Genomic DNA, 144,179 nt, shown 5'->3' with positions numbered 1-144,179 from the left:
TGTGCCATGATGCTAGGGTGGCCATAGACTTACATTCAAAGAAATGCTTGATGCGAGGAAGCAAAGAAAAATATCACAAAACCTTTTGTGGAAATTTTTTGTCCGTGGAGATCTACTCGATATCTCTCGAAATCACATTTCGAAACTTCTCCATGTCTATGTACTCCCCTTTGAAAAGAATGCAGTCATTAGGACAAGCGTGAACCAAACCATCCCCAAGTTTTACAAGATCTTTCTTGCTTCCTCTTTGGAATTTGGCATCACAATATTAGCTAGCAGTATGTGCTCTTTGAGCAATCTAGACAACGAAAAAAATGCGGTACACTTGTGTAAGTAATCTATCAAATCATTATAGATCTAGAGTTTTTTATTGAAGTGAACATATTGTATAGATCACCTGAAAAGAGTTGTGATGCCAGTGTCACTCCATCCAAACTTTGCCTGCATGTTGAGAAGAACCAGGAGCGCCTTCAATCTAGACACACGTGCTCCATCATACAATGGTGTATCGGCTTCACTTTTCATATCATCATAGATAAGCCTTTTTGAATCCATGATCGTCTTGATCATCTAATCAATATTGAGCTCAAACATAGCCTCGTTGGGAATGTTGTCTGCATGATCATCCTCCGAGCTGTCAGAGGCTACATCTTGTGGCCTCACGTATGCTACTTGACCAAAGTCGCGTACGAAACAAAGGACACACTGAAGGAATGGAACGAGGTGATGGTGCTCCATAGCCATAACACTTCTCGTACCACCTTCTCTGCTGGGGTGACAAAGAAGAAAGAAACTCATCATCATTTATACCTACATTAAACACACGAACATTTAATTTTAATAGTGAATGGAGAACAAAATATGGACAAGTTATAATCTATACTTTAGATAATAGGGGGAGGGATTTATGTGTGTGTGTGTGTGTGTGTGTGTGTGTGTGTGTGTGTGTGTGTGTGTGTGTGTGTGTGTGTGTGTGTATAAAGAGAGAGAGAGAGAGAGAGAGAGAGAGAGGACTCATAAAGGGGGAGGGATTCTTGTGTAGAGAGATTTCTGTGTAGAGAGAGAGGGGGGGGGGGGGAGAGAGAGAGAGAGAGAGAGAGAGAGAGAGAGAGAGAGAGAGAGAGAGGACTCATAAAGCGGGAGGGATTCCTACGAAGAGGAGTTCAAGCTAGCCTCAAGTTAGACCTTAGCGAGTAGCGGTGCATGCTTCTTGCTTCTTCATTAGAAGAGCAAGATCTACCTGCCCTTGGAGGATTCCTTCGGCTTGTAGTGGAAGCAATGACGATTAAACACAATTTAAATTTCTCAAGTATAGCATATAGACAAGAATGGAAAAAAAGCCACATGAACACAATATATATTATAAAATGGAGAAAAATTGTTCAAATACAATGTTTATGGCTTTAAGGGGTTTCTCTCTCATCCTCGCATAGATCAACATAACTCCCTCTGTCTATATAGAGCTCTCCGTTTGGGCAAATATAGAGAGAGAAATATTGTTGCACATAGAGGTAATGGAGTTTTCCATTGCTCTCAGCTTGAGTTGGAGCTGGAGTGGGAGAAGCATGAGAGAGAGAGAGAGAGAGAGAGAGAGAGAGATTAAATTTTGATATCCCCTCTTAGAGAACCATATGTTGAAACTTGACCAAAATATACTAGAAAAGACAGTAGAAAATAGACATAAGACAAATTTCATTATTTTTTTCTGGTACAACCGATTATGGTAGGGGAACAATTGAGCTTTAGAACCCATGAAAGAATAGACCTATACCTATCACCATCCAGCACAAGTAGCCAGTTAGAACATGGGCAACCTTGATGGGAAGACAGGTATCCAAACAGTCTATTCTGCTTGTAATTGTTGTCCCATAGCCCTAAACCTCTTCACTCTCCTTATATGCATTTCGAGGGAGTTTTTTCTTTGCTTCTCTATCGGGCATGATCCGTTTTTTAACGGTGTTTTCTACAATGGGTTTGTTGGGTAGCTTTTTCTCTACCATAGTTTGAGATGGTACAATAGTTGTTTTTGGTTTGATGAGGAAGACCGATTTGCATCCTTCTGGAAAATCACGTATGGTGGAAGGACGTGGCTTTCCATTGGATAAGTAACATCTCTTGTGAGTTTTAGGGCTGGCATCCTCAAAGGATGGTATATCCCCCGTAGTTTGGCTTCCGATAGAAAGCATCATACCCGATAGACTTTTAACACCAAGAAACATTTTGGCAGAGTTTTGTTTGCAATTAGGCCTATTTTTCAAAATAAACATGCCCTCCTCTCTGAGGAGCCTCACACGAGGAAAAAAACCACTTTGAAAAACTTTCCTAAAAGTTATATCAATAAGCATAAAAACAACTTCCTTTCCAAGTAATTGGATCAAACTTTGAAGTACAAGACCATCCCTTTTTTTTCCTTTTACAAATACCAATTACACAAGTTACTTTGCATTATAAATTTAGTGTTTTAAAAAAACCAATAAGATATTATTCTAAATTTTGGCTAGACATTCTCTCAGTAGACACAAAGTCTACCTGAAAGCTCGAGGTTGTCGTTTGCACAATTTGTGTTGGCACTCCACCTTGTCTGTTAACCGCTGCCAAAAAAAATTCAATATGCCATTCCATGAGAGGATGTTCACCATTGTGCCTTTCAAGTAAACATTGTTCTCTTTTATGTCTAAAAACATTTGAGTAAGCTACACGTTGTGTATATCCAATTGTTTAGAAATTACCAATATAGTAGGTGCATGTTCCTAGACTCAGTACATCATATTACACCTTGGTCTAGGTTATGCAAACAATTGTATATATATACTAAAAAAGTAGCGTTTTTTTTTTATGCTATTATGAATAACCAACAAGAAACAGCTTTGTATAACATGCTTATGCAAACCAAAGAACATACAATGTAATGGAATTGGCCTATTTAACTTGAGAATAGCGGAAATTAATGAGAGTACTTTTGAGAAATAACTTTGTGAGCATAACGGGTGAACATAATTGAAGATAGCAACATAATCATAGCAATTAGTTAACTTGGCATGAACAATACTTTTGCAAGAGAGAGAATTTAGAGAACATGACAATAATTGAGGACCGGATTTATGTGGAGCAGGTCCCCCCTCCAATAGGCATTTGTATTATGATTTCTCCCATTAAGAGAGACTTGTTACAATACAGTCTTTGTGTTCCTTGTGACCTAGGTGATGCAATGAAGATGGAAAGCTTCATGCATCACAAACATAACATAAACTTGAAGAAAGCTTTAACTATCCCAAGCCTCAGTCCCAAGACCTCAAACACCTTCGAAGGTGGAGAGAGCTAGCAGGGAATGAGGGAAGGGAAGAGGAAGAAGAAACATTTCATAGGAGAAAGAATTATTTCCTCACTTATCATACTCTTGTTGCTAGCATACATAATAGCATAGTAATGAAGAAGAAGGAGATGGAAAGCTTAAGAATTGAAGCATGGCTCTTGGTTGGATTTGCACTCCATAGCCAAGAGTGTTGGTGTAGGCTCTCAACCTCTACTTGCTTGGAGAAGGAGAGGAAGCTCTTGCACTTTGCATAGCACACAATGAGAGTGTTTGTGAGTGTGGGGTGAGTATACCCCCTAAGCATCCCCCTAGCTTTCTTGGGTCGACCCCCCCTTGTAGCTCATGCTTGAAGCTCATTGGACCCCTCCAGGCCTAGCCAATCATGAGCAGGAGGCATTACAAGCAGTAGGGGTAGCCTTGAGACAACTGTTCCCCCTTTCCCCTTTGAGAGAGAGGGCTAGATAAATTCTAACTGTGCCTTAGCCGAGCCTTAGGAAACTTGAGTAAGACCCAATCATTTTCTTTGAAAATTAAGGCTCTTCTATGCTTATCAGCAGCACCTTTTTGCCTTTGTTGAGAGATGAATATAGCCTCCCTAATCTTTTGAAAAGATTCTTGTAGGTCACGGCTATACTCATCAGCGGCGAAGATCTTCCCATGTACTTTGAGTAGCAAGGGACTTTTAGGTCTTCCCTCAATGATCTCAAAAGGTGCTTTTCCCATAGAAGTATGTACAGTATTATTGTAGGCATACTCTACAAGAGGTAAATACTTTTCCCATTGTGAGCGTTGATCTACTTCGGTAACATAAGTCTTGAGTAGATCGAGTATCGTAAGATTGGCTATCTCACTTTGGCCATCCGTTTGTGGGTGATAAGCCGAAGAGAAATTCAATCTTGTTCCTAGATTTTCAAAGAGACCTTTCCAGAAATTACTGGTCATTCTAGGATCTCTATCTGACACGATGGATGTGGGTAATCCATGGTGCTTGAAAATCTAAGATATGAAGAGAGTTGCCATTTGATGTGCCTTAATAGTCTTTTTGACAGGAATAAAATGTGCTTGCTTGCTAAACTTGTCAACTATTGTCCATATTCCTGTATTCCCATGGATAGACTTGGGTAATCCAAAGATGAAATCCATGGATATACTCTCCCATGGTGAATTTGGAATAGGCAATGGCTGGAGTAATCCAGGTTGCTTCCCTCTATCATACTTGGTCTTTTGGCATACTACACATTTTGATACATACTCTTGTATGTCCACTTTCATGGTAGGCCAATAGAAGTACGTCCCTACTCCTCGGAGAGTAGGTTTAATACCTCTATGCCCCGCATATGGAGGAGCATGGGATTCATACATAACTTTCTCATGAAGGGAATGGGTAACACATAGCCTATTGCCGTGGAGAAGATAACCATCCTGCAAGGTGAATGGTTCCTCTTTCTTCCCCAAAGCAAGGGCTGACATTATGTCTCTAAAGTCAGGTTCAGTAGCATACTCATCTATCATAGAAGATAGATCATTGTGAGTAGCTATAGACACCGCATTAACTTTTGGTCGTCGTGAAAGTGCATCAGCAACTTGATTGTGCTTACCAGCTATGTGAGCAATATGGAAATTAAATTGCGAAAGAAAATTTGCCCACCTCATTTGTTTGTCGGAAAGCTTGGTTTGCGTCATGAAATACTTGAGACTTTGGTGGTCGGTTCGTAGGATAAATGAAGTCCCCAATAGGTAGTGCTTCCATGTGTCTAGGGCATGTAGAACAGCTAAAATCTCTTTCTTATAAATGCCCAAGACTCGTTCACCAATATTGAGCCTTCGGCTCTCATATGCTATGGCATGCCCTTCTTGAAGCAAAACTACTCCAAGGCAATCACCACAAGCATCACATTGGACCTCAAATGGCTTTGAGAGATCCGGAAGCACGAGGACTGGTTGGGAAGTAAGTTTCTCTTTGAGCTTTTCAAAAGCATTTTGCTCCTTAGCAGTCCATACAAACTTAACGTTCTTCTTAGTTAAGTCGTGTAGTGGTCCTGCTACTTGAGATAATTTTGCTATGAAGCGTCTATAGTATGCGCACATACCACAAAGCTTCTTAGCTCATGTAGATTTCTTGGGTTAGGCCATGCTTTTATTACCTCTAACTTTGATGGATCCATTTGGATACCATCTTTAGAGATAATATGACCTAGGTATAAAATCTCTTGAAGGAAGAATTCTCTTTTCTTTTGGTTGAGATAAAGCTTGTTCTCCCTCAATCCTTGAAAAATCACTTGGAGATGTTGCTTATGTTCCTCCAAAGACTTGGAGTAGATGATGATATCATCAAAGAACACTCCAGTGAATTTACGATATGGTCTAAAAATTTTCTCCATCAAATGATTGAACATAGCTAGTGCATTAGTCAAGCCAAAAGGCATGACTAGATATTCATAAAGACCAAACGTTGTGCGAAACACGGTCTTTAAGATATCTTCATCCACTATCCTTATTTGATGATAGCCACTCTTAAGGTCAATCCTATTGAAGTAGGTAGAGCCTTGTAGCTTATCAAACAGATCTTCTACGCAAGGTACGGGAAATCTGTTTTTGATAGTGATATGGTTTAGTGTTCCATAGTCCACACACATACGGTATGTACCATCTTTCTTTTGCAATAAAAGGACTGGAGAACAAAAGGGAGAGGAACTAGGCCTCACCATCCCTTTGTCTACCAGCTCTTGTACTTGCCTCATGATCTCCTCTTGTTGAGCTTGTGAGACTCGATAAGGAGGCTTGTTAGGTGGTGAGCTTCCAGGAAGGAGCTCAAATACAATGGTCATCATCCCCTCGTTTTGGAGGTAAGTCCATAGGGATATCATCGATGAACACATCTTGGAATCCTTTTAGAAAATTAGACAAGTCTAACTCTTCTTGATTCCTATCATTTACATTTGATGAAACATTAGTATCTTTTAGAGACTCTTTGACAAAAATCATGTACGCAGAAACTGAGCTCTTCATTGGCTTATCAAAAGCAAGAGGATTTACAAGTGGAATAGTGCGACCACGCTCACTAGCATCTATATACATGTTCTTTCCCCTGTAGGTGAAGTAGATTCTCCTTTCAGGGAACTTCATGTTGGCAGCCATGCGATCAAACCATGGTGCCCCTAGGATAACATCCTGATGTTGGAGAGGAGAGATGAAGAAATCTTCTTTGTTGACATATCTTTGGACATGAAGCCTCAACTTCCCAATCAAGGGAGTAACGGAGGCTTGCTATCCCTTGAAAGATGCGTCAGCTATTACCATATCTCCCATCTCAAAAGCTTGAATGCCCAACTTGGTGGCCAACTCTATTGATATGAAGTTGAGAGTAGAGCCAGGGTCAAACAAGATGAAGGCATCATGCTCTCTTACCTTTCCTCAAGCATAGGAGAGTGATGATCCTTTGCAATGAGCATCCTCTTTTGGAGCTTCGATGGTGGAAGCCCTAGGAGTTTCATTGCGAGTATTCTTCTTGGGGCAAGAACGATAGCCATGTCCTTGCTCCCCACACTTGAAACACTTATGGTCCTTGCGAAAAGCTTCAAGCTCTTTAGGAGAGAGTTTGTTTTTACCTTTGTAAACTCCCTTCTCCTTGGACCGATTGTTGTTGTTGTTGTTGTTGTTGGAAGTGACTTGGGAATTATTTTGAACATTGGTTTTCCCCTTTGCATCATTTTTATCTTTGTTTTCCATGGGCTTGACATTACGTCTAGCCCCTTGATGGAAATTGATGCATGAAGCAACCATGGTGTGATGGATTACTTTGGTAATCGTAGCAGGCCGTTGAGAGTTGATGTATTCGGCCATCTCTTCAGGTAATCCCGCACAAAATTGCTACCTTTGCTCGGCAAAGTCTATCTTTTGAAAGACAATAACCTTGAGATGTAAATCCCAAAACTTGTCTACATATTTGTGGATAGACTCATGGGAGAGGAGCTTTAAGCTGCGCCATTCGGTAAGCACTTTGTCCTTTGAATCGCTTGCAAGGAATTGCTTCATGATGGAAACTCGTAGCGTTTTCCATGTCTTTGGGGCTTCACCATTTCCACGAAGGCTAGCCCACCATTGGCGAGCTTATTTTTGGAAGTGCATAGCTACATGGCATAGCTTAGAGGACTCTATGAAGCCCTCATCTCCAAAGGCCGCATCAAATTGTTGGATAAAGGCCAACACTTTGTCGGTAGCACCGAAGGTGCCATCATAGGTGAGAAAAGAGATACTCTTTCCTCCCTCCTTGAACTTCTTTAGCTTTTGTGACCTTTGCCATGCAGGAAATGATTTTCGATGTCCTCCCCTCTTGTATTCTCTAGGAGAATAGCCATAACTTTCAGATTGATGAGGAGAAGGACTATGTGTTGATCTTTTCCTCTTGGGAGGAGTAGGCGATCGTCTAGACTGCCGAAGTTGTTGAGTAACTTCGGCTTGCAAAGCAGGGTTGCCCATAGCTTGCTGTAACCTAGTGACGAGATAATTCACAAACATGGGAGCATCATCATTAGCACCTTCATGTGCAAAATCAAAGCTATCAATGTTCATTCTACTCTCTTGATTATTGTCAACCATGTTAACAAAATTTATGTATGTACTTAGTGTATGCTTTGGCAATTCAAAACCTTAGTTGCCACTCCTCTTAGCCTTTGAAAATCGGCTCTTAAGTATCTACACCCACGGCTCGAAGTGGTTAATTATAGAGAGTAGAGGAGTAGGTCTATCATAGCAGAGTTGCCAAGGGCTAGCTCCTTTCGGATTTCTTATGGCTCAATAATGGTAAAGCCGTAGGCAAGTCTAAAAAGACTCCATTATTAAGTCCAAAGCTCTCGAGGTGTGCACCATCCCCCGCATAGTGGGCTCAACAAAACCGATAATAGATCCCAGTTCCACTTACCCTAATATAATTAACAACATCAACCATTTATAGGCTACTTAAGGACCTCTCTTCTTAAGCAAGAAAAGAGAAACCAAATTCTCTGATACCAATGTAATGGAATTGGCCTATTTAACTTGAGAATAGCGGAAATTAATGAGAGTACTTTTGAGAAATAACTTTGTGAGCATAACGGGTGAACATAATTGAAGATAGCAACATAATCATAGCAATTAGTTAACTTGGCATGAACAATACTTTTGCAAGAGAGAGAATTTAGAGAACATGACAATAGTTTAGGACCGGATTTATGTGGAGCCGGTCCCCCCTCCAATAGGCATTTGTATTATGATTTCTCCCATTAAGAGAGACTTGTTACAATACAGTCTTTGTGTTCCTTGTGACCTAGGTGATGCAATGAAGATGGAAAGCTTCATGCATCAAAAACATAACATAAACTTGAAGAAAGCTTTAACTATCCCAAGCCTCAGTCCCAAGACCTCAAACACCTTGAAAGGTGGAGAGAGCTAGCAGGGAATGAGGGTAGGGAAGAGGAAGAAGAAACATTTCATAGGAGAAAGAATTAGTTCCTCACTTATCATACTCTTGTTGCTAGCATACATAATAGCATAGTAATGAAGAAGAAGGAGATGGCAAGCTTAAGCATTGAAGCATAGCTCTTGGTTGGATTTGCACTGCATAGCCAAGAGTGTTGGTGTTGGCTCTCAACCTCTACTTGCTTGGAGAAGGAGAGGGAGCTCTTGCACTTTGCAGAGCACACAATGAGAGTGTTTGTGAGTGTGTGTGGGTGAGTATACCCCCTAAGAATCCCCCTAGCTTGCTTGGGTCGACCCCCCTTGTAGCTCATGCTTGAAGCTCATTGGACCCCTCCAGGCCTAGCCAATCATGATCGGGAGGCATTACAAGCAGTAGGGGTAGCCTTGAGACAACTGTTCCCCCTTTCCCCTTTGAGAGAGAGGGCTAGATAAATTCTAAATCAATTAATTAAATCTCCTAAATTACTATTGGACCCCTTGGGTGGCCAACCAATAGGCTTCAGGCATCTCATGAAGGTAACATAGGTAGGGGCCTGACATGTGTCCCTACTTCCTTTTCAAGCTTGGGCCTTCCTTGTGTGTGTGAGTGTGTGTTCTCTCTCTAGCCCCTAGGAAAAGGGCTCGCCCCCCTCTTTGTAGAGATCCTTTTGACTTTTGGTGCTCAAGCACCTTAGTCATCAAGCATGACTAAGCACTTGGACTAGGGGGTATTCCCACAAGCATCTCAGGCAAGCTTGTCAAAGCACCTCAAGTACCTTAATCATGTAGCAAGTCAAGCACCTCAAGCATGTAGCAGATCAAGCACCTCAAGCACCTTAATCAAGCACCTCAAGTATGACAAGCACCTCAAGCACGACAAGCACCTCGAGCTTGGGCCGGGGTCCCGCCTCAAGCTCCAGCCCTAGCTTACCTAAGGTCAAAGGACTTTTACACACATTATTGGAGGTCTTTAATGAAGATAACCCTAAGGTCTTATGCTCCATTGGTTAGCCTTGCTCTTTGATAGATCATCTCTCATTTGGGCCCCTTTACCATTGGCCCCATGTTGAGATAGATCTATAAGCACATATCTATATCTTAACACTTGTTCCCGTTTATTCTCCCACATTAAGTGATCAATTTAATATGAGAAAATCATTTGGGTTGGTTAGATATTGGATTTTATGACATACAATCTATCCCAATGTACATGGATCAACAACATTGAAAAACAGTCAAGAATTTTTCTTACCGTGTAGTATTGCCAATGCCGTAAAGGACAGAGTTTTTGGCTTGTGTGTCCGGATGATTACTAATCGTTGGGGTAGCCTGCTGTAAAGGTTGAATGACTGTGTGTGTGTGTAGCTTGTGTATGAACGACCCAGGCAATACCTCCCTCAAGTGTGCGTGTATGTGTATGAGACTAGATGCCTCTGTGCAAAGTTGTTAATCAAGGAAACAACCGAGCAACACTTCTCTCAAGTGTGTGTGTGTATATGAGAATAAACGGACTCATGTGTTGTTGCAAAGTAGGGTATGCTACTGCACGTTCTCATCGTTTTTTATACACGCAGCCCACCACGGCGTCTTTACGCTTACCATGTATACAAGACAACTGTTTAATCTATTTTAAGCTTTGCCCAAAACGGTGCAATTACCGATTTTCAAAGAGTTAGGTTAAGTTACATGCAAGAGATAAAGATAGAGAGAGAGAGAGAGAGAGAGAGAGAACGATAGACAGATACTCAAGAGGGCGGAAATCTTACCATACAAGATCGTGTTTTTTCAACATCTAGAATTGTTTTACCAGTTGCTTGCAAAGGACCTCCTAGATAGATGGGTAGAATTTAGGGAAAAAGCGAGAGCGAGAATAATTTTATTTTAAAAAACTCATTACTAAACACATTGTTCTATATATATATATATATATATATATATATATATATATATATATATAGAGAGAGAGAGAGAGAGAGAGAGAGAGAGAGAGAGAGAGAGAGAGAGAGAGAGTTTGGGCTATAGAGAAATAGGTGGGTTAAAAAAGATGGTGCTGCTCTAAAAGCTAACTTCCAGGATTCAGAGAGATAGAGAGAGAGAGAGAGAGAGAGGTAGCAAAAGAGAATGAGACAGGTATACTTGTGAAGACCACTTGATTTTTGGTCAATAATTTACAAATACTTGTGGATTTTTGGGCATACTTGCTCAACAAGGGTTGCAATATCCGGGATAGTGGGTTTTTTTTTTTAAATCTGGTGCTACTCTTATTGCTAACATCCGGGATTAAGAGAGAGAGAGAGAGAGAGAGAGAGAGAGAGAGATAGAGAGATAATAAAGGAAGAGAAAGTGGGAGAGAGGACAAATCTGCAACCTTGGAGGATCTGCACTTTTTCAGAAAGAGGCAGACAAGAATGTTCCTTAATGATTGGAAGAGGAAGTGACAAGAGAGAAAAGGGGGGGAGAAGGCGAGAAAGTTGGCTCATGTTTTAGAGAGAGGATGCAATGAGAGAATGTGGAAAATCTGCTTTTCTGGCGAAGGGGCTGAAAAGTGCTTCCTTTAATGAGTTCTAAGTGAGAGAGAGTGTTTTATAGATGCTTGTTTGTTAAAGAATGTTATTTGATACTTATTTCAATACTTGTTTTAATGAATCATTGTGCTAGAAAGTTAAAATGAAGTATTAGGGGTCGAAAAGGTTTTTTAAATTTCAAGTTTTTGTCCCGTTTTTGCTTGCAAGGTAGGACTAGGTCTTCTTCTAGGGCTACAATCCTAAGCAATTGTCGATGGTAAAGCTCTATTCACTATATTTCTCTTGCTTAGAGACTTTGACTTTTATTAGACCTAGAGACCTGTCAAGGACCCCTTCTTGACCTTGGTGTCGATGGGTTCGGGACCTCTCAATTTGGACAAGTGTGTGCATGCATGCTACCTAGATCCTCATGCTCCATACTGATTCTCTTTCAAAGGCCTTCACCCCCACGTTCTTTGACTGACGTGCCCTTTCCCCTTTCTACTTTGGGGTAAGGGTGATGTCGCTCCAACATGCCCTTCTCAATGGTGTGGTGCCGCTTTACTCCCAGATCCTCCCTAGCCCCTCTCATTCAATAGTCCCTACTCTACCCAGAGTCACCATGGTGATGCAACAACCCCATTCGATGGCAAAAATGACTGCACTTGCAAGCTTACATCAGAATATTCAAGGCCTATTGGGGCTTAGCCTAGGTGGAGAGAAGCCAGGCCAGTGCTTCAAACAACACTATCTCTGCACACCCAAGTGCCATCCTACACTAAGATTACAAAGTCGTTATTGAACCATAGCCCTATCAATCCTTTGTTTCATCCATCCTTTGTGAAAGATCAAGGTATGGCTCTTCCTATTAGCTCTATGGATAGTCTTTTCTAGGCCAATATGGTGTCTCATTGGGGTGAGCACCTTCTAGGAGATAACGCTAATCCTCCTCCTCCTACACAGACAAGGCTAAATCCCTCTCCTAATGTTGTCCCAGAACAAAGATCCTCGAATTCTTTGACCCGTGTTCAGGAGCTAACATAAATGTTAACTCTCTTCAGGTAGAGGGGGATGCCAGCTCTCACAAAGCAAAGCCTCCTCCTCTTGAGGACGCTCTTGTGATTGACAAGCAAGATCTAGAAAAATGGTTTGTGACTAACTAGTTGATAAGGTCCTTATTGGCCTCTGCCACTAGACCTAGACCTCCTCTAGATGCTCTGAAGAGCTGGATTTCTTACAACTGGGTGAACAAAAATGTTAATCTTTACCATAAACAGTATGTCTTGAATAATTTTTACTTATTCTTCTTTGAGGATTCTAATAGTGCTCTACAAGTCCTGTCCAAAGGTCAATGTCTTATTAAAAGCACCCCCCTTTCCTTCTTCAAATGGTAAAAGGCTTCAATCCTACAGGGGACAAGCTCTCTTGTGTCCCCTTTCCTGATCTCCCTATAGATTTCTACCCTTGGCTAAGAAATATAGGAAATATGATTGGAAAAGTCCTAGGCCAAAAATCTAGAGGGGGAATCAACCCTAAGTGGGATCCTCAACTATTGATTGAGGTTGATATCAACAAGACCTTGAAGGATTCAATCCGCATTAAAGATAGCAATGGGAGCCTTCTACATTCTCAAAAGATATTGTACATGAATTTGCCTAATGCATGCTTTCATTGCCATGCTCAAGGTTATCTTATTCAGGACTACCCTATCCTAAAGAAAGAAAAGGGTTCTACTATCCCCACTAGTGACAAGCAGCAATTTCAACAGGTGCCTAAGAGGAATGTTGGTAAGGAAAGAAGAGCTCTTAAACCTATTAAGTCCAGAACTAACAACAAATTTGATGTGCTTCTTGAGGATGTTTTGATTCTCTGATAGAACTTGCACAAGACTCAAACTCAACAATGCGTCAAGTAGATAAAAGCCCTCTTGAGGAAGACAAATAATTAAATCACCATGGGGGAGAGATAGAAGCTCAAGGGGCTAGCCCAACAATTCACCCTCCTCCTAGCCCCAATGTTCACACTAGAGGTTTCTCATCAGATAGCAGTGACTCGGGAAGTGACAATGAGGTTATTGACAACACTCAATTCACTTCCAATGCCATGGAAAAAGACCAAAAAGCCTTCTTGAAGGAGTTAGACAATTAGACCGTGTCTCTAAACAAGTTCTAGCTGCCTCTCCTGAACCTTTGGTTGATACCAATATGACCCAAGCAGAGGAATAATCTCTCCCAAAGCATAATCAAAGCAAAAGAAAGAGAAAGAAGGAAAAAGACTCTAATCCTACAAGAGTCTCAGTCTCTTTGACCAAGCCCTCAAAAACCAGTAAAAAATTAAGTGCCCAAATTTAAAAGTTCTCTCTCTCAACTGCAAGGGCTTGACTAATCCTGTCAGAATTCTTTCCATTAAGAAATGGCTATTTGATATCGTTTGGTTCCTAACTTTATCTATCTACAGGAGGTTAAGACTGTTAACTTTTTTTTAAGAGATAAACCTTAAAAGAGTCTCTTCTAACCATGTCTGGTTCACTACTAACCACTCTGCAAGTAAAGGAGGTGCTGCAATTCCACGTGTTCAGAAACATACAAACTACGTATCTAAAGTCATAAAATCAAATAAGGGAAATTGGATAGCAATTTCCCTCAAAGCACCTTTTAATGACACCCTTGTAAATGTCTATGCTCCAAATTCACTCTCTGAAAGGTGCACCAGTTGGATATAAATTTCTCAGTTTCCTAACCTTGCTTTACTGGTAGGAGATTTCAACTTGGTTGAAAAAGTGTCAGACAGATCAGGTTGATCAAGGACAGAATCAATGAAGGTAAAATCAAAGGGATTAATATCCAAGGTGACACCTGTGCTCTTTGCCTACAACAATTTGTTGATGATACCAATGCACTGATGCAAGCTGACAGGGATTTAGTCAATGGTTTTCTTGATTTCCTTAACTTGTTTTTCCTAGCTAGTGGTTCTATCATCAAGCACACCAAAACTGGGTCCAAGTATTCCAATGGGCAGATACGAGTCTGATTCAGTAATTCAGGGTGTCAGACAATAGTAGATGGCCCGATATTCAAGCTCTTGGGTATACCTATGGGCTTCAGAGTCTCAATGGAACAGAGATGCCAGAATCAGTCCATTTCAGCCAGATTTTGGAATGCTTGTCTTGATATAAAGAAACACTAGCATCTCCCTGCTGCTAACCCTGATTTCTATTTGTAGGACTCAATTTGGTTTGGACATCTCCCAGTCAAGGATAAAGCAGCTCTTAACATCAAAGCTCACAAATGCTTCAAGAAAGGGCTGAGGACATGGGGAGATGTGCACCATCAAGATAGATTGCTCACTCCCCACTGATCTTTTGTATTCAATCCAAGGAACTCTACCTTGTAATGAATGGAGAGCTAAAGTGCTATCCTTCTCCTCCAGAGAAAGAGCAATAATCGATGAAGTCTCTAGTCTTCTCTAGCCCTTGCTGATGGGACTACCTCTTTCCTTGTTCTTCCTTCTTCCTTTCTAATACAACTTACAAATTTTCAAAAAAAAAACTTTTTCAGGTTACGAGTTTTGAACACGAGCTGGGGTCTTGTGATAGCCGGGTGGACCGTAGCAATGTTAGAAAAAATCCGGGATTTAATTATTTTCAACTGGCTGAAATTGCAAAATTCCAGCCAGATTTTTATCTTGTTTTACTAGCTTTAGTGTAAATAGTGGCAATTTGGGGAAAGCTTCAAATTTTTGTCCTAAAAACCAGGTGACCTACAAGTTTGCTCTTAGATTCTTCTGAAACCAAAAATGATTTTTCCTAGCACTGGATTTATCATCGTGACCAGAGAAGAAGAGGACAGAAGGCTCCAGCACAAGTGGGACAACTTGGGACGCGGCAGAGCTCCCTAATCATATCTCTCTCTCTCTCTCTCTCTCTCTCTCTCTCTCTCTGGCAGAGTCAGTCGGATTGCATGTGGCCTACTACAAATCGGAACACGGTAGTATGTAAAATTGTATAGTTGTAAATTGTAATGGCAGTGGACGACGTAGTGGGCAGGGCCCACGTAGTCGTCTGTCGTCTTTACATCAACTTGCTTGCTACGACACTCAGGCTGTGGCTATTTAAACCGATAGCACCTCCAGCGTTGATAGTCGAGGAGCTAAGTGGTAGTCGACGAGCTGTGTGTGTGTGTGTGTGTGTGTGTGAGAGAGAGAGAGTGGGAGAGAGAGAGAGAGAGATGGCTTCCAGTAAGGGCATAGTCGCACTGTTCCTGGTGCTCATGGTCTCTTTGGCCGGACTGATGGGTGCCGCCGCGCAGCCTCCTCCTCCGGCTCTGCAGTGCACTCCCCTGCTAAACCTTGTGCCGGCTTGCCAGGCTTTAACTCTCTTCCCCGCCCTTGCCCCAGTGCTCACCTCCGTCTGCTGCAACGCTCTCTCCACCGCCAACCTCCTGGGCGTAGGACTGGGTCCCAACGCCATCTGCCTCTGCGTGAAGCTCACCTTGCCCAACCTATCGCTCACCACCTGCCCTGGCCTCAGCATCGACCTCGCCCGCATCATCTTCGGCTCCAACGGAAGCTGCGTCTGATCTCCTACATCGTCAGCCTGCAGCAGCTTCATGCAGTTCTGTTCATGTCTTGTTGTATTTCTGTATGCGGATTTTATGTTCTCCGCCATGCTAGCTCGTTTCTGTACTACCTTGTAGATTTGGATTGATGCTTTGTTCTCTGGCCCTCTCTCGATCTGGTTGGACGTAGAGTTTTGATGATGACGTTGTTTGGTACGCGTTTTTGTCTTATTCGAGTACTGAAATGAGACTGTTCTTTGGAAGAGTAATCTGTGGAAGTAGCATTGTTGTCGCAACAGGAACTGCTTTCTGCACGGCGAGTAAATTTGCCAATAGTTGCACCTCTTTGGCTACATGGCTATATCTGCACATCCCCCCCCCCCCCCCCCCCCCCCCCCCCCCCCCCGATTCCCCAGTCACCTCCAACGGGTCAGAATTGGTTGACCAAAAGCAAAGTCAACACACAATCGACACGGTTTCGAACTCAGGACATGGCCTATAAGAGAGAGCGTCTCAACCACTGCGTGCAGGATGCGAGTAGCTGTATGTAGCTCAGCTTGATGCGCTACCCCCCCCCACCCCCACCCCCCACATGAGCTACATATCGGCTGTGTCAATCACCTCCACCTACACGAGTGCAAACACCCCGATCCTTAACCATTGTCGTAATTGTGGATAGGGGATCGGCGGCCAGGGGATCGGCGGCCCGATGAGGAAGCTTGGTCCTTTGTCCCCAATCGCACCAAGCTAGGTATGAGATGCCTCTCGAGCAAAAGCTCATGATGTTATGCATTGTATGAGAAACACTCAAATGGACTCTGTTTTTCTACATGAGGAATTTCTAAATCTTCTTGTGGGTATATCCTTATCCTTTTATGAAAGATTAAAATCGCAAGGTTAGTATATTCTCTCAATTTTAACGCAACACTATGAAACTTTCAAAACGTTGACTGCGTGCCTTTACCGCATTTTGTGGAGAGACAATAATTGGGTGTCTAAAGGGGAGCGGGAAGGATTTTTTTAGTAATTAAATATTATTGCGTATATTATCGTGCAAATTTCAAAAAAGAAGAGAGTGCTATATGTCGCATTTTTTGCAACATATCTTGCTCTTTTACTCTTATCGTCATCTTGCATCCATATTCTCTTTCTCTCCCTCTCAAAACTCACACACCTCTCTCTCTCTCTCTCTCTCTCTCTCTCTCTCTCTCTCTCACTCACACACACACACACACACACACAAACACACATGCACAATCAATCTTTGGAGGAGCACTCCACCACTCAACGATCATTGGAGAGGAGAAAGTGGACCACAAGAGGGATCTACACAAGAGCACCGCAAGCAGATTCGAATGCTAGAGGAACACAAGAGGTAAGCTTCTACACAATCCCCCCTCCCCCCCCCCCATTGTCTTAAACACACACACATTAGAAAAGTTAGATTCAAAGATTTTGTACTCTTTCATGTTCGGTATAGGTGCTTCTTGCTTGCTTTGGTTGATCCCATTTTGCTTGTTTGTTTGTTTGTTGTAGGCGTGTGATTAGTTTGTATATACTTGCTTGCTTGCTTGGTGTGTAATGAGGGAGAGAAAAAGGAGAGAGGAAAAGAGAGGGACAAAGAGAGAGTTATTGAAGATTTTATGATTAATGCTAAATAGATGTTTAACTAAGGAAAGAAAAAGTCAAATTAAACATCACATCTACACATTAAACTTCTTGTATGTTAAATTAGAGAGAAAAATAGAGAGACAGAAAGAAAAAAAAATAAACATTAAGTATTAAACATTAGAAAAAGAAAAAAAAAGTGATAAGAGTGATAAATTGTATATTAGAAAAAGGGTTTAGAGAGAGATTAGAGAGAAAAAAATATTCAATTTAGTGTATGTAAAATTAGAGTGGAAGAGGAGAGAGAGAGAGAGAGAGAGAGAGAGAGAGAGAGAGAGAGAGAGAGAGAGAGAGAGAGAGAGGGGGGGGGGGGGGGGGAAAAGAGATGGGAGAAGAGAGATTAGAGGGAACAGAAGTGTTAAAATAGTCTAGATTGGATGAGAGAGAGAAGAAGAAATTTAGAGAAAGGAAAAGAGGGAGAGAGTGGAGAGAGAGAGAGGTTCTTAGATTAGAGAGAGAAACAAGGATAAAGGGTGTAGAGGGAGAGATTGTAGATAGAGGGTATACAGACAGAGATTATGTCAAGCCAAAGGCCTACTGAGGGGGGAGTCACGGACCCGGGCCAGGTGGTCCGCTACCAGTGTGGAATGGGGATTCAAGGGCCATGGGCTATACATGGGGGGTTGGATGGTGAATGCGGACCAGGCAGACCTCTGGGCATTTCACTGGTATCAGAGCCCTATATTGGGAAGGAGGGGCATGGAGCCACCCACTTGCTCTTGCATGTTGCATGAGGCGGGGAGGTCCCAAGGCATGTAAGCTCCCTACATAAAGAGAGGAACCGAAGAAAAGGCATGCAACAACCCTAGAGCAAGGGCAATCCACGAGGTTGACCATGGCAAAACAGACCGGGATTCGACTGGTTGAGGTTGTGCAGACTTGCTGAGGCAAAGCAGGCACACGGTCGAGAGTCACTAACCACCACAGGGTGCTCTCTCTCTCTCCCTTACTAGTTCACGCTGCATACAGAACCCACAGAGCTTCTTCTTTTCACACATTGGGCACCCAAGGGCCTTAGGGTTCTTGGGTAAATTACATAAGGGAGGGTACCCACAGTTGGCTTTCCCCCCCCTTCCTCTTTTGCTTAAGCATCCTTCTCAAGGCCGTATAGACTTCTCGGCAACGTCACAAGCTCACAGAGTTGCAAAGGTGTTTTGGTTTTTTAGCCAAATCTCTCTCGATCTTGTTGGACGTTAAGTTTTGATGATGAAGTTGTTTGGTACGCGTTTTTGTCTTATTCGAGTACTGAAATGAGAGTGTTCTTTGGAAAAGTAATCTGTGGAAGTCTTCTTGTGCATTGTTTGCTAGTAGTAGCATTGTTGTCGCAGCAGCAACTGCTTTCTGCAAGGCGAGTAAATAGGAGTGGTTTTGCCAATAGTTGCAGCTCTTTGGCTACATGGCTATATCTACACATCCCACCCTTAAAGCGATGTAAGCATCTAAAAAATATTTGGAGAGCCGATGAAAAAGTTTTTCGTGCACCGTCACATGTAAACTTAATGAGTGCGAACTGCCTTTATCATCAATCGAGTGAGGCACTGACCATTTATCTTCTGTTGCTATCATAGATAGTGGCTACTTATTTTCCCATTCCTTTTCATCGGTGCACCACTTACAGCCACAGATTCGTCTTAAACTTTTGCCATTTTATCTCTTCGTTTTATGGGAGTGAAAAACTCTCACAACTTTTCCCACATTGTGACTTACCTCAACATCATGAGCTTCTTCTAATGGTTGCACGACATACCTAGCTAGGTACAATTGGGCATAGTATAGCTCTCGGGACGCTTTCCATCATGGCAAGCAAACCCCCTGATTCCCCAGTCACCTCCAACGGGCCAGAATCGGTTGACCAAAAGGAAAGTCAACACTCAGTCGACACGGTTTCGAACTCAGGACATGCCCTATAAGAGAGAGCGTCTCAACAATTGCGTGCATGCTTGTCCATGCTTGCAAGATGCGAGTAGCTGTATGTAGTTTAGCTTGATGCGCTACCCCCTCCCCCCCCCCCCCCCCCCCCCCCACATGAGCTACATATCGGTTGTGTCGATCACCTCCACCTACACGGGTGCAAACACCCCGATACTTAACCATTGCCGTACGATTGTGGACAGGGGATCGCCGTCCCGATGAGGGGGCCTGGTCCTCTGCCCCCAATCGTACCAAGCTAGGTATGAGATGCCTCTCGAGCAAAAGCTCATGATGTTATGCATTGTATGAGAAACACTCAAATGGACTCTGTTTTTCTACATGAGGAAATTTCTAAATCTTCTTGTGGGGATATCCTTATCCTTTTATGAAAGGTTAAAATCGAAGGTTAGTATATTCTCTCAATTTTAGTGCAACACTATGAAACTTTCAAAATGTTGACCGCGGGCCTTTACCGCATTTGTTGAGAGAGAATAATCGGGTGTCTAAAGGGGAGCGGGAAGGATTTTTTTAGTAAATTAAATATTATCGCGTATATTACGGTGCATATTATTACGTATATTACCGTGCAAATTTCAAAAAAGAAGAGAGTGCGATATGTCGCATTTTTTGCAACATACCTTGCTCTTCTACTCTTATCGTCATCGCATCTGCATCTATATTCTCTCTTTCTCTCTCTCGTAAAACTCACACCTCTCTCTCTCTCTCTCTCTCTCTCTCTCTCTCTCTCTCTCCCCTTCACACAGACAAACACACATGCACAATCAATCTTTGGAGGAGCACTCCACCACTCGACGATCATTGGAGAGGAGAAAGTGGACCACAAGAGGGATCTACACAAGAGGACCGCAAGAAGATTCGAATGCTAGAGGAACACAAGAGGTAAGCTTCTACACAATCCCCCCCCCCCATTGTTTTAAACACACACACATTAGAAAAGTTATATTCAAAGATTTTGTACTTCTTTCATGTTCGGTGTAGGTGCTTCTTGCTTGCTTTGGTTGACCTCATTTTGCTTGTTTGATTGTTTGTTGTAGGCGTGTGATTAGTTTGTAGATACTTGCTTGCTTCCGTGGTGTGTAATTAGGGAGAGAGAAAAAGGAGAGAGGAAAAGAGAGGGACAAAGAGAGATTAGTGTAGATTTAATGGTTAATGTTTAATTAATATTAACATAGAGATTATCGAAGATTTTATGATTAATGCTAAATAGATGTTTATCTAGGGAAAGAAACAGTCTAGGTATGATGGGGGGTTGGATGGTGAATGCGGACCAGGCAGTCCTTTGGGCATTTCACTGGTATCAGAGCCCTATTTTGGGAAGGAGAGGCATGGAGCCACCCACTTGCTCTTGCATGTTGCATGAGGCGGGGAGGTCCCAAGGCATGTAAGCTCCCTACATAGAGAGAGTAACCGAAGAAAAGGCATGCAACAACCCTAGAGCAAGGGCAATCCACGAGGTCGACCATGGCAAAACAGACCGGGATTCGACTGGTTGACGTCGCGCAGACCTTCTGAGGCAAAGCGGACACACGGTCGGGAGTCACTAACCACCGCAGGGTGCTCTCTCTCTCTCCCTTACTCATTCACGTTGCATACAGAACCCACAGAGCTTCTTCTTTTCACACATTGGGCACCCAAGGGCCTTAGGGTTCTTGGGTAAATCACATAAGGGAGGGTATCCACAGTTGGCTTTCCCCCCCTTCCTCTTTTGCTTAAGCATCGTTCTCAAGGCCGTATAGATTTCTCGGCAACGTCACAAGCTCGCAGAGTTGCAAAGGTGTTTTGGTTTTTAGCCAAATCTCATTTTTTCGACCAATCTCGACTAGTTGCAAAGTTTCGAAAGACAATTTCTTGACAACGGTTCGGAATTCTATAATCAAGCGGCCATGTTTCTGCAAGCACACCATCGTGCTTGTTTGTTTAAGAAATTAAGAAAGAAAGGAATTGTACTTTCCAACATCGGGTAAAGTTTCTACATTGTTTACCTTCGACTTATCGAATCAATCAGCATGGTTAATTGATTGCGTTCACGGCGATTTCTGGACCCATCAACAACGCACTTGAAGGGACGCAAATACCCAAAAATTGCATAATTAGTAAGGCTAATTAATGGTGGTTCACGATAGGGTGACAAATACGACGGCTATACATCACATCTTTTGAAGCCAGGTACTCTTCTTTTCCTAAAACTGCACAGTCACCATGGATTTGGATATCAACATGACTTTTGATTTCGAGCACCATACACCTAATCCTCCCAAATTCCCAAAATGATGGCTCACGGCCGGATACTCTCACGGAGGGTACCCGCGAAGCTACGGGAGGAGATGATGCTTATGAATTGCTTGATATTCAAGAATTTTGAGCACTTCAAGCACGTATGTCGGTGATGGAAACGAATTTTGCATCATTAAATGAAAATGTCAGTAAATTATCCACTTTAGTGGTGCAGTTTATGCAACAGTAGGCCAAGGGTCCTGTGGACACACACATGCATGAGCACGTAGCTTCCTCCTGGTCAGAGACAAGGTCCCCCTCCAGATTCTCTGCACTCTCTCATTTTACGAAGGAGGTGGACGAGTTTTGGAAAGATACAAAGCCACCAGTTTTAAGGGAGAGGACCGAGAGCGCAATAAGGATGCAATGAATATCTTTCTCAGCAAGTGGGATCGAATTCACGCCTTACGGAGTACTTCGGATGCAGTCAGGGCACTGCAGACAAGTCTGACTCTTGAAGGCAAGGCCTATAAATGGTGGATGTCTCTCAAGGAGAAGAGCATCATACCACAGAGTTGGACAGCTTTTGAGGCTATGTTTAGAAAAGAGTTCATGTCCATGAATGAGGCAGATAGAATTTGGACGGCTTGGGACACGTGTTCCATGCGCCAACACCCATCATTGCTTGAATATATCTCACACTATAGGGATGTTATCCTCAAGTTGGAAGGGTTTGACACCTTTCAACAAGTAAGTGGGGTTATTCATGGTCTAACGCCAGAGCTTAAGAAGCACGTTGGATGGGGGCGACCACTTCATTAAAGATTTTCCTCATACAGAAATTTTTCAAGTCAATGTGTATTGTGTAGACTGCAGCATCAATCATCGATTGTCCAAAGAATCCAAAAAAATGATTAAAACAACTTTAAACATCTTGGAAGCAATCCCTTCAAGTAGTGGTTCAAAAAACAAAACGGTAATACATATACAAATTATCACACGAGCACAAGCTCAAAAAGAGAAAGGGGAACCCATAATCGAAGAACCAAGACTAAAAGCACCTAGCATTCAACAAAAAAGCCAGCAAAACACATAGAAGGCTAGGAAAGCACGGGTGGAATAGGAAAGAAAGAGAACAGACTTCCCTAGCGAAAGAATTAAAGGAAGATAAAACTCCCGTAGTATGGTGAGAAGAATCTCTTGAAAAGGTAAGGGAAAGAGCTAGCTACAAACAGAAAAGTTATTACAATTTTGTAGCCCCCAGATCCAAAACAATAAAAATGGAAAAGAAAAGAGGGAAAACAAAAAAAATCCAAGCAACCAATGCCGAAGTAATCAAGCGGCTTTCTTTAAAAAACACATGGGACGAGGTTTTAAAAGATGAGATACTAGGGCCTCGCTGTGTAACCAATTACTATAATATGCATTGGCTTTTTAGGGATTTGCAGCTTTTCAAACTTCGAAAAAGTATTGACCAGTACCTACCAAGCCCAATAATTCATGTAATATTTCCTTTTATTCGTGCTTCTTATATTAATCAAACCTATATTGTGTCCTTTTTTTTCATTGCGCTCATTAGTTGTTTTCTTGGCGTAGACTTCTATATATTAAATAGATTTGACTATATACTAGAAAAATTTAGGGAATTAGACTTTTTGACAGTACCTTTTACGGCCGAGTTTGACTTTCAAATTCAAACATGGGATTTTGATTTTCTTAAAACTAAACCACCTGTGTTAAGCACAGATGAACACCCAAGTATAGCATCCGGCACCAATCTTAATTCTGATCTTTGTGGTTTTCTATTATTTTCACTATATGCTTTACTCTCTATTATTTTGAGGTAAGAAAGAATTAAAAACCGACAACGCTTAACATACAAGCTCGTGTGGATTCAAAGCCCGGTTATATATAAATTACCTCTAGCTAAAGACCCTATTCATTCGAAATCTGTTGAATTAGTTTTAGTCCTTTCTCTTTTTATAGCAAGGTGTGCAGGGTATTTAGTATACAGTCACTGAAAAAAAGGCAAAGATAAGGACGATGGATCTAGCGAGAGTAGGTTACATGCAACACAAGGTATAATCAATTTATTAAATACACTAAAACAAAAGTATAGTAGCTGTCGTGTTCATGTTCCTTATGTTAGTGTAAAAGGTGTAGTGAGTTTCGGTCAACGCAATGTTGGCCGATTCGGCCTAATTGCACCTGTTACTTACAACTTGTGTGATCATATTCTTAATCCTGGTATTGGCAAATTCTTTTATGGACCTCTCTTGCAAAGTGCTTCTCTCTTGAAGTATTGAATCTGAGTGACAATGGGCTAACAAGATACTTTTCTGAAGCTATTATAAGCTAATTGCTTTCCCAGCTAAGCCCTATTCTAGCCGCAGGCTGGCCATTGGGATCATCTTGTTTTTTTTTGTTGCCATGAATTATACAAGCTGCCATTTTCCATGTACTCATAGGTCGTGCCGTGAAGCTACTTATACAAGTTGCCATTTTCCATGTACTCATAGATGAGCAACCTTTCATTGTCTGTCTGAGAATAACCCCACAAAGAGACGAGGTTAGGGTGCTTGATTTTCCCTATTGTTTTTATCTTTGCCTGGAAATCTCTTGGCTCACCCTTCTCATCAATCTTATGGATGAGCTTCTTAACCACTACCATAGTTTGATCGTCTAAGGTGGCCTTGTAGACTATGCTAAAGCCTTCACTGCCTATCCTAGCCTCTTCACAGAAGCCCTTGGTGGCCTCCTTGAAGGTGGTTATGGTCTAGGTGGTTTTTGGAGCATTGGACCAGGTTGCCTAGGCTGAAAGGGATGGTGCGAGTGAGGTTGTTATGTAATAATGAAAGCACCTGGGTGTAGATTAGGCTACCATAGTCCTCTAGAATAGTGCCTGTAAGCTTGTTTTGGCTAACATCAAAGAATGTTAGGCTGCCGTCGCTGGATCCTGGAGGGTTAGGGATGTAGTATGGTGCAATGTCTGCATAGAAACGCTAAGGTTGCATCTCTTCTCCGGAAGTTTAGAATTTTGCTTAGCCTTAAAAGGTGAACTCTTCTCATGGTAAGCATTGAACCCAAGCCATACTTTGTGCATAGATCTCCGTACAGATACTTAAAATACCAGAATCGCAAACCAGTGCTGAGCGTTCCTTTTATCACCTTCCCTGCTTGCTCGGTCAGTTCGCAGGGGATGATGCCCTCTAGCTCATTGCTGCTAAGATCCAACCACACCAGATACCTGCAGTTTCCAAGTGTGGGTGGAATTGTGCCTGATAACGAATTGTTGCCAAGGTGCAGAAAATTGATTCTTGGCATAAGCCCCAGCTCTGGCGGAATGTAACTTGTGAGACGGTTGTTTGAAATAGTTAGCCACTCTAGGCTGCTGCAGTTTGAGAGGGTGGGCGGGATGGTGCCGGACAATGGCCCAAATGCAAGTAATTGATTCGCCAGCATGAGACCACTAAAGGAATGCTGCCTGTGATGTAAAGAGGTTGCTTGTGAGGAGAGCGAGCTACTCTAAGCTGCAGTTTGCCAAGGTGGGTAGAATTGTGCCGTGCCGTTGAAAAGGTGAGAACCAGCAACCACAGTTGGCTTGTCGCTAAGCAGATGTCAGGTCTTCTCCCTCAATGAAATGAGATTGGCCCACTCCTTCCTACAGGTAATGCAAGACGGGCAGTGGCTTTGCCGTTCACAAAATTATGATATCTAATGTGACAAGGTTAAACCATCCAAGGGCACTGCCCCAGACAATTCATTATCTGCAAGCAGCAACTTCTTGAGAGAAGGACCACAAAAGAAGGGCAGGATGCTTTCTGTGGTATGGGATACAAAGTAAGTTTATTTTAGTCTAACAAGAGAGAAGAGAGCAGCTCCCTTCAGTCCAAATTAACAAGATAAGATATCAATGAAAGAGCTCCCTTCAGTCCAAATTAACATGATAAGACGACATCAATGAAAGAGCTCCCTTCAGTCCAAATTAACATAATAAGACATCAATGAAAGAGCTCCCCTCAGTCCAAAGTAACATGATAAGACATCAGGAGCTTCCTTCAGTCCAAAGAAAAGTAGCTCCCAAACCAAAGGAAAGCTTTCTTGCCAGCTTCCTTCAGTCCAAAGGATACTAAATAGCTTAGCTCCCTTCAATTTAAGGTGAGGTGGCTTCCTAGCCTAGGGTAGTTCTCTCCCGTCCAAGGAGAAAGAGTTTCCTTCAGTCCAAAGTTTATTTTAGTTCAAAGCTCCCTTCGATCCAAAGAAAGTATAATGAAATATTTTCCTTACCACAAAAAGCTTTCGGTGTCGCATAACCACCTCACCGGCACCATCTAGCTCATTGCCGCTGAGATCAACCCACGATAGATACCTGGAGTTCCCAAGTGTAGGCAGTATTGTGCCCGACAATGAATTGTTGTTGAGATGCAGAAAATTGATTCTTGGCATAAGCCCCAGCTCCGGCAGAATGTAACTTGTGAGACGGTTGTTTGAATTTGAAATAGTTAGCTACTTTAGGCTGCTGCAATTTGAGAGGATGGGCGAGATGGTGCCGTTGATAAGGTTGAGGTTGAGCACCAGTAGCCATAATTGCCTTGTTGCACCGCAGATGTCAATGGGGATTTCCTGTTCAATAAAGTTGCCCTACATAACCATCTCTCTCATGTTAGGCATAGCCAGTAGCGGTGTCGGGAAGGCGCAAGTCATAAAGTTGCAACTGACATCTATTGCAGCAAGGCTGCTGCAGCTCTCCAAGGGCACCACCCCAGACAAATCATTGTCTGCTAATAGCAATCTACGGAGCGAAGGACCACAGATCTTGCCAGGAATACTTCCTGTGAAGGCATTTGCACTGAGGTCAAGTACCCTTAACCTACTGGAGTTGGGGAGGGATGCAAGAAGAGGCCCCAAGAACTTGTTGAAGCTCAATACAAGCTTATGCAGAGCCGACAATTGGGATTATCTTGTTTCTTCTTGTTGCCGAAAGATCCAGCTTCTTAAGCTGGTGTAAAGAATCCCCAAAATCGGGTAGTATTGCGCCTGTGAGATTGTTTTTGGAGACGGAAAGCACCTCTAGGCTTACTAGCTGGTTGAAGATGGTGGGAATATTTCCAAGAGTTCAAGGAGATGTTGACATGGCGCAAGAAAGTCAAACTGTGCAAAAACCAAAAACTCCAAAAGACATAGAGCCTGAGAAGAAAATAAAATCAAAAAGTGAGAGATCAGGAGGATCTGTGCTAGTCGAGAAAGTAAATGAACATCTAGATGCACTCTTGAAGGCCCATGAATCAAGGCTTAAAATCAACCAAACGCAAAAACAAAGATGGATGACTTATCCCTATGCAGATGAGGCTAATGAATAAAGCCAAAGGATTAACAAAATCAGTATGGGAAGAGATGTCTTTCTTCCTCCTATTGAAGTATTTGAGGCAGGACCTCAAGCAGACCTAAAGATCCACTCGTATTGGGGAGACAAGGGATCCGTGAGATTTTGGGATAGTCAACCTGTATCTCTGAGAACTTTGCCCTCTTATATGGAAGTGTAAGAAGCAAAGTCGGATGTAAAAGTTGTACCGGCCTTACAGAGACTCTCTGCAAGGAAGGGGATGGACTCCCAGGGGTTGATAACCATCTTGTCTACTTTAGTGACTTGTACCGTTACTCTTGCCAAGCTTCTCAAAATAAGACCTCACATGTGGACTACAATAGGAAAATGTTTAGAAAAATTTGGGGTAAAGTATCCAAATTCACGAATGCAGGAAGGAATCAGAGAATTAGAGAAACCTCAACTAAACATGCAACCAATACCCTTAAATAAGGTAGGAGAATATTGTGAAGGGAAAGATGGCAATACCACGCTCCCAGTTGAATTAGAAGGTGTCACTACCATAGCAATTCTTGACAGTGGAACTGGTGTAGCCATCGCCACCAAGGATGTATGGAAGAAATGGGGGAAACCAGCTTTGAGAACCACCATGATGAAGTTGCAACTTGCTGATGGTTATATGGAGAGACCCATAGGGCTCCTAGAAAAGGTAGTTGTTACCCCTTGCGGAATTGAGTATGAGCATACCTTTGCAATAGTGGATTTTGGCAAGAAGAATAACTACGACATAATACTTGGACGACCATCCATGCGACAATTAAAGATGGTCCAAGATTTGGGCTATAATCATATATACCTCAGACACATGGAAACCACTATGAGAATAAACCTTAAAGACCATATCTAAAAAGATGTGGACCGAACCTTGGTAGAGGAAGTTGATTCTACTACGTTAGTAGGATCTGACTTCCAGGCTGGCTAGGTAAAGCAAAGGAGTTATGGATGTGTGGGGCATCCAATTATGGAAGCCTAAAATGGGAAGAATGTATTCTAGAAAGAGTTATTGAGGATACGAAATACATTCTAGAACCTTCCAAAAGAGTCCTTAGAACCTTTATAATGGACGCATATTCTAGCAACATTAGATGTGTTTCCTGTTACAAAGGAACCAGACGACTAAGTTTTGTGACTAGGAGGATTATGGTGTGGTTCCATACTACATGGTTGATTTAATAGACGATGATGAAGATAAAAAAATCTCAGGACAACCAAGAAAAACTAAACACAAGGAAGAGGTGAATGGGGAGTTGTTCTATGATTGTCCAGAGCATCTTGCACAAGATGAGGATGCAGATAATGAATGCTCTAACAACCCCAGTGAGCAAGAGGAAATGATAAAGACAAAAGCGACAACCATGGTTTAGTTTCCAAATCAAAAACCTAGACGTCAATCACACTATATAAAAAAGAAGGTAGCACACAAAGCAAGATATAACCCAATGCCTAAAATGAGGAACAAAATGGAATTGTTATCTCTGGTAAAAGCTGAAGACTGCATTTTTTTTAAAAATCAAGTTAATTCTTGCGAGATCAAGACTCTAGGACAAGAGACAGTGCTAGGGACGTGAGAAAAAAAATTCAAAAGTTGAATTCGGAAACTAAACCAGAAAAAATAGAAACCAGACCGAACAAAATAGGAGAACCAAAATGGACCAAAGTTGAGCATATGAAGAAGTATCAAGAGCTCAAGAAAACTCTGAGGGAAGTATGGACAAATGAAACGGAAAGCGGAGGAGATGAAAAAGAAAAAAGCGACAACCATATGAGTGTACCCTCCCACTACAAAAAATTCACTATTCAAGACCGGAAGATAGTATTGATATAGCCTAGACAAGAACGACGGGAGAAGGAGTCATATGATGGACCAGAGGATGCAAGGAAGATAAACCTAGCAGGACCTGGGGAGGAACTGCAACCCATGGATATAGCAACCGATCTAAGTCGAGAAGAGGAAGAGGAGCTCGTCAACCTTCTTTGAGAATATAAGGATGTGTTTGCATGGTCTTATAAGGACTTAAAGGGAGTGGATCCTACAATATGTCAGCATATTATCCATTCAAAACCTGATGTGAAGCCTAGGAGACAAAGGCCATACACATACAATGGCACCTTTGCTAAGCATATCAAGGAAGAAATTGATAAGCTAAAGGAAGCAGAGTTCAGAACACACCGATTGGGTATCTCCAATCGTTGTGGTACCCAAAAAGAATGGTAAACTTTAAGTGTGTGTCAATCTCAAAAAAGTCAATGCTACCACGATAAGGGATAACTATCCCTTACCGATCACGGATCACATCCTTAAACGAGTGGCAGGCAAGAGTACATATTCCTTCGTGGATGGATTCTCTCACTACAACCAACTTGCAATTATTGCACCTGAGGACCAATATAAAATGGCATTTTTCACAAAATGGGGCATATTTGCATATTGAGTCATGCCATTTGGGCTGACAAATGCACCTGCAACATTTCAAAGATTGATGGCACATGCTTTCAAAGAATACTTGAGTACGTTCCTGGAAATCTATATGGATGACGTATGTGTACACTCTCTCCTGAGAGAGAAACATACAAAACACCTCAAAAAAGTATTCAAGAAATACAGGACGTATAGAATTTGTCTTAATCCAAAAAAGTGCATTTTTATTGTCAGACAAGGACGAATCCTGGGACATATTGTCTCAGAAAATGGCATACCCATGGATTTGGATAAGATAAAAGTGATTATTGAAATGCCTAAACCAATCAATGCAAAGCAAGTACATTGTTTTATGGGACACTGTGGTTATTATAGGAGGTTCGTACACATGTATGCAATCGTTGCCCAACCTTTGTATAGACTTATAGTGATCTTTGAATGGAAAAATGAGTGTGAGGAATTATTTAAGAGATTAAAAGATGCCCTTGTACTCGCTCCAATGCTAAAAGCACCTGATTGGAAAAAAATCTTTCACGTTCATATAGATGCATCTGCATTTTCTATAGGATGTATTTTGGCTCAACCAGGACATGGAACTATGGATTTCCCAGTTTGTTATTCCAGCCGACAACTCAACAGTGTTGAAAAAACTACACCACTACCAAAAGAGAGGGGCTTGGAATGTCTTATGTTGTTAAGAAATTTCGACATTATCTCCTTGCAAATAAGTTTGTGTTTTGCATGGACCATCAAGCCCTCTTATATCGTGTTAACAAACCATGTAATACATGGCGAATCGTAAGATGGTTCATCATATTGCTTGAGTTTGACTTTACTGTAGTAGTTAAAAAAGGGAAGACGCATCTTCAAGCATATCATCTTTCTAGATTACCAAATGGAGAGGCTCCAGAGGGAGTGGATGATGATCTCCCAGATGCATATCTCTTCAATATAAAAATGGTACCTAAGTGGTCCCAAGAGATTGTAAGCCTACTATCACACGGTGGAGACTTCGACAAAGGTCATAAACGACGAACGATTCAACAAGCTAAGAGCTTTCAGTTGATTGGCTGACAATTATACAATCTAGGTTTCGATGGTATCCTATGAGTGTGCATAAACCCAGAGGAATACGAAGCCTATTTACTGGAAGCACATATTTAGGATTTGACATTTCACTGCTCATCCACAAAAAATTTCTAACGCTTGAGGCAATTGGGAGTGTATTGGCCAACTATGCGTGATTATATAACTAGATGTGCCAAATGCAAATCAAGCCCACCAATAGAGCATGCAACACTGTTTCAAATAACTACTACTCCAGAATGGAGTCAATACATTGTGGACTTCTTGGAAACACAAACATTTCCTAAAAATACCACCAGAGCACGACAAAGAGCGATAGACATGAAGCTCGTGACTTCACTTTGATTGAAAATTAGCTTTATAAATGAGGAAAGGATAACTAGCTTAGGCTATGCGCAACGAAAAGCATGTACATTCCAATCTTACATGAAGGAATAAGTGGAGGCCATTTTTCAAGGGAAAAGATAGCAAAAATTATCCTCACCTCTGGAATATGGTGGCCAACATTACATATGGACGCAAACAAATACGATGTGACTCTTGTCAACGCACCAAAGTCCCAATAAAATGGGATGAGATGCTCTTACAGCCAATGATGGGAGCTAGAGCTTTTGCTAAGTGGGAAATAGACTTTGTGGGACCAATTTCACCCCCCACTTACAAGACACATGCCCAGTATATCATTGTGACCACATATTATCTCAATAAATGGATCGAAGCTAAAGCTACACAAAAAGTTGATGTTAGGACTACTGCACCATTTCTATATGAAAATGTCTTGGCTAGATATGGTCTCTCTATAGAAATTTTCAATGATCGGGGTACACATTTTGTAAATGAGACGATCAAAAATCTTCTTGAGGATTTCATGGTAGTTCATAATAAGTCTGCTCCATACCACCCATAGGCTAATGGGCAAGCAGAAGCTACAAATAAGACTCTATCTACAATCTTAACCAAAATAGACTCAGAGACAAGAACATATTGGAATCAAAAGTTACATTCGACACTATTGGCTTATAGAATTGCTTATAGAAGCTCGATTGCAACAACACCGTACAACAAGGTGTTCGGCCTTAATGCTATATTTCCTATGGAATTCATGATCCCAACACTAAGAGTAGCCAAACAACTAGAGTGGACAAGCCATGAAATGTTTTCACGAATAGACGACCTTGAAAAGCTAGATGAGCTTTGCTTGAAAGCAGTAGCTTCCATCTATGCGTAAAAACAGAGGCAAAAAGAGTTTTTTGATAAGCATGTATGATCAAAGGAATTCAAAACAGGCGATTATGTCCTGATTTACACTTTAAAACAACATTCTAAGAAACTTAAAAAGCGAGTGATGGGATCCTTTGTATCAAAAACTTATCACCAAGTGGGGCCGTCAAGCTTGCTACATTGAATGGTGAAGAAATGCCCAACTAGATTAGTGGATGTCAACTAAAAAAATTCATCTACCACTAACCTCGAGTATGCTTCTAAAAATCCACAAGGAAAAGAAATGGACACAAGAGAAATAGCAGATTGTTGCAGAAGCACAAGTAGCGGCCAAGGAATGAATAGCAAAAGGAAGGTTTCTTCAACAATGACTACAGCATGGACCTCCCTTGAAGATTAATGCCATTCAAGTATCAGACTTTGAAACAGCACACATGCAGGATCCCGCAATTGGCTTTCAAACTAGGATGCAATCAAGTGGAGGTGACAACAATGCTTGATTCAGGTGCTCAAGGTAACCTGATATCCTACAGCCTTTACGAGCAACTCAGACTCGACAATCAGTTATAGGAGATACAAAAAAATCTCCACGGTTATTTAGAGCACTCGATCAAGGTAATGGGTTGGACAGTGCTCCTAGTACAGGTTAACCAATATGTCTATCCGCATAAATTTTATGTGGTAGAAGATAAGCGCACGGGAAACCTTGGCAGAGAAGGTATAATGTACAACTTGATTGGAGCTACAATATAGTTATCATCCAATCCGCTTCAGAAAAACAACAATTTTCTTTTGCTATAATAGCTACAGACAAACCATCAGTAATGCACCCAACGGATAAAGGTAAGCAACCCTTAGAAATGACCATTGTCCAACAATGGATTCCAAAGAGACCTACGATGCAGGAAAAGCAAGTCAGTATAGCAAAACTCTTACCCAGGACGTGAGTTCAACGAGTAATAAACAATCAGTGGGAATTTGCAATAGCATACCACGACAAACCCCACCTACTCTGCCCAACAAAGCTATCAAATAGATATGGATAAGAAAGGATCAGGTGGTAAGGTTTGAGCAAAGTCTATTCACAGATACCTCTCCAAAGACCTCCAAGCTGAAACCAAAGTTCCTCCTTAAGCAAATATGGGTACCAAAGCAATTACTTATGGTCCAAAGTAAGCTTGCAAAAATCTGGATTCCAAAACAACAACCTAAGGAACTCCCTGAAGTACACGTCTTCAACAGACAACAAAATGCATGTTCTAGTCCAACCATACCCACAATTCAGATTTGGATACCTAGGGAGCACAGTCACAACTACAAAGGTGACTCACAGCCACATGGTTTCACCAACTCCGTCGTCTATCAAAGAAAGAGCAAACATACTGGAGAGCTTATTGTTTCACCGCTCTCACGAGGGTCATACTTTCACAGGAAACTTCAACACCAAATGGCAATAAGCATCATGCTTATACCTTCTTATTGCACAACATTAATTTTTCCATGTATTGCTTGAGTATGTATATAGAGCCACATTACATGGCTAGCATTAGCACCTTCTTGACTCCCATGTAGAGCACATACCCTTGGGTGATGCACCGTTGTCAAGGAGGATTTCGAGTAGGAAGGGGGGAGGCATTCTCAATGCGGACCCGACACACTACAATTGTAAAAAAGGACACTATTTTCCATGACTTTGGGGTTTTTTTCTGTTTGATTGTGAGAATTTTGGTAAACCCGAGTATCTATGCCTTTACTTAATGTGTTACAATAGGAAATAGAGGACAAACACCAAAGATGAGCCTCTAAGTGTGTGTGTGTGTGTGTGTGTGTGTGTGTGCGTGCGTATATGTAAAAATCATAGCTTTCATGCTAAAAAAAGTGAGAAAATGGAGCAATTTGGCCAAAAGATGAGCCTCTAAGTGTGTGTGTGTGTGTGTGTGTGTGTGTGTGTGTGTGTGTAAAAATCATAGTTTTCATGCTAAAAAAGTGAGAAAATGGAGCAATTTGGCCAAAAATACTACGAATAGATGTATATAGTGGTTCATTATGCTATTATCTAATTATCTTGACTTATGGGTATTTTTCGGGTCAAGTTAGCTAATTTACTTTATTTTTTGTTAATTTTTTAAAAAACAAAGAAAAATAGAAAACGCAGGTGAAATAGCGACATGGTGACAAAAGAAAAATATGGGAGTGATCAGTAAGTGAACGACAGCTTAAGGTGAAGACGGGGTGCAAGTATGAGAAAAGTTGTGGAAAGCCGATTTGGCCAGTTTTTAGATGAAATGACAATTTTTTCGAAAACATAGCAAACAGAGTCCAAATGAAGAAATTTCTGAGTCCAAAGTATATTTTGCAACAAGATAGGAGCACATGTTAAATTTGGTAACAAGTGGTCCAGAAAACCCCAATATAAGTTTATTTGGGTCCACTTATTAGCTCATTTTCACTATTCACAAGTGAGAGAGAGCTTGAGAGACCTAGAGCATGCGTACCTTCTACGATCTCGTACGATGCACATGATATAGTGATTGGCACCAGACGTGAGAAGTAAACTCGTTACCATGTGCTCTTCTTGTTCTATACTCTCTTTGTGGCGAAAAACTCCAAAAAATGGCAATGTGGGAAAGAAACCGAAACGGGGTCGTAACGCTTCAACCACTGACCCGATAGCTACAAGACTTGACAGGAGGTTAACCTTAACCTAGGCGAACACCTCTATGACCTCCAATGCGGGTTTAGGTCGACCAAAAAAACCCTAACCTCTTCAGAAACTACAAAAGCTGATCGAAAAGGGATCGCTTAAATGACACAAAACTTCATGAGAAGTTATGTCTCAAGTATGTCTATAAGCCTAGGTAACCTCCTCCCAGATCTATCATCAAAAAGTGGACCAAAACATCGAGTTAGTCTTCGGACACGCAAAGCGTCATTTGGTTGTCACGGCCAAGCGAGGTGTCCGTTTTCCACCAAACTTCACAAGCATCATCGACATATCATCGACAACCAACATGTAGGGTCAAACATCAAGAAAAAATTTTGCCGGCCACCTCCTCATAAAAAGACGCTATTTGAGCAACAAATCATCAAAAAGGGTATTCGTGAGTTCAAATGATTCCATGGAAAGGTGCCCTTTTGCATCCACATACTTGGGAGAAAGAGATCAAGAAGAATCTTTGTGGGAAGTCGTCTTCAAATGAAGAAATCCCTTTCACAGACTAAAACAGGGAGTTTCTAAGCTAAACATCTAACTTTATAAGTTGAAACTAGCTAGTAGGGCCAAAGGATTTCTAATCATCTAGGATGCTACAGGTGAAGTCTGAAGCCAAAAATCTCAAAAGAGACATCATATGCGTATGATGTCTCCAAGGGCCAAATGACAATTTTGGGGGGATTTCTCACTTCCAATTCCTTTATCCCATTAATCTTAGCCCAACGCCCAAGTCTCATCAAGTTTTGTATCTGTATATCCATCTAAACCCAGGTATCGAAATCCAAAGCTCTATACTTGATTATTGCCTCCAATCACATGAGGAGAGACCCAAATCAAATTCTAACATCACAAGAGTCTATACCATGCTAAGGCCCATCTACACTACAAGTTTGAGCCATTTTGAACAAACTAGACATCATGTGCGTATGATGTCTCACTAACCTGAAAATGAACCTAGAGGCTAAAATGACCCCTTCTAATCCTTTACCACATGATTATGAGAGCATCTACCTAGTTTCACCCCATTTGAACCTCATTTGCTCAAAAGTAAGCCAGAATACAGCTTCAGAGCCTGTAAGGAGTTCTAATGGTCACAGCTTATCCAAATGACATGCAAATTGAAATTGAGGCATATAACCATGATGTACATGATAAGTGCTATGCACATATGAAATATCACTCAGTTCTGAGCACCTAGACATTATTCGCGTATGATGTCTCACAGCATAAATATGCACCCAAAATGCAATTGTGACCACATGCATTGCACCCTTAGGCCCTAATTAGCTTGTGTTTCAAATTTGAAGTCATTTGGATAGCTAGGAACTGAGAAAATGCAAGATTTTGTAAGACAACACTAACTTTTGCACTTGGAGTGCCCGTAGGATTTGAAGTCATTTGGATAGCTAGAAATTGAGAAAATGCAAGATTTTGTAAGATAAAACTAGCTTTTGCACTTGGAGTGCCCGCATGATCAATGGAAGCCAGTAAATCACTAGCCAAGAAGAAGATGATATCCTTGAAGGACATTACCGTAGCCAGTGAGCCTTACACACTACCAGAAGAGACACTAAAGCCAGCCAAGGCTTGGGTAGATGAGGCCACATTAGAAAGGGAAGGATTGGCAGTATACCAAGGTACATTCAAAGACCCGTAGGAAAAAATAGTGGATATCCCAGTGAATCCACGAGAAATGTTGGAATATGCAAACAAAGAAGAAACACTCACCCAACTGGAAAGAGCACATTTATACAACTTCTTCACATCACCACTAGCGGGTGTGGACATGTAAAGAGTTTACAAGCTAGTCAGCTCAATCCAGAAAGACAGCAAGGCAGTGATTACTGCTTTGGACGGATAGAAGATAGAGACTATGATTACACCTCAAACCGTAGCAGATGCATTGGGGATCCACAATAAGGGTAGCTTCGTTAGAGAAAGAAGAGATGAAATAAAGGTCTACTCTCAAAAGAAGCCCAATCAGAAGTTCAAAGACCTGGTAGACCCGAGAGCTGCAAAGATTTGCAAGCTCTACAATCAATACTTCCATGTTTGCAGCAAGCGGCCCTAAAAGTACACAACGCCTCCCCATGCAATAGCTACTACCATGACTTGGGCATTGAAAAGCAGTGTGCCTAAAGAAGTGAATTACGTCCAATATCTGCATGAGCAATTGTTCAGCATAGGTATAGAAAATCCCAAGTACATTGCAGGTGGAGAAACACTGACCAAGATTGCATATGAAGCTATCGGCACAAGAGGACAGTGGCCCAATCCACCAACACAGAATGAGTGGTTCAAGTTAAAGCAAGATACAGAAGATGAACCAGTAGTTGTAGTAGCCCCACCAGTCACCACACGACTTCGGAGAAGGCTAGAGACAGTACCGAAGGAAGAGCCAGAGGAGCCCCCAAAGAAGAAAGGTAAAATGGCAATGACAAAAGAATCTAGGCCCAAAGAGACACACAACGCTTTTGAGAAAGTCTTCTACAGTGGCTTCTTTACTTATGACAGCAAAATATTCAGTCCCACAGTCACCTTGGGCAATACAAGGTATGAGTCATACTTGAAGCTGCTAAAGCCCCAAGGATTCCACTGCCACAAAGGCTGAGCTTTTACCAGAGGCATGAGGTCAAGACCCATCATATCAGGGACGACATGAACGTGGAAGGGGGGAGTGTTGGCGGCCAAACAGAAGCAAAAGTTCCCAACTTTTTGTATCACTATTTTTTGAAGCGGAATGACATTTTGTAATGCTTTGAGTGGGCAATATTCTTTGTGGGAACGAGCCTCTAAGGAGGAATTGGATATAAGCCAATTTTTGTAACCCTAAGTTGACTATTGAATTAATCAAATCTCAAGTTTATTGTGTGTTGTGTGTGTGTGTGCGCGCGCGAGAGAGAGAGAGAGAGAGAGAGAGAGAGAGAGAGAGAGAGAGAGAGAGTGTGTGTGTGTTTGATTTCTTCTCTTCCCTATGCACTTTATGGAGCCTCCATTGCGAAAGCAACACCAACCAATGCGTTAGCAACAGCTAGGGCTTCAATCTAATGCCAAACTTACACGATTCCGGTGTCATCACTCGCGAAGCGAGCTCCTATGAGCTTTCGGGTGAGTTTTCTTGCAAACCGTGTGTCTGTTTAGTGATTTTTATATACTTGTGGATTCATGGCGAGTAGAGCTATAGATTAGAATCATACAAATCAAAAAATGGTGACCTGCATTTTGCTGCGTGTCTTTATACGTGATTGTCGCATGAGGTGGTTTGAGGTGACTTTTGAATGTGTTTGGTCTAGTTTTGGATAGCATGAGCATTGTAGGTTGAGTTGCATTCACTAGTGCATAGAACGTTTAGATTTGATTTCCTGGAGTAGAGATTGTCTTAGAAGGTCGAGAAGGTGATTGACATCCATCTCCTTGTTTCCATGCACCTACGGATTAAGCTTCATCCTTGGATGAAATAGAGTTGTTGGTTTTGTTCTCTCTATGCCAGCATCCGTTTGTAGCGTATCTGCCAACAATAGACAAGGAGGGGACTCATTTTGGCTCATTCTCCCACACTCACACACACTCTCATTGTGTTGAGCAAGAACTCCATCTCCTTCTCCAAGCTCAAGAAGTAGAGAGCCTACACCAACACCTCTTGGCTATGGAATGAAAATCCAACCAAGAGTCAAGCTTCAATGGCGTGCTCATCTTCTCTACCATCTATATTAATATACTCAGCTAAGCTCCAAGAGTAATCTGTGGTGAGGAAAGTACTTCTTTCTCGTAGGCTACTTCTTATTCCTCTTCCCTTCCCTCACTCCCTGCTAGCTCTCTCCACCTTTGAAGGTGTTTGAGGTCTTGGGATTGAGGCCAAGGACAAGTTAATGCTTTTGCAAGTTAGTTACGGGCATAATTTTGGTGCATGAAGTATACACAATCTAAGAGAGACATAGAGCAAGACAGAGCATAAAAACATGTGCAAGTGCACCTCCTAGAGCAGAGTGCTACACAGGCATGGAGAGAAGAGAAGATGACACAAGCATTGGGTGCAATCTGAGTGAGCATTTTCCTCTTGCACGTATTTATTTATATATTTTTTGAATGCTCAAAATGAATATAGATTGTTTGCCTGGACATAATAATGGCCATAGCTCATAAAGAGCATTTAAATAATGAAATGTCCATAAACATGCTATCCTTTTGTATAGTCCATAGTTCACTTATGCTTTTGCCACCTGTCAGCTACAATAAGTAACTATTTATCAATTTTCACTAACAAACCCTCATTTGTACATAAAAACTCATTTGGAATTTTGGCTTTATTTGTAGTTAAATTTTAGTACTACTATTTTGTGCTTCAAATTATGCAGGTAAGGTGTGACATGTAATTTAAAGCATGTTGTTAATCTCAAAGTCCATTTTTAATTTAGTTTTACAATTTTCTTTGATATGTTTTATGTAGGTCAAAAATAAAGATACTCATTTGGACCATCCAAAATTGGATGGCCAAAGGAGCATAGTTATTTTGAAAAGCCGTGTAGTAGCAATATACGTAGTAATGTAAGCGGTAACATACATGATAATAGCTACGGATATATATTTGCATATTTTACGACGTATATTGCTACTGGACCACTACCGTGTCCTTTGCCACCGCTATTGCTGCTCACTTAATTTTTCTCTTTTTATTTTTCTTTGTTAATCCATGGCAATGGAGACGGTTTTGAACTTTTCCTCTTATAGTGATCACTTGAACACTTTGACAATATTTGTAGTTCAATATCAATTGTGTCCTACTGTTCACCAAACACATGCTCACCACATTTATGCTGATAGTTTTCTATGGATCTATGGTTGTATTTGGAGACTCCTATGGTCTAAAGACATCCGAAGCAATACAACTCGACAAGTCCAACAATGTATTCTTACAGCTAGTTGAACCTCATCACACCGCCTTGTATCATGAGTCTATGGTCCTTGATCTCAATCTAATTGCACAGACAGCCAAAGGTATTCAATCTGGTAGTTGTTATGGTGTCCGAGGCCTGCTATTCAATAATTCGTTTAATGTGATATACCCTATTTTTTCCATTGTCTATGTATTTGTAGTTGTCCTTTAAGGTATTTATGGTTGACTTTGAGTGAGATTTCTTGCATAATGCAAAGAGGTAATCAATGCAGCGAGTATCGTGTGTCTCGGTGGGGTCTACCTATATCAATGCTAGTATCACAAAGGTTTCAAAGAGAGAGCACTTTGTCCGTGGCTTTTGGAACCATGCTTGATGACACTACCAGTCAAGCATGCCAATGGAGAAAATCCTTGTGTCAAAGAGTCTTGAGGGGCTTGTACAATAGATAAACTTCATGCACTATCAATAAAATTGATCTCCCAATATAAATTAAACGTATGAGTCAAACACCTCTTCTTGTTTGGCCTCAATAGTCATCTTCATTCTGTGTTGGTGTGGAAGACCATAATCTTGGATTACCAAGGTTGACTATGAGGCCTCTATTTGCACAAAAAATCTTCATTATCTGTAAATGATTATACTTTTCCATTGTAGAAGGACAAATGTGTAGTATATAATGCTCTCTTAGTGATGTCTTTCAAAGCAATGTGCAAGAATTATCGAGTCTCATACAACTATTGCATCATAGTGAACAACTTAACAACAATAGAATAACAACATAACCACAGAAATATGATTGAATAATTAAGACTCAATTGTACTCAAGGCTCAACTCAACACATAGACTCACAAAGTGCATAGATTGGCTAACAATGCTCTCAAATCTAGACCAAGAACATAGAGTACAATGAGGTCCATAGGCATGAACAATGCAGTGGAGCATGCAATGGGAATAGGTGTATCAAATTCTTGACTTGATTAAGGCTGGTTTTCAGACAAGCGATGGCACGAAAAACCAAAGGAGTGAGACACATGCATGGAGCAATCCCATTGGGCCAAAATATTGTCACTCATTTTTGAACCCATAGTAAAAACTAGCAACCCCCCCCCCCCAAATTCTCCACTGTTGCTCGCTTTTCAGCGAGAAATACGAAGCGCACTATCATGTCGTGGCACATACACAATGTCACATAAAAACATTCACCTCACTTTTGACACTTTTTTATGCATGGGAAGAAAATCAATAATGTACATAATTTGATGTATGATAAAGCAGTTATTGTGGTTCTCGAGGGGGTCACTATATGTAGAACCTATATATCAAGTGTGTTCAAGGACTATTTACAAAACCCCTTAACTATGAATTTTCCACCAATAAAAGAGACCCTTTTCCTATTCAATCTGTAAATGTTTTTTCAAGATTATTTTTTTCAACACCCTTCTGTATGTGAAAATGTGACAAAATATAGAAAAAATGTAATCCCTATTGTTGAACCCACGTGATAGGCATTTTTTACTCTAATGACCCTCCGAGGTGTGGTTGTTGTCATGTACATACCTATATGGGCAGTCATGGCCTTAGATGTGGCACCCTTGCGTGTTTTTTCGCTTGATAACAAGCCTAATTTGGTTTGAAAATGTCATAAAAACTAATATCTAATTCTCCTAAATAATTTTCTCATGTTAAACTGATCATTTAATATGTGGAAGTGCCAAGGGAGAAAAAGCTAGAATATTGGTTAAGCTGGCAGACTGGCCACAGTAGGGATCCAAAGGAGGGAAAATAGGGATCCAAAGGGGGGGCCATCTACAAAAGAGAAATGTGCAACAATGGGCTTAAAAGACCCTAAGGTTCAGCCCATTAAGACTTCCAAAATGCTAAGGTTTCAAAATTCAAAGGTTGTGTCCAAAGGTCAAACATTAGGGAAATAGGATGCTTTGTGTGTGTCCCAAAAGTCTTCATGCATCCCTACATAGGAGGGGGCGAGCCCTATTTGTAGGAGATGAGAGACAAACTCACACACACACACACACACACACACACACAAGCTCCTTTTACACAAAGGAAATGAGGGACACATGTCAACTCCCTAGCCCAGATGCCCACAAGGTGTACTCAAATCCTATTGGGTGACCTTGGAGGTGGACCAATGAGAATTAGGCTAGAGTAAATCTAGTTTAATCAATTTAGAAACACTTAATAAAAGAGCCAATAAGAATTAAGCTCTCTAGAAGACTATTGGATAGTCTCCCAAGGGGTCCAATGAGCATTCAGCAGCCCAATGGCTTGCTTGATTCCTATTGGCCAGGAGGCAAATGGGTCCAATGAGAGCTAAGTTGCATCTATTTATTACCTAAAGCTCTCACAAAAGGGGAAAGGGGGACACATGTCAGAAGGCTATCACTTATGCTGCTTAATTTCCATTGGCTGAGGCTGGGAAGGTCTAATAGGATGTGAGCATGAGCAAATAGCAAGGGGGGTCGACCAATTAGAGAGAGGGGGGGCTGATTTTTCAAAGGCATTATTGACTTACACACTCACACAATCTATGTGTGAAGCAAGAAGACTCTCTCTCTCCTTCTCAAGCTTTAATGGAAAGCTTACCACGTACTCCACGCTTGTGAGAAGGGAGGCCTACACCAACAACTCTTGGCTTTGTGATGAAAATCCAACCAAGAGCCAAGCTTCAATGCATGCTCATCTCCTCTACCATGCTAATTACTAAGCTAAGCTATGCTAATAAGAGTGATTATGTGAGGAGATATATATCTTTCTCGTAAGACTACTCCTTCCTCTCAATCTACTCTCATACCCCGCTAGCTCTCACCATCTTCGAAGGTGTGTGAGGTCTTGGGTCTAAGACCGTGAGGGAATTGATGTTGTGTTTAATAAGTGTTGTGCTTAGTGCTTGAAGTTTCCATCTTCATAGCACTAGCTAGTATTGAAGAAACACAAAGAATTGTATTGTAAAATGTCTCTCTTGATGGGAGAAACCATAATACAAAGCCTTTTGGAGGGGGGACCGGCTCCATGCAAATCCGGTCCTCAAGTTGTCAATTGCTTAATTTCTCTCTCTTTGGAAGTATTGTTCATGCTATCTAACTATGTGTTATGCTTTTTGTTGCTCTCTCCACCCAAGCACTCTTGTTATTCTCATTAGGAATCTATTCTTATGAAATGCTCACTATGTTCATGCTATTTTCTGCTACACACAAGTTACTAGGCCATTAAATGTTACAAAAAATGTACATATTCCAAGCATTTCATGGTGGCACACTTATCTTGTGTACAAAGATTGATGCGGGCAAAAATTGCCAAAATAGCAATCGACCAACATCATTGTAAAATTGCATGGAAAGTGACCCAAAATGAAAAAGTAATGAAAATTAATGTGCATCTATGATTCTTAGGCTTATGTGAGTGATCCCATAAATTTAGCGATTTTTTTTACTTTGTTTGGGATTTTTCACATCAAAAATGGACTTTTTGGGTCAAAAATGACCTGATTTTGATCAAAATTGGCAAAAAGGCCCAAAAAATTTGATACATCAGCACTTTTGCCATGGTGAGAGTAAGAGGGCTGCTTTTTATGGCTGGAAAAACCTACAATTTTTCCCTTCTGTGTAATCACTTCATGGTTGCTCTATGAATGTAGTGCGGTCTTGCCTCTCTGTTATCTTGTATATGAGCTTGTGAGGGAGTGAATTAGGGTTTCCCTTCATCAAAATGGTATGTGGGCCTCAACATGTAATCTCTTAAATCTTTGCAAAATCAAAAAATGATTGATGTGAAGGTGCAAGCTCGTGATTTCCTTTCAACAGTTTGAAGTTATGACTATGTACTTGGGGGTGAGGCTACAATATTCCATGAAAGTTACGACTATGTAATTGGGGGCAAGGCTACAAGTTTCCATGAAGGAGGTTTGGGTTTTGAATGGGATTTGAACTTGTATGGGACTTGAGGTTTCATGGCTAAGACTTAAGTGTTTTTAATTGCTCTTTTTAAGTAAAATTGGGTGTGAATTTGTGATCTTTTCATCACGAACTCGCTTACAAAGACAAGCAGATTCCAAGCACAATGATAGGAAGAGGGTTTGTGACTCTTCTATCACAAACACTCTTAGACTTTAAGCAATATTTAGGAAGAGGTTTGGTGAAATCCATAAACATTTATCCACAAAGTGTTTGTGACTCTCGTCGAACTGGCTATGGATCAACAAGAGCAACAGGGTATGCACTTTGATCAAGGTACAATGCAATTTTTCAATCATGTGCTAAGTTTATGCAGCAACAACAAGCTTCAAAAAGAATGGAGATGTCAGCAACCAAAGCCCTTCAATCTATTGTGAACAAATGGGAAAGATTTCACAAAGTATCTTTGTGGTTAGATGAAGGAGATGGAGTTATAAAGGGTATCAGAGGTGGACATGATTTACAGTTTTAAGCTTGTTGTGGTCCCTGAAATTAGAGACCATGTAAGGGGAATCATGCAGGAGAATGGAAGAGACTGGGAGCAATTTAAATTATCCCTAAAGAAGACATATTTAAGAATTTTTGGATTTATTCAAGTCCCATTTTTTTCAATGCTACTAAAAAACTTAGTTATTTTGTGTAGTTTGAGCTATCGTCTATTTGCGGACACACTCAATTCAATTCCTTCTTTTTGTAGATAACACCTTCATTTTGTTGTGCTTTAGGAAGATGCCCATCACTTAATAATATTCTCTAGATGATATGATGAAATATGATCTAATCATAGTATATTTGGCGAGTGTATGAGTGCAGATGTAAGCCCGGTGAATCCCCTTGCAACATATTTGAAGCTACGAAGAAGAAGGGAGCAAGAGAATTTTTGAAAAATGGGGCAAAAACAGGAGAAGAGAGCCATGATTTTGTTTTGATAGGCTGCATTGGTGCAGGTATTGGTATGCCCATTGATATACGCATCGATATGTGCATCGATATAGATGTCAGTATTGCAATTTTTATTTATTTTTAAATGGATCTCCCTCTAGGTTTAGCAATGCATATATTGATGTCCGCCAACGACGTCGGTAATTTGGTGTCGCTAATGAAGCCATCTCTTGTAGTGAAAGAACCAGGGTGGTCACCGAGGGGCATCATGAGCAGGCTCGAGAGCAAGAGAACGAGGAGGAGACCAGGTAGGGGGCGGGATTTGAAGGGTGGATGGTGCATGTGTGGCGCTACCAAGTGGAAGTGGCAAGCAGGATATGAGAAGGTCTGTCATGTGAGCAGGTGATGGGAGGTGCCACAACGGAATCAACATCGTTACAATATGCATGATGTGTGAAGTGGCAACCATGGAGAGTTAAGGTGAGGCAATATCATTGATGATGGAACACGTCCTGCAGTACCTCATACACAGTTTCAGCTTTATGAGGGATCACCACTGCTACTTATCAGAGCATGCTAGTGCTCACAATGGATTGTTTTTGCATCTTGTGGCCTAGGAGAGTAGCAGAGAAGGCAAAGGAGTTGGCTGAGGGTGCTACCAAGAGTCTGTGCATGATGATGAAGGAAAGACACCTTAGTATGAGGAGGTGAAGGGTAAGGGGATGTTGTCGGCAAGTAGAGGAGGGAGAATGATGTGGATGAGACCATACAGTTGGATCATAATCGGCTTGCAGAAGCTGATGAGTTGAAGAATACAATCAAGGATGAGGCGGAAGGAGGAAAACAAAGCCCTACTATTTATCAAACTCAAATCTCTCTTATACCTTGCTCTCACTCTCCCTCATGCCAAAGCGCCAAGCTTTCTTAGCTCTCTCTCACACCTTGGTAAGATGGTTGAATACATCTCTCTCACACCTTTGCAAGGTAAAGCTTCCTCTCTCTCCTAAGCCTAAGCAATAGACTCGAGTACCATAGCTCATTTATCTCTCTCTAATATTGTTGGAATTAGGGTTGCAGAGAAACACACACAGCTTGGAGAAGACGAAGGAAGGTCAAGGCACACAATAGAGAGTGTGTTACTTAGTGTGCAATGGAAAGATTGATAGCGCTAGAGTGATGGGCGTATATACAATGCACGGGGGAAAAAACCTCCTAAAGAGGGAAAAAATGCCCCGGCGGTCCTAGTGTGTTCACACACATCACTACCACATGTATATGGTAACAAATCCCCCCTGGAGTGATGTGGTGAACGAGAGCTGGCACATGAGTAAAGGGAAGTGCCATGCCCTGAGGACAGGATCAGTCCACAAAGGGGAGTAAGCCCAAAGCTTTGCGGAAAGCTTCAAGCTTCTCACGAGACAATGCCTTTGTGAAAAGATCTACAAGGTTGTCCTGTGTTGGTACATAAGCCAAGTTGATCTCTCCTATTGAGAGCCTCTCCCTAACATAGTGGTAATGCACCTCAATGTGCTTTGTGCGAGCATGAAAAATTGGGTTCCTCGCAACTGCCAATGCGCTCTGATTGTCAGTGTAGATAGTGTTGGCAGTGTCCTGTCCAACACCCAAATCAGCCATAAGGCATCTGAGCCATACACACTCAACCGTAGCTGTGAAGACTGCCCTGTACTCAACTTCACAACTCAAAGTGGCCACAGTAGGTTGCTTCTTTCTCAACCATGATATACATGAACTGCCAAGCATGAAACAAAAACAACTTGTGGACACTCGCGTGTCAAAACAACCAGCCTAATCTGAGTCCAAAAAAGCCTGTAAGTCTGGCGGCAATGATCCCCCCTTGGGATAAAACAAGCCAAGATGTAAAGTGCCACTAAGGTAGCGGAAAATCCTCTTGACAGCCTGCCAATGCTTAGACCCTGGGCTATGCTTAAATCTGCTAACCTGTGAGACTGCAAACTGAATATACGGCCTCGTGTTGCATACATAAATGAGGCAGCCAACAACAATTTGGTAAAGAGTGACATCAGCAGGATCACCAGCATCATGTAGACTCAACTTCAAACCTGTTTCCATGGGAGTGGCAATAGGATTGCAATCCTCAAGTCCAAACTTACATAGCAATGTCTCTATGTAACTTTTCTGACACAAGGCAATACCACCATCACACTGCTTAAACTGTATACCCAAATAATGATGCAACAGCCCCAAATCTTTCATCTTGAAAGTAGCATTCAAATCAGCCTTAAATTCAGCAATATGTCTCTCATTTGGTCCAGTGATCAGCAAGTCATCAAAATAAAGAATCACAATGAGAAGTACATCACCCTCACGCTTTACATACAATGTGCTTTTTGTTGGACTGTTACGAAAGCCTTGTTTGACCAAATGAGTGTCAGCTTTCTCATACCAAGCACGAGGAGATTGCTTCAACCCATACAAAGCCTTGTTACATTTGTACACTTTGTCCTCTTGTCCTTTTATGACAAAACCGCGAGGCTGCGTTACATAAACTTCCTCAAATATGTCACCATTCAAGAAAGCAGTAACAATGTCTGATTGATGTACGTCCCAACCAAAATGAGCTGCCAATGCACATAGAAAACGCACAGTAGTCATACAACAAGTGGGAGCAAAAGTCTCTTCATAATCTATGCCTTTTTGCTGTGCATAACCCTTTGCAACAAGTCGAGCCTTATGGCGATCAATCTCACCATCCGGTTTGTGTTTCAACTTGTAAACCCACTTCGTACCAATGGCCTTTTTGCCAGGAGTCAAATCACATAAAGTCCATGTGTCATTTTCTATAAGAGCATCATATTATAATTGCATGGCAGCCATCCAATTTTTTAAATTTTGTGCTTCATCAAAAGTCAAAGGCTCCTCAACATCATGTAAGCTAGACACAGCCAAAGCATAACAATCTGATGCATAAGATGCATGGCAAGACAAGAGCCTAAACGAGTACGACTAGACAAAGGTGCATCCAATTTACTGTCACGCAAAGTGTGCACCAGCCATTTTGGCATACCTCTAGCCTGCTCATTTTCAGCCCTTTCCTCATCAAGTACATCATGTACATCTGCATCAGTAATAGGCTGATCTAAAAAAATTTCAGAAACCCCCATAGGCTGTACATTTGCCTCATTGGAACTTACATTCGTATTTCCACCACTGAAAAGAGGCAACAAAGTGTCATAAATGTCCTGTGAGCTTACATTACTGTCTCTGGTACATGACAGCAAGGGCTGAATAGAATCTTCCACAAACACTACATCCCGTGAGACCAGAATACATTTCATTTGCGGATGATGCAACCTGTAACCTTTGCTTTCAGCACTATAACCAACAAAAATACATTTGACATCCTTATCGTCCAATTTTCTGCGCTGCACTTGGGGCACCAAAGCATATGCCAAACAACCAAAAACACGCATGTGCTCAATAGAAGGCTTTCTATCATGCCATGCTTCATATGGAGTAATAGACTGCAAAGCTTTCGTAGGACACATGTTAAGTACATAAGTGGCACACATGATGGCCTCAAGCCAAAAAGAATGCGGTAAAGCTTGACTTTTGACCATACATCGTGCCATTTCCGTTAGTGACCTGTTTTTCCTCTCAGCAACACCATTTTGCTGAGGTGTATAAGGCACTGTACATTGGTGTTTTATCCCACGACTAGCCAGAAATGCATTAAATTCATGAGACATATACTCCCCCCCTCGATCGGAACGGACGGTGCCCATAGTACATTTTGAAACATTTTGAGCAATAGCCAGAATTGTTTGAAGCACATAAAAACTTCGGACAGGTAATTGCCCAAGGACGGAGTTTGCATGGGCCCACAAACATCACTATGCACAAGCTGCAACCTACATGTGGCCCGAACTGAACCATCCTTTGGAAACTTAGAACGCTGCATCTTACGCAAAATACAGCCTTCACAAACATGTTTGACAGGTGCTCCTAGAGGCGGCAAAGAAGCAACCATATCAGATTTCTGCAAACGCATCAAACTGGCAAAATTCAGATGACCAAAACGTGCATACCACAATTTTGCATCTGAAATAGCCCTTGAATCTGCAACAGTAGTTGCAAAATTTTGTCCACACTTGTTATACAAAGTCAGCTTATACAGCTCACGGCACAAAAGGCCAAATGCAACAATTTCATCACCAAAACTAAGATCATGAACTGTACATCTGTCATCCACAAATTTGACTACAAGTCCAAGTCTAGCAAGTGCGGATACAGACAAGAGATTCTTCTTGATCCCAGGTACATAAAGTGCATCAACAAGTGTGAAGGAACTGCCATTAGCAGCAGTGAGCACAATCTTTCCAACTCCTTGAACTGGATAAGAGGCGTTGTTGGCACAAGTGACTGAATTCCCATGAGGGAGAGACTCAAGAGAGGTAAACAATTCACGATGTGAGGTAATGTGCTTTGTAGCACCACTCTCAAAATACCACACCTGTGAATCTGCAGCAACTGACAAGCATGCATCATGGATAACAGGATTGTAAGTGCACTCTGCGCTAAAAGCCCATTCTGCATCAACATCAGCATTACAGTCTCCTTTCACAGAAGACTCAACAATGGCTGCATTTGTAGTGGAACCAGCATTTGTAGTGGAACCACCCTCTTTCTTCTCAGCCTCTTTGGCCTTCAACTTAGGACACGACTTGATCAAGTGATCATTGGCTTTACAATAATGGCAACGCATCTTCTTTTTGCCCTTATCACCAGAATTGCCAGACGAAGTACTGCCAGTAGAAGCATTAGGAACTGAATTTTTGCCACTCGCAGCAGAACCATAAGAAGTGGCTGCATTACTGTTACCACGCTTTCTTTGAGAAGCAATAAAATCCTGTTCAACTGCACGTTGCCTAGTCCTGCTTTTTCTGGAAAGTGACTCTTGCAACAGCAATGTGCATAATGCATCAAACTTGACAACTTCAGGATTTCCTTGGGTCATAAGTCTCCAAGTACTAGCAAAAGTTTGGTAGGAATCTGGTAAGGCATCAAGAACAGTCTGCACAAGGGAAGTGTCTGAAATGACTTCACATGTAGAAATAAGCTGCTCATTGATATCCTTGACACTAGCAAGGAAAGTGTCCATATCATCTTCCTCATGCATAATCTTCGACTCCAGCTCTTTACGCAGCAAAGCAATTTTAGCCTCATTGCGGCTTGCATAAAGACCTGCTAAAATATCCCAAGCCTGTTTTGCAGATTTTGTTGAACGGATGTGAGGAACAATGGTGTGCTTCACAGACAACGCAATCAATGCATGAGCCTGCGCATCCTTAACATCCCAACGAGCTTGTTCTGCCGTAGGCAAAACAACTCTAACAGCTGCAATCCGTGCAGCAAGACCTGCAACATCCTCAACATCGCCTACATCCTCAGAACCAGGACATCCATCAATGCCCTGCACAATGTTCTAGACACCCTTTGACACAAGAACATGTTGCATCATATAAGCCCACATAGGGTAGTTGTCCCCATCCAACCTGTCCTCAGCAGCAAACATCTTGAACACATCTCTGTTGTTGTTGTCAGCCATGGTAAATGCTGCACCTGATGTGAAAACTGCTCGAAAATAGGAGAAATGGAGCGGGAACAACCTGTGCTATATAGCACAAACCGTAGAAGACTATAAGGCACATGTTATGCAGAAAACGGCACTGACAGAAATTCTGCACAAAATGACGAAATAGCCTATGCAGTATTGCCTGTAGTGGAAACGGAGGCCGAAATGAGCCCAAATCAAAGCCCAAAATTTTTGTCGACCTGCGAACACTCGCCAAAGCTCACTGAAATCGGAGAAAGTGAGCAGGCGTGTGCTGGAGCAGCTGGCGACTAAGCCCGGGAGAACGTGACCTGCTCTGATACCAATTGTTGGAATTAGGGTTGCAAAGAAACACACACATCTTGGAGAAGACGAAGGAAGGTCAAGGCACACAATAGAGAGTGTGTTACTTAATGGAAAGATTGATAGCCCTAGAGTGATGGGCGTATATACAATGCACGGGGGAAAAAACCTCCTAAAGAGGGAAAAAATGCCCCGGCAATCCTAGTGTGTTCACACACATCACTACCACATGTATATGGTAACAAATATTTGATGCTTCCATAGCCATCTCTTTCTCCCTTATGCAAAAAGCATCGTAGCTTCATCTCTCTCTCTCTCTCTCTCTCTCTCTCTCTCTCTCTCTCTCTCTCTCTCTCTCTCTCTCTCTCTCTCTCTCTCTCTCTCTCTCTCTCTCTCTCTCTCTCTCTCTCTCTCTCTGTGTGTGTGTCCATTATTAAGGAGCTCCCATAACCTTGAGCCATCATAATCTAAACCTTCAATCCCGCTTACACCCTTATAAAGAGTTTAAGCTCCATAACTCTCACCTTCATAATCTTAAGTATTAACCTCGAGCTCTGTAACTTCATATCTCTCTCTCCCAAAGGCCATATCTCTCTCATCCTTTTTTATATCTCTCTCGCTCTCTGATACCTTTGAAAAGGCAAAGTTTTAGCTTTATGGTTGCCATATGACTCTTTAAAATCATCTTCAAAAGCTCTAGTTGCAGGGCATAAAGCTTAGGATCAAGCTCTCTCGATGAAATTTGGAGTGGACAAGTTCTCAAACCAGCTATTGATGTAGCAAGAGGATAACAAAGAAGAATTATGTGATGTTCAAGAGGCCGAAGAAGCTTTGGGTCAAGGGATTCTTGTGCAGGGTAAATTTTGGGGCATGTGCATGTGTCAACGCAAATGCTCGAGCACATAATAGAAAGCTCCTCAGGTGTGTGCCACCAAGATGGTTTGAGCACATGGTGAGGATTTTGTGATACTACAATGTACCGAGTCTTAAGCAAAAGCTCTTCTACTTCTTGTATATCTAAGTTCTACCAAGTATCTAATCTATTCAACAATGTTTATTGAGTCTTTTCATCTCTTTTGCGCTTCTCTCCTCTCTCAACTCTCAGACAACCAGAGGCCTTGTGCTTTTTCGATCAACCCTGAAGAACCGTTGTCATGTTTTGGCACGTGCACAATGTGAAATAAAAACATTCACCTCACTTTTGGCACCTTTTGATGCATGTAAATACAAGCAATCATGTACATATTGTGATATATGTTGAAGCGGCTATTGCGGCCGCTATCATGTACATACCTATCCAGGGGATCGTGGCCATGGATGTGACTCCTTTGTACGTTTTTCCACTTTCCAAGATTTCCAAATTGGTTTTATGATGTACATATTCCAAGTGTTTCATGGTAGCACACTCATCTTGCCTACAAAGACTGAAGCAAACAAAAACTATCTAAAATAGCAGTTAACAGGCGTCATTGCAAAATTGCATGGAAAGTGACCCAAAATGGAATATTGATAAAAATTGATGCATATTTATGCATTTTATGCTCATGCAAGTTATCCCACAAATTTAGGGATTTTTTGACTCTGTTTGGGATTTTTCACATCAAAAATGACATTTTTTGGGTTAAAAATGAGCTAAAAATGACCTAGTTTTGGCCCAAAATGGGAAAATGGCCCAAAAATTGACACATTGGCTGAAAACTCCGTGGGGAAGAGAGAGAGGGCTGATTTTTAGTGAAAAAACCTGCAATATTTTACTACTGTGCAATTGCTTTCATGGTTGCTCAATCTATGTGTAGTGCAGTCTCGCCTCTTCACAATCATGTATCTGACCTTGTGAGGGAGTAAATTAGGTTTTTCCCTTAACAAAATGGTGTGTGGGATTCAATTGAAGCTCTTAAATCTCTGCAAATCAAAAAATGTTCATCGTGAAGGTGAAAGCTCGTGTATTCCTTTCAATTGTTTGAAGTTACGACTATATAATTGAGGGCGATGCTACATGATTCCATGAAAGAGGTTTGGGATTATATGAGAGTTGAGGTTTCATGGTTGAAACTTTAGTGTCTTTAATCTCTCATTTCAAGTAAAATTGAATGTGAACTGTTGATCCTTTCATCACGAACTCGCCTACGAAAACAAGCAAATCCTAAGCACAATAGAGGAGAGGGTTTGTGACTGTCTTGTCACAAATGCTCTTAGATTTTCATTCATCTTTAGAAAGAGATTTGGTGATTTTCCATAAACACTTTTTCTTAAAGTGTTTGTGACTCTCACAGCTAGAGGTTCTGCACCTTCCCAGCTAAACCGCACACTTTCCAACACGTTTTTGTTGAACTCGACATGAAGCAGCTGGGGTGAGGGTTCATAGAACTCTTTTCAAAGGTCTCAATACAAACATAAAAAGACTATGGATCATCACAAGCAGCACAATATGCACTTTGATCAGGGTACAATGCAAATGTTCCAAGCATATTCTATGTTTATGCAACAACAACAGGTTGTAGAAAGAAGGGAAGTGTTGACAACCAAAGCCCTTCAGTCTATTGTGAACAAAATAGTATGCGTTTTGATCAGGGTACAATGCAAATGTTCCAAGCATATGCTATGTTTATGCAACAAAAACAAGCTACAAAAAGAAGGGAAGTGTCGACAACCTTAGTCTATTATGAACAAAATGGACCAATTTGACGAGAAGGATGTCACAAAATATCTTCATGGTTATGTAAAGGAGATGGAGTTATAGCGGGCCAGAGGCAGAGAGGATTGGGAGTTTCGAGCTAGTTGTGGTCCCTCAGATTAGAGACCATGTAAGGGGAATCATGGAAGATCATGACTTCAACTCCTAGCATGCCTAAGATTCTAGCAAACTTCTTCGTACAGCAGATCTCTACCTATCCTCTTATCCTTGGAAAGCCATACATCACAGCCGTTCGCATGGAAACAAAGGTCTTGGATGATTGTTCTGCTTATGCCAGGATAAAGAGCAGAGATTGGAAGCGAGCTCTATAGTTCTTGACTGTGTGTGTGAATCATGAGAAGAACCGTGATAGTCTTCTTAAGTACCCTCTACCAAAGGCAAGCAAAGAGTTGAAAGACTACATGGAGACAAGGGGTTTGGCCATGTACCATTGTAAAGTGGGATTGCAATGGTACAAGCAGAAAAATTTTCTTTCCTGACCCAAAGCAAGAAGAAGATTTTTCTACAGGTTTTCACGGGTTAACAGAGAATGGGTCAGTATACTTTATAAAGCTTGAGGACATGAAAAGAAGTGCACGACAATACGTATACAATGTACAAAAAAATATGAAGAAAAAATGGTTTTATAGAGGATAGTGAATGCATTTTAGGTTTGTTTGAACAAGTTTCTCATGTAGATACTATGTTTGAGCTTGAGGCTATAACGGATTCTAGCATGCGAGATGGAATCCACATTGTGGAAGTTTGCTCTATGGAAATGTATAATGTGATTGAGGCTCTTGAAGATCAGAAGGGATTCAACGTCAATGAAGGATTGAAATTGCGAGTAGAAACCAAGTACAAAACTATGATAAAGAAAGTGAGACAGATGGCCTTACCTTTACCATCAAATAGTAGGGAAAAACTCAAACGTGCTTCTTTGCAGCCAAATCTCAAGGATCCAAAAAGAACTAGACACAAGTTCACAATGGAATCTCTAAAAGGACTAAAAGTTGGTTGTGAGGAGTTTTTAACTGAAGAAGAGAAGAAGTGTTTTAAAGAAATTCTTTCAAGACATGGTAAGGCTTTTGCTTTTCAGCCACATGAGATAGTGTGTGTTGATCCTAGTGTTGTTGCACCTATGGTGATCTTCACTATCCCTCATGTACATTGGAATCTACGTCCAATCCCAGTTCCAAAAGCACAATTTTCGAACCTAATCGAGTTGCTCAATGAAAAGATTGACATGGGGATATTGGAGCCTTCTCTTGCATGCCATATTCAAACAGATGGTTCATTGTGCCTAAGAAGAATGGAGCTTTGTGTTTCATACAAGGCATGATGCCTGCTAACAAGGTTACCATAAAAAATGTGGGTACATGACCAATTGTGGATGAATTTACAGAGGCATTTGTAGGAAGGTCAATTTACTCAATGGGTTCAAGGTAAGATCAATTTCGATTAGATGTTGAGAGTAGAGATTTAACAACAATGAAAACACCTTTGGGATTGGTAAGGATGTGTACCTTACCTCAAGGAGCAATGAATTCAGCTGTACACATGATGTATGGTATAAACAAGGTTCTACATGACTTTATACCTCAAATCAAAATGCCATTTCTTGGTGATGTGCCCATCAAAGGATGTGAAGATAGAGACAAAGATGAAGCTATGGATTCAAGGGGGTTCCATAAGTTTGTTAGTGACCATATCAAAGATTGTGAGAAGATTTTGTCAAGGTTGGAAGAAGTTCATCTTACCTTGTCAGGACAAAAATCTATATATTGGGGTTATGAAGTGCTAATTGTGGGGCATATGTGTGGTCCTTATGGTAGAAGGCCTTGTCAAAAAAAGATGAATGCGATCAAAAACATGAAAGAAACATGCATAAATGTCACTGAAGTTTGAAGATTTCTTGGTGCTTTTGTCTTCCATCTTATGGATGCCACATTATGCACATGTAGCAGATCCTCTTTATAGGTTTTTGAGAAAGAATCAAAAGTTTCCATGGGAAGAAGAGCACACATGTCATTCTAAGGGCATACCCATGGGGGTCATAGACCCGAGCCAGTAGGTGGCCGGCTGCCAGTGTGGAACAAGGGATTTGATAGCCAGGGGCTATGTAAGGGAGGTTGGGTGGTGAATCCAGCAAGGCAATTGCTTGGGCCTCTCACTGGTATCAGAGCATGGTCTATTTGGGGAAGAGGGCATGGAGCCACTGTTTTATTGCATGTTCTTGCATGTGGGAGGAGAACACCTCTTGCTAGGTCACGAGGTCAACAATAAGTGGGCGTGTGCATGACCGCTTGCGGTGAGGGAAGTTGGAAGGCCGACCTACACAAACTACCCCGAGGGTGGGCTTGAAGGGTGCACACCACCGAACCAAGGAGTTCACGTCACACAGTCGCAGCCCAGGGAGCTTCGCACGGAGAGCTTCTCCGTCTGCAAACCTTGCACACTGCTCGTTGTGGCCGCCATCGCTACAAGTTGAAGGGCACGTATTTGGCCGCCCTCCTGACGGTTGAAATTCGACCCTCAAGTTACAAAGGGTGCATGCCCACCCCTAATCACACACCCCATACAAAAGACACCAAACGGTGCACGGCAAGGTGCCGCATCTAGGCCAAAATCATCGGCAAAGGGCAAGGGAATTCATCAACAACCACCAATTTTTTGCATCAGTTTTTTTAAAATTTTGGCAAATTGGAAACCATATCAGGTGAAGCGGTTGAATTAAAGCAGTAGGATTTCAAAGATACGTTTTACATCCAATCGCTTCTAACGCACATTTTTGTGCTTGTTTGATCGAGAAAAAGGGATTGTGCTTATCAACATCGAGCCGGATTTTCAATTTTTTTGCCTTAGACGTATCGAATCAATTAACACGGTTAATTGATTGTGGTCCCTGCGGTTTTTGGATTCATCAGCAACGCACGTGAAGGGATGCAAATACCTAAAAATCATGTAATTAGCAAGGCTAATTAGCGGTGTTTCACAGTAGCGGCAACAAATAGACGGCTTTACACCACATCTTTTGAAGCCAAGTATTCTTCTTTTCTTATAACTACACAGTCGCTATGGATTTAGATATCAATGTGACTTTTGATTTCGAGCACCATACGCCCGATCCTCCCAATGATGGCTCACAATCGGATACTCTCATGGAGGGTACCCGAAAGGTACAGGAGGAGATGACGCTTACGAATTGCTCGATATTCAAGAATTTTGAGCACTTCAAGCACGTCTGTCGGTGATGGAAACAAATTTTGCATGACTCAATGAAAATGTCAATAAATTATCCACTTTAGTGGTACAGTTTATGCACCGACAGGCCAAGGGTCCTGTTGGACACACACATGCAGCACGTAGCCGATCAGGGGCAGGGTCCTCCTAGTCAGAGACAAGGTCCCCCTCCAGATTCTCTGCATTCTCTCACTACGAAGGAGGTGGACGAGTTGTTGAAAAATACAAAGCCACCAACTTTTAACACTAGAATGGTAACAAGACACTTTTATGTCCTTGGACAATTTTGTGTCCTGTTAAGTGACCATTTTGCTTGAATTATTTGAAGAGTGTGAAAATGAATTTTTAGGTGCTGTCTATCCCCACAAAGTTGCCTTATGAGCTGAAAAAAACTTGACATTCTTTTTGGAATATCGATCTCACCATTAACCTTACTCTTGCACAACATTTTTGAACCTAAATTGTGTGAAAAAATGGGTCCTGTTTTAGCTTTTTTTCAAAGTTTTGCAACTATACCACTCTCAAATTCTTGTTTGTGAGGTTTAGATTGCTAGAGGATAAGCCTTCATAGTTCTCAACATGTTTTGATTCTTCTAGGGAGAACTAAGTGTTAAAATTGAAAGTTATGACCAACTTACAAGGATTGCATAATCCTTTTTTTTGCCAAAATTAGCACTTTTATGATTTTTTTGGTGTCTTTCTTGATATCCAAATGCAATTTTGATTGTGTAAGTGGCATGTATAGCATAAAGATAATCTTCTTTGAGTTTTGGGGAACCTAATACGCTATATAGCATAGTGTATGATGATGATTGAGTTTTTTGATTGCTGAAGAATACGAGACATTTTTGTGTAGCAAGTATAGCTCTCTCAATAATGCTAGTTTCTTAGGCCAACTATGTGTATTTTGTAGGTAGTAACCATATCTAATCATAAACTACAATTTTGGCTAGATATTGAGTAGTTTCTATGGGATTCTGGAGGTCATAATGCTAAACCCAGTTTTGTCATGTTTGTTGTATTTAGCACTTCATCATTGTCTCCAAGGTTCCACTTAATAAGAGATCCATTATTCTTTTGACATGATCCATGGCTCCTTTTGAATCCAAAGGCCCAAAAGGAACTACGAAGAAATGTATATAGTATCTGTATTGAGCGTGACTATAGAAACTTTGATGATAGGTCCGTAGAATCGCAAAAATGTAACTTTTTTGTAGCTATTTTTTTTCCCCCAAAAAAAATAGTGAGACAAAAGCAACCATATGTTTTGATCACCAACCCACTGAAGCTAACATGGCATTTTATCTCATGTCCTATAAAAATCCCCTCTTATTTATATGCAATCAACCATAAGAAATGGTTGTTTTGGGCAAAATGCACTGGTCCATCAACTTTAGAGTCTTTTTGTGACCAAGATGTTGGAATTAGGGTTGCAGAGAAACCCACACAGCTTGGAGAAGATGAAGGAAGCTCAAGGCACACAATAGAGAGTATGATACTTAGTGTGCAATGGAAAGATTGATAGCCCTAGAGTGATGGGCGTATATACAATGCACGGGGGGAAAAACCTCCTAAAGAGGGAAAAAATGCCCCGGCGGTCCTAGTGTGTTCACACACATCACTACCACATGTATATGGTGACAAATCCCCCCTGGAGTGATGCGGTGAACGAGAGCTGGCACATGAGTAACGGGAAGCTCCGTGCCCTAAGGACAGGATTTGTCCACAAAGGAGAGTAAGCCCAAAGCTTTGCGGAAAGCTTCAAGCTTCTCACGAGACAATGCCTTTGTGAAAAGATCTACAAGGTTGTCCTGTGTTGGCACATAAGCCAAGCTGATCTCTCCTGCTGAGAGCCTCTCCCTGACATAGTGGTAATGCACCTCAATATGCTTTGTGCGAGCATGAAAAACCAGGGTCCTCGCAACTGCCAATGCGCTCTGATTGTCAGTGTAGATAGTGTTGGCAGTGTCCTGTCCAACACCCAAATCAGCCATAAGGTGTCTGAGCCATACACACTCAACCGTAGCTGTGAAGACTACCCTGTACTCAGCCTCACAACTCGAAGTGGCCACAATAGGTTGCTTCTTGCTCAACCATGATATACATGAACTGCCAAGCATGAAACAAAAACAACTTGTGGACACTCGCGTGTCAAAACAACCAGCCCAATCTGAGTCCGAAAAAGCATGTAAGTCTGGCGGCAATGATCCCCCCTTGGGATAAAACAAGCCAAGATGTAAAGTGCCACTAAGGTAGCGGAAAATCCTCTTGACAGCCTGCCAATGCTTAGACCCTGGGCTATGCATAAATCTGCTGACCTGTGAGACTGCAAACTAAATATCCGGCCTCATGTTGCATATATAAATGAGGCAGCCAACAGCAGTTTGGTAAAGAGTGACATCAGCAGGATCACCAGCATCATGTAGACTTAACTTCAAACCTGTTTCCATGGGAGTGGCAATAGGTTTGCAATCCTCAAATCCAAACTTACATAGCAATGTCTCTATGTAACTTCCACCATCACACTGCTTAAACTGTATACCCAAGTAATGATGCAACAACCCCAAATCTTTCATCTTGAAAGTAGCATTCAAATCAGCCTTAAATTCAGCAATATGTCTCTCATTTGGTCCAGTGATCAGCAAATCATCAACATAAAGAACCACGATGAGAAATACATCACCCTCACGCTTTACATACAATGTGCTTTCTGTTGGACTGTTACGAAAGCCTTGTTTGACCAAATGAGTGTCAGCTTTCTCATACCAAGCACGAGGAGATTGCTTCAACCCATACAAAGCCTTGTTACATTTGCACACTTTGTCCTCTTGTCCTTTTATGAAAAAACCGCGAGGCTGCATTACATAAACTTCCTCAAATATGTCACCATTCAAGAAAGCAGTAACAATGTCTAATTGATGTACATCCCAACCAAAATGAGCTGCCAATGCACATAGAAAATGCACAGTATTCATACGACAAGTGGGAGCAAAAGTCTCTTCATAATCTATGCCTTTTTGTTGTGCATAACCCTTTGCAACAAGTCGAGCCTTATGGCGATCAATCTCACCATCCGGCTTGCGTTTCAACTTGTAAACCCACTTCGTACCAGTGGCCTTTTTGCCAGGAGGCAAATCACATAAAGTCCATGAATCATTTTCTATAAGTGCATCATATTCTGATTGCATGGCAGCCATCCAATTTTCTGAATTTTGTGCTTCATCAAAAGATAGAGGCTCCTCAACATCATGTAAACTAGACACAGCCAAACCATAACAATCTGATGCATAGGATGCATGGCGAGAGCCTGAACGAGTACGACTAGAGAAAGGTGCATCCAATTTACTGTCACGCAAAGTGTGCACCAGCCATTTTGGCATACCTCTAGCCTGCTCATTTTCAGCCCTTTCCTCGTCAAGTACATCATGTACATCTGCATCAGTAATAGGCTGATCTAAAACATTTTCAGAAACCCCCATAGGCTATACATTTGCCTCATTGGAACTTACATTTGTATTTCCACCACTGAAAAGAGGCAACAAAGTGTCATAAATGTCATGTGAGCTTACATTACTGTCTCTAGTACATGACAGCAAGGGCTGAAAAGAATCCTCCACAAACACTATATCCCGAGAAACGAGAATACGTTTTGTTTGCGGATGATACAACGTGTAACCTTTGCTTTCAGCACTATAACCAACAAAAATACATTTGACAGCCTTATCATCCAATTTTCTACGCTGCACTTGTGGCACTAAAGCATATGCCAAATAGCCAAAAACACGCATGTGCTCAATAGAAGGCTTTCTATCATGCCATGCTTCATATGGAGTATAGACTGCAAAGCTTTCGTAGGACACCTGTTAAGGACATAAGTGGCACACATGATGGCCTCAAGTCAAAAAGAATGCGGTAAGGCTTGACTTTTGACCATACATCGTGTGATTTCCGTCAGTGACCTGTTTTTCCTCTCAGCAACACCATTTTGCTAAGGTGTATAAGGCACTGTACATTGGTGTTTTATCCCACGACTAGCCAGAAATGCATTAAATTCATGAGACATATACTCCCCCCCTTGATCGGAACGGAGGGTGCCCATAGTACATTTCGAGACATTTTCAGCCATAGCCAGAAATTGTTTGAAGCACATAAAAACTTCGGACTTCGCTTTAAGCGGAAATACCCATGCATGCCTCGAGTAATCATCACTGAAAGTCACGAAGTACAGGTAATTGCCCAAGGACGGAGTTTGCATGGGCCCACAAACATCACTATGCACAAGCTGCAACCTGCATGTGGCCCGAACTGAACCATCCTTTGGAAACTTAGAACGCTGCATCTTACCCAAAATACAGCCTTCACAAACGTGTTTGACAGGTGCTTCAAGAGGCGGCAAAGAAGCAACCATATCAGATTTCTGCAAACGCAGCAAACTGGCAAAATTCAAATGACCAAAACGTGCATGCCAAAGTTTTGCATCTGAAATAGCCCTTGAATCTGCAACAGCATTTACAAAATTTTATCCACACTTGTCATACAAAGTCAGCTTATACAACCCACGGCACAAAAGGCCAGATGCAACAATTTCATCACCAAAACTGAGATCATGAACTGTACATCTGTCATCCACAAATTTGACTACAAGTCCAAGTCTAGCAAGTGCGAATACAGACAAGAGATTCTTCTTGATCCCAGGTACATACAGTGCATCAACAAGTGTGAAGGAACTGCCATTAGCAGCAGTGAGCACAATCTTTCCAACTCCCTTAACTAGATAAGAGGCGTTGTTGGCACAAGTGACTGAATTCCCATGAGGGACAGACTCGAGAGAGGTAAACAATTTACAATGTGAGGTAATGTGCTTTGTAGCACCACTGTTGAAATACCACACATGTGAATCTGCAGCAACTGACAAGCATGCATCATGGATAACAGGATTGTAAGTGCACTCTGCGCTAAACGCCCATTCTGCATCAACATCAGCAACACAGTCTCCTTTCACAGAAGACTCAACAATGGCTGCATTTGTAGTGGAACCAGCATTTGCAGTGGAACCACCCTCTTTCTTCTGAGCCTCTTTGGCCTTCAACTTAGGACATGACTTGATCAAGTGATCATTGGCTTTACAATAATGGCAATGCATCTTCTTTTTGCCCTTATCACCAGAATTGCCAGACGAAGTGCTGCCAGCAGAAGCATTAGGAACATAATTTTTGCCACTCGCAGCAGAACCATAAGAAGTGGTTGCATTACTGTTACCACGCTTTCTTTGAGAAGCAATAAAATCCTGTTCAACTGCACGCTGTCTAGTCCTACTTTTTCTGGACAGTGAGTCTTGCAACAGCAATGTGCATAATGCATCAAACTTGACAACTTCAGGATTTCCTTGGGTCATCAGTCTCCAAGTACTAGCAAAATTCTGGTAGGAATCTGGTAAGGCATCAAGAACAGTCTGCACTAGGGAACTGTCTGAAATGACTTCACCTGCAGAAATGAGTTGCTCATTGATATCCTTAACACTAGCAAGGAAAGTGTCCATATCATCTTCCTCATGCATAATCTTCGACTCCAGCTCTTTACTCAACAAAGCAATTTTAGCCTCATTGTGGCTTGCATAAAGACCTGCTAGAATATCCCAAGCTTGTTTTGCAGATTTTGCTGAACGGATGTGAGGAACAATGGTGTGTTTCACAGACAACGCAATCAATGCATGAGCATGCGCATCCATTACATCCCAATGAGCTTGTTCTGCCGTAGGCAAAACAACTCTAGCAGCTGCAATCCTTGCAGCAAGACCTGCAACATCCTCAACATCGCCTACATCCTCAGAACCAGGACGTACATCAATGCCCTGCACAATGTTCCAGACACCTTTTGACACAAGAACATTTTGCATCATATAAGCCCACATAGGGTAGTTGTCTCCATCCAACCTGTCCTCAGCAGCAAACATCTTGAACACATCTGTGTTGTTGTTGTCAGCCATGGTAAATGCTGCACCTGATGTGAAAACTGCCCGAAAATAGGAGAAATGGAGCGGGAACAACCTGTGCTATATAGAGCAAACCGTAGAAGACTATAAGGCACCTGTTATGCAGAAAACGGCACTGACAGAAATTCTGCACAAAATGACGAAATAGCTTGTGCAGTACTGCCTGTAGTGGAAACGGAGGCCGAAATGAGCCCAAATCAAAATTGTGAGCTGACCCAGCTCTTCGAGCTTACGCCAAATTTTTGTCAACCTGCGAACGTCTGCCATAGCTCACCGAAATCGGAGAAAGTGAGTAGGCGTGTGCTGGAGCAGCTGGCAACTAAGCCCGGGAGGACGTGACCTGCTCTGATACCAATTGTTGGAATTAGGGTTGCAGAGAAACACACACAGCTTGGAGAAGACGAAGGAAGCTCAAGGCACACAATAGAGAGTGTGTTACTTAGTGTGCAATGGAAAGATTAATAGCCCTAGAGTGATGGGCGTATATACAATGCACATGGGAAAAAACCTCCTAAAGAGGGAAAAAATGCCCCGACGGTCCTAGTGTGTTCACACACATCACTACCACATGTATATGGTAACACAAGAGATAAGAAATTTTACAAGTTTCTCCTTTTTGTCATATGTAGTAGTCCTTTAACTATAAGCTCATGAAAGGACTTTTCAAAATGAGTGGATCTACTATGGTTTTGGAATTTTGTTCCAAAACCTTGAAAGGACACTTTTATGTCATGTTAGGTTATCATACTAGCATTAAGGGAGAGGACCGAGAGCACAAGAAGGATGCAGTGAATATCTTTCTCATCAAGTGTGACGGAATTCACGCCTTACGGCGTACTCCTAATGGAGTCAGGGCGTTGCAGATAAGTCTGACTCTGGAAGGCAAGGCCTATAAATGGTGGATGTCTCTCAAGGAGAAGAATATCATATCACAAAGTTGGACAGCTTTTGAGGCTATGTTTCAAAAAGAGTTCCTGCCCACGAATGAGGTAGATAGAAATTGGACGGCTTGGGACACGTGTTCCATGCGCCAACACCCATCATTGCTTGAATATATCTCGCACTATCAGGATGTTATCCTCAAGTTGGAAGGGTTAGACACCTTTCAACAAGTATGTGGGTTTATTCGTGGTCTGGCGCCATAGCTTAAGAAGCACATCAAGACTTAGGACCCTAAAACACTTGAGGAGTCCATAGTGAAAGCTCACATTCATGATGATCCAAATGAGAAGAAATCACATAGTACTCACGTGCCTGCTAATACACATGGTAATGCATGCACACAACATGGGCACAATCAAAGGAAATTTATAGTAGCCAACTCAGAAGCAGCTAAAAAACCTAAGGGGTCTTGAGGGCCTCTCTCTCCTGAGGAATTTGAGAAGGCTAAAAAAGAGAAGTTATGTTTTCAATGCTTGGGAAGCGTCCATGGCAAAAAGGATTGTCCCAAGGGGAAATCTGATGCTCAAGACAAGGAGAAACCAGTGCACATGGTGCAGCTGTTGCCTCTTGAGTCTTCCTCACATTTCATTAAAGTGGAGGTAACGCACACCGAGGTGGTGCATGAATGATGTCTCATAGCTTCCATGTGGCAACAGACCTTTGATCCACATGAGTTAGTGCATATGCACGGATCTCTTCAAGGGCAAGGGCACAAGGTGCGTATCTTGGTAGATGACGGTGCTATTCACAATTTCATTAACTACAGCTTAGTGAAAATGCTCAAATTGCCCCAAAATCCGAGTTACCACCACTACAAGGTAGCAATGATGAACGGCTATGACACCAAAGTATGGGATACTCAAGTGCGAGTTGTACCATTGGAAATTCAAGGCCATTCCACATCCTTGAATTTCCAGGTTATGAACATGGAGAGGGCAGATGTGGTACTTGGCAGAGAATGGTTGCATAGCCTAGGATCATCACTGACTCGTAGCTACAAGCACAACAGTTTGATGTTTGAATCCCATGGTGCACATTTTTTGCTGTTAGGAGACAAGGATGTGCCTTCCTCACCATTGATATGTGTAGTAGAGCTTATGAAGCTCACTTCTGATAATGAAATAGAAGAAGTTTTCTTGTGTTACTCATTGTGTCATTTTCTGTAAGATGTTGAATCTGTTGAACATTCCTCAATGCTACATGCTTCTCTCTCATCTCTTCCAGCAATGGCTACTTCTCTCTCTTCTCAACAAGCAAATTTTGCTAGTCAGTTAAACGATTTATTAATGGAATTTCAAGATGTTTTTCCTAATGATTTACCATCCAGATTACCGCCAACACGATCTGTGAAATATGGCATAGATGTGGTTGCAGGCAGTAAACCAGTCAGTAAACCACCCTATAGAATGAGTCATTCTGGGGCTGATTATGAGGTGGAATTTCAACTTGCTGACTATCTTAGCAGAGGGATTATTCAATTGAGTACTTCACCATGGGCTTCTCCTATCCTATTGGTGAAGAAAAAGGATGGTAGTATTTGCATGTGCGTAGACTACCGTGGGTTAAATGCGGTTACTGTTAAGAAGAAGTACCCATTACTACGAGTAGATGAGTTGTTCGATAAGCTCACTCATGCTTGTATTTTTATAAATATTGACTTGCGGTCGGGCTATCATCAAATACGTATTCGACTTGCTGATATACCCAAAACTGCATTCCGACCACGATTTGGACATTACGAGTTTCTGGTTATGCCTTTTGGGTTAACCAATGCGCCCGCAACTTTCATGCATGGGTAGTGTCTTGAGACCATACTTGGGCATGTTTGTTATCATTTTTGTTGTTGACACTTCGTATATAGTGCTTCTATGGAAGAGCACTTGCAGCATTTGAGCCAGGTGTTTGAATTGCTATGAGCAATCAAAGTGTGGTTTTCTCAAGGAGGAAATTCATTATCTAGGACATGTTATCTCAGCTAATGGGCTGCACATGGATCAATCCAAAGTGGATGCCATTCGGAGGTGGCCTTCTCCTAAACATCTGGAAGAGTTACATATTTTCTTGGGATTTGCCGGTTTTTATCAACATTTCGTTAAAAAGTATGCTCATATTGTTGTGCCAAAGACGGATCAGCTGAAGGGCAAAGTTTTTCAAGGGAAAACCTTTCTGTGGGGTTCCTCTCAACAGAAAATTTTTGATACACTCAAGAATGCATTAGTTATAGCTCCTATTCTAGCTATTGTGGATCCTTTGAAGCCATTCTTTTTGAAACGCATGCTAGTAACCGTGCTATTGGAGCAGTCCTTCTACAAGAAGGGAGGCCAATTTCATTTGAAAGCAAGAAGCTTGATTTAGTGCAGCAGAATTATTCTACTTATGAACGCAAACTCTAAGCAATAGTGTCTGCCTTAAAGACATGGTGGCATTTTTTGTATGGAGCTTAGTTTGAGATTGTGTTAGACCACGAAAACATATAATGGTTTACACAATAAACAGACTTGAAGGGTTGAAAGGCCATGTGGGCTAAGATTCTTCAGGAGTATGGCGCAAAGCTCCAGTATCGTAAAGGACGATACAATGTGGTGGTTGATGCTCTTAGTTGTATGCCTGAGATCAATTCTCTTTTGTTCACGGAACTTCTAAGTGAGTTTTTGGATTCTCTGAAGGGCAAATATGAGCATGATGATGCATACTCTAAAGTATGGAGCCATGTGCAAATGTGTCATCCTTCTCACTCCAATGTTGGTAGTGTGTTGGTAACCTCCACATAGAATTATCCTCAATTGAGACAAAGATGGAAGAATTTTTCCATCGATAATGGGTACCTACTCCACAAGGGGAGAGTTTGTGTACCAATAGACATGCACATTTGGTGCCAAATTCTTTATGAATTCATGATAGTCCAAGTGCAGGGCACCCGGGCACTAAAAAGACTTATGCTCTCGTAAGACGACAATTTTACTGGCCAAGTTTACATGGCTTTGTTCAAGACTATGTCTTGCATTGCTAGAAATGTCAAGTTAACAAAGCAGAGTGCCTGAAGGCAGGAGGACTCTTACATACTTTGGAGATTCCCAATGGTAAATGGGAAAGTATCTCTATGGATTTTATTGTGAGTTTACCAACCATTGTACGAGGTCATGACTCGGTATGAGTGGTCGTAAACCGGTTGACTAAACTATGCAAGTTTATTCCAACCAAGTCGACCATAAAGACTCCAAAATTAGCTAAGTTATTTGTGGACAATCTATACAAGTTGTATGGATTGTCAAGTAACATTGTGAGTGATCGTGATCCCAAGTTTAACAATCATTTTTGGAGGGTTGTGTTTAAACAATTGGGTATACACCTTAACCTCAGTATAGAAAATCATCCAGAAACGGATGGTGAAACTGAACAAGTTAACCAAGTGCTAGAGAATATGCTACGAGCATATGTTAGCAAGAAACAAACAGATTGGGAAGAGTATCTACCTCTTCTTGAGTTTGCTTACAACAATGCTAAGCATGTCATGACTGAATTTAGTCCTTTCATGCTAATGTATGATTTTCAACCTCGGTCACCCGTTACAGTAGGGTTAGCAACCAAAAAACTCCAGTGGGTTAAGAATTTTATCCAAGACCATTTGGATATGCTGAAACTCGCTCGTCAAAATGTCCAACATGCGCAGGATCGGTATAAGAAGTACGCCGATGAGAAACGTCGGCAAGTTCCCTTTGAGGAAGGGGAAGAGGTATTTTTGCGTGTGCCAAAGCATTCAGAAAGTCTGAAGACTAGGCCAACACCTAAATTATCTCCAAGATATTGTGGGCCTTTCAAGATACTCAAGCGAGTTGGTGATCATGCTTACAAATTCTCATGACCAACACACTCTCGTGTCCATCCGGTATTTCAAATGAGAGGCCCAGGGAACTGCCTTGCTAGAACCACCGCCCAACCTCCCTTATATAGCCCCTGGCTACCGAATCCCCTATTCCACACTGGCAGTTGGCCATCTACTGGCTCGGGTCGGTGACCCCCCTGGGTATGCCCTTGGCATGACATCATACTCTTGAAGATTCTCAGCCCACCTGGCCTTTCGACCCTTCAAGTATGTTTGTTGTGTAAACCATTTTATGCTTTCGTGGTCAAACACAATCTCAAACTGAGCTCCATACAAATAATGCCACCATGTCTTTAAGGCAGACACTATTGCGTAGAGTTCGTGTTCATAAGCAGAATAATTTTGTTGTACTGAGTAAAGCTTCTTGCTTTCGAATGCAATTGGACTCCCTTCTTGTAGAAGGAATGCTCCAATAGCACAATTACTGGCATCCGTTTCCCAAACGAATGGCCTCAAAGGATCCACAATAGCAGGAGTTGTACCTAATGCATTCTTGCGTGTATCAAAACTTTGCTGTTGAGCAGCACCCCACCAAAAGGTTTTCCCTTTGCCCTTCAGCTGGTCCGTCATTGGCACAGCAATATGAGCATAGTTTTTAACGAAACTCGATAAAAATTGGCAAATCCTAAGAAAATCTATAACTCTTCTAGATTTTTGGGAGAAGGCCACCTCCGAATACCATCCACTTTGGATTGATCCATGTGCAACCCATTAGCTAAGATAACATGCCCTAGATAGTGAATTTCCTCCTTGAGAAAATCACACTTTGATTCTTGGGCATATAAGTTGTTTGCTCGTAGCAATTCAAACACTTGGCTCAGATGTTGCAAGTGCTCTTCCTTAGAAGCACTATATACAAGAATTCCATCAAGAAAAATGATAACAAACTTGCCCAAGTACGGTCTCAAGACACTATCCATGAGTGTCATGAAAGTTGCGGGCCCATTGGTTAACCCAAAAGGCATAACCAAAAACTTGTAATGTCTAAATCGTGTTCGGAATATATAGTTTTGGGTATATCAACAAGTCGAATATGTACTTGGTGATAGCCCGACCGCAAGTCAACCTTTATAAAAACACGAGCATGAGTGAGCTTATCGAACAACTCATCCACTCATGGTAATGGGTACTCTTTCTTAACAGTGACCGCATTTAACCCACGGTAGTCTACGCACATGCGCATACTACCATCCTTTTTTTCACCAATAGGATAGGAGAAGCCCAGGTGAAGAACTCGATTGAATAAACCCTCTGCTAAGACAATCAGCAAGCTGATGTTTCACCTCAGTAGCCTCAAAATGACTCATTCTGTAGGGTGGTTTACTGACTGGTTTACTGTCTGCAACCACGTCTATGCCATGTTGCACAGATCGTGTCGGCGGTAATCCGGATGGTAAATCATTAGGAAAAACATCTTGAAATTTCATTAATAAATTGTTTAACTGACTAGCAACCTTCACTTGTTGAGAAGAGAGAGAAGTAGCCATTGCTGGAAGAGATGAGAGAGAAGCATGCGGTGTTAAGGAATGTTCAATAGATTCAACATTTTAAAGAAAATGACACAATGAGTAACACAACAAAACTTTTTTTATTTCATTATCAAAAGTGAGCTTCATAAGCTCTATTGTACATATCAGTGGTGAGGAAGGCACATCCTTCTCTCCTAACAACAACACATGTGCGCCATGGGATTCAAACATCAGACTGTTGTGCTTGTAGCTTTACTTCAGTGATGATCCTAGGCTATGCAACCATTCTCTACCAAGTACCACATCTGCCCTCTCCATGTTCATAACCTGGAAATTCAAGGATGTGGAATAGCCTTGAATTTCCAACGGTACAGCTTACACTTGAGTATCCCATAGTTCGGCATCATAGCCATTCATCATTGCTACCTTGTAGCAGTGGGAACTGAGAGTTGAGCGTTTTCACTAAGCCGTAGTTAATGAAATTGTGAGTAGCACCGTCATCTACCAAGATACACACCTTGTGCCCTTGAAGAGATCCGTACATACGCACTAACTCATGTGGATCGAAGGTCTGTTGCCACATGGAAGCTGTGATACATCAATGCACCACCTCGGTGTGTGTTACCTCCACTTTGGAGAAATGTGAGGAAGACTCAAGAGGCAATAGATGCACCATGTGCACTGCTTTCTCCTTGTCTTGAGCATCAGATTTTCCCTTGGGACAATCCTTTTTGCCATGGCCGCTTCCCAAGCATTGAAAACATAACTTCTCTTTTTTAGCCTTCTCAAATTCCTCAGGAGAGAGAGGCCCTCAAGACCCCTTGGGTTTTTTAGCTGCTTCTGAGTTGGCTACTATAAATTTCCTTTTATTGTGCCCATGTTGTGTGCATGTATTACCATGTGTATCAGCAGGCACGTGAGTAATATGTGATTTCTTCTCATCTGGACCATCATGAATGTGAGATTTTCACTATGGCCTCCTCAAGTGTTTTAGGGTCCTGAGTCTTGACGTGCTCCTTGAGCTCTGACGTCAGATCACGGATAAACCCACGTACTTGTTGAAAGGTGTCTATCCCTTCCAGCTTGAGGATAGCATCCCAATAGTGCGAGACATATTCGAGCAATGATGGGTGTTGGCGCATGGAACACTTTTCCCAAGCCGTCCAATTTCTATCTGCCTCATTCATGGGCAGGAACTCTTTTCGAAACGTAGCCTCAAAAGCTATCCAGCTCTAGGGTATGATATTCTTCTCCTTGATAGACATCCACCATTTATAGACCTTGCCTTCCAGAGTCAGACTTGTCTGCAGCTCCTTGTCTGCATCCGGAGAACGCCATAAGGCATGAATTCCATCCCATTTACTGAGAAAGATATTCACTGCATCCTTATTGCGCTCTCGGTCCTCTCCCTTAAAAGTTGGTGGCTTTGTATTTTTCAACAACTCGTCCACCTCCTTTGCAGTGAGAGAATGCAGAGAATCCAGAGGGGGACCTTCTTCCTGACCAATAGGACCCTCCCCCTGATCGGCTACGTGCTCATGCATGTGTGTGTTAACAGGACCCTTGGCTTGCTGGTGCATAAACTGTACCACTAAAGTGGATAATTTACTGACATTTTCATTGACTGATACAAAATTCGTTTTTGTCATCGACATACGTGCTTGAAGTGCTCGAAATTCTTGAATATCAAGCAATTTTGTAAGCGTCATCTCCTCCCGTAGCTTTGCGGGTACCCTCCGTGAGAGTATTTGGCCACTAACCATCATTGGGAGGATCGGGCGTATGGTGCTTGAATCGAAAGTCATGTTGATATCTGAATCCATGGCAACTGTGCAATTCTAAGAAAAGAAGAATACCTTGCTTCAAACGATGTGGTGTAAAGCAGTCGTATTTGTCACCCTACCGCGAACCACTGCTAGTTAGCCTTGCTAATTATGTGATTTTTAGGTATTTGCATCCCTTCACGTGCATTGCTGATGAATCCAAAAACCATCATGACCGCAATCAATTAACCGTGTTAATTGATTTGATACGTATGAGGCTAAAAATCTGAAAATCCGGCCTGATGTCAATAAGCACAATCCCTTTTTCTCAATCAAACAAGCATAGAAATGTGCGTTAGAAGCGGTTGGATGTAAATCGTATCTTCGAAATCCTACTGCTTTAATTCAATAGCTTCACCTGATATGGTTTCCAATTTGCCAAAAAATTAAAAAAATTGATGCAAAAATTTGGTGATTTGTTGATGAATTCCCTTGCTCTTTGTCGATGATTTTGGCCGAGATGCGGCACCTTGCCATGCACTGTTTAGTGTCCTTTATATGGGGTGTGACCAGGGGTGGGCACGCACCCTTTTGTAACTTGAGGGTCTAATTTCAACCTTCGAACGGGCAGCCAAATATGTGCCCTTCAACTTGCAGCGATGGCGGCCACAGCGAGCAATGCGCAGGGTTTGCAGACGGAAGCTCTCCGTGCGAAGCTCTCTGGGCTGCGGCATTGTGACGTGAACTCCCTATTTGGTGGCATGCACCCTTTAAGCCCACCCTCATGGTAGTTTGTGCAGGTCGGCCTTTCGACTTCCCTCACTGCAAGCGGCCTTGCACACGCAGCCTTGTTGTCGACCTCGTCGCCTAGCAAGAGGTGTTCTCCTCCCTCACGCCCTCTTCCCAAAATAGACCATGCTCTGATACCAGTGGAAGGCCCAGGGAACTGCCTTGCTAGATTCATCACCCAACCTCCCTTATATAGTCCCTGGCTATCGAATCCCCTGTTCCACACTGGCAACTGGCCACCTAATGTCCCAGGTCTGTGTCCCCCCCCCGGATATGCCCTTGGCATGACATTACTCCCTAGTCTGTTTGTTTCTTGCTAATTTATTTATCGTAGCATACCCTCTAGCACTTGATTAACTCGTTCATTTTGACCATCCGTTTCTGGATGATCTATTGTACTGCAGGGAGGGTGGGTGGTATATCCAACAAGGCAGTTCCCTGGGCCTCTCATTGGCAACCGACCACCTACTGGCCAAGGTCCGTGACCCCCCCCCGGGTATGCCCTTTGCATGACAACACAAAAGCCATGAAAAACTAATGAAGCTACTTCTTTCATCACCAACCTTGAGAAATGTAGACTATGCATGTGAGAGACTCACCATTGTGACAGTGGACACGAGTCCTACAGGGAAAGGATGGGCAGTAGGGCAAGATGATGACCAAGGAAAAAGGTATGTAGTGAGGTTTAGAGCTAAGGTTTTGAGTTCTCACCAATGAGATTATGCACAAGTAAAAAGGGACCTATGGGGGGTGGCTACATTATTGAGGTGTGACAAGAAGTATTTGATAGGGACATCAATGGTTTTGGAAACTGATTGTTTGCCGCTTCTTGGAATGATTACAAATTTTTCAACCCCTGACATTGCTATGATGCGATGGATAGCCTACACAAAGTCCTTGAATCCCGAGTTCAAGCATATTGCAGTAGGGAAGGACAACCTAATGGCAGATATGTTGTATAGGACAAGGTATGAGGCTGAACAAGACATGATTGTTGAGGAAGATGATGTAGGCATAAAGTTTTACACTATTGCTCATGCAAAGAGTAATCATGCATGTTTTGTGTCTTCACTTGAGTCCTTTTTAGAGGAGCTATATGAGGGTGAATGGCTCTTAATAGGTCACTACTTAAGTACTTTGCAGAAGCAAGATGATTGGATTGAGCAGGAATATAAGAGGATAAGAAGAAAAACATATGGATACTTCTTGAGGGATGACTACTTATCAAAGCATCCTAAACAAAGAGATGGAATACCATTGTGGGTAGTATGCGATAAGGTTACTCAACAAAAAATCATCAAGGAGTTCCATGAAAGTTTATGGGCAGGACATCGAGGTGCATGGGCAACATTTGCCAAAGTAAAAGAAAGGTATTGGTGGAAAGGGATGTATAAGGATGTGACTGAGTTTGTTGAGTCTTGTGTGACATGCCAAATGTATTCAAATGTATAGCATTGCAATGGACTACATCCTCCTTATCCATTGGCCATACATTACAAATGGGTTGTGGACTTGGTCACAATGCCTTTGGGACTTTGGAAAATGAGGTATTTGGTGCTTGCAAGAGAAGATTTGTCTAATCAAGTCGAAGGGTGTGCATTAAGGACAAAGAATACACAAGCTGTATGTAAATTCCTTCTTGAAGATGTAATCTGTCACTATAGATGTGTGGGAAAGATAACTGCAGATAGAGGAGAATTGGATGCTGATGAAGCAAGGGAATTCTTCTCTAGGATGGGCATCAAACTAGCTTTTAACTTGGGCTTTTAACCCAAAGGGAAATGGAAAAAGTGAAAGAGGGCATCCTCCAATAATCAAAGCTTTAGCTAAGGCTTGTGAAGGTAATCTTGGACAGTGGCCAAGGTTACTGCCGTTTGCATTGTGGTCTGATCGTATGACACATAGTTCAGTCACTGGCTATATGCCTATTGAATTGATGTATGGTCAAAAACATGATGCCAATTGAAGATGTAGTTCTTACATGGAATGTTTTGCCATGAGAAGATAGAATGAATAGAGAATAACTCTTTGCATTGCACATACGACAATTGGAAAGAAGGCCTGAAGACATTGAGCTTGCAAAAGCTCGACTAAATGATGCAAGGTTGAAAAACAAAGGAAAGAGACATAGGCTCGGACCAAAAGTCATTGACGAGGGTGATTGGGTGCTGGCGTACGATAGTAGCTTTGAAAACTAGCACTCTATAATAAGTAAGCTTGCAAAGAGATGGTTTGGCCCTTATGTTGTCAAGCATGTGCATGAAAATGCAACTTACACCTTGCGTTTGAGCTGGATGGGACAGAGATGAAAATTCCCATTGCAGGAAAAAGGGTTAAATTGTTATAAAGAAGAAAGGGATGCTGATCCATTTGATGCACAACCTAGTGAAGAGGATGATGGGTCTAACTATATGCAAATTGAGGATGAGAGTGAAGTTGTGGTGTCTTCCGACCATGAGTTTTAATGCATAACAACTACTATTGTGGCACATACCGGAGGATGTGCAGGTTCAGAGGGGGTGGATGTCGTACTGTGGAACGTGCACAATGTGAAATACAAACATTCACTTCACTTTTGACACCTTTTGATGCATGTAAATAAAAGCAATCATGTACATATTGTGATATATGCTGAAGCAGCTACTACGATCGCTATCATGCACATACCTATCTGGGGAATCGTGGCCCTGTATGTGGCATCTTTGTGTGTTTTCCCACTTTCTAAGATGCCTAATTTGGTTTTATGATGTACATATTCCAAGTGTTTCATGATGATGGCACACTCGTCTTGCCTACAAAGACTGAAGCGGGCAAAAACTACCAAAAATAGCATGCTCACTTCCATGCAATTCTGCAACGATGCCCGTTAGCTGCTATTTGTGATTGTCACGAACGCTCTTAGATTTTCAATCATCTTAAAAAAGAGAGTTGGTGATTTTCGATAAACGCTTTTTCGTAAAGTGTTTGTGACTCTCATCACGAACTCTCACAGCCAGAGGTTCTGCACCTTCCCAGCTAGACCACACAATTTCCATGCAATTTCTCACTTTCCATGCAATTTCTGACTCCGTTTGGGATTTTTCACATAAAAAATGGCATTTTTGGGGTAAAAAATGAGCTGAAAATGACCTAGTTTTGGTCTACAGTGAAAAAATGGCCCAAAAATTGACACATCAGCTGAAAATGTAGTGGGGAAGAGAGAGAGAGAGAGAGAGAGAGAGAGAGAGAGAGAGAGAGAGAGAGAGAGAGAGAGAGAGAGAGAGAGAGAGAGAAGGGGCTTCTTTTTAATGAAAAACCTGCACGAACGTCATGAATGCTCTTAGATTTTTAGTCATCTTTAAAAGGAGAGTTGGTGATTTTCCATAAACGCTTTTTCTTAAAGTGTTTGTGACTTTCATCACGAACTCTCATAGCCAGAGGTTTTGCACCTTCCCAGCTAGACCACATACTTTTCGACACCACGCACTCCATACATCGATAAGGAACGAGTTAAGCTACTACTAGTGCTTGGCGAAGCTGAGCTTAAAGCTTATGTTTAATTAAAATGATAGGCTAAGGGCTTTTAAAACTATTCTTGGAGAACCTTTAGCTTGATATGTCCATATTTTATTACTTGAAGAGATGCTATGATCTTGCCACATTTGTGCATCAGAAATAGATATTAAACATCATGAAAAAATCTCCTACATTCTCTTTCTTTGTTTTCAATGCACTGTTGAAGAAATTTGTTCCAAGCTCTACATCTTCCCACTTTCAACAAGCAACTAATATTGAGCTCCAAATCATGAAATCATGATCAAAAGGAACTGCTATCACAACCTCATCAAGTTGGCATGCTCTACCAAAATAGGTCAATCCGATAGGTTTGATTGACCTAATAATGAGCTCCAAATCATGAAATCATGCTCAAAAGGAACCGCTATCACAACCTCATCAAGTTGGCCTGCTCTACTAAATAGGTCAATCAGACAGGTTTGATGCGCTTGCTGCTTGGGTTGATGACGTATTTTTGGATCAGAGCTTCAAAGTAGTCAAAAACTTCATACACGAGACTAGCATGACTTCATACACGAGAAGATTAAAAAAAATGACACCATTTGGATGAATGCCATCTTGCCTCATCTCGTGACCTAGTGAAAAACAAAGACTTATTGAGCATCCATCATGCTGCCACACCTGCCATACATATGGATAAGTGCATTCATGACAATCACATCATTTATATCCTGTCCACCTCTCTGAATAATTGCATGCAGTTTCCTCCCAATATTGAGGGTCACAGAATCAACGCACGCTTTCACTATGCCAAAAAAGATTTTATCGCATGACACACCTTGCTCTTGCATTTGTTAGTAGAACCTAGCAAGCTCAACGTGAATTCCCCCGGATTCGTGATCTCAGTGTGAATTCTCTTGCCAGCAGCCACATGGATTCAAGGCACAAGATTTCAACAGGCCTTGATTTTGCATCTGCTGAAAACAGCCCATCGCTTCCTTATAGGTGTATGCCCTTCCATCGAAACGAAAAGTCAAATTTGAGGGTCACTTGTTTTTTAAATTTTTTTTTTAATAGATAAACTCACAATTGTGAGTGAATTATATTGAACAACCCAAAAAATTACAAGGTCTTGTCATGCTCTTGTTGAGCCATTACATCATTTAGGGGCTATAATTACATCGGCTATCAGAGTAGCCACCCCCACCAACCCGCCGCCTCTTCCTCGATACACAAGGTCCATAAACTTGTCCTTATGAGATCTTTTATTTACCGATGGCCAAGATTTTCCCCCGTCCTAAGCATTCCATCTGCTGACAACAAGGCACAAGTAGTCCTAGACCAATCCCCCGAGTGTTACTTGCACCCAAACATCCATATTAGCACTTTGCTTTCTTGAGTAATTTCTGCGAAGCTTGCCACCTCAAAACCTCCTTCAAACACACGGTGGTTCCTTGTCTGCCATACATTAACAAGTGACCCTCCTCTTGAGGGTAAATACCACTATGGCATAATGAGACAATTATTATTCACCTCGTTAGTACGAGATTATTCACCTCACCCTGTTAGTTAATGCACAACATACGACGCATATTGAAGAAGGGTCTCTGAGAGCGTAGAGATATGGGAAGAAGAAGAATTTTGACGTCGTAGGGAGGAAGAAGAGGAATGAAGAAAGACGGAGGATTTGAGTGCGCGAGCAGCGTGGAATGGAGGAAGTGGGTACCTGGCAAAGAGTACCGCAAGGTCTTACACATTAAAAATATCAGCAGATTTGTGCAGGTCTGTAAATGTAGAGTTGCTGTCAATCATGCCTGGTTTGTGTGCTTTGTTATGAACATATATTGCTGCCTTAATGAGCAGCTTGCACAAGTTTCCTCTTGGTGATTATTGAGTCATAGACATACAAAATTCCTCTTGGAGTAGAAGGTGATTATTGAATTAGATAATAAACCATTCGTAGTTGAAATGAACACTAGGAACACTTTGCATTAGCAATGAGAGAAATCTGCTATGTATTTTATCGGCAACTAGCCATGATTGCTGGAGTGATTTGGGTGCCTAGTACTCACAAAATACTTAATCTTCCATGACAACAGAAAATCCTCCGCCTTCAACATGGTTGAGAACAGCTTTACCTTTTATCTTTGACTTTGTTGGAATTAGGGTTGCAGAGAAACACACACAGCTTGGAGAAGACGAAGGAAGCTTAAGTCACACAATTGAGAGTGTGTTACTTAGTGTGCAATGGAAAGATAGATAGCCCTAGAGTGATGGGCGTATATACAATGCACGGGGTAAAAAAACCTCCTAAAGAGGGAAAAAATGCCCCGGCGGTCCTAGTGTGTTCACACACATCACTACCACATGTATATGGTAACAGGCTTGTGGTCCTTCCATAGCTTTGTCTTTGTAACACTTAGAAGTCTTTCCACGATGAGGGCAAGACTTGGAAACAGTCTTTGCTAAGATGGTTTGTCCTGCCACAATGAATACACTTTTGCTTGGACATATAAATTTTTAACAACATACACATTATTACTTTTCGGGCTGCCTATTCCTTTTTGTTGAGCTTTCTTTCTTCTTCGTTCAAGAGTTGATGACATTTTGCAACATTGGGCATGGCTCCTTCTCTTTGAAAGTTTGAGGACCGTGCCAATGTGATCGATACTATGCAGGAAGTGTTCTCAATAACACAACAAATATGCCCTCATCTACACTAAAAAGATTGAAGGATTGGCTCTTGAGGAACAATATTACCAAAATTTGAGCAAAAGTTTTCACAATGTATCGCTTCACGGTACTCCAAATTGATTGAGAGGCTTGATAAAATTGTAGCTACCAAGATTTTTGTCCAAGAGGATTCATAGTGCTTTAAGTGACATTAGATTAGCGTAAAGCTGTCTGCATACTTTTCAAAAAGAAAACAATAGTCTGCAGAAAGTGAGAACTTTATGTGCATAATTTAGGGACGAAAGAGGTCCTTAATTTATGGTGCCAAAAATCTGGTGAAAACCCAAATGACCCACTTTCACAGCTAAAAAGCACGATTGAGAGAGCTCTGGATGTTGGAGCACGGCGAATCGAGAGATGAAGGGGAAGAGAGTGGTGCTGATGGAGGGAAGACGGCTCTTTGCGTAAATTGGGCTATGAACTTGTACACTCATTCACACGTCGCTTACCCCCTTCACCCACCATAGTCTCCAGCCAAATGTTGTCCTCCTCCGCCTGACTATTGGACGCAGCACGAAGCACCAGGGTCCAGGAATCTGGAAGGAGGAGAGAGCGGAGCAGTGTGAGGAGAATCAGGAGGCAGCATAAGGTGGGCTATGAGCAGCTTGTGGAGTAATTGCCGCTGATTGTCGCAAACTGCTGACGTGTAAAGTTACTGAAGACCTGGCGGGTTAGGGTTTCCCAGACCTAACCTTAGCCGACTTGCAGATCCTGGCCGAGGGGCCTAAACCTTAGAAGCAACAGAAGAAGACAAAGTTCTCACCAACTTATAGATCCTCGCCGAGTGGGCCAAAATATTTAAAATCCAACCAATTATGAGACCTTGTCCGACGGGGCCCAAAATATTAACGTAGAACCCGCACCCACACTCTTTGCGTAGCTAGTGATGACATGGCAGTGTTGTATGGATGCTCCATAAATTACACTAGCTGATGACATGGCAGTCTGTACGGACGTCCGCAAAATGCACTGACAGCTTGTTGACGTGGCAGTATGGATTTCCACGAAAAGTGCTAGCTGCTGTTAAGCGCTATGCTTTCGGGACCAAATGCCTTTGGGATTTGTAGCTTTTCATGTAAACTTGTGGGCCTTTAATTTCATGCGATGGGCTCTCTGTGGCATTCTTGCGGGAGCAGATGTAGATCAGAGTCACCGAGTGTTACAAACTGTTGACGTGTCAAGTCAGTGAAGAACAGAGGAAACCTTAAGATCACGACTGAGGGGCCTAAACCCTAAGAAGAGCAAGCAACAACAGAAGAAGAAGAAGTCCTACCAACTTATGGGACTGCGTCCGATGGGGCCCACGTGACATAAAGGATTAAAATAAAGCAGGACCCACACACACACACTGAAAGACTTGTGTAGCAGCTGATGACATGGCAACTGTGCGGAAAAACCCGGAAATTGCGTTGACATGATGACAAGGCAGAATTTTACGGATTTCTGTGTTTTGCGCTGACTGTTGACGTGGCAATTGTACGGACTTCCGTGATTTACGCTGACAGCTTTTTGGCATTGCTTTTGGACCAGAAGCTTTTGAGTTTGAAGGCTTTTCATGTAAACTGCTTTTGGGGCCTAGGGCCTTTAAATATGAGGCCATGGGCTCACTCTCTGGCATGCTTCCTGGAGAAGGTGTAGAGTCTGGAGTACCGGCTTGTACTGAGTTGATGCAATATAAAGAAATACCGAAAGGGGCGCCAAGGTTTGGGGCCAATACTCTCTGGGGTGGAATTCCGCCACTCCGTGTCGCGTGTCATCTCTCTCTTTCAGTTCAATTGTTATTGAAGTGCTAAAAGTCTGTTCAATCTATTCTTTTCTATTGGCATGTGGTGCCCGTCTTGTGACACCGAGCTCTATCTTGTGGAAGCAATATAAAGAAATACCGAAAGGGGCGCCCTCGTTTGGGGCCAGTGCTCTCTTGGGATGGAACTCCGCCACTTCATGTCTCGTGTGTCGTGCATCTCTTTCAGTTCAATTGTTATTGAAGTGCTTAAAAGTTTGTTAGTCTGTTCTTTTCCGTTGGCACGTGGTGCCATCCTGTTATAGTTGTTTCAGAGCTCCAGTTGTGTGCTTTATTGAAAGCATACCGGTCCTATCAAGACTGGTGTTTATGGATTTGGCAAAGTACTTGCAATGTCTTCTCGACGAGCTTCGCGATATACTTTTGCGGCATCCTCTGTAGAATCTCCTGATGCTTCAAAGTTTCCAACAGTTTTTGAACTATATGTTACCCCCTTCGATGCCCCGAGTGGTATCCCCTCCTCCGACACCAGAAAGTGCGAGAGCTTCTAACCAGCAACCTTCTCAACCGTCTGTTTCGATTGGGGGAGTTTTTAGGAACATGGTGCAGTCATCTAACCCTAATCCAGTGACCTCTGTCATGGCCATTGCCACCACCTCCCCCACCACCACCGCCATCGGGGTACAATGGTTGGAGCTCGTATGGATATCCTTACTATCCATATCTTGTTAGAATTTTGGCATCTCAAGTGAACTGCCCAATGTGGTCCCATTATTTATTTTGGCTTTTAGGTATTTAATTTACTTATCTGTCAAAGTCTGGGTAGGACAATTTATTGAGGTTGCTATATAAGCAACCCCTTGCCTCCATTGTATACACATTCAGTTATACATTGCTAAGGTTGATTGGTTCAGGAGACTCTCTCTCTCTCTCTCTCTCTCTCTCTCTCTCTCTCTCTCTCTCTCTCTCTCTCCCCCCCCCCCCTTGGTCTCTACGCTTTCGCATCGTCGACTTTGGCATGGTATCAGAGCACTTGGTGGAGCTCCGTGCCTGAAGACTCTCGGTGGAGGAGCAAGTTGAGAAGAACCCTTGTTGTCGGCGTCCTCCTTTGCAGATAGCGTGTTGAAAGGCTAAGCATATCCTCTCTCCTAGCGCCGCTTAGCCTCTCCCCTTTGCTCTACCACTGTCGCAAGTTCTTAAGCAGCGAGCGTTTCAAAACACTAGCCGGCAGGCCTACATGACCGTGGTCCGCAACACCCCTAGCGCCTATCTTGCGGCTCTGTGTTTTAAAATGCTTGCCGCAGTTCCACTACTGGCGCCGCCCTTTCTTGCGACCATTTTGGTGTTGCGTCTCAAAACGCCACCTTGTAGCAGAGACCCCCTCTCCGGCACCGAACAATGCCCTCCCTCTTGAAGCCTAGCGTTTTAGGAGCAGTTTGGAAGGCGAGTTTTTGGAAGAGGCCCTTGGTGAGCAAAGTGTAGTTGAGATCTTTGATGAACATTTTGGGAGGTGTGAAAGAGGTTTTTGAAGGCGATCAGATTTTGAAAAACAGCTTGAGGACGAGTTTGGGGAACTGCTTGGAGATTTTTCGGCTTGGTTTGTGCGGCCACCCTTGGAGTTCGAGAAGGATTCCTAGAGTTCGAGATCTTGCAACGTCAACATGGGCCCCCTTCCTCGAGCGCCAACGAAAAATTGAACGGCAATAACTATGCTCATTGGAATTTGATCATGCGACTTTGGTTTTCATAGAAAAGCTTATGGGATATTGTTGACGGCTCGGAGCCCCGTCCCATGAGGGATCCCAACAACAAGTAGAGTCGCCTTCAAGATGACGAATATCTCAAATTGTATGTCCATTGGGATGGGGTTAATGCGAAGGCTATGTCGGTCATTGCAAAATCTCTTACAAAGGACCTTTCTCTAGCTATTCAGACTATGAAGATTGCCAACGATATGTGGTTCAAGTTCGTTGGAATGTTTGATCGGGATTTGTACGATGCAAGCAATCACCCTTTTTGGCCAGTTATTTGCCATCCAGTTTCCACGAGGATGTTCCATGCAATCATTTCTTATGAAGGCTAAAGTTATTCATGATCAAGTATCGGCTATGAAAAGTGCACTGACGAGTACTCAATTAGCTGCTTTGGTTCTCACGAAGTTGCCTAAGGAGTATGAAATGGTGTCTAGGACACTTCGGCTACAAGTCACGAAGGAAAGGCTGGAATTTGATGATCTAAGCTCTTTTGTCGTTGAGGAGGAAGCCGTGTTGGTAACTCAAGGCAAAATTCAGATTTCTGAGACAAGTGGGGAAGCACTTGTTGCTTCAAATTCCAGAAAGAGGACCAAGAACCGTTGTTACAATTGTGGAAAGCGTGGTAATTTGGCCAAGGATTGCAGATCCAAAGGCAAAGACAAAGATTCTACAAAGGACAAAGGTAAAAGCAAGCATCAGGAGGAAAGCAGTGATAGTGACTGAGGGAAGGACAACAATGAGGTTGCTGGTGTGGTGGTGACTACACTGGCATAGAATCCCGCCTTCTAGTCACATGGAGATTGGTGCCGCCATCAACTTCAACCAGAGAGAGGCTTGTGAGTGGCAGAGGGGCAAACAGTGCTCCGTATAATTAATTTGGACCCTTGTGTTGGAGTTCAAGTTATCGGTGTTTGAACCCGTAGGTCGGAGTTCAAGGCACATGCATCTGGCAGGGAACCAATCAGACGTATCTAAAACACTATGGATGAGTGTACCAATCCCTTGTTGTTGGTTGGATCATGGACAAGATGTGTTCCACAGTTCATTATCTTGGAGTATTATATTTTGGACGTGATGTGTTTATAGTTCACGAATGGGGATTCTTGGACGTAGTGTGGTCTACAATTCAATTTTCTAAAATGGCAACTGATGCTCAAGATGGCATTCTTCTAAGGTACAAAGTTGAGGGTAGCAAAACTGAGGAGTATCCAGTAGTCCAAGGCCTTCTATTGGGATGTCCATGGTAGCTTCTTCATCGACTTGGTCTCACTATTGATGTCCACTATGAGCTGCTGAGTGTGAGTGCGCGCGTTTGCAAGAGCATAATCAACACGAGTTTGCTGGTCAATGTTCCTATTTTGCCGGTTATTGGATTGCGTATGTTGGCTTGCAAGATTTCTCGGGTTTATTGATGTTGGTTCGCCATGAGCTTCAACCTGTTCTGCTATACAACGATACGCATGGCCGGTGGATGGTTGTACAGCGTTTGTTGAATGGTGGAGTTCATGAATTTGGAGGTACCTATGCATACACGGCAAAGAGCTGCTTTATGGCGAGAAATTTCGTCTCACCCTCGGACCTCGAATGCATTTCTTTGTAGAGATTTCAAAAATACCCCTGATTTGCTTGACATCACCACATGAAATTTGCATATGTTGCTTGCAAAGAAACACGAATGGGATCTTCTTTTTGCCTTTGCTTAAATGATTGATATTTTGGCGTTGTCTGTATCCTAATGCCTTTGGTTTTACCTTTTAGCATGCTGCTTATTCTTCTTATAGAGCGCGATTGGATCGTTGGTACTTGCTTAATGGGCAACAATATGAAGAATTTGTATGTGACATGAGGATAGATTATGCCCTGTAGCTATCGCACCATTATCCTCTTTTGCCGTCTTTGTATTTTGGACAGTCTCTTTGTGATCGGCCTCTTCATAGGAAACACTTGTTGCATGTTAATAATGCCTATCTTACTCATGAAATTTTTCGACACATGATTGCCGATATTATTCCCTCGCTGCTGGCTCAAATGCTTATTGATTTGGACGCTGCCTGGTATCGTTTTATCATGAGAGTACAAAGTGTAATTTGTGACTATGGCACGCAGTATATGCAGTTCATTCGGGGGAATGTTGTTGATGCGAAACGGGTTAGTCAATGACTACAACAGTTGGTTGATTTTCGACCCCTGTCTGACTCTGAAATGATGGAGCTATGTGAAGCTAAAGTGCGTATTCAACAAAATGATAAGAGAAAAATTGCTAAATGGCAGACGCGTGTACGTCAACAGGCTTTTATGGATAAAGGTTGTGCTTCGAAGAAATTTTTAAAGCATCTGCATCATTCAAGGGTCTCACAATCAATTAAGCGGGTTATGCTTCCCTCGGGTGCTTGGACTTCTTCGAAGCGGGAATTTACTGAGGTTATGGTTTCACATTATCGTAAGGTGTTTGCTGCCCCGTCTCAGCCATCTTCAGCAGCTTGTCGAGCACGTGAATTGTTGCTTTCTTATGTTTGTCCAATCCTGTCTTCGCAGGAGGCACAATGCCTTGAGGATCCTTTCTCTGCTTTCGAATTGCATGGTGCCTTGCTTGCATTGGGCTGTTGGAGATCTCCCGGCTGGGACGTACTTACTCTAGAATTTTTCCTCTCCTTTTGAGATGCTCTTAAACAGCCACTGCTTTTCATGTTAAATGCGGCATGGGAGAAACAGGATCTGCCAGTCTCATGGAAAGAGGGCTTACTTAAATTGTTGCCCAAGCAAGCGCTTTGCGAGCAGTTCTCTCATTGGCGGTCCATAACTTTGATGCCGATGGTTTAGAAGATTTTGGGCTAAAATGTTGGTCCACCGCATCAAGGACTATTTGTTTACAGGACTTCATCAGGCTCAGTATGGTTTTTTGACGACGACAGGACTTCATCGGGCTCAATATGGTTTTATTCCTCGTCGTCAAATCATGGACAATTTGGCTAATGTTATGATTGGCATGGAGTATGCTAAGTACATGCAACAGGATGTGCTGGTCATTCAAGTTGATATTGAGAAGGCCTTTGACACTGTGCAATGGGACTTCATTGCTGTCACAATGAGGTGTCTAGGGTTTGGTCCTAAATTGGCCAATGTGGTTTATTTCTTGTATGCTTGTAGTACATCTTCGGGGATCCTGAAAGGGGAATTGACAGAATCGTGGCTGCTTGGTTGTTCGGTTAGGCAAGGTTGCCCCCTTAGTGCTTTGCTGTATGCTATTGCCACTCACCCTTTGTTGATGTATCTTGATCACTTGACCTCTGTGCAACGTCTTCATGGTTTGCAGGTACCATCGGGTCATACCTTTATTGGGCAGGCTTATGCGGATGACTTGTTGTTTATGCCCCGCAATCAACAGAGCGATGTTCAAGTGATTATGGAAGCTTTGGAATTGTTTGCGATTGCGGCTGATCTTAAAGTCAACTTTCGTAAATCAAAGCTTTTGCCACTTTGTTCTTGTGATTGGCATGCTCTATTGTGGCCAGGAGAGACTGTTCCTCCAAATGTGATCACCAGGCATTTGGGTTATCCAATTGGATGGAACGTCACTCACACGCAAAAAGTGGAGTGGGTTATTCATCGCTTGAATGTTAAACTGCATTATTGGAAGCTTTCTACTTGGCCACTGCATGTTCTCCTGCGAATTGTTCAGAGTATCCTCATGGCATATGTTCAGTTCTTTTTGCCATTGTTGCACTGGCCTCGCCATTGTCTTGATTCTCTCATGTCGGCCATTTTGTCTCATTTGTGGCGAACTCATGCACACAAAAAAGGCCTGCGTCTGATGTAATGGCAAAACTTTGTACATCAAAGCGCTTTGGTGGTCTGAATATTTTGGACATGCGTAGGCATGTCCTTGCTAGAAAGGCTATGCTTTTGCCTACACCTACACAACAATCTCAGCCTTGGACTCTTATGTTTGCACACTTGAGTCAGCATGTGGTTACATCCTCATTTGGTCGCTGGCAATCATCCATTTGGGAGGTGGTATTTGGTAAGATGGATGGCCATAGTCCTGGATGCCCGCTTTCTTCCACCTTGCTCTCTGCCTGGAAATAGGTTACGATTCATCTATCGTGGAATGCTCGGCGGGAAGGAAATTCACTTCGTTGGGAGAGCCTTCATTGGAGCGGGGCCTTTTCTCTTACTTCGGTTGATTGCTCGCCTCGCTAGGCGTATTTCCTCTCCTGCCGTGGCATTGGAGTGGTTGAGGATGTGGTGGATGTAGCTGGTTTTACTTTGGAGTCTCCATTTATCGCTCGCCGTTTTGGATTGGGCATGCATTATCGCCAGTTCTGGAGAGAATTGCAGCAAATCTTGATCGGTTTTTTACCCGTTTCACCTTTGGCTGATGGTGATCGCATGTCTGACTGGAATCTTTGGGAATTGCCTTTTCAAGATATTTCTACCGGTTGGGCATTTGCTCTTCTTCTGTCTCAACCATGGGTTGCTGATCATTGCAACGCTATTTGGCACATGCATAAATCCGATACTTGGTGGAGAAGGCTTCTATCTGCATTATGGGAAAGCCATTTGCCGTTGAAGGAGCGTTGGTTTCTTTGGCATTGTTTACTTGGTGTGCTCCTTGTGGGTACCTTTCTTAGGATCCACCATATCCGCCCTTCATCTTGTGTCCGTTGCTCATCTGCCGAAGAGGATGTTTGTCACCTCTTGTGGGATTGTTGTGTTACTCGAGATTTCCTTTTTCAGGTATCTGCGTGTATGTGGCTCCGTTTTCCCACGACGGTCTTCCATAAACGGTTTTGGGTTTTGGTATCTTCTCACCAGCGTTGCAGTGCTTTGCAGTCTTCTTCATGTGGGTCAGGTTTTGGGCTTACTGGAGCCTGTGGGGACAGCGTAATGGCTATATGTTCCATCGCATTCATGCAGATCCCGTGCCTTTCTTCAAGCTTTCCCTTAGGCAGTCGTTACGGTTCGCCTTGGAAGCTGGTGATATCACTGCAGAGATACATTAGCTTTCCTATGAATGCTTTTAGCTATTTTGTATAGCCAAACACTTTTGTGTTCCTTTTCTTGTACATCTTTTTGGTGGGTTTTCCTCTCTTTGAGGTTTCCCACAGATAGATAAATCAAATTGATTTACCAAAAAAGTGAGTGCACGCGTGTGCGGAGGCGTGAGAGAGGAGAGGAGAGGAGAGAGAGAGACAGTAGGCACAAACTCAAGGTATAGTGAAGAGGTGGCAATCAGCCCCTTATGACTACCATGAGCAGAAGACCCAATACAATTAGATGTGTGATCTCTGTGAGATGAGAGATATGGAAGTGGGTACCCCCCTGGCCCCATAAATAGGTGCCCAAGGGGAGGTAGGCAAATGCTTGATAAAAATCCCCACGACCCAACATAAAAATGATATATGGAAATATATGTGGGCGCCCGGACAAAAGTGGGCGGCCGGCCCCAAACTCGGGCGGCCAGGTACAACCTAGACTATGGGTGGCCAGATTGGAGACATACTAGCCGTACAAGTATGCCCTAAACCTGTGAAGCAACAGAGTGGTGTAAGTCTTAACACCCCCTCTTAGCACCGGATGTTGAACAAACCGCATGAAGCCGAAGATGTGAGGCAAATGATGAAGATGTCTGCAGCAGTCTGGGGTGTTCCAATTGCCAAGAGATCTTTGTAGGAAAATGCCATCACGAGCAGTGTAGCAAACTGCTGTACTCCGCCCATACAGGGTGAAGATACTGCGTGAAGGTCCCGAAATGAGTGTGAAAACAACTCCTTGTCGTAAAAAGAAGTGCCAATAAACCTGCAAGTGTCTTGCCCAATAGGATCTGTGGTGTCTGTAGTCAAACTGTCTGGAGAAAATGGGGAAGCCCAGGAACCATCATGAGAATGACCGGAAGCGTGTCAATGCATGAACTTGCAACACAGTGTGGCTAGGTGGCTAAGCTGTGTAAAACTCAAGGAATGCCAGATGTTGCAATCTGCGCCGTAAACTCCTCCGAATCAAGGAAAGCCAGACTAAACAGTCTGCACTGTAGAAGCTACCGTAAGCTGCAACAGTCACCAAGAGATAGCACGGACCACCACCAGATGGTGTCCTGTCAGTAGGTAGGGTAATCCAAGATGAGGGGAAAGCCAGACTCAACAGTCTGCGCAAGGGCCTCTAGTGTGGTCAAACCAAGCTGTCTGCACCATGATCATTCTGTAGATGTTGGGAACCCAGACTGAGAAGTCTGCGCTGTGAAGATTCTCTGAGAAGAGGAAAGGCCAGACCAATCTGTCTGCGCCGTCTTGCTTGTATCTCCTGCCTCCAATCCTCCGGTGTCAACCAAAACAGAATCTGCGCCAACAACGCCACCAAACCGCAACTCGGTGTGGTTCTCAATGTGAATGAGCTGGGAGTGGCCTACTACCCAGGTCGGGGGATAAGTCTATTGTAAGGTTACTGAGGGTGAGTGTAAGCAACTCTGAAGGTAGCAATCCAAATGATCAGGAGTGTAGAAGAGCAAGTGCACTACCATCCAAGCCAAGCTCCGGGTGACTCCGGATGTAGTCGCGGGATGCTTGATCTCCTGTTTCTCGCGGGTAAACTCTCCAAGAGAGTCCAAAGCAGTGAAGTCCCACTCCAGTCTGTAAATCCAAGCAATGAACTTGTCCAAAAAGAGATCCAAGATCCTCTCCCTAAGTCCACATAGATGCTTCTGTGTAAGCAAGTGATCTTAGGTGTCGAGGTCAAGTGGTAAGTGTCTGTCCACCCAAGATGGTGGTGTCTTCTCTAGGAATGTCGGAATCCCATATGCCATGAGCATGGCCATATCTCGTGTGAACTCCTCTGATGAGTGCATAGGTGTGTCCATAGAAAACCACAAGTCACCACCCCCTTTGGAGTGTGCAACTGCCGAATGGTGGCTGGAATGAATGGATCTCCCAAGGATCATACGCCCGTAGATGATCAAGCCGATGTCGAAACTACCGTGTACTGCAGTAGTCACTGAGAGACCGCATGGACCACCACCGGATGGTGTCCTGGTAGGAGGTAACTTCATCCTCTGTGAAAAAAACAAGCCATGTGGCTGCTGTCCACCCAAAAACACAACTGCGAGGTGATGAAAACGCTGCTGTCCAGCGATTTTCAGCGTGCTTGTACGCTCCCGGCATGGTCCGGAGCGGTGCAGAGGGTGTAGGGAAGGGTGGTGAATCACTGTCATCACTGCCCCAGATGGGCTGAAAACAGAGAAAACAGCAAGGGGTAATTGCTGAAATCTGATGAAGTTGGAGAGGATACTCGCCGGCAATGCACCAAATGCAAAGCTGGGTAGGTGGTGGCGAGATCCGGGGTCCAGAAGCTGAGCGTTGCCCTCTTGCTGCAAAAACACAGGTCAATTTGCAGCCCACTTTTGCTGCACGTTTTGGCACCAAAAACCTAAAACAAAGGCTTGATGGGTACCCTAGGTGCCCAGCAACTTGTGGAAGGTGTCAATGACACAAAGCGGCCAATAAAATCGCCGAAAAAGGGCTGAAAACCCAAAAACGCAGATCTGGCTGAAAAACGCAGATGGAGCAGAGGAGGTTTCTGTTGATTCAATGATCCCAGAAGTGAAGCGCTAGCAGCCTGATGCAAAAACACTGACCTGATCTGCAAAAACGTAGGTGGAGGGGGATCCTCCGTGACGAAAAACACAGATCTCATCGCGCGCCTGGTTTTTGCAGAATGCTGGCAGATTTTGCATGAAAATGCTGGTTATGCTGATCTTGGGAGGAGAACCTGATGCAGAGAAGCGCTGTCCCAGGCCATGGAAAGCCTAAGCTGCTGATACTATGTGCCCTCGCGACTGATACCATGTGAGTGCGTGTGTGCGGAAGCGTGAGAGAGAGAGAGAGAGAGAGAGAGAGAGAGAGAGAGAGAGAGAGAGAGAGAGAGAGAGAGAGAGAGAGAGAGAGAGAGAGTAGACACAAACGCAAGATATGGTGAAGAGGGGACAATCAGCCCCCCATGACTACCATGAGCAGAAGACCCAATACAATCAGATGTGTGATCTCTGTGAGATGAGAGAAATGGAAGTGGGTACCCCCGTGGCCCCATAAATAGGTGCCCAAGGGGAGGTAGGGCAAGGCCTGATAAAAATCCCCACGACCCAACAGAAAATTATATATGGAAATATATGTGGGCGCCCGGACAAAAGTGGGCGGCCGGCCCTAAACTCGGGCGGCCGGTACAACCAAGACTATGGGTGGCCAGCCCGGAGACATAGCCCGGAGACATACTAGCCGTACAAGTATGCCCTAGACCTGTGAAGCAGCAGAGTGGTGTAAGTCTAACACTGAGAGGGTGTTAAGAGTTTTGGCATCTCAAGTGAACTGCCCAATGTAGTCCCATGATTTATTTTGGCTTTTAGGTATTTATTTTACTTATTTGTCAAAGTCTGGGTAGGGCAATCTACTGAGGTTGCTATATAAGCAACCCCTTGCCTCCATTGTATACACATTTTGTTATACATTGCCATGGTTGATTGGTTCAGGAGACTTTGTCACAACTCGGTGACATGGCTGCCCAGTACACACACACACCCTCTGGCAAGGACCCCATTGCAGAAATGTTGACGTGGCAAATTGTACGGCAGTCCCAGGAGGCTGACACATGGCAGGCTGTACGGATGCCCGCGTTTTGCAGCGGAATGTGCGGCAGTTTTCAGCCAGCTTTTGGCTACATAATTCGAAGAGAGAGAGAGAGAGAGAGAGAGAGAGAGAGAGAGAGAGAGAGAGAGAGAGAGAGAGAGAGAGAGAGAGAGAGAGCTTTTGCTTTATTCTCTCTACGAGGCTTCTGAGAGAATATGGTTTATTTTTTTTCCGAGAAAAAGATCCTTCTATTAGTTAATGAAAGCTGCCCATAGGGCTACATCCACCTTTGCAAGAGAGGGCTACAACAAGCATGATGGGGAGACTCTCCCAATGAAAAAACAGCATATATACAATGGGGCTAAATCAAGAGATGGGAGGAGGGAAAAGCCACACAGGTGGACAGTAGTGCCATTTGAGCACCCCCTGGACCATGGAGTAAAACGGCCCAGGGCGCCAGAGTCGAAGGAAAGCCTCGTGGCGCTCCCGCATGCGGTCGGAGCTGCCCTGTAGTCCCTCAAGCTGTCCTCTGAGAGTATGGATCAGCTCTAGCCAAAAGTCACGAACAGTCTCTGCTGGTGGTACAAGGCGAGCCTCAAAGATGCGGAAACAACGGGCCCGCCAGATGAACCAGAGAGCTAGGCTGCTGATGAGCTCCCAACACTCCGCTCTCTCACTGCTCCACTCCTGTGGAGTAAGGTCTGTAGCAGGCTGGAGTGTAGGTCGACCCCCCTGTATCACTATCATCCTGCTGGTGGAAGATAGCTCAAACTGAAGTGCCGGGCCCGTGAGGGTGGACCAAGCCGCCGCCCCCCAAGTGTACTGTTGAGCCGTGGAGAGGGCAGGCATCAGCCGAAGAACTCGTAGCCACACCTGCTGGGCCGAGGGACAGTCCCAAAGACAGTGTCGCTGACTCTCCACCAACTGGTCACAGGCTGTACATGCGGCCGAGAGACCACTATGTACAAGCCAGCTCCCTACTGCTGTGGCTCTGTGTGCTACCAACCACTGGAACAAGGTGACGCGCCTCGGCTGTCTGGAGTCCCACAGCCTCTGCCAAAAAGCTGCCAAGAACTCAACTGTGAGACCCTCCTCCTGCCAATGACGTGCTGCAGCGGGGCGGGCCTCTCTCTGTGCTGCAAGTATATGACGTCCAAGCCGAACAGTGTACTGAAAGAAAGGGACTCCTGGGTGGTTTGCAGAAGAGAATGGGTCCCTCCATAGCCACTCACCAGGATCCCACTGTACTCGTGCCAGTGGACAGCACTCCCAAGCCCATAGCCTCCAGTGTCTTGTCTCAAGAGCTGCTGGGTGAGGGTCTATGATGCAAGTCCTCCCACAGATGCCCACAACTCGGATCCTCTGGAAACAACACTCTGCTACCTGCGGGGCCTCTACTGCAACTCTCTGTAATCGTCCCCCACCCTGAAGCTCGAAGAACAGGGCTGGGACAGTCTCTGAGCAAGCCCTAACTGAAATGAGAACCTCCATTCGTGTGAAGGCTCCCATCCACCGGGGTGCTACTGGCTCGAGAGGCGTGAGCCAATCAGCTGGAACTGACTCTGAGATGTCCTGACACATGCTCTGAACCCCTCTCATGCCCTGTAGCTGGACAACCTGCACCTCCTCTGACAAACCTGTGAACTCTAGCCAGTCACCTAGAGAGCGCGCTGGACCTGCTGCCATGGGACCCCAAGAAACATGAGGCCTACTCCCAACCAAGTGGCCTCTCTGAGTGCTAACCATGGGGTTCCAGACGAGGGGCTGCCGTAGGCGCTCCTCCGTGCACGTCGGCTGTCGCTGCTCTAGGCCACGCCGCAATAGCTCCCAAGAACGAAGCAAACTCACAGCGAATCGGTCCTCCAGTCTCCTGCTCAAACCAACTCGGCGCAACTCTGTAAAGATCCATCTGGTCGAAGGTTGCCAAGGGCCTCCTGACTGAGGCACCCTGGCACGAAGCCTCTGCAACAAGAACTCCTTCCAAGGCTCCTCGCCTGGAAGAAGTCCTCTGACGACGAACTTCCCAAGAAGGGCTCTGCTCTGCTGTGCTGGATCAATGATCCCAAGCCCTCCCTGAGAACAAGGAAGTGTGATGACCGACCAAGCCACCTTGGCTCGGGCAATCTGAGTGTCGCGACCTGACCAAAGGAAGTTCCTGATCAGCCTCTCTACCTGGCTGATGCAAGAACTCGAGAAGATCGAGCAAGAAGTGATGTACCACATAGTTGCCAACAACACCTGGTTGGCAACTACTACTCTACCAGCCAGCGAAAGTCGTGCTGAGCTCCAATGTAACAGCTTTCTCCTGATGGACAGGAGAAGAGGAGCAATCTGCTGCTCGGGGGACAAATCCAAACCAACCTGACAACCCAAGTACCGAACTGCAGTCCTTGGAGGAATCCACCTGAAACCCTCTCCTGGCATCCAATCTGGCACAGGAGCACTACCAACTGAGAAAGCCACTGTCTCTCTCCAGTTGATCAATGCGCCCGATGCACAGCAGAAGGTCTCCAAAGCCTGCCCACATCTGTGTAAATTGGCCTCCTGGCCCTCTAAGTACAAGGTTGAGTCGTCGGCAAACTCAGCGTCTAGAAGCTCATCTCCCCGTATAGGGAGTGCTAAGCCCCTCAAACCAACCTGCTGTGACACCAAAAATCTGCTCATCGCCTCCGCATAGAACAGAAAGAGAAAGGGGGCAAGAGGACAACCCTGTCTGACCGATCGTGTGAGCATGAAGCGCTCACCTCTACCTCCTGCCAAAAGCACCTGACTGTGAGCCTGTCTGTACAAAGCTGACACCCCTCTGATCCAAGCCTCTGAGAAGCCCATCCTGCGTAGCGTGCCCTCTAGAAAGTCCCAGTCAACTCTGTCGTATGCCTTCTCAAAATCGAGAAGAAGAATCACAAGGTCCTCCCCACGGAGCCGTGCAAGGGCAGAAGCCTCCCAAAAAGTGAAGATGTTGTCAAGGATACTGCGTTCCTTGACAAAACCTGTCTGAGTCCCATGTATAAGGCTCTCCAAAAGTGGCTGAATCCTCAAACTCAGAGCCTTGGCAAGAATTTTGTAGGCTGAGTTGAGAATGGTGATGGGGCGCCACTGTCGAATCTCATCCAAGGAGCCACCCTCCTTTGGAATGAGGTAAATCAGGCCCTCACTCATGCTATCCGGCATCACTCCTGTGTGCAGAATGTACTGAAAGGCACTACAAAGATTTGGGCCAAGCAGGTCCCAGTACTCCAAGAAGAAGCTGAAAGTCAGCCCATCCTCACCTGGACAGCTACCACGAGGGAGGGCCCTAAGAGCCGTGTGCAGCTCCTCAAGCTAAAGAGGTAACTCAAGCCTCTGCCGCATCTCCTCAGTCACAAGACAAGGCATCTGTGCCCAAACCTGCTCCCTGCATGCATCCTGTCTCTCTGACTCGGGCTCAGCCGACAGTAGCTCACTGTAAAAGTCAGTAGCAACTGCACGCATATCCTCTGGCTCACAAACAACTGACCCATCGGGTCTCCTCAACTGATGGACCTTGGCATGCGAGTGCCGAGGTCCCACTGACTCAAAAAAAGCACCTGTCACTCTGTCACCCACCTGAGTCCATTGAGATGCCTGTCGATGAAAGGCAAACTCATGGCGCCTCTCCTCTGTGCAAGCAAGCTCCTGTCGAGCCTGCTGTAACTGCTCCTCCAACCATGGACTGTCTGGATGCTGCTCCTGCATCCTCTCTGGTGAAGCAATGCCTCGTCTGAGACGCTGCTCCTCCTCTCTCGCTGCAGCCCGTCGAGCCAAAGACTCCTGGAGAAAGAAGTGGCTAAGCTGAGCTAGGCCTGAGGCCACTCTGTTTGCAGGTGGAGCCTGGCTGTCCATGCCCTCTGTCCATAGAGCCTCGACCCTCTCTCTGAGTGCTGAGTCCAACAAGACCCGCTCTGGGATGCGAAGCATCGTGCTCCCACTCCTCTGCCTGTCTGCCACTGTGAGGATCACTGGTGCATGGTCCCAGAAGGATGTCCCTGCCAGGATGCCCACTGATCCCCCCAAGTCACTGAAGTGGTCACTAGTGTAGAAGCGATCTATGCGCGATAGATTCACTCCTCCCACTCTGCGGTCCGATCTAGAGAAGGCAAGACTCTCTGGAGGCCTCACAAAGCCAGAATGCTGCCATGTATCCGAGACTCTCAACGTCATACAAAACCTCTCCCAAGCTGCTAACTCGACTCCATGCAAAGTAGCATGGCTGCCTCCGATCCTGTCAGAAGGGTCCTCCAACATGTTGAAGTCCCCTCCTACACACCACTGGTCAACCTGTGGCAAAGACTCAACAATCTGTGACCAAAACTCTGCACGAGCACTCGCCACATTGGGCGCATAGATGTTCAGGAAACCCACAAGGCTACCCTGAACCTGCATAGTAATCCACTGAGCCCTGCCTGGTACAATAATCCCTCTGCCCACAATGGCCTGCTGTAATGAGTCCGCAATAGTCATACATACCCCACCCTGGATGCCTCCAGGTCCAAAAGCAGCTGACCAAAAGGTATCATAGCGTCCACGCAAAATCTGACCACATCGCCGAATGCGGCTCTCAGACAAATGGTGCTCCTGAAGCATAAGGAGATCAATCTCTCCTCCCACAAGGCAACACTGAAGCTCCTGACGCAATCGGCCCCGCTGTCGCTGAAACTGGGGCCCACCTAGTCCCTGCACGTTCCACGAGACGATCCTCATGGGGAGCGAGAGAGAACAGATGCTGCCGCAGCAGCAAGACGAGCTATCTTCGAAGCAGGCTTGGATGGGGAGTAATCCGCATCCGAGCGTCCTCTAGATAGGCGAGACTGCAGTGATTGCCTGGTCCAAGCCCAAGTAGAGCGAGCCGTGCGTAAAGCAACCTCCTCTGTCCAGGAGTCCTCATGAATGAATACATAGCAAGGCAAACACTGCGTATCAGCAAAAAAGTACACCACAATGTGTCTACATCCTGCTGAATCTGGGGGTGTCACCGCAAACTTGGCCAGTGGCCACAAAGTCTGCAGCAAATCTGTAACGCCAAGTTCTCCCATGTGGTGAGAGAACTCGAGAACCTGTGTATGCAACCATCCCACCACTGAGTCGAGGGACCACTCTGTCTCAGTCTTGCCACAGAGGGGGAAGGAGAAACCAACTGCTGAGTCCAAGGCCTCTGTCCCCCTAGCGGCGAGGAACAAAGCGTGGACTCTGAAGCAGGCTGCCTCGTGGTCTGCTGCGGAATCGCCAAGAAAACGAGTAAACCTGTAATCGAAGAAATCCCAGCGGCGTCGGAGGTCAATGCTCGTCAAACCACGAGGGATAGCTGCAAGAGGAGATGTCTGAATCTGCAGAGGGGGCCGCATGAAGGGCTGACCATCTCTCGCTAGGCGACTCGTGGCGAAGGCGCTGCCAAGAGATCTCCTAGCCGCCGGCGAGGGTCCAGTCTCCTGAGCCGACTGTGGTACTGAAGCAGGAGGAGGGGGAGAAGGGGCTGGGGGGAGGCGGGGGAGAGGAGAAGCGGGGTGGGGCGGCAGAGACATGGGGGGGGGGCGAGGTGGGGAGTGAGCGGTAGCAGAGGGCGCGGGAGGGCATGAGGAGGAGGAGGGGAGATCGGAAGGCGGAGCGGCTGGCGAGGGTGAAGCGGAGGTGGTGGCTGGCGTAGGGGGCTCCTCCTGCTCAAGAGGACCAAAGCGGTTCCCCGTGGGAACCCACTGCTACTGAGTAGGCACCTGGGGGCCACTCTGAGTGCCAGGCTGTCGCTGTGGCCCCTGGCGTCGACGGCCATGGGCCTGCTGCCACCCCTCCTCCGCTGGAGCCCTAGGCTCGGAGGGTGGCGCTGAATCTGTGCTCTGTGTCGCTGGCTGTGGCTGCGGCCCAGCCTTGGCAGGCTGGGGCTGAGGCGGGGTGCGGGTCGTTGTCTCCTCCGTGGGCAGGCCTTCGCTAGGTGGCCCATCTGTCTGCAAATGAAGCACTGGTTCGGGAGACCCTAGTACTCCACACTCTGTCTAAACCAACCCCCACTCACCCGAGACAGAAGGATGACCTTCGGGAGCGTGTGGGTATCTCTGACCAAAACTCGAACTGAAGGGATGCCAGCCGCCTTGGTAGCTACTGATGCTGCCGTACGAGGTGTTTCCAGGACAGTTCCGATGGCGGAGCCAATCCTGGAGAGAAGTGGAAGGTACTCCCTCCGTAAACCCGGAAAGCAGACTGAGATGGGGAAGTCCGCCTCCTTTACTAGCACATTCGAAGACGGGTCAAAACCATGTCGCCACTGTCGAAAGTTGGCGCGTGATGCTCGGATGGCCAATGGACTTATAACTATGACCTTGGAGGCCATCTCGGAAGTCTCGAACTCAATCTGGTAGTACCCCCGTCCGAGAATCTAGACATCCAAGATCTTGCCCACCTCTGCGAGGAGGCGGGCCTGGAGAAGGTCTCGCAGCTCTCCTCTGCTGGGACGAGTGCCGAGAACCTTGCAGATGACAGAAGTCGCCTGCAAGCGTTCTACCTCTGTGGCAAGGCTCGCTTGCTCTGCCGGCGTAAGAGCAAGTCAAATGGTGGGCTCAGCGGGGTTGGGCGAGGGGGCTTCAGGCGAGTCCCTCTGAGGTGAAGCTGGAGCCTCCATCTGTGTCTACTGTTGAGTCGAAGAAGCGGGCGGCGAAGAAGAAACCTGCAAACAAGTGAGCCAGGCACTTTTCCGAAGAGAAAGTGCTGCCGAGCCAGGTGCAGAGGGCCTTCGGGGCGAAGAGGATGGGGGGGGGGGGGGTGATGAGGAGACAGCGAGGGCGAAGAGGGCAGCCGTGCAATGTGCGGGTGCACATGCGGGTGCGAGCGGGGGGGATGGCGTGGGGAAGGCAGAGCGAGAGGAGGGCAGCGGGCTGCGGCAGCTAATGGGGCAGCTCGCGCAGATAGGGGGGGGCAGCGGGTGGGTTGAGAGGCAGTGCGCAGGGGCTGAAGGGGGTGGGGGGGCAGCGAAGGGGCAGCGGGGGGAGGGAGGGGGGGGGAGGAGAGCGATGTCGCAACAGCAAACGGGGGGGGGGGGGCGAGCAGCAGTAGCGGGCCTCGATATTCCTGCTCTTCCAGATTATGTGAGAATATGGTTTATTTTTTTAAGAGCTTTTGATTTTTAGCTTTTGGGCTCTGCTTTTAGCATCCCTTGTAAAGATTTAAATAGGTTGGTAGGGTCTCACAACTGAGAGCATCTGGACGCAGAGTCTGAGAGTGAGTGCCTGCCTACTCTCTTGTACCTTGAACACAGATTAATATAAAAAGAAATACTGAAAGGGGCGCTAGTCTTTGGGGCCAATATCTCTAGGCACGGAACTCTGCCGGGCCAGTGTCGAATCAATTGTGAACTGTGAACTGTTTGAAGTGATTTCTTGTAGTGTCGCGGTAGATTTCTCGACTTGGGGTGTCCACGTCAGTTACAGTGGTATCAGAGCACGACCGATTTCTCTCCACACTTATGGCTTCAGACAGAGATTAATCGACTTCCTCTGCATCCGGAGATGCAGGAAGAGATCACAACGAAGATTCACGCCTCGGCCTACTCAGGCAGAGATCGAAGAGATGGAGCGTCGACGATTGATCGGCGATGCAACAAAGATAATGCTAAATTTTGCGAAGGGCCCGAAATTTGCAAAATTTATGAGTCAGACCTCCTTCGACGAGGTGCACTCACAATGGTGGCAGACCACAGAACCACCCCTCAAACCGGCTCTCAAGAAACCTCCTACTCCCAGGATGTACACAGAGCAAGAATTAGAAGAGGTGGTTGATGCACGAATTGCTTAGCTTTTTGACGCGCAGAAAAAAGCTAAAAAGCACGACAAAAAGCAGAAGAAAGGCGCTGATTTCCCGGGTTATTTGGGTCGTCAGTCTACATTTGAATCGGCAAGAAGCAGAAGAAGTGTGTTCAATTTGAAGGAGTACCCAGTTCTTCTTCTTCCTCTTCTTCTGAGAGTTCTTCTAGCTCCTCTGACTCGAGCGAAGAAAACAGGAAAGGCAAAAACCGAAGCAAAAAGCAAAGCTTCGGAAAGGGCAAGAAAAAGGCAAAGAAGCCTAAATCTCGCCCAGTTATTGATAGTTCTACAGAGGACTTGTCTTCAGATAGTTCGGACTCTAATGACAATAGCTTTTACGCAAAGAAGAAGAATTTTTATAAAGCCAACCAATATGACTTTCTGGAAGATAAAAGCAAGAAAGTCCGAGGGTTTAAGGAAGGTGGACAGTCAATTAAATTTGACACATTTTCTGGTTATAGAGATGCTTCGATGGCTTTGTCTTTTATACAGCAGTTTGACATAGCTTTCTTTGGAGGGCGTTACTCAGAGCACTCCAAGATTCGGAGAGCTGCCTCTTACTTCAAGGGGAATGCTCGAACTTGGTGGTCCACGCTTCTATTAAACAAGACAGCGCCAGTTAAATGGTTGAAATTCAAAAGACTCGAGAGTATGAACGCGACATACGAACTGCTTGGAACCATCTTCGGATGACCAAGAAGGATACAGTGGATGCTTATTGCGAGAGATTCTGGAGCTCTTTTCTACCCGCCTCTTCATTCAAGAAGATCTCGTTCAAAGAACAGATTGAGCGGTTTACCTGGGGTCTTCCTATAGAGATCCGAGATCACTGCTTAGAACAAAAGTCAGCTTCCATTCAAGAGTAGATGAGTCATGCAAAACGGGGTTTTGCCATTAACTCAGGCAGTTTGACCTACCCCACAAATGAAATCACAATGCAAAGGGCCGAACAGACTTGACGAATGAAAGTAGAAAGAGGAAGAGTAACCCAAAAAAGAAAGAAAAGAATGCACGACCCAAACTCACTCCTCAAGAGAGAGCTCTCTACATCAAGGAGGGGAAGTGCTTTGGATGCGGGGAAACTGGGCATATCTCCACGAAGTGCCCTAAAGAGGCACAGAAAGAACATAACGACAAGGATGATGAAAGGCCTGAGAGTTCGAGAGCAGCTGAGGAACGTGGACGAAAAGGCAAGATGAAAACAGGACCGGTTTTAGATTGCGTGGGTACTGATCCCAGCACGATGGACGAGAGTACAGAATTTTGCCGAGCTCGGGGCAAAGTAAAGGACCAAGAAAGCCTTGATCTTCTTTGATGGAGGAGCCAAGGCCAACTTCATTTCACCTGAATTGGCGGCGCGGCTCGAGATCACACCCGATTGGATGGGACCACTAGCAGAGGCAGTTCTAGCGGCACCCGGCAGGGAGGTAGCCATTACACCTGTCATTGGCAAACTTCGGTTGCATTGTCAGGGGTATTTGGGGCACGAGGACTTCTACATAATGCCTTTGGAAGGTTGTGTTGTTCTCTTGGAAATTCCCCGGTACCACAAGAACAACACCGTGGTCGACTATCAGGCGAGGAAAGCGACTTTGACCACAGAGAAGGGCAGAACCATTGTACTTAATGTAAAACTTAAGGGCCAGTGTTTCCCTATTGTATCGGCTTCGGCCATTTCAAAATTAATGAAATCTAGTCTGTTTGTTTACTCCATCTTTTTGGAAGAGTTGAATGATGAGGATATGACAAATATGTCTGAACTTGATAAAGAACGCCAAGATTTTCTCCACGCTCATGCCGATTGCTTCTCAGAGGGCATGCCAAGCGAGTTACCACCCGCTCGTCTTGAAGATCATACCATTGATCTGATACTTGGAAGCACACCACCGAACCGGCCACCTTATCGTGTGAGCCGAGCCCAGAACGAAGAGATTATGAACCAAGTGAAAGACCTCTTGGAAAAGGGTCTTGTCCAGCCTAGTACTTCACTGTACTGCTCTCCTGTGTTGTTGGTTTTGAAGAAAGACAGATCTTGGAGAATGTGCATCGATTATAGAGCTCTCAACAAAATCACCATCAAGAACAGATTTTCGATTCCTAGAATCGATGATATACTTGACTGACTTCAGGGATCCTCGTGCTTCAGCAAGATCGACTTGAAAAGTGGATATCATCAGATCCGAATCGCGTCGGGAGGTATCTACAAGACAACCTTTCGGACGACTATTGGGTTATTTGAGTTTTTGGTGATGCCTTTGGCCTAACCAATGCTCGTGCGACATTTAACCGAAAGAAAAAGGGAAAGGAGAGGCTTTTTCCAAAGCTTAGTATGCGATACTATGGACCTTTCCAGATCTCCGAAAAGATCAATGATGTCTCCTTTCGATTGAAAGTGCCTTACACTCGGAGGATTCACAATGCATTTCATGTGAGTCTCTTGAAACCTTTTAAAGGTGATGTGCCCGAAGATGGGGAGCCTGATGAGCAACCTGAAGTGGAAGAAAACGAGGAGATCCTTGTTCCAGAACAGATTTTGGCACATAAGGACATAAAGAATAAGGGTAAAGTGAGAAGGCGGTTCTTGGTTAAATTCAAGAACTATCCTGCATTGGATGCAAAGTGGATGGAGGAGGAGGACCTAGCAGATATTCCTCAGATTGTGAAACTTTACCTTGAAGCTTTTGCATAGTCTACTCCAAATGGAACCCCGAATTCAACTTGGCCGGATATCTGGTGCAGTGGGTTTGCACAAGAGGGGAGTTACTCCTCTCCTTTGTCAACAGATGCCTCGATTTTTGAATACTAGAGTCACTGATGTCTCTTTGAGCTTCAGGGATACTGAGAGCTGACAGTATTTTGCTGTATGACTTTATGAAATGGAATTCCGAAAAATATGAAACTGATTTGTTCTTGACTTGTTTAAGTGCAGGAACTGATAGACGAAATGACTGCAGCATTTTGGTCTGAATGATCTCGATAGATATGGTTGCAATAGGGATTAGTCAATCGGGCATCTATGAGGTCTTGAGTGGATCTAGATGCGATTGCTAATTGCATTGCGGATAAATCATGGTCTGAGATCTGAATGAATGTTGAATGTGATTTGTCATGTGATGTCCTGTGATGTCAACCGATGTCCTGTGAGGTCGTGTGATGTGAATGTCGATTAGTACATGTGCTAGATGTGTGTTCCTAGTGCGTCGGTACTAGCAGTCAGTGTCTGCTAAGACAGTTTATGGATTCCGTCTATTTTGCAGGCATAATCGAGGGCGATTACAATGCTTTCAAGAGGGGGGTATGTCACAACTCGGTGACGTGGCTGCCCAATACACACACACCCCCTCTGGCAAGGACACTCTTGCAAAAATGCTGATGTGGCAAATTGTACGGCAGTCCCAGGAGGCTGACACGTGGCAGGCTGTACGGACGCCCACGTTTTGCACGGAATTTGCGGCAGTTTTCAGCCAGCTTTTGGCTACGCAATTTGAAGAGAGAGAGAGAGAGAGAGAGAGAGAGAGAGAGAGAGAGAGAGAGAGAAATGAAATGTTATATTAACGTCTTCAAAAGGCCAAAGTGACCTATGAGACCAGAAAGTTACAATGTGGTGGATCTGATACAAAGTCAGAGTACCAAGATGACAAAATGACAAAATAAAATATTATGGAATCCTAGACTGCTGGGTGTGGACTGATCAGCTAAAACAGCTAACTGGGATAGGTAGATCATAGGAGATCCAGCATCGGTCTTCGTTGGCGGGTCTCATCAATCTCCTCCATGGTCAGTAGTCTGACCGGGCGTTGTGCATGTCGAGCCAAAGTGATCTGGATCCTCTGATGTAGCCTCTGTCGATGTTGTGTAGTCCTCCGTAGTCGTGGGCGTCTGGATCTCCCCAGCTCAATCGCTCGTTCGATCAGTATGCCTGTGGTGTAAAGCGATGAGCTCTGCTGTGGTAGTAACTCCTCCGGGTGTCCACACACAGAGAGAGAGAGAGAGAGAGAGAGAGAGAGAGAGAGAGAGAGAGAGAGAGAGAGAGAGAGATTTTGCTTTATTCTCTCTAAGAGGCTTGTGAGAGAATATGCTATTTTCTTAAGAGCTTTTGATTTTCAGCTTTTGGGCTCTACTTTTAGCATCCCTTGTAAACATTTAAATAAGTGGGCAAGGTCTCACAACTGAGAGCATCTGGACGTAGAGTCTGAGAGTGAGCGCCTGCCTACTCTCTTGTACTTTGAACACAAATTAATATAAAAAGAAATACTGAAAGGGGCCAGTCTTTGGGGCCAATATCTCTAGGCACGGAACTCCGCCGGGCCAGTGTTGAATCAATTGTGAACTGTGAACTGTTTGAAGTGATTTCTTGTGATGTCACGGTAGATTTCTTGACTTGGAGTGTCCAAGTCTGTTACTCTCTCTCTCTCTCTCTCTCTCTCTCTCTCTCTCTCTCTCTCTCTCTCTCTCTCTCTCTCTCTCCTCTTGGTCTCTACGCTTCCGCATCGTGGACATATATGGGGTTTGGGCCTAACCAACCAAAGGATTTTAAGAATGGCAGTACAATTGTCAAATTTTTCACCTTTTTTGGAGTGAAAGATATGAAGAAAGCCTTGTAGTTTCTCCAACAATTTGACAATATCTATGCTCTGGGGAACTATACAAAAGAATCAAAGATTTCTCAAGCTGCGGGAGTGGTGGAGTTCAATTGCGACCCAACTGCATGCTACAAGGACTTGGCAAGCTTTCAAGACAATTTTTGCACGAAGTTATATGACCTGGTTTGAAGTCCAGATTTTGTCAGAATGGGGCAACTTGAAAATGCTTGCCAAGGAGACCATGGAAGACTACAACCAAAGGGTTCTCGACGTCTACCGTTTGGTGTCTTTCTTCAAGTTGATTCCCTTGGAGGACGAATGTGAGCGATATACTATTGGACTGCCATCACCTTTATAGGAATACTGTCTGTCTAAACAAGTATTGACAATGCAAGAGCTTATGGAGCATGCCGCGGTCGGCTACAGGCTTATGAAAGGGAAGCTAGAGTTAAAGAGTTTACTACAGAAGAAACTCCGGTAAATGTTGCTAAATTGGCTTTATTTGATAGCAAAATAATTCTAAATGAATTATTGGACTTATAAGTGAGACGGTTTTCTCGCTTGGAACACCAAGAAAAATAATTCTAAATGAATTATTGGAATTTTAAGTGAGAGGGTTTTTCTCACTGGAGACATCCGAGTACAGAGTATTCCTAGTGCGTCATACTTAGTAATGACGGGAGCACTGAGAATTGGAATATCTGTAAGGCCACCAGGAACGAGTACTTCTGATGCGTCACATCGGATGGGTGACAGGGAGCATCGGAAAGAAGTATCTGACCATCCAAGAACGGACATCTTTGATGCGTCATAGGATGGGTGACATAGAGCATCGCGAAGGAGATTGTACCGTAAATTCGGTAGGAAAGGACTAGGTGATGGGTATTCTTGATGCGTCACAAGGTGGGTGACGGGTGCATCAGAAAGGGGATATCCATAGTCGAGAGGAAATTCCGAACTGTGTTAGAATTGTGCACAAGGAAAATCAAGCACTTGAATGAAGATGGGTTCAGGGGAAACTTTGAGGTAAAACATATGCTTTTTGAGAAAGCGGGATTGAGATGTCACCAGGACCCAGTGCGCGAGTTCCCTCGCGAAGAAGTGCATACGGAGCTTGTTTCCATCCTGACAAGCTGCTGTTTTTCTCTGTTTTCAGCCCATAAATGTTGTAGACGGGGCTAATTTATGAGAAGAAACCCGAGAACACACCTCTTTAGTGGGTAGGATTGGAAGAGAGGATTTTCTATGTAGAGATCTCTTCCGAGGAATTTCTTTTTGAGAACCGAGCTACGTTTCGAGCGTAGAGACTTTGAAGGTAACGATTTTCATGTTATGATCTGTAAGTATTTGTTTGCAGGTGTACTTCCTCTTAGTGAGGGGGTAGGAGCAGAGGAAGGCATGAGCCTGTATAGGAGAAAAGCGCTCTGAGGAACTAGAGCCAGATCAGCCCAAGGGTTTCATACCGAGTTTGGGAAGTAGATCCACGGATCGAAGAGAGGTAGTCTCTTCCGAGGAATTGCTTTCTATGTAGAGATCTCTTCCGAGGAATTGCTTTTTGAGAACCGAGCTGCGTTTCGAGCGTAGAGACTTTGAAGGTAACGATTTTCATGTTATGATCTCTAAGTATTTGTTTGCAGGTGTACTTCCTCTTAGTGAGGGGGTAGGAGCAGAGGAAGGCATGAGCCTGTATAGGAGAAAAGCGCTCTGAGGAACTAGAGCCATATCAGCCCAAGGGTTTCATACCGAGTTTGGGAAGTAGATCCACGGATCGAAGAGAGGTAGTCTCTCAAGTTGTGATCCGGAAGTTGGATTTCTAAGTAAGGACTTCGTGTTCGGGAAAGCAGAGTTGTTCTGCGGGAAGAGGACTCTAGAAACAGAGTTTGTGACAACAAACAATCAGAACTCCTGACAACAATGAACAAATCCTTGGGAATCTCATGAAAGTCAACCTCAAAGGCCTTGTTTGACACGTCGTCAACGAGAAACCCTGTTACAAGAAGGCGGATGCTTGAATGTTTTAAACAGGGCATCATTTCAATTCATGTCCTCAAAGAGCCTGGACGTCTTTAGAGCAACCTCCTGCTTCGACAACAGATAGACCCACAGGACCACCTGTGGCTAAGAGAGCTAGACATGCCATTGGACTTGTGCCGGATATTTATGGCATTAAACTTGAAAGCTCAAATGAATTGTGTAGAGCTTATGGAAAAATCAACAGCTTGAAAGCCTTAATCTTCTTTGACCTAGGAGCTGTCAAGAATTTCATCCATCCGACTTCCTCAAGCAGATGGATTTTGACTATGATTCATAGGGTTGCGAACTTGAGGCTGAGCTAGCCACGGGGCAAACTCAGAAAGTGGTACCGCTCATTGGTGCTCTTCCTGTGACTATCCAAGGATACCATGGAAAAGCCGATTTCCACATCATGAAGTTGGGCAATTGTGATGCTCTCTTGGGCATGCCTTGGCATGACAAAAATGACGCGACACTTCAGATCCGGAACTAATAATCACCTTGATATCGAAGGACAAGCCAGTCATCCTCAAAATTCGATTGTTCGAATAGAACCTTGAATGAATTTTCTAATTGCTTTGTCTTTAGATACCTTTTTGAACTTTGTTTGAAAAAGTATTGTGTAAAATTTGTTTGAAATGGATTGTATCTATTTTAAACCTGTCTTGGTGTCGATTTGAGAATTGCTGGACTTTGGTTTTAATTTCGGTTTCAATGATTTATGATTTACTCTCGAGTGGAGTACTAAAGGGAATTGATGCTTGATAATGTCTGAAACCTTGAAATGACGTAGACCGGTGTCTGGGAGCGTTTCGTGTATGCTTGAAAACCTCCGAACAACGTAGACCGTGCGTCTGAGGAGTGTTTTGTCGTATGTTGAAAAACCTTTGGATGACGCAGACTGGGTGTCTGGAGAGCGTTTAGTTGTATGCTTGAAACCTCCAAGCGACGCAGGCTGCGGTGTGGAGAGCGTTTGGTTGTACTAGTCCTCTAAGCTCAAGGCTTCGACCTTTTTAGGTTATCTGCGAGGGAAGTGAGGAGATAGTCATTGAGTAGCTTCATGCCTAAGACCGTCTATTTGGGAGGAGTGCTTAGCGGTGCTGTTCGTTGTGTCTTGTAACATGCATATGTGAGCATTTGTGTTGCATTGTGATGTGTCAACCAATGAATATTCCTAATTGGGTGAGATTGCTTGGGTATGTAATTTTAGCATCGAGATGTTAGAGTTTAGGCATCTCTCCGGATTCGTCCAGTCGGTCCCAGTTTTTGCGAGGGACAGGTGCTAGGGAGTGAGGGTTGTTTTGTGGTTGTGCTCGACCAGTGTGAGGTAGGTTTCTCATGTCGGGTTGTGCTAGCCATGTTTAGCTCGGGTTTTGGGCTTTGTTTCATGGCCAATTGTGCTCTTGTAGGTTGGGAATATTATTCCCCATCCATATGATATTTTTCCCTTGTGCCCCAATGGCATCTGGTGCCACTTTCCACCCTCTCCCTATTTTCCCCCCATTTACCGAGGTCGTAGGGGCTGAGGGCTGGGTCGGGCAGCCAGCCTTCTGGCATATATAGAGAGAGGGGGGTCACCTCAATCATGCATTGTAGTTGCGGAAAGGGGGGGCGCCCTCCCTTGGGTGCCCCAGAGGGGCTTGGTGCAGAGGCAGAGCAGCTAGCGTTTTCCTGCCGATCAGCCAACATTTTCTTGCTCAGCAGATCAGCCCCAACGTTTATCATGGGCAGCAAATGAAGTGCTTGGAGATCATCTCTACGGTGCAGTACCACCTCAAGGCAGCCTTTCACAGGCCTTGTGCCCATGCAGTAGCAGGTTTCCTCGACCGAGATCTGGATCCACATCTAGATCTAGCCAGGAGGAGATGCACTAGATCTATGCTCTCAGAGCATGTTGGAGGTGATGTCCATGTGGAGGCCGTGTCAGTGGTCTCGTGTGTAGGAGCAATTGGCAGTGTCAGTACCAGTCGTAGTTGTGTACACCTCGGGTCTATCCATTGGGCATGTCAGTTCTATGCCGGACCACCCTTGGTCACTTGTATGAGCAGATTGTTATCAGCATGGAGAGCCTTTCCCAGATCTCTCTCTCTCTCTCTCTCTCTCTCTCTCTCTCTCTCTCTCTCTCTCTCTCTCTCTCTCTCTCGGATTGTTCCTGCTAGAGCTGCGCAGACTTAGGGAGAGGGGAGAGCTTGCTGAGGACATCAGGGGAAAGACAATCTCAGAGACGAATCACAGATTTCTTTACACCAGCCAGGGGAGAGCTAGAGGAGCAGTCATCACAATAGATCTCAGAGCCCACCCACACTAGAGGTACGTTGCTTGATCGAGCCACCGAGCTAGGCAGATCCAGACGCCCGCGACCTCGGGGGATCTCCCACCATCGACGAAGGTTGCAGCAGAAGATACAGATCACTTTAGCTCGACATGCAAGACGGCCAAGCAGAGTAATGACCATGGAGGAGGTTGATGAGATTCGACAGCGACCGATGAGAGATTTCATTTGAACCCACAAACCTCCCCCCCCCCCCCCCCCCCCCCCCCCCCCTATCTCGTCTCATTCCGAATCAGCTTGAGATTCATTTCCTTTTTCCTTGGTGTTTTTTAGTGTCAGTTCTTTGTAATTTCCGTACTAAGACATGATATCAGATTCACCAATTGTAACTTTTTGGTCTCATAGGTCAATTTGGCCTTTCGAAGACGTTAATATAACATTTCATTTCATTTCTCTCTCTCTCTCTCTCTCTCTCTCTCTCATTCTCAGATGTCTTGTCTCTTTCTACCTTAGTGATCTCTCTTCTCCACAGGTGTGCCTTGTTCACGTGTTTGGCATTGTAGGTGTTCTAGATCGGAGTCGAGGTACCCATTGGATCACGAGCCGATTATTATCTTCATTACATCTTCCGTTGCCACCTTTGACACGAGACATCGTTACAGATCAGCGCGGTTTGGGTGTGATGGCTAATTTTGCTACTCTAGAACATCAAGAGCTCCGATGTGGAATGAGAAAATTGATTGTCCCTTGGAATGAGCCTCCGACATTTTTGAGCTAACTTGAGTTTTGCAGATATATTGTAATCGCGGACGATTACTCTTCTTTCAAGAAGTGGGGATGTCACAAATTGTCGACGTGTCAAGTCATTGAAGACCCGGTGGGTTAGGGTTTCCCAGACCTAACCCTAGCCGACTTGCAGATCCCAGCCGAGGGGCCTAAACCCTAGAAGCAACGGAAGAAGACAAAGTTCTCACCAACTTACTGATCCTCGCCAAGTGGGCCAAAATATTCAAAGTCCAACCAACTTACGGGACCCCGTCCGATGGGTCCCAAAATATTAAAGCAGGACCCACACACACACACACTAAAAAAGATTTGCGTAGCCAGCGATGACGTGGCAGGGTTGTACGGGCGCTCCACAAAATATGCTGGCTGATGTTGTGGCAGACTGTACGGATGCCCGCAAAACGTGCTGACAGCTTGCTGACGTGGCAGTACAGATATCCGTGAAAAGAGCTGGCTGCTGTCAAGCGTTATGCTTTTGGGATTTGTAGCTTTTCATGTAAACTGCTTTTGAATGGCCGTAGGCCTTTAAATTCATGCGGTGGGCTCTCTCCAGCATTTTCACGGGAGTGGAGGAAATATTAAAAGGGGTGCCATCGTTTGGGGCTAGTGCTCTCTTGGGGTGGAACTCCGCCACTCAGCGTCTCGTGTACGTGCATCTCGTTCAGTTCAGTCGTTATTGAAGTGCCTAAATTTTTTTCCGGCTGTTATTTTCCGTTGGCACGCGGTGTCCTCACGTTACATTGGTTGTTGTGTGCAGAGCAATTCGAACGATCATAAAGATTTGATGATATAATTTGGTTTAGTCCTTTATGTAGCTGTTTCTTCTTCATAGTGGCTTTGCCTCTTTCCGTTTGCTTCATTGTTTTTATGACGTCATATACATATTTAGGCTGCCCCAGCAATGTCTTAAATTTTCATGTTACAAGTTTTGAAAAATGTGAGAAATTTACTTTTTAAGGGTCTGATAGCTTCTAAGATCAATTGAAATTGAAATGCAGACTCTGAATTGGGAGAAGCCAGAGTGCTCTCTCTTTTACACAGAATTTTCTGGTCCATTGCGACTGAACCCTGGAGTTACGGCTACGATTGGCTTGATATTCAAGCCCTTAAAAGCATTGGACTATGAAAGCGAGCTACATTTTGCCGCAACCAAGGTAATAATGTGTTTTTACTAATGAAAGCAAGTATCTTATGCTCACACCACCACCTCATGCCACTGCAGCTGCAATGTTATGACAGATCCTAATAGCACAATTTGGTAAAAAATCAACTGTATTTAAGGACCTAGAGAAAACCTATAAAATGGATGGGTCAGATGAAGAAAAAGTGCAAACATAGATAAGAAGTTTTTATTTCAGTCTTATAAGCCACATGGCACAGACTTGAGCCATGCACAGTTTCCTCACTGCTAGGAGGTGATTTATGCTATAAGGGCTATTTGTCTGCAGTATATTCGAACACATGCTAATTGTCCTCTTGACTATCAGGAAGTAAACTGTTCACTTCTACCGTCTTTTTTCTTAATTTGATCTTGGCATTTGAATGTCAGGGGTCGTTTACAGTGGCTTTGAAAGGTCTATATTCAGCGGGACACATCCATTGCCAAATGTTATTGGATTTTGGAAGTTGTGCTGTCAGTGCAACCACTCAACAGCTTTTCCAATTTACAAACTCTGGCAGTGAAGCTACCTCATTCAAGTGGATTGTTAAGCCACCTTTTTCTATATACCCAAAAGCGGGTCAAATAAAACCAGGAGAAACTGTATTGGCTACCTGCTACTTCTCACCAGAGAAGGCCCAATTGTACTGTGCCCAGGTACTGAAGCTGCATGAAAGGTTCATGGCTTTGGCAGCTAGGATCTGTGTACATGTGATTAAGAAAGTAGCTAGAACAAGTAATTGAAGAGTTTAAAAGAAACCTAAGCATTAATACAGCTTTGAAGTTTCACAAATGCTTAGATTCATGTTTGGTGATTGTTTGTTTCTTTAAATACGTCACTTCAGGCAACCTGTATCGTGCTTGAGAACTTTCCAACAACAATGAGTGTGAATGGCACAGGGAAGTACACCTGTTTTCAAATTAATCCTTCTATCCTGGATTTTGGTGATGTTGTTGTGGGATCAGCACAAGAATTGACATTCAGCATACTGAACACATCCAACGTGATAGCAAATATTTGCGTTGATGTAGTCGAAGACTGTATTCATCCCTGTGCAGCGGTATTCAAATTGGATCTGACTGAAGCCTCGATTCTACCAAATGAGCATTTTTCTGTCAAGGTGAACTTCATGATTGAATGGGCTACTTTTCTGTGAAATCTAATCAACTTTTGGAAAAGGTTTCCAGCCACGTGAACGCTTATGTTTTAAGGCTCGAAGATATTCTCATATAATAAGTCTTACAGTATATAATATGAAATGTGGACCAGGTCTTCTTGCTTTTGCATGAAGATACCTGGTGTCAATTGCCCAAGCAAAGTGAATGGATTGACAATTTTAAAAGGGTCAAAATTTAGCCTCATAAAGGTTTCAAATGTCTCGAAACGTCTCTTGAATATTTCAAAGACGAGTGCTTTCTACTTGTTTATAAGTCATATGGTCTTGTCCTTATGTTACTTTGACTGGAGTTTCAGCTTCAAGGTGAGTTTTTGAATGTGCTAGTGTTTCAGTGTTGGTTTGTCTACATATATTAGGAGTGTAAGCTCTGATCATATGTATTTATGGCATGACACTCAAAAATTTGGACGAAACTTGTATTGTGGCGATTCTTAAACCAGTTGAGACCGTTTTGAAACTCGTTAACTATGCAACATTTCAAAGCTTCCTAGCTACTATGTGTTACAGTTTAGATTCCTATCTGGTGGTGGCTCTAGTATCTCCCAAGAGCGAATTAGAGAGTGAGGGTTGTCTTGTGGTGCCTGGCCGTATCTGAGGTAGACATACCTTTTCTCGGTGGTGCATCCCACGGTGTTGCCCAACCCATAGGGCTGCATGAGGCGGGACCCCTATTCCTAGGGTTTCCTGGGGTCAGAGTCTCGAGTGTTCTGTAGTTGTACTACCAAATGTGCGTCACTAGCCACTTCCATGAGTTTACACATCTTGAAGCAGTTTTTAACAAGTTGTGGGGTTTCCAGGTTGAGTAGAGCTTATCTGGAATTTGCCTTTATAGTAGGCACCCCCCCCCCCCCCCCCCCCCCCCCTTCTCCCCCTTGTACTTTTTGGCATGCTGTGATCAGTGAGCAGAGCTTCCAACGTTTGGGCTACACTTCTCTCTAGCGTTCTCCCTCTCTAGACTTGTGTAGCGTTTTCTCTCTCCTCTAGCGTTTTTTCATGCACCAACGTTTACTCTCTCTACTTGCAGATCAGCCAACGATCTCTCCTCTCCTAGCACTGCCTTCTCTCTCTGCTTGGACACCCTACACAGCGTGTTTGCACTTGCAGGTTGTTTCTGTGCCCGTTCGGTGGGCGGTACGCAGTAGGAGGTCGACTATGAGGAGATGTCGTGATAGATCCAAGATCGATTGGCTGCTCGGTCCTGAGAGGAGGTTTGCTTGCGGTTGCACACGAGATCACCATCCAATTCACCCTTTTTTGCTTTACCTTTGACATGGTATTAGAGCCATGGCATGCTCTTGAATCGGATTGGTGATCTGTGTGAGCTTTTGCTACTGAATTTTTGTGACGACAAGAGATGGTTTGCTGTTTTTTCTGCGTATTTCACTCTTTTGGGGCTGATTTCGGTTGCAGTGGGCAGATTTGAAGGTTTCTCTACCTCGACTTAGCCTCGTTACATGCCCAAATTCTCTCACTCGATGGAGAGGAGTGGTGATTCTGATGATCACTCGGTCCATGATGAAGTATGTGTAACAAACTTGGACACTCCAAGTCAAGAATCTACCACGACAACACCAAATAACCACTTCAAAACAGTTCACAGTTCACAATTGATTCAACACTGGCCCCGCGGAGTTCCGTGCCTAGAGATATTGGCCCCAAAGACTGGCGCCCCTTTCGGTATTTCTTTTTGTATTAATCTGAGTTCAAAGTACGAGTGCGGGCAGGCGCTCACACTCAGACTCTGTGTCCAGATGCTCTGAGTTATGAGTGGCCTACCCACTTATTTAAAGAGTACAAGGGATGCCAAAAGCAGAGCCCCAAAAGCTTCAAAAGCTGAAAATCAAAAGCTTCTTGAAAATAAAGCAGAAGACTTTTCTCTCTCTCTCTCTCTCTCTCTCTCTCTCTCTCTCTCTCTCTCTCTCTCTCTCGCTTAATAGAAATAAAGCAAAGAGGCTTTCTCTCTCTTAGGCTTTAATAAAATAAAGCAAAAGCTGGGTGTTTTTCTCTCTTGCAATTTGCGTAGAAAAGCAAGACCCAAAAGCTGTCCAAATCTGCCGCAATATGCGCCGCAAATCACGGAATTCCGTATTGCTTTCCACGTGGCAGCCTTTCCGCGTTTTGCGCTACGGCCAGCCAGTCAGCATTTCAAGGTTAGGGTTTTAACAAAATTAGGGTTTTTGATTTGAGGGTTAGGGTTTCCTGCAGGGCAGGCAGCCTCGTCATCACTTTGTGACATACCCCCCACTTGAAAGCATTGTAATCGCCCTCGACTACCCCTGCAAAACAGACAGAGGCCATAAACTGTCTTAGCAGTCATTGACTGTTAGTACCAACGCACTAGGAGCACACATCTAGCACATGTATGAATGGACAGTCACATCACACGACATCACATGACATTAAACATTCATTCGGATCTTAGAGCATGATTTAATGGCAATGTAGCTAGCAATTGCATCTAGATCTAGTCGGGACCTCATCGATGTCCGATTGACTAACCCCTATTGCAACCATGTCTATTCGAGATCAATTAGACCAAAATGCTGCAGTCATTTCGTCTATCAATTCCTGCACTTAAAAACAAGTCCGAGAACAAATCAGTTTCATATTCCGGAATTCCATTTCATAAAGTCATTCAGTAGAATACTGTCAGCTCTCAGTATCCCTGAAGCTCAAAGAGACATCAGTGACTCTAGTATTCAAAAATCGAGGCATCTATTGACAAAGGAGCGGAGTAACTCCTCTCTTGTGCATCGTACTGCACCAGATCTCCGGCCAAGCTGAATTATGGGTTCTATTTGGAATAGACTATGCTAAACTAAAAAGCTTCAAGGTAAAGATTCACATTCCGAGGAATATTTGCTAGGTCTTCCTCCTCCATTCGCTTTGCATCCATCGCGAAGTAGGTCTTGAATTTAACCAAGAACCGTGTCAGTTCGCTTTACCTTCTTTCTTTCTTTCCGTGCCAATTTCTGTTCTGGAACGAGTATCTACTCGTTTTCGTGCTATTCGGGTTGTTCATCAACAGGCACATCGCCTTCAAAAGGCTTCAAGAGACTCACATTAAAAGAAAACATTGTGAATTCTCCAAGTATTCTGGTAGCTTCAATCCAAAGGAGATATCATTTATCTTTTTGGAAAACCTGGAAAGGTCCACACTATGTCATGCTAAGGTTACAAAGAAGCCGCTCCTTTCCCTTTTGTTTTCTTTCTCGGTCATGCCTTCCCATAATGTAAGAGCACCCAATTTTTCTCCTTCAATTTCAAATGCGACAATGGCGATCTGCTGCCTTTTTTTGTCTTTCTTGAAATTGTTGCAAAGCCTTCCGGACCAAGTCCCTCGTGAACTGGTCGGCTTCAAAGAAAAATCTTATCTTTCGCGCTAAGGAAGGGTAGAACCTTTGTAGCAAATTCAAAAATGTCAAATGGCATCTTCCCCATCAAAGAGTCAAACGTGTTTCTGTAGGCATATTCCACCAAAGGTAAAAATATTTGCCAAGTAGTCTTCTGATCCAACCAAGAAGACTTCAACAAATCCAATGCCACTGAATTAAGCAATCTCTGATTGCCCGTCAGTCTGTGGGTGGAATGAGAACTGCAATCACGTGCCTATGTTCTCTCAAGTAGCCGTCCAAAACAAACTCGTGAACTTGGGGCCTTGTCGTAGACAATTGTTGTCAGGCATGCCTTGTAATCTGAAGACTTGGGCAATAAACAATCGTGCCCACGCTGTGTTCTCGGGAGACGAAATCCATTGCAATACTTTTCCAGGGTGGGTGGGTATGGGTAAAAGGATGTTATAATCCCTGTGCTTTATGCCTGTCAAACTTGACCTTCGGGCATACCAAGCAATTGCGCACAAACTCGTCCACATCCTTCTGGAGTCTCGGCCAAAAGAAGTATCCCTCTACCCCTGTCAAGGTGGTAGCAATGCCGCGATGACCCGTAATAGGCGGACAGTGGCATTTGGTTAGAACCTTTTCCCTCAACGGTTGTGTAAGGCACAACATGGTTTTCTTCATCAAGTAGCCATCCCGAATGGAATGATCCGCTACTATCTCCCCTTTTTGTATTCAACTGAATACATCTGCAAAATCTGTTCAGTGGCATACTGACCGACTGAAACCGGCCTGTTCAATCCAAAAAGGGCGGTAGACTTTACTTTAAACCTTGATTTAGCTTTCACCCATTATTAGTCGTCTATTTTACCTGTACTTTCAAGACACAACAAAGGGGAGAGGGATACAGGCTGCTAGATTGCACCTGTATGAGTAGACGGACACCAGATTGGCCCCTAACTTAGGCGCCCCTTTCGGTATTTCTTTATTGTTCAAAAGAGGGAATAAATGCTGTGGTTCCCTACAAGCTGCCCCGCACAAACTCGGCTGAATTTCCACTGTTCCAGCCCGATTTCGGCAGCATAACTGTACTAGAACCCTTCACGGTCAGTATTCCCACGCATTGACCGACTTTCCCGACGCATACGGGCACTTTGCAAAACCTGGCGAGAATCTGCAGCACGCTGAATTCTCTGTTTTCAGCCCTGAAAATGCTCCAGATCGCCTGTACAGCGGTCCCCTTGCGTCCCCGAACCTCCTGGGGGTATTAGGGTCCGTTTAGGGCCAAAACCCTAAACCTGCAAAAATACACAGCAGGCTGTAATTCACTGTTTCGGGCTCCGTTTCGCGTGCCGGTCGCATCCCTAGCAAGTCCTCGAGCTCCCGCACCTGTAGGGCTACTTGCCCTTTGAATCGGACGAGATTTCTGGCGTGAAACCTCTCCGAATTCACCTGTACCTGCGGGGGGATTAGCCGCTAGCTAATCCAGTACCTGTGCAAGAGGCTCTTGCCTCGGCAATCGCGCATGAACCCACACAACTGTACATTGGTCAAATGAAGAGCCCACTAGAGGGGCATAACATACTGCCAAAGGGGAGAGAGAGGGCAGTGCGTAGCGTGCAGGGCATCACTCCTGGCACCGCACTGTGCATAAGAGGGAAAGCAAGCACTCCATAGCTCTTAACCTGTGACAGAGACTTGCAAAATGAGCCTCCCAGCTATAAATCACGTTTTTGCCTTCTCTATAAGTAGTAAACTGGCCTCAGAGTGCCAAGTGTCACTCATTTGTGCATTTTCCCGCTTTAGACCCTCGGGTCTAAAAATATCTCACCTGCAGCCTCTGTTGACTTGGCCACAGAGTAACAAAATGATCCCCATGTCAAACTGCACGTAATGACGCGAAGACATTTTCAGGTCCCAAAATAGCAGTTCCCTAAATTTTAGGAGATGCTGCCATTATATCTTTCTAGGTCATCCGACCCTCTTTGTACACTGTGGCCACATCCAAAACTGAAATGTAGCCTCTGTAGCAAAGGATTCCACTTTGGCTAGTCAATGACCCCACTTGGCTAACCATAGTCCTTGTCCAACCTTAGTGCTCTCTTGCCCTCAGGCCTGGACTCCCTCTGGACAGTTCCACACTAGCTATGCAATGCAGGGCAGTTAGATTTCCCGAGGGGTGTTTCCAAAAAGTGAAAGTAAATAGATAATAAGAAAGAAATCAACAAAAAGGATAGATAGTAGTCACACGCTGGTGACATAATTCCAGCCATACCAAAATTTGCTTGTGGCATCCCAAATTGTCCCTGAGTGCTTTGAAACCCTGGTTGCATACCCATGACACTGTACATGGGGTTAGGCATCATCGTTTGAGCACCCGCAAACACTGTTCCTGGCGTATAAAACTGATTTCCAGGTGCATGACCAGCCATGCTCTGAAATACCGATCCACCTCCAAAATAGCCAGGGTGTACTGAAGGTGGTGGGAAGACCTGTTGCATAGCCTGTAAGTTGCTTCCCTGCCCATTAGAACCAGCTATAGGCTGTTGAAAGGTGGCGGGCTGAACTGGTACAGCTTGAAAAACTGGCATCTCAGCCACCTGTTCTTGCACCTTAGGCACAGGTTGTGGAGACTGCATGTTCTCCGTCAAGTGTACAGGTGTTTCCATTGACTGTGCGGTATGAATCACCTGTGCTCGAGCCTTAACAGGCTTTTGAATATGATCCAGTGACCCAACTTGCTGAGACGGAACAGGAGGTTGCAGAAAGGCTAAAAACCTTGGGTTCTGCATTACTTGTGTGAACATAGCCACAGCAGTAGCCAACTGGGTCCTGAATATATCATCATCAGTCTGTGGTGGTCTTGAGGACTCACCCACTTCATGTGTCTGTTGACCCTGTGAAGAGGAAACCTCTTCAGTCACATCATCTGGTCTGTCAGCCATAATTGCAATTCCCTGTGTCTGGTCTATGATCCCCTGTGTCTTCAAGCCCAAAACTGACCAAGGCTCACTTCTATGGGAAAAAGTGATTTAATCCCGTCGATGGAACCATGAAACCGGCCTGTTCAATCCAAAAAGGGCGGTAGACTTTACTTTAAACCTTGATTTAGCTTTCACCCATTATTAGTCGTCTATTTTACCTGTACTTTCAAGACACAACAAAGGGGAGAGGGATACAGGCTGCTAGATTGCACCTGTATGAGTAGACGGACACCAGATTGGCCCCTAACTTAGGCGCCCCTTTCGGTATTTCTTTATTGTTCAAAAGAGGGAATAAATGCTGTGGTTCCCTACAAGCTGCCCCGCACAAACTCGGCTGAATTTCCACTGTTCCAGCCCGATTTCGGCAGCATAACTGTACTAGAACCCTTCACGGTCAGTATTCCCACGCATTGACCGACTTTCCCGACGCATACGGGCACTTTGCAAAACCTGGCGAGAATCTGCAGCACGCTGAATTCTCTGTTTTCAGCCCTGAAAATGCTCCAGATCGCCTGTACAGCGGTCCCCTTGCGTCCCCGAACCTCCTGGGGGTATTAGGGTCCGTTTAGGGCCAAAACCCTAAACCTGCAAAAATACACAGCAGGCTGTAATTCACTGTTTCGGGCTCCGTTTCGCGTGCCGGTCGCATCCCTAGCAAGTCCTCGAGCTCCCGCACCTGTAGGGCTACTTGCCCTTTGAATCGGACGAGATTTCTGGCGTGAAACCTCTCCGAATTCACCTGTACCTGCGGGGGGATTAGCCGCTAGCTAATCCAGTACCTGTGCAAGAGGCTCTTGCCTCGGCAATCGCGCATGAACCCACACAACTGTACATTGGTCAAATGAAGAGCCCACTAGAGGGGCATAACATACTGCCAAAGGGGAGAGAGAGGGCAGTGCGTAGCGTGCAGGGCATCACTCCTGGCACCGCACTGTGCATAAGAGGGAAAGCAAGCACTCCATAGCTCTTAACCTGTGACAGAGACTTGCAAAATGAGCCTCCCAGCTATAAATCACGTTTTTGCCTTCTCTATAAGTAGTAAACTGGCCTCAGAGTGCCAAGTGTCACTCATTTGTGCATTTTCCCGCTTTAGACCCTCGGGTCTAAAAATATCTCACCTGCAGCCTCTGTTGACTTGGCCACAGAGTAACAAAATGATCCCCATGTCAAACTGCACGTAATGACGCGAAGACATTTTCAGGTCCCAAAATAGCAGTTCCCTAAATTTTAGGAGATGCTGCCATTATATCTTTCTAGGTCATCCGACCCTCTTTGTACACTGTGGCCACATCCAAAACTGAAATGTAGCCTCTGTAGCAAAGGATTCCACTTTGGCTAGTCAATGACCCCACTTGGCTAACCATAGTCCTTGTCCAACCTTAGTGCTCTCTTGCCCTCAGGCCTGGACTCCCTCTGGACAGTTCCACACTAGCTATGCAATGCAGGGCAGTTAGATTTCCCGAGGGGTGTTTCCAAAAAGTGAAAGTAAATAGATAATAAGAAAGAAATCAACAAAAAGGATAGATAGTAGTCACACGCTGGTGACACCGACCATGTCCTCGAAGTTCCTATGATGTATCGCGGAAATAGCCAGAACCAACGGCTTTCGGGACAAAGTAGTTGCCAATAATTTCTTCTGTCCCTGCACATGGACAATCCAGAAGTAAACCGACAAGAAGTTTTAACCACCGCATCTGCTTTTTCCGATAGCTGCTTCTGTGACAAGAAGTAGCATAAACTCCCATCATCTGTGAAAACCGTTTTGCCCACCGCATCTGCTTTTTCCGATAGCTACTTCCGTGACAAGAAGTAGCGTAAACTCCCATCATCTGTGAAAACCGTAAAATCGGCTCCGAGAAGGTAATGTCGCCACTGAATAAGAGCATGGCTAGCCGCCAAAAGCTCTTTCTCACAAATCTGTGGTGTCAATTCGGGCCTTGAGAACAATCGGCTCTCGTAGGCAATGACATTGGCCTTCTTGCATTAAGACCACATCCAGACTACGACCACAAGTATCACAATATACTTCAAATGACTTCTGCAAGTCCGGCAAAGTCAAAATTGGTCCCGTAGTCAATTTTTCTTTCAAAGTCTGAAAGGTAGTCACCTCTGTGGGTCCCCACGAGAAAGGGACTCGTTCCTGTGTCAAGATATGCGAAGGGGAAGCAACCTCTGCAAACTTTCTAAAGAACCGCCTGTAGTACGAACACAATCCCAAGAAGCTTCTAACTTCATGGACATTCTTCAAATCGAGCCAATCACGAATAGTCTCTATCTTGGCCGGATCCATCTGCACTCCTGTTGTTGACACAATGTGTCCCAAAAAGTGTATCTCTGGTAGGAAAAATTCACTTTTCTTTGCATTAATCACTAACTTGTGATCTCGTAATGCCTGAAAGACCTGAAGCAGATGATCTCTATGTTCTGCCTCATTTTTGGAGAAAACAATGATATCGTCAGAGAAAGTGCCAACAAATAGTCTGTACTCTCGAAAAATCTTGTCCATCATCCGGTTAAATGTCGCAGGAGCATTGGTTAAGCTAAAAGGCATCACCAAAAACTCAAATAATTCAAAAGTCGTCCGAAAGGTTGTCTTGTAGACATCTCTCGGTGCGATTCGGATTTGATGATATCCACTCTTTAAATCAATCTTGCTAAAGCACGAGGATCCCTGTAATCTGTCGAGTATATCATCGATCCTAGGAATCAGAAATCTGTTCTTGATGGTGATTTTGTTGAGAGCTCTATAATCGATGCACATTCTCCAAGATCCGTCTTTCTTCAAAACCAACAACACTGGAGAGCAATATGGTGAAGTACTAGGCTGGACAAGACCCTTTTCCAAGAGGTCTTTCACTTGGTTCATAATCTCTTCGTTCTGTGCTCGGCTCACACAGTAAGGTGGCCGGTTCGATGGTGTGCTTCCATCAATGGAATGATCCTCAGGACGAACTGGCGACAACTCGCTTGGCAGGCCCTCTGAAAAGTAATCGGCATGAGTGTGGAGAAAATCTTGGCGTTCTTTTGTTCAAGTCAAAACATCTTCGACCTTCATCCATCGTTCAGTTCTCTCCCAAAAAGTGAGTAAAGAAATTGAAGTTCATCAAGTACAATCTCTGAGCCCTTCATTTGTCAAAGTGGCTTTCTCGGCCGGATAGTCAACCACTGCGTTGTTCTTATGGTACCAAGGGATTTCGAGTAGAACGTCACAACCTTCCAAGGCAATTACATAAAACTCCTCGTGCCCTAAACGCCCCTGTCATTGCAAACGAAGTTTGCCAATGCTCGGTGTAATGGCAACATCTCGTCCGGGTGCCACTCGAACTACCTCCACCCGTGGCCTCAGCCTATCGGGCATAATTTCAATTCGAGCCGTCAATTCAAAAGAAGTTGGCCTTGGCTCCTTCAAAAGAGCTTCCTGATCTATCGCTTTGCCCTAAAAACGGCAAAGTTTGTACTTTCCTTTATTTAATTCGGTTCGGGTCCCACGCAATGTGGTACCAGTTCTGCTTTTTATCTGCCTTTTCTGCCACGTCTCTCAGTTGCTTTAGAACTTTCTGTCCCTTCTTCATCCTGTTCATTCAGTGCCTTTTTAGGGCACTTCGCGGAGATATGTCCTGTTTCCCCGCATCCAAAGCACTTCCCTTCCCTGATGAAGCGAGCCCGCTCCTGAGGAGTAAGCTTGGGTCGTGCATTCTTCTTTTTTGGGTTGCTCTTTCTCTTTCTACTTTCATTTGTTGAAGTCTGTTCGGCTCTTTGTGTCATGATCTCATTGGTGGGGTAGGTCAGATTGCCAGAGTGAATGGCAAAACCTCGTTTCGCATGACTCATCAACTCTTGAATGGAAGCTGACTTCTGTTCCAAGGAGTGGTCTCGGATCTCTGTAGATAGACCCAAGGTAAACCGCTCAATTTGTTCTTTGAACGAGATCTTCTTGAATGAAGAGGTGGGTAGAAAAGAGCTCCAGAATCTCTCGCAATAAGCGTCCTCTGTATCTTTCTTGGTCATCGGAAGATGGTTCCAAGCAGTTCGTATATCGCGTTCATACTCTCGAGTCAGCCAAGAAGAAATAAAAAGCCTCTTAAATTTCAGCCATTTACTCGCGCAGTCTTGCTTAATAGAAGTGTGGACCACCAAGTTCGAGCATTCCCCTTAAAGTAAGAGGCAGCTCTCCGAATCTTAGAGTGCTCTGAGTAGCGTCCTCCCGCGAAAGCGATGTCAAAGCCTTAAAAGCATCTCTATATCCCGAAGAAGTGTCAAATTTAATTGACTGTCCACCTTCCTTAAACTCTCGGACTTTCTTGCTTTTGTCTTCCAGAAAGTCATACTGGTTCAACTTTTATTATATTCATTACTTCGTGTGATACCTCCTCCAATCCCATCCTCAAGTTCCAATGCTAGGATTGCTCTGCGCTCTCTATCATCTCTAGTAAAAGGTGGATGAGGGATTTGAACTCACAACATCTACTACATGAACGCCTCGAGTGCAACTCACGTATCCAACCCGACATCCAGTCACTGTTACCATCTGAACGGATCCACGGACTGAGAAAAAAGGTTTTACCTGCTTGCCCATAGTCCCCCATTGGCCGCCCTCGCATCTCCCCCCCCTTCCTCCTCCTCCTCTCTCTCTCTCTCTCTCTCTCTCTCTCTCTCTCTCTCTCTCTCTCTCTCTCTCTCTCTTTCATAACAGGTCTTGAGTTCAACTCTCCTCGTTGGCTAGATCTCTAAGGTCTCTTGGATTCTCTTCTTCTTCTTCTTCTTCTCTCTCCTCAACGCGCTGCAGTCCGGACCTCAAGTCTGGCTTTTTTTTGCCCGCATCTGCCAAGATTCGCCACGACTTTCCTTTTCCTAAATCGTGGGCACATATTGGTTGGCTTTATAAAAATTCTTCTTCTTTGCATAAAAGTTGCTGTCATCAGAGTCTGAACTGTCTGTAGACGAGTCCTCTGTAGAACTGTCATTCACGGGGCGAGATTTAGACTTCTTTGCCTTTTTCTTGCCCTTTCCGAAGCGTTGCTTCTTGCTTCGCTTTTTACCTTTTCGGTCTTCTTCGCTCAAGTCAGATGAGCTAGAAGAACTGTCAGAAGAAGAAGAAGAAGAAGAACTAGGTACTCCTTCAAATCGAACACGCTTCTTCTGTTTCTTTGCCTTTTCAAATGTCGATTGCCGACCCAAATAACCCGGGAAGTCAGTGCCTTTCTTTTGCTTTTTGCCGTGCTTTTTAGCTTTGTTCTGCGCGTCAAAAAGCTGAGCAATTCGTGCATCAACCACCTCTTCTAATTCCTTCTCTGTATATTTCTTGTGAGCAGAAGGTTTCTTGAGAGCAGGTTTTAGGGGGGGGGTGTTGTGGTTTCTTGTGAGCGGAAGGTTTCTTGAGAGCAGGTTTTGGGGGGGGGTGTTGTGGTTTTCTGTCACTGCGCGTGCACCTCCTGGAAAGAAGTCTCGCTCATATATTTTGCAAATTTTGGGTCCTTTGCAAAATTGAGCATCATCTTTGTTGCATTGCCGATCAATTGATGACTCTCCATCTCTCGACGCTCTGCCTGAGTAGGCCGGGGCGGGCCATACTCCTTGCCTGAATCTTCGTTGTGATCCCTTCCTGCATCTCCGGATGCAGAGGGAGTCGACTGATCCTTGCCTGAAGCCATAGGTGCCACGGAAAAAAAATTGGGATCGGATTTCCCGTAGAAGAGAAATCAGCCGTGCTTTGATACCATTGTAACAGACTTGGACACTCCAAGTCAAGAATCTACCACGACAGCACCAAATAACCACTTCAAAACAGTTCACAATTCACAATTGATTCAACACAGGCCTGGCGGAGTTCCGTGCCTAGAGATATTGGCCCCAAAGACTGGCGCCCCTTTCGGTATTTCTTTTTTTTTTTAATCTGAGTTAAAAGTACAAGAGTGCGGGCAGGCGCTCATACTCAGACTCTGCGTCCAGATGCTCTAAGTTATGAGTGGCCTACCCACTTATTTAAAGAGTACAAGGGATGCCAAAAGCAGAGCCCCAAAAGCTTCAAAAGCTGAAAATCAAAAGCTTCTTGAAAATAAAGCAGAAGACTCTCTCTCTCTCTCTCTCTCTCTCTCTCTCTCTCTTAATAGAAATAAAACAAAGAGGCTTTCTCTCTCTTAGGCTTTAATAAAATAAAGCAAAAGCTGGGTGTTTTTCTCTCTTGCAATTTGCGTAGGAAAGCAAGGCCCAAAAGCTGTCCAAATCTGCCGCAATATGCGCCGCAAATCACAGAATTCCCAAAAGCTGTCCAAATCTGCCGCAATATGCGCCGCAAATCACGGAATTCCGTACTGCTTTCCACGTGGCAGCCTTCCCGCGTTTTATGCTGCAGCCAGCTAGTCAGCATTTCAGGGTTAGGGTTTCAACAAAATTAGGGTTTCTGATTTTAGGGTTAGGGTTTCAGCAAAATTAGGGTTTCTGATTTTAGGGTTAGGGTTTCCTGCAAAGCGGGCAGCCACGTCATCACTTTGTGACAGTATGACCCGAGGTAGCACCCGATGGTGGAGAACCACCCATCAACGAAGAGTGAGGAGATTGGTTAGAGGACATGGCCATCCAGCTTTTGGCCCAGTTACCTCCTTGGTGTACCGATTTCTATTTTTTGTTTATTATGAGTGGCAAGCTTAATACAATTTCTTGGGACGAGATTGTTCCAATGGTGTTGGACCAAGAGGAGCGGTTCAATATGGGAAAGAAGCGAGGCTCCAAGGCCAGCTTTTCCAATAACGAGAACAACAAGAAGCAGAAGGGTAAGAAGAAAGAAACAACAATCCAAAGAAGAGTGATGCTGAAAAGGGTGCCTTAAGGTGGATCGGCATTGCAAAGCCTGAGTTGCTTGCCCATCTGGCAAGCCTCGCATACGCCTGATGAGGAGCGTATCACTGTAAACACTCCACCATAGTGGTCCTAGCAGCTTGCTGAAGTTGCTGACAGCATAGATGTTGAAATCGTGCATGCCATAGAGAAGAAGACTCCGTGGTCCGAGATAGAAGTGCAGTGAGGCGGTATAGGGAACCATCGCGCTCACCGCGTGCAAGGATAGTACCCGTCGTAGAATTAGAAATGGTCACTGTGCCACTCCCAAAGTGTATGTCAACTCCCTGAAAGTCCAAACTGGACACAGAGTGGAGGTTGAAGGTCATGTCCGGAACGTAAAGCGCCTCCACTGAACTGAACTGAACTTCGGGTCTAGGGTAGAACGGAGTGCCAGACACTAGAATCTCGTGGTTGTCACCCATAGTGACGATCTGCCCATGAGTCTCCCTGAGAGAGCTAAATCAAGAGTGTTGGGGAGTGGTGGCTCCACTGTCAACAATCCAAGTACCTGACTGTGATGTAGCAAGAGCGTGGTCCGTCGTCGCGACAAGAGCAGTCCCCGCCGTCTCGTGAGAGGCTACAACTGCAGTCGAGGCTGTCTGTTTCTCCATGTTGCCCTCGTCTCGCTTCTTTGTGCCCTTTCTTGTGGCAGTGGTAACATTCGATGTCCTTGTTCTTCTTCTTCTTACCTTTACCTTTCTTGTTGCCTCCTTGAGCTATCAAAGCTCCTTCTGCATCAACAGCACCTCTGGCTCGAAATGCAGAGTGCCCCTCGATTTATCTGAGGGAAGGGAGAATCTCGTCCCAAGTGGGAAAAGAGGTACATCCAGATGTGAGCAAACTCTGAAAGTAGGGAACAAAGCGTGGGGGAAGCTTGAATAGTAAGAAGCCAGCCATGCCTGCCGAGGTGATGTCGCCTCCGGGAGCCCTATCAACCGAGAAAGCCACTGTCTTTCTCTAGTTGGTCTTAAGAGCGTGCTCACACCTGTGAAGGTTGGCCTCTTGGCCCTCCAAGTACAAGGCTGAGTCGTCTGCAAACTCAGCATCCTGTAGCTCATCTCCCTGAATAGGGAGCGCTAAGCCACGTAGACCAACCTATTGTGAAACCAAAAACCTGCTCATCGCCTCAGCATCAAACAGAAAGAGGAAGGGGGCAAGAGGGCAGCCGTGTCTGACCGAACGTGTGAGCACGATCACCTCTACCACTTGACAAAAGTACCTGACTGTGTGCTCGTCTGTAAAGAGCTGACACACCTCATATCAAGGCATCTGAGAAGCCCATCTTGCGTAGAGTGCCCTCCAAAAAGTCCCAGTCAACTCTATCGTAGGCCTTCTCAAAATCGAGAAGAAGTATCACCAGATCCTCACCAGGAAGGCACGTGATGGCAGATGCCTCCCAAAAAGTAAAGATGTTGTCAAGGATACTACTCTTCTTGACAAAACCTGTCCGTGTCCCATGTATAATCCTCTCTAGAAGTGGTTGAATCCTCAAACTCATGGAGGGCTCCAATGCGTAGAGCATACTCACAATAGGGGGGGTAGTAGCACTACCAACACCGAGAAATGGGGGAGGGGGTGCTCTTATCAAGCCAGCAGGAAGAGGGGGCGCTAGGTGAGAGAGAGAGTGAGAGAGCTAGTTTTGTATTGGTAAGTGTGCCAAGTGGCACACTTACTTAATAACTGTAAAACCATTCAACTTTCACATTTAAAAGTCCCTAGGCTATTAATGAAATGTGCAAATTAACTCACAACTGCACACACAGATGCTACTAATGAAATGTTAGCTGCTCTCCAGCACAATGCCGTACCGACGCTGCTCTGGCACAACTAATTAGATAATTATTTTCTCGTAAATAAATTAATTATTTACAAAGTCTGACATAGTTACATCCCTCTTGGTTCTAAACAGTTGACCTCAATTGTAGAGCGTCAACATAACTGTGCAAGATGTCTGGATAGTCCTTGAGATCAGAGTCAGTCATCCACTTTGCATCTAAAGGGGTGTAATTCTTGAACTTAACTCAATACTTTTGGTGTAGGCTCTCGGACTTTAGTTGTCTCTCAGAGTGGTGTATTATCTGTTCAGGTTGAAGGATTTTCTCAGTCTCTTCGACTTTTGAAGGATCTTCTTGTACTGGCGCCACTGGAGGAGGTCCAACATATGGTCGGAGGAGACTTACATGAAAAGCATTATGGATGCGCCAATGAGAAGGCAAATCCAATCTAAAAGTCACGTCATTGACTTTATCTGTAATCTTGAAAGGGCCGTAAAATCTATGGGTAAGTTTAACAACTTTCCCTTTTCCGACCCGCTTTTTCAATCTAGCTTTCTCAAACTGAAGCAGGACATATTGTCCTTTTTCAAGATTGAAATTCCTTGTGTGCTTGTCTGCTTTTCTCTTCTGTTGCTCTTGAGTACGAAGGATTGCTTGCTTTACTTGTTGGTAGGCAGTGCCAATATTTCGCACAAATTCATTTGCAGCAAAGATGTTTTCTTTGGTAACGATGATCGGAAGCAAGAGTGGCTTCTCATAAATAATTTCGAAGGGAGTTTTCCCAGTTGAGGAATGTATGGTATTATTATACGCAAACTCAAATAACGGTAAGTATTGTTTCCATTCGGATCGTCTTTCCGAAACATAGCACTTGAGGAGGTCTAAAACAGTGGCATTGGCGATTTCGCTTTGACTATCTGATTGAGGATGATATGCTGATGAAAAATCAAGCTTAGTTCCCAAGTTCTCGAACAATGCTTGCCAAAATAGGCTAGTCATGCGAGGATCTCTATTATTGACAATAGTCTTTGGCAATCCATGATGTTTAAAAATTTGAGCTAGAAATATTTTAGCCACTTGATCAGCTTTGATCGTCTTCTTAACTGGAAGGAAATGTGCTTGCTTAGTGAATTTGTCTACTATAGTGTAGATTGCATCATTTCCATTCTTGGATCTAGGAAGATCCGTAATAAAATCCATGGCAATACTTTCCTATGGCGTGTTAGACCCAAGGACTGGCTGAAGCTTGCCATAAACTTTATGTCCGTCGTATTTCACTTTTTGGCAGACTAAACACTCGCGTACATATCTTTCAATGTCCGCACGGAGTGTTGGCGAAAAGAAATATCTGTCGAGAGCACTAGTGGTAGCAGAAATTCCCCGATGCCCTGCATAAGGAGAATTGTGTGCTTCATCCATCACTTTCTGTCGTAAGGGATGAGCTATGCATATTGCTTGTTGACGATATAGTGTATTATCCTGAATGGAATAAGGTGGCCTTGATTGACCAGCATGAAGATCTGCCCAAATTGTAGAAAAGTCTGTATCTTGAGGATACATCTCACTGAGAGATTCTAGTTCCTCATGATAGATAGTTGTCACTGCATTGATCTTTGGACGCCTGGAGAGAGCATCTGCAACTGCATTCTTTGTTCCAGAAATATATAAAATCTGAAAATGGAACATTTAAAGAAAGTTGGCCCATCTCATCTGCTTTTCTGATAACTTTCTCTGTGTGAAAATGTAGCGAAGGCTCTGATGATCTGTTTTGATTATAAAATCAGCTCCTAACAGATAATGTTTCCAAATGGAAAGAGCATGAATTACTGCCATTAGCTCTTTCTCATAAATGGAAGCATGCAACTCTGCATCTTTAAGGCGCCGACTTTCGTAGGCTATGGCGTGACCCTCTTGGTTCAAAACTGCTTCTACACAATCTCCAGATGCATCACAGTATACCTCGAAAGGTTTGCGAAGGTCAGGGACTGTGAGAACAGGTCCATGACTAAGTAGATACTTAAGTTTTTCAAAAGCTTGTTTTTGTCCAATCCCCCAATGGAATGGAATCCGCTTCTTTGTCAAATCATGGAGAGGACCCGCTATGGCGGCAAAGGCTCGAATGAAACGTCGATAATAGGAACAGAGGCCGAGAAAACTTCGTATGTCATGTATTGTAGTTGGCGTAGGCCATTCTACAACTGCTTGAATCTTATCAGGGTCCATTCTCACCTGGTTGTGAGATACTATATGGCCCAAGTAGTGAATTTCTTTTAAAAAGAACTCACTGTTCTTAGCATTCACAAATAATTTGTGTTTGCGTAATTCTTCAAACACTAATGCGAGATGCTTAATAGTGTTCGTCTTCCGTCTCTAAGAAGATTAAGATGTCATCGAAGAAAACGCCTGTAAATCTTCTATATGAGTGAAAGATTCTATCCATCATTCTGTTGAATGTGGTTGGTGCATTAGTGAATCCAAAAGGCATCACTAAGAATTCATACAACCTGAAGGTTGTTCTAAATGAAGTCTTATGCACATCCTTAGGAGCTATGCGGATTTGATGATACCCGCTCTTCAAGTCTATACGACTAAAGACACTTGCTCCTTGTAACTTGTCAAGAATGTCATCAATCTGAGGGATTGGGAATCGATTCTTGATTGTGATCTTGTTTAAAGATCACAATCAAGAATGCACATACGGAATGTGCCATCCTTTTTCTGTACTAGCAAGACAAGTGAACAATATGGAGAAGTAGTAGGCCTTATTAAGCCCTTCTCCAAAAGTTCGTTAACCTGTTGGAGGATTTCCTCTTGCTGCATTAGACTAACTCGATAAGGAAGCTGATTTGGAGGAGAACTTGCTGGGATCAAATCAATTGTATGATCCTTAGGTCGAGAGGGTGGGAGTTCATTTGGAAGTTCATTTGCAAAACAATTTTAAAACTTTCTAATAACTTAATTCTTTTTTTCTCTAAAGAGGAAGAAAGTTGTGAAACAGACACATCTCTCTCTCTTGCAAAAATTAAGTAGGCTGAAACACTCTTTTTCATTACTTTCTTGATTATAATGTGATTGGCGATGGGGATACGCCAATCACCTGCATCCGCAAGTACAAGATATTCCTTTCCTTTATGATCAAAGGATAAAGTTTTTTGAACATAGTCAGGAATGGGATGCATCTTGTAGTGCCAAGGCATTCTCAAGATGACATCACACCCTTCAAGAGAAGCTAGTAAGAAAGACTCTTGATCTTTGTAGTTGTGGACCTTCAAATTCAGCTTTCCAATGATTGGAGTAGAACTGGAGTTCTGGCCTTTAAAAGCAGATTGTGCTTGAATAGAAACTCCAAAACAATTGGGCTGTAAATTCAGGTCATCGGCTAGCTTTGTAGAGATAAAATTGTATGTATTGCTAGGATCAAACAGAATGAGAGCCCGTTGGTTGTTGATGCTACCCCATGCTTTGAGAAGAGCTCTTTCTTTTCGATCCTTGGTTGTTTCCCTTTGAACATCTGGGACTGCATTGGAAGAAGGTGGTTGCGGGGTTTTGGTAGGGCAATCACCCTTCATATGTCCACTTTGTCTACACTTGAAGCATCTTCCTTCGCTGATGTAGGTTCTCAATTCAGCAAGAGAGAGATATTTCCCTTTCTTGGGCTGATTTGGCTTTGCTTCTGCATCGGAGGCGGTTCTTTTCTTCTCTTGAGAAGAAGTAGAGGTAGATTGTTCATGGAAAGCCTTGTGCTCGGCATGGTAGGTGCTTTGCTCCATCTTCCTGGGAGTACCCTTGTCAGGTATTCCATCAGCTATGTGAGCTGATTCCATAAGTATGTGCAAGTTGCCTCGAGGATAAAGCTTCATAGCCTTTTGCAAGGCTTCATGCAATCCTGCTTCAAACTTGCGCATCTTCTCCGAATCTTCAATCTTCTTGAATGGAGTGACTTTCAAGAGAACATCCCAAAACCTATCCACATAGCGTGGAACAGTTTCAATCTCTGATTGTGAGAGTCGATCCCATTCTTTCTTTACCTCTTCCTCATAGCCTGGAGGAAGGAACTGTGCGTAGAACTCCTTGAAGGCAGTCCAATATTGGGGTTTGCGTTTTCTAGGATCGGGGTTAACCACCAACTGCTGGCGGTGCCTTTCAGGTACATGCTGACATGGCGAAGCTTAGATCTTTCTTTAAAGTTCCCTTCTGCAAATGCAACTTCAAATTGGCGGATGAAAGCCAAAGCTTTGTCATTATCACTCCGTCCATTGTAGGTGTCGAATTTTACATCTTTGTCACCTGACTTGAATATTTTCTCCTTGTGGTGCTTCCTCTTATGGTGCTCCTTCTTCTATGCTTAGACTCCTTGTGGACAGGAGTCCTTTCCCTTGAATGCACTTCCTGATGCGATGGATCGTCAAGAAACATGTCCTTTGGAGCGACTATGCCATCCAGATCCTTCATGAAAGAAAACTGAGGAGATTCAGGAGGATCCTGCTCTTGAACCTTTGGATTAAATTGCACATGACGTTTTGGAGGTTTCCTCTGTCTCTCGTGCATGCGGGAGGTTCCAATCAAAGGATCTTTTGCGTCTTTGGGTTCTGCGGGATTTCTCCCGACCCCATCTGCACTTTCTCCTTCCCTTTCTCAAGGGTATGGAGAATCTTTTGGACTTCTGGATGGGAGAGAGCTTTTTGCAACTCTGCCACCTGCTGTTGAAGGATAGAGAACTCTATCTTGCGTCCTCCCATTTCCAAGAGTCGTCAATCCCTTAAGAAAGAGAGAGATGACCTTGCTCTGATACCACTATCACAAAAATACGGAAGCGTAAACAGACTCTTAATTGTATTTCAAATACTCAAGAGAATCTGAGAGAGAGAGAGAAAGCTTGACACTTCATTGGGGACTAGAAGATGGGCTGGTTCCCCCCCCATAAAGAGATTATCTTTATTACTAAGGGAGAATCTTTACAAGCATAGGAACGGGGCAATAGCCCATTCTCTATTCTTTCTTTTCTGCTTCTGACTGAGAGAGTGCGAAAGCTACTTTCTGAATACTGAGAGGATTTTCCCTCTGCTATGAGATTTTGGGAAGCTCTCGAAAACAAGAGTTTATCTTCCACAAAACTCAACGGAAGCTCTCAAAAATGAGAGTCTACCTTCCGCTAATTGTGTCCCTTTATGCATAATCATTCTTGCAACAAAAACAAGGGAGAAACACGCAAAATGCACGCACACATGCTTGCTGTAATTTTCTGCACATAACCTGAAAATGTTACCTGAGCACCTTCCAATGCCGAAATAGAGACCTTTTTCGCGATGGAATCGCACCGAACTTTGTGTACGCGTAGTGTAGGTAGAGAAGAACTAGATTCTATGTGTGTTTTGCTGAAATTCACCCTAAAAGAGATGATTAGGGGCTGAAAACAGAGAATTTACAGCCACCACACTCTAGGAAGAGAGTGCCTGCTACAACTTCTCATGATGAAACTTTACCAAAAGCTGGCTATGGCTATGAGAACCCTTGTTCTAGACAATGGGAGCACAAGGCCACCACATATGTCGCAAGGGGTTGCTCTCAAGCTTCCATGGAGGGCTCCAATGCGTAGAGCATACTCACAATTGGGGGGGGTAGGAGCACTACCAACACTGAGAAATGGGGGAGGGGGTGCTCTTATCAAGCCAGCAGGAAGAGGGGGCGCTAGGAAGAGAGAAAATGAAATGAAATGAAATGTTATATTAACGTCTTCAAAAGGCCATAATGACCTATGAGACCCGAAAGTTACAAAGTGGTGGATCTGATACAAAGTCAGAGTAACAAAATAACCTAACAACAATACAAAACAAAGATATATACTATGGGGTCCTAAGTTGGTCGATGTGAGTCAAGCAAAAAACTAAGCAGAATAATGGGCGGCTTGTTGGGATAGCTGAATCACAAGAGATCTAGCATCGGTCGTTGGCGAATCTCATCAATTTCCTCCATGGTTAGTAGTCTGACCGGGCGTCGTGTATGCCTGGCCAGCGTGCTCCGAATTTTCTGTCGTAGCCTTCGTCAATGCTGTGTAGTTCTTCGCAGTCGCGGGCGCCTGGATTTCCCCAGTTCAATCGCTCGGTCAATCAGTGTGCCTTTGGTGTGAGAGGGGGGGGAGCTCTGCTGTGGGAGTGGCTCTTGCGGCTGTCCCGTGTCTGCTTTGAAGAAGTCTGTGATCCGTCTTTGAGACTGGCTAGCCTCGCCATTCATCAGGCTATCTCTGTGTTTGCGTAGCTCGAGCAAGAACAAACCCAGGCATCTCTGATCTTTGTATCCCATGACTCTTGAGAGTGATGCAAAACCCTCTCTGAACAAGCAATGGAAGCGGCCTCGTATCTCGTAGTAGACGGGGCAGCGGCATGTATAGTGTAGCTCTGTCTCAGCTTCCATGTTACACAAGGGGCATGTCCTGTCCTCTGCTGGTACTCCGTTGTATCTCCCAGTCTCAATCCGCAACTGGTGAGAAGATGTGCGTAACTGGCCAATAGCACACCGTATCCCATTAGACAAGTGGGTATCCATGTATCTGGGTCTCGCCACTAAACCATCTTCCGTAAGCTGGAGGAGGTGGTCTCTGTAGAAAGCCATCTTCGTGCCCAATTCCTGTGCTGGTTGTATCCATGTCCTCCTGGTGTCTAGCTGGGTCAGGTCTTGGCGGATGAGCTTGGTGATCTCTGACTGTGTAAGAGTGAGAGATGGTGCATCCAATGAGTACTGGAATGGTGGCAGCCTGTCTATGCTGAACCCATGTGCCTGAAACCATGATGTCATCTCTCCATACCAACATGTTGTATCTCCTTGTATGGCTAGCTGTCGAGAGGATTCAAGTGCTATGCGAGCATATCTGTCTCTAGGAAGTGCCCATGTGCGGTTTATGAAGGAGACTTATCTGGTGAGCGCCTCCACCACAAGTGGGGGGGCCGCTAGCTTTGCTCGGATAATGGCCCGTGGTACTGATGCCTTGGCTCTAATGAGCCGCGAGATCATAGAGACGAGAGGTTTCTCCATGTTCCCCCATCCGTCTGAGCGACCTGGCCTCCCGTGGTGATCCAGTGAAGGTCCCCATATCTCGGTTCCATAGAGCAATGCTGAAGCCACCAAGGTGTCAAAGAGCCAGAACTTTGTCCGGGGCTCCTAAAACTGAACCTGCGAACACATCCTCTCCAATCTACCCAATGCTGCGTGGGCTCTAGTAAGTCTGGTCTCTGCTGCTCTTCTGAGTGAGAATGCAGGTCCGCTAAAAACCACTCCAAGGTAAGTGTAAGCGTCCGTGTACTCCACAGTCTCCTGGCAGTATGTGAATGTAGGTGCTGACCTCATGATCCACTGTGGGGTGGTATTAAACACCATAACCTTGGTTTTACCAAGGTTGACAGACAAACCACTTTCGTGGGCAAACGTATGCAAAGCATCCAATTGACGTTGCATTCCTTCTAGGGATTTGGAGATCAACACTATGTCATCAGCATATAACAAAAGTGGAATCCATGTCCCTTCCAACTGAGCACCTTTATCCCCATCGCTGTCAATGTAGTGAGAAACCTCATCCACATACATACCGAAAAGAGTAGGAGAGAGCGGTCAGCCCTGCATCACCCCAATAGTGGATTGAACCGGTGTAGAAAGTCCCTCCGGGGTGCGTACATGCCCTACTACTGATCTGTACAATGCCATGATCCCCCAGATGAGTTCTGTGGGTACTCCTATTTCCTGTAGTCTGAGCATCGGTCTAGCTCTGGGTACCGTGTCAAAAGCTTTGCGGAAGTCCACAAAGCTACAATAGATCCGTCTCCCATGAGATCTGCCTTCTTCGATGATGGCCCTGAGTGTTAGGATATGGTCAAGAGTAGAGAAGCCTCTCCTGAATCCTGCCTGCTCAGTTGCACGTATCCCTTCCCTCTCTGCCCATCTACTCCGCTGTTGCTCCAGAATGGATGCATACAACCGTGCCAGTGTGTGCCCAATCATAGTAGTGCGATAATTCCCAGGCTCCATGGGGTCTCCTGATTTGAAGATAGGTACGATCGTAGATAGGCTCCAAGAGTCTGGTAGGCCCTCACACATGGCCTGGTTAAACATAACTGCGAGAAGCTCTGCTAGTAGGTCTTTGGCATGCATGAAATGCTCAGCGACTAGGCCATCATGATCATATGCTCTCCCAGTCTTCATCCTGTCAATAGCTTTCTTCACCATCTCAGCGGTGAAAAAGACACATGCGTGTGGGCATGGATCGGGGGGGTTGGGGAGGGCCGGCTGTCCAGGTACTGTGTACAAAGATGATGTGTACTGCCCTCAGATCTCTGTGGAGGAAATAGCGGGGGGGGGGGGGGGGGGGAGACTGCTCATGAAAGAGCCTCCACGCTTCACGCGAGTCCTGACTCAAGAATAGCCGATATAGATCCTGCTCGAGTCGAGCCAAAAAAGCCCTCTTCTTCCGCCGCACCAGGCGTCGGAAGTCAATCTGTGACTGTTTGTGAGTGACGTCCCCCAACAGCACCTCCCTCTGAAGTCTGGCTCTAGTCTGGCGGCACTCCTCATCGTACCAGCTGTTCTGAGGCATGCTCCCTGATCGGCGGCTCTGCTCAGGCTGGGTGTGTGGGTATGCTTCTGTTGCTGCCTCATGTAATGTCTGTGTCAGTATAGTAGTTAGCTCTTCCAGAGGTCGCCCCGGCTCCTCAGTGCATAGCCGTTTGTAGATTCCGTCCATGTATACAGAATCCGTCTCCCGTGTGAATGTGTAGTGAGTAGGGCCTGCTACTCGTGGCTTGTGTGCTACATTGAACTTGAAGGAGATGGTCATCGACACCAGAGCATGATCCACTGCCACCCCGATCGGTTTGGGCTCAACTGTGAGATCGTGGATATTAGAGATGAGATTCGGCTATGCCATGACATAGTCCACTGTGCTGGCTCCATGTCTGTGTGGGAAGCATGTAAAACCTCCCAAAGGAGGAAATCTCTGTAGGCCGTTCAAGATGGCCAATCCATGTGCAGTGCCCATGTCTATCAGGTGTCGCCCATACTCAGTACATTCCACATCGTGTGATAGTTTGGAAAGGCCCGTCTCTGCAACATCTAGCTCTCTTAGCATCTCCTCTGAAGTATCATAAAACACTGCCCGGTGATGGGCAGTCCTGGCATTGAAGTCCCCTAGGATGATAATGTCACCGTCCCTAGAGAACTCCCATATGTCATCATCCAAAATAGAGAAAGGGGACTGTCCTCTGGGTGATGCATAAACTGATGTACTCGGGGGAAAGTAGCAAATAGCTAGATAGAGGTATCTGCCTGTCTCTGCTTTCAGTCTCACCCATATGTACCTAGCCTGCTCGTACCGTCATGTGGAGCGCCGTTCTAGTATTACCACTTTTCCGTCTCGGTAAAAAGCGATCTTGCCTTTCCCTTGCCGCTCTAATCTCCGGCATTACTTCTTGCATATGAGCGATCTGCGAGAGGGTGAGATCATCCCCGAGAAAGATGCCAGTCTCTTTAAGAGTTGGTCTTTTCTTCAAGAATGACTTCTTTGCTTCCATGGAGGGAAAACGGAGGATGAGTGCTCTTTCTTTTGAGGTTTCTCCACTGCTTCCATTTTTCTTTATGTTGCCCACTCTCCATGCCCTTGTGTGCGTCGGCTCATGAATCCCCATCAAGGCTGTGAGTTCTTTTACTTCTTCGTCCACATTGCCTTTGTCTTTAAGACCGCAAATTCTCACATGTAAAGCGCGCACCCTTCTCCTCTGCTCCTCCTCTAGTGTCTGATTAATGATGTTGTTGGGTGTGGGTGTGGGCGTTATCTCCTTGCCTTTTCCTTTCTTGGCCACCTTGATCCATTTCTCGGCTTCGTCCGCCTTTTGTTGAGTTTTGGTAAGAACATCCACCCAAGAAGTCGTCATTTCTTTATGCTGCTCTTCTCCTTCTTTGATGGCCCGTACTTGCTCCTTGATCATGTTGATTTCTTCGATTACTGAGGGTTTCAGTTCGCCCTCTTCCAGTGTGTTTCTTGATCGTGCTTCGGCGAGCTCTTTCTTGAGTGACGCGATCTCTTCCTCTTGGGTCGTCACTCGGTCTTCTAGCGTGCTTATCTTGCTCTCTTGGATCAACACGCGTCCTTCGAGTATGTTTATTGTGCCCCAGAGGTTGCGGTTCATCTTGGTCATGATCTCCGTCATCTCCTCTTTGCATTTTTGAATGGCATCCTCTAGGGGGTCGGCTTTATCATTCATCTTCCTCATGCTTGATCGCCGTCCGCAAGGGAGTTAGGTGTACGTGTGCACCCACCCTAGCAGCGGGTGCGGCGGCTGGGAGTCACTGGATGTACGTGTGCACCCACACTGGCGGCGATCGCGACGAGTGGTGGAGTGCGAGGCGGTGTGGCCAGGTGCCCTCAATATGCTCAGCTGTGTGTGTGTGTGTGTGTGTGTGTGTGTGTGTCTCTCTCGAAAACAAAAGTGAAGGAGAGGGGGGGGGGGGGAGTAAAGTATGGTAGAAATGAAATGAAATGTTATATTAAAGTCTTCAAAAGGCCATAATGACCTATGAGGCCCGAAAGTTACAAAGTGGTGGGGGCGGGGGCGGGGGCGGGGTTCAAAAAAACAAAAAAATGGTGGGGGCGGTGGTGGGGTTCAAAAAAACAAAAAAATAAAAAATAAAAAAATAAAAAAAATTAACTCCCTACGCGTAGAGGATGGACATCCTATGCGTGAAAGGAAAAGAGGGGGGGTAGGGGGGATAATCTACACGTAGGAGAGGGGGGGGAGACATGCTAGGGGGGGGGGGGGGGCTAGGGCGCGTGTAGCGGGCGCGGGGGGGGGGGAAAGAGAGAGAGTGCGTGAGCGGGTGCACAGCAGGGCGCCACGGGGGTGCAGCGTGCAAGTAGGGCAAGGCAGCGGGCGCGCGGGTGCAGGGCAGGGCTGACGCGAGGGTGCAGCGCAGGCAGCGGGGGCGCGAGGGGCAGCTGGGGCAAGGCAGCAGGTGCAAGGCAGCGGGGGCGCGAGGGTGCAGCGTAGGGCTGTGGGGGTGCGCGAGCAGGGAAGGCAACACAGGGGAGAGAGAGAGAGAGAGAGAGAGAGAGAGAGAGAGAGAGAGAGAGAGAGAGAGAGAGAGAGAGAGCTAGTTTGCATTGGTGAGCGTGCCAAGTGGCACACTTAATAATTTTAAAACCGTTCAACTTTCACATTTAAAAGTCCCTAGGCTATTAATGAAATGTGCAAATTAACTCACAACTGCACACACAGATGCTACTAATGAAATGTTAGCTGCTCTCCAGCACAATGCCGTACCGACACTGCCCTGGCATTACCTGTTCGCACTTGTCCAACCATTTGGTCCAGCACAAACCGTTTAAAATAATTTAATTGACTTATCCTAAGGCCGTAAAAATAATTCAGGCCTTAGGGATACTGTTGTTCTAAGGACCCCATCTCATTCCTGTGCTTGCACTAGCGCGCGTATTTTTCTGAGCCTGAAATCTGAGGCTTCTATCTACCCCTTCATTGAAGACCCGATTTCCCAATCACTAGGGCTTCAGGGTATTTTCTGCTAGGGTCTCCCTGAGGTGCTCTGGCCCAAACTTGGGCGCACCTGAGGCTCCAGAACTGCTAGATCTATTCTGATGTGCACACAACTAATTAGATAATTATTTTCTTGTAAATAAATTAATTATTTACAAAGTCTGACATAGTTACAGGTGTCGAGACTCAAGAATCTTGCAAAAAATAGAGGTGGCCTGAAGGTGCGTCACCTCTGCCTCTAAGCTCGCTTGCTCTGTCGATGAGAGAGCAAGTCGGATGGTGTGTTCTGCGGGGTCGGGGGAGGGGGCTGCAGTGGAGTCTCTCTGTGGCAGAGCAGGATCCTCCATCTGTGTCTATTGCTGCAAGGGCGAACGAAGGGGAGTCAAAGGCGACGAAATGAGCGACGAGAGTCAGTGCCGCTGTGAACCAGCTCTGACAGAGACAACGACTCGAGGCGGGGTGGATGGCACAAGCAGGAGGAGGGGGGGGGGAGGGAGCGAGATGACAGGCAGGGGCAGCGGGATAGGGTGGGAGGGGCCAGCAAGGAAGGGGCAGCGGGACAGGGTGGGAGGGGGCAGCGCAGTGGGCAGGGGGAGTGGGACAGTGGGGGAGGTGACAGCGAGGCGAGGCGAGGGGGGAGCGCTGTGAAGGGGGGGGAGGGCTGGGCTGGCGATGGCAGGCAGAGCAGGCGAGGCGCCCGAGGGAGCAGCAGCAGCAAGTCCCCTTTTTTTTTCAGCACCTTTTTATTTATTTTTGGTACTCAGACTTTGTATCAGATCCACCACATTGTAACTTTTTGGTCTCATAGGTCACTTTGGCCTATTGAAGAAATTAATATAACATTTCATTTTCATCTCTCTCTCTCTCTCTCTCTCTCTCTCTCTCTCTCTCTCTCTCTCTCTCTCTCTCTCTCTCTCATTTTCAGGCTACAGGGGCGCGAGCTCCCACCACCGACAGATCGAGGAGATCCGAGCCCGGGAGCGCCGTGCCACTGAGGAGCGAGTGGCTCAGATGAGGGCCGACCCGACAGCTTTCATCCGGGTAGCCTTGGCACCAGACCCGCCCATGTACCACATCTTACATCCCCCCATTAGTACAGGATGGAGCTAGATAGCTTGATGCATTCTCATGATTGTACTACCTTGAGCATATAGACATGCATATACCCCTAGAGATAGAGCTCCATCCCTCCTCAGATACTCCACTACCTACATTCAGTTCAGTTTTGTATCAGTTTCGTTTCATTTGTCTTTCCGATAGACGGATGACATACACACCATGTACATTTGATTTGTCTCATAGGCCGATTTCGGCCTGACATAGACGTTAAAAATCTTTCTTTCTTTCTTTCTTTTTCTCTCGTGCATTCTCATGATTGTACTACCTTGAGCATATAGACATGCATATACCCCTAGAGATAGAGCTCCATCCCTCCTCAGATACTCCACTACCTACATTCAGTTCAGTTTTGTATCAGTTTTGTTTCATTTGTCTTTCCGATAGACGGATGACATACACACCATGTACATTTGATTTGTCTCATAGGCCAATTTCGGCCTGACATAGACGTTAAAAATCTTTCTTTCTTTCTCTCTCTCTCTCTCTCTCTCTCTCTCTCTCTCTCTCTCTCTCTCTCTCTCGTGCAGAAACAGAAACAGCACAGTAAGCAAAAAGCAGCTACAAAATTAATAAAGTAATGTTTTTTTGAAAAAAAAGTTCTGAACGTAAATGTGACCTGTGAGAGGAAAACTGACTAGCTCCATCCTATGTCAAACTGGGGGTGTAAGAGAGAAAGAAAGAGAGAGAAAAGAAAGAGAGAGAACAGTACATATACAGAGAACACAACACATGCACAAACACGTGTGCGTGCACGCACGCACACACACACGCACACACACACGCACGCACGCACGCATGCATGCACACCTTGTATAGAACCAGTTTCTATTATATTTTAGACACTCTCAGCAGTGTGATCTATTTCATGCTTAGTCATGACATAAATAGAAGTGCAATTAAACTTTACTGATTTAAGTAGTCATCTCAGCGGTGTAATGTTCTTTCAATTTTAGTTATGACACAGGTTCTTTATAGTCCTCTTTCAGCAGGCAGTTTTTCTGCGGGGCAGATAGTGGTAACAAGTTCCTCACAATATGGGGGTTCTCTTATTTGCACAGGGTATGCTCTTAGGCCCTCAGTCAGTATCTCTTCAACTGCCATTGATTTTGGAAGTTTAGCTTTTGGAAGCAGCATCTCCAGTTCCCTTTTATTATTCAACACGTCAAAAGTCCACGTTAGTTTCCAGTTTATGGTTTCGGCGGCTTCCGTTTTTAAAATCCATCCTGAGAGAGGAGTGATCAGGCCGGAATCAAACCTCTCTGTTTGTCTTGAATTTAGACCAGGAGAAGCAAGGAACTTCTACAGCAGAATTTTCTGTGTTGTACAAGATCAGCATCTACTCTATTGTGATCTTGTTGGTAGCTGCTTTCTTGGCACAGTCAGTTTTCCAACATTGCAGCTACCTCACATCACAAAGCAAAGGCCAGCTGTCGTTCATGGTTTTCAGAGTGCTTCTTTTGCAGGTGTACTTGAAAACAATGCTCCTCAAGGATCAAACAATATGCCCATTTGTGCATACGAAAACTCCTCTGAATTTTGTACGAGTGTATCTGGAGGGTCTTCTGTTGGTGACCATAAGATAAAGTCCCAGATATGGTTGCCTGTTGAGAATATCGCTGAAAGACTCTGCATAGCTGAAGAAATATGGGAAGAGTACTTTTCAGGCAGAAGTAGGCAGTTGGATTTTGTGGAAATATCACCGGAAACTTTGAACTTTGGCGACATTCCACACCTCCAAAAGTCTGAAAAACGGGAGGTGTTGGTTCGAAACGTCTCAGAGAAAACAATTTTTTGCCTTTGGCAGACTCCTGACATCCCTTGGCTACAAGAAGGAGAGCATGCGAGTACTGTACAGGTTGTTCAAAGCAAGGGTCCTTGGAAGAAGGAGAAGCTAATTGAAGTGTTCCAAGTGTCACCGCAAGAAGCTACATTATCTCCGAAATCCTCAGTGACATTTCATGTCACCTTTGCACCAAACGAAAAAAGAAAATTCTATGTGGAGACGTTGGACTTGTATATGTATATAAATAGTGATGACAGTCACATAAGGCCACCTTACCAGGCAACCATACAAGTGTCTGGAAATAGCTTCAGCTCTGATCAACAAAAATACTTACCTCAGGCTTACTGTTTTCCCTCAATACTTGTTTTCCCTCCTGCTTTGCAAGGATCCTGCGTTTACCAGACCCTTGCTCTGCGCAATCAGGGTTGCACACCCGTACGGTGAGCTTTAAAAAAAAAAAAAACTGCCTAATTATTTAAGGATGGCCTTTTTGACAAAAACCACTGCTCACGGAATAGGATGGTGATTCCTAGTTCTATTTCTGTTTGCAGGTTTTCTTTTGACACTTCAAGCCTGAGCTGTTTGTTTTCTGTGAAACCTTCACAAGGTGTTCTTGAAGAAAAGAGCTTCCACCTCATAACTGTTCGATTTGAAGGTGGAAATTCAAGTTCACATGTAGCAAATCTGCCTTGCATTCTTAATGACAACTCAAATGAGAAGATATTGGTGACCTTGATTGCTCGCAGTGACAACCCAAAGGTTATCTTCCACTGCCCATTTGTTTATAATCTTTTCTGCCATCAAAATGTTTGGTGGTTGCACTGGTCTTTTCAATGAAGAAGTCTGTTTAATTTTTGCACTTATAACAAGGGCTAAAGCCAGTGTTACAGAATGTTCTTGTTCTAAATAGTAACAAGTGGATTTTTTCTTACCTTGAAGCAGGTAGAACTAGAAGAGGGTAATCTTATTCTTTTTAAGCCAACAAATGTTGGTGTTCCTTCTGAAAGAACAATAAGACTGCAGAACATATCAAGCATTCCAGCAGTCTTCAACTGGATCATTTCCAAAGAGATGGCAGATGTTTTTATTTTCAAGCCACATAATGGAATAATTCTAGGCAATCAACAGGTACATGTTACTTGCTCATTCTGTCCAACATCGCCAAAGGGGTTCAGGGCAGATGTGTCTTGCCTGATTGCAGCTGTAGTTGAGAGGTCCACATGCAACAGCAGACATGGAGCCACAGTTACAAGGTTTTCTGGCCCTGAAATAAGCAAGATCGTTGCCGTGTTTCAAGGTGAAGGTAGGGAAGGCTCTCTAAATATAGAGCCTCGAAGTCTGGAGTTAGAAACAATATTTGTTGGTTTTCCTCAACGGCGCAAAATAACCATTAGCAACCCTTCAGAGGCTCGTATGAACTATACGCTGAGCTTCTCATCATTGAAAGAGACAAATAATGAGGAATACAAGCTCAAGTTTGACAACTGTCAAGGAAGTATCCCTTCCCACTCATCCAGAGATGTTACTATCACCTTCAAACCAAACGTTGTTTCGCGTTTTGCAGTTTGTATCTCATGCAACACGATCTCTTCCATGGACTTGGAGGAGGGCAGAGCAGAACTAATGGCACAATGTATCTTATCAGCGAAAGCTTTGTTTCCGTCCTTAACTATTTGTGGCGCAAGGGGAGAAGGTTTTAGTCAGGCACAAACTTGGCGTAAGTTGCGCTTGGAAGTATTTGAATTGTTACTTGCTGAAGCAGAGACCAAGCAAGACGTTGGATTGAAAGGTTGTCAGGATTTGTTTGGACTTGGAGGAACTTTTGGGGAGAGGTGGAGTTCATCTTTCAACTTCTGTTTCGGAAGGGGCCACGTGGCTTCCAAGCCTACTGTTTTCACATTGGTTTTTAAGACTCGAAATGACTTGCCTGTATCTTGGAAGATAAGGCTCTGGAATGATAAAGATGTAGACTTGGAGAATTGGGTGGAGGAACCGGAACCAGTTAATGAGAAAGAGCATGTCTACATGAATGTTCGTGAGCAGGGCCTCATCCAAGTTTTCCCACGCGAGGGTCATTTGAATCCAGGTGAGAATGTTCAGATTAAGTTTATTTACAGGCACTATATGGAAGGAGCGCATGTCTTTCCAGCTATCTTGCAAACTAAGAATGGATGTGCTTTGCCATTGATGTTTTCTGGGGAGACTCTCTATAGAAACTTCACCTCTGTCTCTTTGGAGACGGCCACTTTTACGCTGAGACCAATTGAAGTTGGACATACCAATCCACCTCTACAAACATTTGAGCTGCGGAATGATGGGAATTCAGAGGTGAATTATAAAGTAGACCCGAGTCCCCTTCGAAATTTGCAGCAGGAAAATTATGGGTTTGAAGTGCTTGCCTGCTTAAATCCAGTTGGTTCAATCCCTCCTAATGAAACTTTGCTACTGAATTGGAGGTTTCAACCAATTGAAGCAAAATGCTATGCCGTGGATGTGTTCATCTCAGTGGAGCATGGCGAAGGAGTCATGCTGCCTATTCAAGGTAATGTTCGCAGTTGACTCAATTCCAATACAAAAATTTGTCTTGTTTCGTCTTGTTTTTCTTGCATGCTGTTCGTGCGTTTCTTGATGTACATAGCTGTGTATCTCAGTTTCTATGTAGTGTTGAAGAATAATGGTAGTCATTTGAGGCTCTCTCTAATGAAAGTATCTGTGTTGCTTTTAACTTTGGGATGTCAAGGAGTTGGCATTGATAAGATAGCACCGAGAGGCATGGACCATGAAGAAAAGTTGGATCCTTTGCTTACCTCCTGTGAATGGGTGGGTCTTCCAGCAATGCTTACTTTGGAACGTTTGACTTACAAGAATGTTGAAGTATTGTCATCGCTAGAAAGGCTAGTTGCTGTGAAGAATGTGAGTGCAGATTCTAGAGTGACCTTTTCTTGGCACTGCAGTTATGCAGCAGAGAACTGTGTGTATGGCCACTTCTCAGTATTTCCCTCAAAGGGTGTCATTGACTGTGGGGGTAGTTGCATGTGCAAGATGACGTTTACTGCGGGTATACAGCCACAGTACTTCGAGACGACCTTATATTGTCATATACAGGAGCTCATTCCTGAGCATGCGACTGCAGAGGTTTGGTCACAAGCTGCAAGCGATGACGAGTGCGACGATGAAATATATGCGCAGGATCGGAATAGGTTGGGATCCGCAGCTACAGTCAACGAAGGAAACGAGCATCGAAAGCATACAGTCTCAAGCTTGACATGCTCAACAAATTTGAAGCTTCCTCGGTTATCAGCAAAGGGGCCTCTGCGATTCTCAACCTCTGCTACACTAAAGCCACTGACAGACGATGAGCAGGGGACAAGATCAGAACAAATAAAGAAGAACAGGGGTGTCCTCTACCTTGCTGTCTTTGGTAGCATCTACTCAAGAGAAACTATGCAAAAGGGACCAATTGTGTTTGATTCTTTACAAGAACCAATGGATTCTAATGATGTCACAGGACAGCTCCTGGCAAAGGTGCTTGGAGAAGCTCTGCAAGTAAGCATGTTGTCAACCAAATTCTCTTCTTACGACACGTATATTGAACGGCGGGGCAAATGTGGATTGATGTTGGTCATACTAGTGGCATTCTTTCGTCAAAAATCAGTTGGATCATTAATGAAACTTGAAACATATAAACATGGTCTTTCAGCAAATAAATTTGTACTTTGTTGACCGGTGCAGGAGGTTGTAGATGAGCAAATGTTAGTATCAAGGCTGCAGAATACAAAAGCTTCTTTTTTTGAGCAATTTGGAACAAGTATCAAAACCTTGCCAAGCCGCATTGAGAGCAAGAATGCTGGTGGTATGGGTGCTTGCAGTTTTGATGGCGATGGTGCATCTAGGATTGAAAGGGCGCCTCAACTTGAAATGAGTGTTGGAGTGTTTGACTTGGCAAAGGCGATGCTAGAATTTATGCTGTTTGAGATTGTTAAAGAGTTTCATGATTCTGACTTACGCTCCTTGTTTTGAAGCTCATGATAGAGTTTTTTATATAAGGAAGCTTACACAGCCTTAATTTCTTGCTTCTACATATTTCACAAAAAGCAAAAAGCTAGACAATGACCAGGGTTTTAAAACCACCTTCCGTCGAACTCACATGCCATATCTACATACGAGAGGCCCCGAGTATTAGAAGCATGTTTGGATATTTTCTGATCTGTGAATGAAGATGTAAATTGTCATTTACGGCAAGATTATAGTCATAGAGCTATCTAAAGTTGAATACAACAAAGAGATTAGTGGTGGGAGTGAGAAATTGAAACCCATTGAAGACCACCATGGGCTTCATAGGTGGTAGACAGCCTTCAAATGCTATTGCATTAAGGATGTTTTCACAATTTAATGTCCGCCATCACATGCTTAAATAGGCTGAGGGGGCTTTTGCATACCAAGTGCTGCTAAAGCTGAGTAATTAAAAAGGCGGGACCCTTTGCAGCAAAAGGCATGCAGCCTATTGGTGGATACTTGGTTTTGGACGGGGGATGAGGCCGTCCATAGATTAGCCAGCTCTCTTTTTGTGGAACCAATCTTTAAGTGCCATACAGTGGCCATGAACCTGCAATTTAGCAATGCTGGGTGCACTCATGGCGGTGTGTCAAGTACCTAAGGCCGCTGTCACACGCATCCGCCCGGTTGTGTGTGCAAATGTGATGGCAAAAGGTCATTGGCTGTCAGGTATGTCCGACAGAGCTCGCAGCTAGACAGCCTTACCCCCTCGCCCATAATCAGCAAGCTGCAGACATGAGCAAAATCCAGTGCGCGAAACCTGCTGAATGGACTTGAACTGCGCACATGTGGCACCTTCAGCTGAGCCGTAGCCAGTACGGTGCATATTGTTACATTTGTTTGTTCGCCCGTGTGTGACACTGCAGTCATGGAATGACACTTTAGCTGTTTATGATTCAGGCCGCCCAAGATACAGTTTGAAGTTGAGGATGGCGGGCAGGCATTTGGCTAGGTAGGGTTACAGACAGCCATCACAAAGTGATGCACGTTGGGAAGCTTGAGGACAAATACCAATCGATACAGGTAAGTTGAGTGGTTGAAGATTGGGCAGCCTTGTGGTGCTGTCCAAATCCCTCACAGTTTTGGGCATGTGTTGGCATCTAGCTCAGCTACGGCGGTGATCTCCAATGTGCAGAGGTGCCAAATTGATGTGGCGAGACATTGTTAGCCATTTGTTCAGGGCGATACAGTCAGTGTGTAACCAGCCTTAGACACTTATTTGGGTAAGAAATAGATACTGTAGTATCCTTTTGAGTGTTCTCCGACTTCTGCAAAGCAATGGTTGTCTATTCTTACAAAATCTAACTTTGGTATGTCAATAAAAGATTGTACAACTTCATATACAACATATTCCTCTTGGACCTCCACTAGCTCTACAGCCGTCGGAGATATCCTTGTAGAGGTCTTGCTTACTAGCCAAAGTATGACATTTCAATGCGATATATTGTTTAAGTGTAAAATCACACACGGGCCTTTATACAAATGTACAAGAGCATATTGTATGAAAAGAGTACACATGGTTCTGAGTTGCATTTCAATAGTTGATGGTACCCTTTATGGCACCATCCTTTGTCTGAGTGACTTACAAGCCAAGTATGACATTGTTATGTTACAAAATGTATGAAAGAATCACAATCTATTATTCAAATAACTAGTTACCTGTGGCCATTTGCTTATGCATAAGAGTACATAAGTGGGGGAAAGTGGTCTTATATAGCCTATGTGAAGCTATATATGCGTAGTGAATCTAGGAGGCCAATCCCTATGCCCTTGCATTGGTATG

General features: G+C 44.2%; 1 protein-coding gene across 5 annotated transcripts; it reads left to right on the top strand.

The window, feature by feature from the left end:
• The first annotated feature begins 75,889 nt into the window (after nt 1-75,889).
• On the top strand, nt 75,890-142,409 carry LOC147439280 (cilia- and flagella-associated protein 65-like). 5 transcript variants are annotated; one of them, XM_086485145.1, is made up of 9 exons: nt 75,890-76,122; nt 107,635-107,790; nt 108,186-108,452; nt 108,641-108,916; nt 137,522-138,780; nt 138,892-139,099; nt 139,283-140,882; nt 141,081-141,886; nt 142,073-142,409. In XM_086485145.1, exons 1-9 carry the CDS (start codon nt 76,009-76,011, stop codon nt 142,358-142,360), a joined length of 4,974 nt encoding a protein of 1,657 aa, XP_086341271.1. In that variant the 5' UTR covers nt 75,890-76,008; the 3' UTR covers nt 142,361-142,409. The 5 variants fall into 5 exon arrangements, with proteins under 5 accessions (XP_086341271.1, XP_086341275.1, XP_086341272.1 ...); XM_086485149.1 differs by lacking the exon at nt 142,073-142,409 and having other exon boundaries at nt 141,081-141,160; nt 141,295-141,497; XM_086485146.1 differs by lacking the exon at nt 108,641-108,916.
• The last annotated feature ends 1,770 nt before the right edge of the window (nt 142,410-144,179 follow it).

Source organism: Adiantum capillus-veneris, chromosome 16, assembly GCF_014529385.1.
Source record: "Adiantum capillus-veneris isolate H3 chromosome 16, ASM1452938v2, whole genome shotgun sequence".
NCBI lineage: Eukaryota > Viridiplantae > Streptophyta > Polypodiopsida > Polypodiales > Pteridaceae > Adiantum > Adiantum capillus-veneris.
This window is presented reverse-complemented; position numbering and strand designations above follow the sequence as displayed.

Bases quoted from the DNA above. Each gene is read 5' to 3' on its own strand.
- LOC147439280 (XM_086485145.1), top strand. From the start codon at position 76,009: ATGAAGAAAGACGGAGGATTTGAGTGCGCGAGCAGCGTGGAATGGAGG. The intron at 107,791-108,185 runs GTAATAATGTGT...TTTGAATGTCAG, and splicing joins TACATTTTGCCGCAACCAAG to GGGTCGTTTACAGTGGCTTT. The intron at 108,917-137,521 runs GTGAACTTCATG...GTTATGACACAG, and splicing joins ATGAGCATTTTTCTGTCAAG to GTTCTTTATAGTCCTCTTTC.